General features: G+C 45.2%; 1 long non-coding RNA gene across 1 annotated transcript; it reads right to left on the bottom strand.

Moving 5' to 3' along the window:
* Nucleotides 1–52,755: 52,755 nt before the first annotated feature.
* On the bottom strand, nucleotides 52,756–101,878 carry LOC144770704 (uncharacterized). The gene is made up of 3 exons (XR_013598990.1): nucleotides 100,866–101,878; nucleotides 56,384–57,071; nucleotides 52,756–55,706 (listed from the first exon to the last, which is right to left on the bottom strand). It is a non-coding gene; the product is annotated as an uncharacterized LOC144770704 (long non-coding RNA).
* Between the last annotated feature and the right edge of the window lie 42,301 nt (nucleotides 101,879–144,179).

Here is a 144,179-nt window from a genome sequence, read left to right as displayed (position 1 = left end):
TATCGTTTTCCTTGGCTTACCATGTGCACGAATTGCCATGACCCATCAATTTTTCCGCAACCATGTCGAGTAGTGCCTTTCACTAACCTGCGAGCATTGTGCGCATTACTCTATGGCTGCTTCTGTACAAGCACTGTAATGACAAGGATTCTATGACAGTTCTGTGCTATGCATACATGTGATCCTGCTTATATGAATTTTTCTATTTCCTCCCAAATGGCCAGTACCGCCTCAATGGCTAACCTTGTGCATCAATTTCTATGAATGTATTTATGCATTACACTACGCTGGGATGTAGTCCTTGTATACTGAGAACCGACTATTGCATCCACTGCTGGTTAAATAACGCAACCATTCAAGTGGTGGGACCCATTAATTTGCATTTCAAGATTCTAAGGTTTCTACATTGACCACATATATATCTCGGTATATTTATATATGAATTGTTACCATTTTATGGGGTATCTTTGTGCTCTCAGTGCTGTGCAATTAATTGATACATTAGACTGTGTTAGGATGCTGTTCAGGGCCAATGTGAACTGGACTTTGTTTATATTGATGATTAATTGATGCATCATACCCTTTTTTTTGGATCACATTTAAATTGTACATCCAGCAATGAATTTGCATTTTGAATTCCCACTGTTTCGGGTATGAACAATGATATTTAGGTGGCGTTTTGCTTAAGGTTCCAATTGCTAAATATATATACGAATGGCGAGTAATTTGGTCAAACACTCGACCAATATATCAACTTTATCAATTTAATTTTTAATTTTTATGCTTCATTATTCATCCATCCATGGTGTATGTTAGCCGAAGGGTTTAATTTTGGGCTCAAGTTCCAGTTAACGCTGGGGTAGTTGCGCTCTGTGTCAGGGACAATCTTTTTTCCATTTCCTTTAAGAACCTGAGAGAATGCCCCGCCCACTGCGTTCCAACCAGGAAGTCAGTCGGCACTGTGAGCTGAGGCGAATGATAGCGCGGTGTAGTTAGTGGACCGGTCAGAGAAACACGCCGGCGGTGTCAGGTGAGAGGCGGCACCAAGGTTGTGGTGAATACTCGAACACAACGCGATTGATCGCGGTAATCTAATTTAGGCGGCATCTTAATTTTTTCACAGATGGTCACCGTCGTCAGCCTTCAATTTTTTGAGACCTAAGGGAAGGTGAGCAGCCCATCTTGTTTTTCCCCTTTAGCACGCTAGGGCCAATGTACTAAGCCCCTGGACCATTAGCCTAACTGTGTATCCCTCGAATTTCTAGATTAATCTCTCGTGGTTTTCCTGTGACCCCCCTGTTCTATCGGTACACGCAAAGATAATATCAATTGGCATCCAGGTGAGAATTTCTGTATCTCCGGTTGCACTATTTTTTCAATTTACAGTTGGGTTGTGTTTAACTCTGTCCCCGCTTTTGCAGTATGGCTATATGAAAAACGGTGAAGCAGTATCCTTCCATCCTCACGATTTTCTTCTGATTTCGAGGTGCGGTATAATTGTAGAATGCAGCTCTTGCCTAAATAGTGTCCCCTTTTTTAAAAATATTCATGGTAATAATGGCAATGTGGTTTCTCTTTGGATCATCAGGCAATTTAGTAAATCGCCCATTTACATTTCCACTGCACCGAGAGCTTCATGGTCTGCAGTATTAATGTAGTGAAGTCATCCAACCAATGAAGTAGTGATTTGAGGTATGTGTAGCATGGACAACACTAGCATTTTTGTAACGCACGGTATATATGGCCATTCGGGGATAGTATGATTTTTTACAATTTCTTTGAACCAGACTTTATAACAGATGGTCTGACGACACGCGGATGCCCCTACGGTCGAAATCATACCCCGCTTTGAGATAGCTCCAGGCAGGAGCACTCCCTGGGTACCATCATCATTTTACCAATGGGTAGGTTGTTTTAATCCATTCGGCAACGACCTAGTGTCAGCTGATACGTTAGAGTAAACCCCGACGGGGTTTTGTGAGAAACTTTTGGGTGACCTATGCAGGACCCACTAATGTTAATTGGTTTTTTTATATGACTTTCACTTAGGAACCCACTCCTAAGGGCTGGGAACCATCAGGATCAAGACTCACATATGGTTTACCTTCCTGTGTATGTTAGGTGAGTTACACCTTAAATGATCATGGATGTCCACTTCGATCGCAGTGTTCCACACTCGATTTATACAGTGGATAGCAGACAACATGTCCTAATCTCCTTTCCCCCCCCTTCGTTTAAATATATCCCCTGCCTTGTATGCTACAACAAGGTAGTGGCGTACTAAATGACTTTTTAACTGTTTTTTAGGAGGTTGCCCACCCACAACCGTCCCGTCCTGAAGAAGACCCCGTTGTAAGGACCAATATCCTACGTGTCTTGTGGGTCGAAACGTAGACACCAGTATCTTCACCAGCTCCTACCCCCAAGCTAGACTAAAGCAGCTGAAGGCGAGCTAGGCGGTCTACACCAATTCTATTATGGACTCTATATGAGCACAGTAGTGTGGACCTTGGTTCAAGGAACCACATGGACATTCGTTTTTTGAGCTTGGATTTAATCATATCACGAACGAATCTGATCATTTCTATATTCCTTTTTACAAACTTTGGCACTTTCCCTCACTTCACCCCCCTCCCTGTTGTGTATGTGGGCACATATATAAGAATTTTTTGTACTGTGATAATGATGAAATGCAACCAATAAGTGGTGAAAATGCAAATTTGAAATAAATCTTTTTGCATGGATTTATCGTTTTTTGTATAGATTTATTTGAAATTGTAAAATTGAAAAATTTGTTGTTTTGTCTGGGACCCCTTCCTTATATACTATTGTTTAGAGACATGGCTTCTCCTGAGCATTCATCGATCCGCTCCTTGATTAACATCTCGCTTGCCTCTGGGTCGGTTCCTGTCAAGTGGAAACAGGCAGTGATTATGCCCATTTTGAAGAAGCCGTCCCTGGATGTCAGCAAGCCTGAGAATTATCGCCCGATATCACTCCTCCCTTGGCCAGCAAAAGTAGCGGAGGTGCACGTCAATATTGCCCTCTCTGACCATCTTTCGCGTGCTAACATCTTAGACGTGACGCAGAATGGATTCCGGGCGGGTCATAGCACAGAGACCGCCCTCCTTTATATGGTGGAACATCTGCGCTCTGTGCTCGACGTAGGTCAAACTGCGGCGCTTGTTTTATTAGATCTCAGCGCCGCCTTTGACACCGTCTCGCACGGGATTCTTCTGCAACGCCTGGAGGATGCTGGTATCGTTGGCCCTGCTCTTCAGTGGTTCCGCTCCTTTCTTGCTGACCGATCTTTTTGCGTGGCTGTCCCGCCCCATCAGTCTAAATTCTATCCTCTGGATCTTGGTGTGCCTCAGGGATCCTCGCTGAGCCCCACGCTTTTTAATCTTTATGTGAGACCGCTGGCTGAGGTCATCAAGCGGTGGGGTATGACCATGGTGTCATACGCTGACGACACTCAGCTGGCGGTCCTGCTCAGCGGGGATTCTGTGTTGGATGCCCCAAGATTCCAGAACAGACTACGGGCAGTCGCCAGCTGGATGACGTCCAACTGTCTCCAGCTGAAAGCAAAAAAGACTGAGATTATGATCTTCGGTAAGCAAGTGGAACTCTGGGGCGATACGTGGTGGCCTTCAGAGCTTGGTCCCACCCCGACTCCGGTTTCGGAGTTAAAAAATCTCGGGTGTGGTTAGATCCCACTCTCAGCTTCGTCTGCCACACTAAGCGCACTGCTGCCTGCTGCTTTGGCGTCCTGCGTAGCTTAAGACCTGTGTTAAAATTTTTCGATCCATCGACCAGGCAGCTCATCGTGCAGGCGACGGTGATTTCTCGGCTTGACTATGCCAGCTCCCTCTTGGTAGGGTTAAATCAGGCCGAAGTCACTCGTCTTCAACGTGTGCAAAATGCGGCCGCCAGAGCAGTTGTGGGGCTGCCCAGGTTTTGCTCTGTCGCGAACACCTTGCGTTCTCTCCACTGGCTGCCGATTAAGCAGAGGATCCATTTCAAAGTGCTCTGCATGTCCACAAGATCCTCAAGGGTTCCCCTGCCCAGATTCTCTTGAATCTCCTGTCTCTTTATGTTCCAGCCCATTGTTTACGCTCATCGGACCTGGAATTGGCAGTAGTCCCCCGGTTCAAGCGCAGCCGTGCTGGCGGCCGTTCCTTTCGAGTACGTGCCGCGGCTTTGTGGAACTCCCTTCCTGCAGAGATACGCACCCTTGGCGATCTGCTTTCGTTTCGTAGAGCCGTTAAGACTCTTTTATTTCCCTAAGCTGTTTTTCTTTGGTTTCCCTTTTTAGCTGTGTTATGTTGGTACCTTGTCGGGCGCCAGGACGCTCCTTTGCTGGAGCAGCTGTGCGCGTAATAAATAACCATAACATAACATAACATAACATAACATTTGCTCTAAGTTGTGTTACTCAAGATTTATCAAGCCTCTCAAGGCCACACAAGGTGCTCTGCGTGGCTTGATACATGTCACTCAGTAGGTGCCTCACCCATGTGCCTCCTTGCATGACGCAAGTACAATGCAACTTAATTATCAATTTGGCCCCATTGAACATCAGGAAGCAATTAAAGAAATCTGTGTAGAGTTGCAGACTATATTTAAATAATATAAATCCAACTTGATGGCTATGAATCAGCAGCTGAGGTTGGTGGTGTCAAACAAGATTGATAAAGTTGATCGGTTTTAACATGCCAATTAACACTGCTTTTGAGACTGCCAAAAATAGATTTGTGGGTGCTGTGACTGAAATATGATCCAGTCAAGATTGAAAGGATGAAGATTTCAAATTGTAAGTAGAATAAATGGGAGTTCCCTGCTGACTATTCTGATAGGTCAAAGGATTTGGTAAAACAGTACTCAGGCATTGCCCAGCTTCTGGCCTTGGCAGGTGCTGCCTTTGTGCAGGGATTGTTGCAGAAGGCTCAGGAATAATTAAGTACAATTGGGTACTGGTTTACTGAATTGGTCACCATCACCAATCATTGCGTGGTGGTACAGGAAAGGAAAAAAGAATAGAACAAATGTAGACTGATATCTGTATAGATGCAATGGTTTCAACAAACTGTCAAAGGGAGGAGAAAGGGAACGATAAACAAAATTGGAGATTGGGTGGTCACTGGGGAGAGGCGATGGGGACTGGGACAAAATGAGAGAGGAGGGGACACAGCCTGTCTGGCAGGTCACCCCCCAAAGGAGTATCCTTACACAAAAAACAGTAAATTCACTTAGGAAATACAAAGTGGGAAATTCATGGAAACAGAAAAAAGTTAGAAGATTCAAGTCTTTAAACTCTTACTTAAAGTAGAAATCCTAGATGTTAATGGAAGATTCAGGGGTAGATCTTCCCACTGGTGGACTGCCAGATAGGAAAAGGAGCAACCACCCATTTCAGTAAGGTGAATACCCCTGGTGTGCGAAAGAGCTTCATTGACAGATCTTAAGGCCCCAGTAGGTTTCGACAAATAGATTTTACTCTGAAAGTAGAGGGGGCCTGAAGAGTAGAGGGACTTATGCACATGGCAAAGCAACTTGAAAATGGTAAGCTATTGCCAGTAATAATACCCACATTCCTAGCTGCTTTCTTCAGACTAAGGGCAGGGCCTAAATTGCCCAGCCACCAGTTGTTACCTCAGATGCAATTGGCTTTGCCAAAAAGGATGACCTCAGACTTTTCCCCATTTAACTTGCAACAGTTGTTCCTCACCATCGTGGCCACATACATCACACAATCTAAAACTTAGCATCCAGTTGTTTTTGCATTATCTGCAATAGGAAATATAATTTGAGTGATGCATAAGACACAATTTCAAAACCATTTTCTATGATAATTTCAGCAATGGGAGCTATATAGACTTTAAATAAACTTGGGATGAGAGATGAGCCCTTGGAGACTCCACAGAGAACAGCTGCCGGGTTGGATTTGAATGGGGGAAGGAAGACCGACTGAGGTCCTGATTTAGAAATCTGAGCATGCTATTTACTTCATAAAGGCGACTCGGAATTTCATGATGTCTGCTGATCAAGTGGACATTTCTTACCATTGACAAGAACCACCATCATAGCAGTTTCTGTCCCTGTATTAAAAGTTTCATGGAGGATAATGTCCGATAACTTTTAACATGTTTTTTTTTCAAAAGCAAAATCTCAAAGTGGGTTTTTGGTTATTAGAAAACAAAAACTAATGACCCTCACACACGGGAAGTTTTCCCCCATGGTGTGTGGGTCAATTAAACGTTCTTAGTGTCCCTTACTGCCACTTTTTTGATGGCGGTAAAGGAGAGTAAAAACTGCCCATTCGACCCCCCACCCTAAATCAGGTAGGCGGTTGAATGGCCAAACCTTCTATGGCATTTACTCTATCAGGCCATTGGAGCAGTACGTCAGCGATGGAGACCTTGTAAAAATCATTTGTACCACTGTAAATCAGATGGACGGACCTACAGTTTTGTGGCGAGGGTACTCTGCCACTGTTGCATTGGAGTACCTTCTCCACCAAACTTTAAATCATTCCCTGGTTTCTGTCAGTGAGGAAGGAATGGAACCATCTTAGGGCCTTACACAAAAGGCATATTTAATACAGTCTTCTTATCACAGTAGCTTCAGAAATTGTACCAAATGCTGCTGATAAGTCTAAGAAGAGGAAGACGGTAGCTCTACCATCATCCAACAAGAGCTCAGTTCCAGTTAACAAGGTGGGTTCAGCTATGCGTCTCCCTGAACCCCGACTGAGAGAGATCCTGCAGCTTATGCGCCTCCAGAATAACAGATAGCTGTAAATTGATCATCATTTAAAAAATGTATGTCGGGAAGAGAAGCTAGGAAATAGGGCGGGAGTTCGACAGCTCCAGGGGCCTGCCAAAGCACTGTTGAGCAGAGAAACCACATTCACAAGTTTCCATGCCGCAGGAAACTAGGTGGATTGGTGGGATATTGGAAGAAATCTGTCAAATGAGCACAGAAGAGGACAGAACAGTGGTAAGGTTGCCTCGGCTGCTCTATTCTTTTATAAATAAAGTGGTTCTTTTATAATTAGAGTGGTTCACCTCTATTGCTGCTATTGTTCTTTAAATGTGAACTAGCTAAGTTCAAATTTTAATCGTGGTTCCAATTTACACTTGCTCATTTTATTTGCATAGTCAGGACTGATATACGGCTGTTCTTACCTCCACTTCATTGAGGTCTCAGCCCTGTTCCACCACAGCTAGTGAGCCGTTTGCACGGAGGGCGTCAGAGACCGGATATTGTCTTTTGGCCATTTCCGGGCCGCAGAGGCATTTCCAGGTGGTGTGGGGACTAGCCTCCTGCCACAACTGCCTATTTAGGCAGATGCCTGAGCGGATGCGCAGCAGCCAGTAGTAAGGTTGTTGTGGCTGCTCTATTCTTTTAGAATTAGAATGCTTCATCTCTATTGCTGTTATTTTTCTTTTAATGTGAACTCGCTGATTTAAAATTGTAATTGTGGTACCAATTTGCAATTGTTCATTTTATCTGCATATTTAGGACTGTCTATATGGCTGTTCTTACCTCCAGTTCATTGAGGTCTCAACCCTGTTCTGTCCAGGCTAGTGTGCTGTTTGCGCGGAGGGCGCCTGAGACTGGATATATTGTCTTTTTTCCACTTCCGGCCCACAGAGGCATATCCAGGTGGTGTGCAGTCCATTTTCCCTCCGCAACTGCCTATTTAGGCAGACCCTTGAGCGGATGCGCAAAGCGGGCACGCCACTGGCGCACCAAAGGCATTCCTGTCTGCGCCCGACCATGCCTGGACTGCGCCCAGCACCACAACCCCTTCAGGAGGTGGGTCCACAAATATTCCAGGGACAAGTTACTCACATTAAATACGGCAGACAAAAATCACAATTGTTCCCTATTAGACCTCCAGGGGGAGCCTAAGCAATGTGTTCACTCTTCTGTAAACCCGCAAAGGCATTTAGAACCAGAAGCAGTCTAAGTGTTCCTCGGTATGCTCATTAATGCACGGCCCCTAATTAAACACAAATTAGAATTGCAGAGATGGTGTGTACATATAAGCTTGACATGGCATTTGTCATCGAAACCTGGGCTGACGATATGTCTGATCCATTATTGCTCTTAGCTATCCCAGCAGGCTATTCGATGATTGAGCAAATAAGCGGGTGGGGGTCTAGCAATCATTTTCAGAGACAACTTGTCAGTTTGTGGTTCTGTAGCTGGAATTGGTCCGGACTGTGAAACGCTATAGTTCCAGATAACGTTAAGCAAAAACTATACTTTTAGAGGCCTTTCACTATATAGGCCTCCAGGCCCAAGAAATACCTTTGTGAATTTCATTAGTCCTTTTATTGAGTCCAGTATTGACGCAGCTGATGTTTCATTGTTGGAGGATTTTAACTATCATTTGGAAAAACTGGAAGACCGTGATACAACCTTGCTCGTCGAGAATATGACCAGTTTTTCCCTGAGACAGATAGTTGAGCACTCTACCCATGTTGCAGGTGGTATATTTACATCAAATCCATCTTTGAAGGTCTCAGATGTGCTGCCTATCCTCTGCTCAGACCATAAAGCAATAATGTTTACAGTGAGTACTCGCCAGGGCTTTTAAGACCTCATAATCCCCTTACAGTAATTAAAGATTGGGATTGGAGGAATATTGACCCCCTCGCACTACATCTGTCCTTAACCAGCTCAAAGCCCGATCTGATCACAGATGCAAACACAAAAGACGCACAATTGATGGACGGAATGCAGAACAAATTAAAACATTATCTCCGTGTCAAGACATCTGGGTTAAATCCATCATACTTTTGCTCACCATGCACCCCAGTTTAGACCTGGCCATATGCAAATCAGTCTTGACTCTGTGTCTCATGGGAACAGTTCAGCCCGAACTGCCAAGCCAGGTCCTCCCTGGACCGGAAACAAGCATCCTAGGATCAGTTTTGGGGTTTCACCCCTCTTCAGCCAGGATAGCTTGATTCCAGTGGCACAGTGAGCCCAGGACCCATGTCTGGGGCGCCCTTGTGGCGAGAAAGGAAGACACACAATTGATGGACGGAAAGCAGAACAAATCAAAACATTCACCCCCAGTCAAGAGATCTGGGTTGAATCCATCATTCTTTTGCTCACTATGCCACCCCAGTTTAGACCTGGCCACATGCAAATCCTGTGAGCCCAGGACCCATGGAGAATGTTTGCATTATCAGCATTCCGTCCATCATTTGTTTGCCCTAAGTGGGAATGGTATGCCCAGACGTGGGTCCCTTGCTCACTGCACCACTGGATTCAAGCTAGCCTGGCTGAGGAAGGGTGACATACCCTGAAACCAGTCCCAGGATGCTTCTTTCCGGTCAAGGGAGGACCTGGCCTGGCAGTTCGGTCTGGACTGTTCCCATGGGGCACAGGGTCAAGATTGATTTGCATATGGCTGGGTCCAAACTGGGGTGGCTATATGAACAATAGAGGGTCCCTGAATGCTAAATCCTGGGAGAGGGGGCAGGGGAGCAACAAGAACATGAACACAATACCTCTCCCAGGCAGTAATTTAACACATGGGTATTACCTCATTCGTTAAATGAACATCAATATTGTCCCAAAACAGAGTTACTTAAACATAGTTTCCTTTTATTATATCATGAGTTTCATCACTCTATTTATAGCATTTACAAATTGACTATATGTACATCCTAAATATTTACACACGGCCCCACACAAGCGTATATATAAAATGATCATTCATGCCCTACTCAGTCCACACATACCAAACACATCAATCACACCATACACAACAAAAATAAGCAAAACTAAAGTACATAGAACATCACACTGTTCTCAAAAAATATAACAAACATTAGAACACAATAACAGGATAAAGAGTGCCGACGCTCATTTCGGAGTAGGACAGGAGTCCTAAATTTCCTTCGTCAGGGCGCAGGGGATGCAATACTTTCCAAGTACAGTATTCCTCAGTGCAGTTTGGAATGATAATATGCGAAACCACCAAGTGGGGCTCAGTTTCAATATCAATCAATGGGGTATCAATTATATCAGACCACTGGAACGGCAAACCAGAGAATCTCAGAACATCCTAAATAAAGGTAGACCCAGTATAAATATGTCCTGCGAATACCTACTATCCAGGAGCATATGTCAAAGGGGCGCGCGCTTTCAGAAGTAGAGTGCTAACAGGTTACAGGTTCAGTTAGCTGCTGAATTCCAAATTTCCTCAAATTTGCAAAACGTTGTCCGCCGATAACGGTATCCCTCTCAGGTAGAGGAAGAGCTCAAACTGGGGTGGTGCAGTGGGCAAAAGAACGATGGATGTAACACAGATGTTTTGACTGGGTGAGAATGTTTGCATTGTCAGCATTCCTTTTATCATTTGCTTGCTGTCACACAGATGCAAACACAGCAGCTCATAGGTTTTCTGCCTGGATTAAAGTTGCGGTCAATCCCCTAGCTCCTGAAAGAATTATTTCCACTAAGTGGAAAAATCCCTTAGAACCCTGGTTCACCGATAAATGGAACTTACTTCTGGCTGATATAAAAAACAGTCCAACGCTTTTATCCTTCTGAAAAGTGCAAAAAACTTGGCTCTTTGACAACTAAATTTTTTCATTCTATTACTTCGGCAACTTTCCGATTTCCGCTGGCATTACTGCCTAGACGGCCTCGGGCATTCGTGCCCTTTACAAATGTTCAAATCAGAGTTGAATCCCCCGATGTGATGAGGACAGGAATCCTCAAGAGAACTGGGATGGCATGGCTTGTTCTACATTCTTGATGTTGATAGTGCCAAATTTAGACAGGGATCTATCCAAGCTAATCCAGATCAAAAGGTAGAAGATCAGGTGTGGGATGAAAGTCAAATGTTTAATTTTTTTTTTTTCTATTTTCTCTTTAAAATTAGTTGGCAGTGAGAAAGAAAGAAAAGCAGTCCCGGTAATCATCTGGGTTTATGCAGATGAGAAAGTACTTTGACAACTAAAAAAAAAATCAGTTGAAGTGTGTTTATTCATCTCAATACCTGAGATACAGTTCTTGTGGTGGGCAGAATAGATCATTTTGTGATAAAGATTGAGGCAGGATTTGAAGGCATCCTTGTCCGATTCTACCTTGCAGTAACCCAGCAATGTTTGAGGTGTTTACACTCACAATTACTTTTGTGTAATTCATGAGAGTAGCATTATCACTGCCTCTGTCTGCCTGGCTAATCTAGGAGTTTGCAGGGAGGATATAATATTTAATGCCTCATTAATGGCCATAACATTTAATGCCTCAGTATGGCAGATTTAGTGATTGAAGGACTGCATTTACTTTACTGCATCATGGTGATGGAGTAAAATACTTAATTGCCGTTTTGGAGTACCTGTAACCCCTATTTAGAGTTGTCCACTAACCCTGCGGATAACTCTAGTCATTGACAAGATCCACTGTCAACATTTTTACTTGTTTTTGTTTCTTCTTCAGCAAAATCCCAAATCTCCATTACCCCCTCATAGGTTTTCCTCGTCCCAGTCATTACAATATGAGGCAATCCCGCCTCCCGACAGGCACTCTACCACGCTAGTATTTAAAAATGTGATCGACTAAAGGCCCTCCCACCAGCCTGAATGCCTGCTTGTTTTCTTGTCCAATGACAGGTAAAAGAACGTGCTGGTTTTTGTTCTGTTTATCCTTTTCATATTTGTCTGCAAAAACATTCTCCTGTCAAGGGCGGTGTCTGTTGTCTGTTTTTTTCTGCACTGCCCGCAGCCGCGCTCCACGTGTATGTGCTTGTTTGGGACAGGGTCACTGCTAAATACAGGGGAACCCTACTCACAGAGAACCAGGGTAATAGCCTTATATAGGAAAACAGTGGTTCCAGTGGAGAAAATAGAACAACAATTTAAATAATACACATGTCCAATGGCGATATGTTTATAAGGGACCAAGTAATGTCTGTGGACCAAATGAACTCTCTGCACAGTTTGATCATCTGACTTTTTTTTTTATATATGATGATAAATGCACACCAAAATAGTATAAGTCACTTTCTTAAATTCAAAAAGCGGTATACTTTGTGCGGTGTGACCATTCTGTCATGACACAATTACAAAAAAGACCATTAAAACAGCCAGTGTTACCACACACTCAGGCATTTACTATGTATATTTGAATGGTCATTTCCTGTACTTATGGAAACCTTCTCTGTTTAACAAAACTGTTCACTATATATATTCACTTATGGTTCCATGTTTCACTTGGGGATACACCGCACAAAGTATACCGCTTTTTGAATTTAAGAAAGGCTGATGGCCTGGGGTAATCAGCCCCTATGCGGGCGTTTGGTGGTGCTGGTGCAGTTCTTCTCTGCTGCTTTTTCAATGCCTTGTGCTGGGGTGGCAGGGCTTAGATTCCTGTGGCCTACCCACTATGGTGGGAACTGGTGCATGAGTTGTTGCTCCGTTAGTTCCCATTGGGGAGTCTTCTATTGTTTGGGGAAAAATTGCACCTTGTGGATATGGCTATGGTTGTCTTTCGGATTTTGGATTGGTGTTCCCTGTTATCGGCACTGGGGGCAATTTGCCCGAGTCTGCCTTGATTTGGATCTGGTCCTCTCTAGTTTTTTGCCTCTGGGTTCCCCTTTGGTGTCAGGCAGGGGAGTTTTTTTTTTGTTTGCCCATTGGTTGCCTTTGGGCTCCTTGATTCTTTGGGCTTTTTGCGCTTTGGTTGTGGTTTCATGGCTCTTGGTCATCTTCTCTCTGTTCAAGGCTTCTGGTTGGGGTTCTGTGTCTGCCGTTCGCTTCTGACTCCAGCAACTGTGGTCCCGGTTGTGACTGGCCCGGCGTTGATGGTCCTGTTGGTTCCGCCCTGTTGGGTCATTCCAACGACGGATTTGTCATGTTGGCTCCCTTCTTTCTGCCTCTTGGTGTTTTTGGAGCATCCCCATTTCCTTGGGCATCTGCTGCCGGGTAGCTTTATTCTCAGGGGTGGCAATGCAGTTCCCCTCCTCGGCTGTCACTGATGTGCCTCTGGCATTGGGGTTCTGGGGTGCTCCTCCATTCTCTTCTTGTTTCCTTCCGGACCCTTTTGTGCTTCAGGGATCCTTCTGGATTGCTGTACAAGGTGTATCTTTGGTTGATCACTTTTGCACTCCGTTGTTCAATTGGTCCTGGGGGCAATTTTGCCCTCTTTTGGCATGGTGGTTGTTTTTTGTTTTTCACATCTTTTTTCACTGCAGCCGGCCTGATGTTCTGCGTCTCTCTTTCTCACTCTCCCTCTCTCTCACTACTGTTTTAGCTTCCTGAGGTCGCTTTCCAGTCTGTCGCCTGCTCCTCTCCAATTCTCTGAGGTTTTGACTGGGACTGTTTTGGCAGCTTCGGTGGTTCTCTCACTGAGATGCCGGGCCTGACCAGTTGTTTGGTTTGTGATTCTGCTCTCTGTTGGCAGTGGAGGCCTCGTTTTTGTTTGGGCAGTTGGGTTTTGTGCTGTTCCTTGCTCCAAATTCCTGGGCCAGTTTTGGTTTCTTGCGAGGTTGTTCCCTTTATGGGGGGACGTTTCTGTCCTCCTGGCGGGGTCTTTGAGGAGTTCTCTTGTCCATGCCCATGGCTCCTCCTGGTCCTGGGATTGTTGGTTTCCACTTATGTGGTGGTTCCTGGGGCTGTTTTCCTTCTGCCCTCGTTCTTCCTTTTCCTTTTGTACTATTGGTATCTTGCCCTTGGGGTTTTGTCTCCCTTTTGCCCTTCTCTGCTCCATGTTTTGGGTTGGTGGCTGTTTGTTACCACCTTTGAGTGGAGGGGGTTGGTTCCTCCTCCCTCCTTTGTTGTTGATTTCTGCTGTTGCCGGTCTGTGGGGTCTTGAGGGGCCACTCTGGCATTTTGGTGGCTGTAGGGCTCCAGTCCTTGTGCTCGGGATTTTCCTCTCTTTTGTGGGAGATGTCTTGTATTTAGGGGGCTATCTTGTTGTTTCCGGCTCCGGTGCTTGGCCGATTCCGCTGTTCTGTCCTGGCTCTGTGGTAGTGCTCTTGGATGTTCAGAGGTGCGTGTGTGCCCCTCATCCTCCTCTGCAGTCCTTGTTTTGTTCCTTGAGGTTGCTGTCGCTTTTTTCAGAGGTTTTTGGTCCTCTGTCTTGGTTTCATTTCTTTCCCCTTGTCCGGGGATTTAGCTGTTGGTTGGGGCAGCTCTGGTGTCTCTGTTTTGTTGACCCTTTTTTTGCCTTTTCATTGTTTGTTTCCTCAGTTGCTCCTGTTGTCCGTTGGAACAATTGTCAGGTTCCTGGGGTTCTCATCCCGCTTTGTTTCTGTGCTGTCTTTCCCCCTTCTCAATGCATTGCATTTGGCAGTTTGGCTCTTGGACATGTCGCATTAGAGCCTTGGGGGCTCTTCTCTGGTGGCTCCTGGTGTTCAGTGGTTCCATTGGGTTTCTGCTGTTGCATCTTCTGCTGCAACAGGGGTATCCTTTTGTGCACTGGTGAGTGGTTCGTGAGATGAATCAGTTGTGGTGGTTTTTGTTATGCCTCATATTTTTTGGTGCCTGTTCTTGTTGCTTCCTTCTTTCCTTCTTGGCTCCTCTGTGGGCTGCTTTTTTCTGCTTCTCGAGGCTCTGATGCTCCTCTGAATGTTTGCCTCTTTGGGGTCTTGCCTTTCTCGCTCCATTTTCCAGTTGTTCTTTCACCCTGGGGCTTTTTGTTGGTTTCTTCTAGTTGTTTGGTGGTCTTTTCTGTCGGAGTTTCGTCATGTTTTTACTTGTGGGGATGTTGATCAGGTCCTCTTTGGTTGTGCAGCAGTCTCTCCTGTCTTGCTGCTTGCTTCGTTTTTGCTATTCTCCTCTTATCTTTGTGGTCCCCAGTGGCCCCTTCGCCTCTCGGTGAGGGGGTGGCTGGATTTGGTCAGTCTTTTGGGTTCTTTGGGTCTGGCTCCTCCTGCTGGGTTCAGGGGTTCTCTCTGTGCTCTGTTTCCCCTTCCTAGCCAATGCTGCAGGTGTTTTTCTCTCCTGCAGGTCTTTCGGGCACCCCCTTGGCTAATGCCTCTTTGTTTGAACAGCGTTTTTGGCTGGGGGTGCTGCCTGTTGCCTAGCTGCTTTTGCTGTGGGTTTTTGGGTCTGCTGCCCTTTTTCATGAGCTTGTTCTTGTAGTGGAATTCCCTGCTATGTCAAGCTCCCTTTTTTGTTTCAGGCTTGTTACGTCCTCATATTGTAATGAGTGGGTCGAGGGGGACCTATGAGGGGGTAATGTCCCATTGCTTACCGGTAATCTTCATTACCCTGATGAAGGTCCTCATCATCCCAGTCATGTCCCCTCCCTCCCACCTTCTTGTGTTGTGTCTGGTATTGTTACTAGCAGCCATGAAGGCGGGTGGGAGGGGTCTTTACTATATAACAATAAAAAAATACTAGCATTTTAGAGTGCCTGTCGGGAGGCGGGACCTCATATTGTAATGACTGTGATGAAAAGAACCTTAATCAAGATTACCGGTAAGTAATGGTACATTCTCATTCATGAAGAGAGGCAATATATCTTTGTGGTCCAATTTTTTTAAAGCACGCTAATGTGGCCCAGAACCATATAGTACTTTAGAGGGTTCACAGCCGTCTTTTCACAAACCTTCAAGAAGGATCTCTACACCATAGTCCTTTATGTTTGTTCAGTATGTTGATGATTTTTTACTCACGTCTGCCTCTCAGGACCAATGCAAGGATTACTAAATATGTTTGCTCTCTGAATTCAAGAAAAAAATGCATAAGGCTCCGAAAGAAAAAAACTGCAGTTTTGTATCCTCTGTGTTTAATATTTAGGCCATGACATCTTCGCTGAGGAGTGCCACCTTTCTGCAGACTGGATCAAATTCAAATGTCTACTGATCATCTCCCAGGAACACACATTTTGTCTGTTGCCTACCCAAGGTCCACAGTGTCAGGGTGGTCAAGAATGGAATGTAAATGAGGGTCAGGGTGATCAAGATGGAAAACAGTGTAACCACCCCAGCGGAGGATTACAGAATGTTCTTACCTACAGGGCCAATATTTTATGTCACAAATGTAATCTAAAGAGGATCCATCTTACCTGACAAAATACCTATGGAGAAGCCCAGTGAACAAAAAACACCTTGGGCACTCGCCATATGGTCACTAGTGTGCTCTTCAAGTCGAAAGGTTATGGGGTGACTTCTCCCCATACTTCAATCAATCAAAGCAGATTTATAGAGCACTACTTCTCACCTGTGATGGTATCCAGGCACTAGGGGGAGTGGGAGAGTGCCGCAACTCTGAGCTATCTGTTGAATAGCCAAGTTTTTAGTTTCTTCCTGAACTCCTGAAGGATTGAGGCTGTTCGGGGGTGAAGGGGGAGGTAGTTCCAGTGTTTAGCGGCCAAGTGGGAGAATGAGCGGTCACCGCTTCTGCTTCTGAGGATATGAGGACTGTGGGCAAGATAGTAGTTGTCTGGTAGTTTGGGGAAAGTTTAGTCTGGGTTGAGGTAGGTTGGTCTGGTTATGTGGAGGGCTTTGTAGGTGTAAGTGAGGAGTTTAAACTGACTTCGTTTGTTAATGGGGAGTCAGTGCAGTACTTTGGCATGGGGATGATGAGGGTTCCCCTTGGGAGGTTAAGGACGAGCCTTGCTGCTGTGTTCTGAATGGTCTGGTTTAGCATTTCGGTAGTGATCCCAACATATAGGGTGTTGCCATTGTCCTGGCAGCTGATGACGAGGGCTTGGGTGATGATATTTCTAGTGTTGATAGGGAGCCATTTGAAAATTTTCTTCAGCATGCGGAGGATGTGGAAGCATGCAGAAGAGATGGCATTCACCTGTTTCCTCATGTTGGTAGGTAGCCAAAATATCGAAATTAAAATATCGATATACAATAATATCGATGTTTTAATTTCGATGGTATAGAATATCGATGTGCAATAATATTGATGGACAGAATATCGATTTTAAGGTATCTATGTTATTAATATCGACATTTTGTTTAGTTTTATGTATTTTATTATGTATTTTATGTTTGTCAAACATGTTTTTTAATGTATGTTTAGAAATTGGTAATTTTGTTTACATTTTGCGTTTTAGTATCAGAGCGGGTTGTGGGTTTATAGGGGAATAGGGTGGGAAGTAATTTAATTATAATTAATTAATTATTATGTTTTTGAAAAAATATTTCTGATTAATAATTACTTTTTAATTAATAATTAATTGTTAATTAATTATTATTAATTAGTTAATTACATTAATTAGAGTTAATGTAGTAATAATTTTGTATTTTTGTTATTGTTAATTAATTATTAATTGGTAAATAATTATTAGTAAGTGATTAAATGATAATTACATTTTTATGTGATTTATTTTTGTGTAGTGGGTTGTGTGTCTATTGGGGAATGGGATGTGAAATGATTGAAAGAAATTAATTAAAGAGATTGTATTTATTTATTGGTATTTATTATTAATTAATTGGCAATTATTTTTTTAATTAATTTATAATAGTAATTATAAATAATTTATTAATAAATATTGTTTATTCTTGTACATTTCTTGTTAATTAATTATTAATTGTTCATTAACTATTAATTGGTAATGAATATTTGTCAATTAGTTAATTTATAAGTACATCAATTTAGTGATATTAATTGTTTTTAATTGATTAATTGATATTTAGATTAATTGTGTTTTTTTGTATGTGTAGTGTGTTGTGTGTTAAAGGGGGAGTAACGTGGGAAGTAATTTTTTGTTATTTTAGTAAATATTAATGATAAATATTTGGTATTTAGTAATATATTTTTGTAAATAAAATATTACATCTTTTTTTTCTTTAAAAATAAGTATGTTAATATAACGCCTACGCTATCCTGCGCTTTGGCTACTATTGCACCCTCTGGAGTGGGAATAGTAATTTTTACCCCCACGCTATCCAATGCTTTCCCTACTGTTGCACCCTTTGGAGTGGGAATAGTAATTTTTACCCCTACACTATCCAACGCTTTCCCTACTGTTGCACCCTCTGAAGTTGGAATAGTAATTTTTACCCCTACGCTATCCAACGCTTTCCCTACTGTTGCACCCTCTGGAGTGGGAATAGTAAATTCTACCCCTACGCTATCCAACTCTTTCCCTACTGTTGCACCCTCTGGAGTTGGAATAGTAATTTTTTTCCCCTACGCTATCCCTACTGTTGCACCCTCTGGAGTGGGAATAGTAATTTTTACCCCTACGCTATCCAGCGCTTTCCCTACTGTTGCACCCTCTGGAGTGGGAATAGTCATTTTTACCCTTACGCTATCCAACGCTTTCACTACTGTTGCACCCTCTGGAGTGGTAATAGTAATTTTTACCCCCACGCTATCCAATGCTTTCCCTACTGTTGCACCCTTTGGAGTGGGAATAGTAATGTTTACCTCTACGCTATCCAACGCTTTCCCTACTGTTGCACCCTCTGGAGTGGGAATAGTAATTTTTACCCCTACGCTATCCAACGCTTTCCCTACTGTTGCACCCTTTGGAATGGGAATAGTCATTTTTACCCCTACGCTATCCAACGCTTTCCCTACTGTTGCACCCTCTGAAGTTGGAATAGTAATTTTTACCCCTACGCTATCCAACGCTTTCCCTACTGTTGCACCCTCTGTAGTTGGAATAGTAATTTTTACCCCTACGCTATCCAACGCTTTCCCTACTGTTGCACCCTTTGGAGTGGGAATAGTAATTTTTACCCCTACGCTATCCAACGCTTTCCCTACTGTTGCACCCTCTGAAGTTGGAATAGTAATTTTTACCCCTACGCTATCCAACGCTTTCCCTACTGTTGCACCCTCTGTAGTTGGAATAGTAATTTTTACCCCTACGCTATCCAACGTTTTCCCTACTGTTTCACTCACTGGAGTGGGAATAGTAATTTTTACCCCTCCGCTATCCAACGCTTTCCCCACTGTTGGACTCACTGGAGTGGGAATAGTAATTTTTACCCCTACGCTAGCCAATGCTTTCCCTACTGATGCAATATGTGGAGTAAGTATATATATAGATTAATTTATATGTAGAGTTTTTAATTTATTTTAAATGTATATGTATTAGGTATTATTTTTTAAATATGTTTTCATGTTTATATCTATAATTTGTTAAATTATATGTATTTTTAAATTATTTTACATTATTATTAATACATTTAAAAAAACGATATTTTTTACTTAGATATTTTTGTACTATGATATTTTTTTCTCAATATTTTTGTACTCACCTTTATGTAGATAGAACTTCGATATTTTTGATGTCGATATTTTTGCTTCGATATTTTTGCATATCTATATTCTATCTGTCGATATTATGTCATAGATCCCTCATGTTGAGCTTGCTGTCTTGTATGATGCCTTGGTTTTTAGCGTGTTCCGTGGGTGTGGAGGAGGGTCAAGTTCGGTTGGTCACCAGGTATCGTTCCGGGGGGGTGGGGGTGGAGGGGAGGTGGTGCCTCCGAAGATAAGTACCTTGCATTCATCGGTGTTTAGCTTGAGGCACTTGCTTTGCATCCAACTGGCGACGTTGTTCATGCAACTGTAGAAGTTTGCTTTGGTGCTGGAGGGGTCTGAGGAGAGGGACAGGATGAGCTGAGGGTCATCTGCTTAGGATATGATGTTCATGTTGTGAGATCGGACCAGAACGGCTGGGGGGGCATATAGGTCTTGAAGTGAGTTGGGCTTAGCAATGATCCTTGAGGAATGCCGCAGATGATGTCCTTGGGTGCCGAGGAGTATAGCAGGAGGCGGATGCTCTCAGGTCTTCCTGTGAGAAAGGAAGCAATCCACTTGAGGGCTTTCTCCTGGATACCCATCTGGAGGAGACCATAAGGAAGGGTGTTGTAAGATATGGTGTTAAATCCTGAGGAGAGGTTGAGGAGTAAAAGGGCAGCAGCCTCTCCCTTATCTATAAGGGCTCTTATGTCATCAGTGGCTGCACTGAGGACTCTTTCCATGCTGTAAATAGCGCAAACTCCTGTGTCATGTAGTTTCCACAAACAAGTAGGAACTGCAAGTTTGTGGACGACATAAACCTAGAACGGTGCCAGACTAATTTCATGCACCCCGCAGGATACTTTGTCCCTTAGACCCGCTTTCTCCCAGTGCCCCCGTAACCTAGACAGAGAACAAACAGTTTTGGCAACCACTGAACATTACAACCCTGTTCCCTCAGGAACTATGGTGACAGACCTAGAACATTTTCCTCAGACACTCGTACTGTCTTTGCTCAGAGAAATATATAAATGATATACAAAGAGACTTTTTTTAATATTTATTGAACCAAAGTGATTCTTGTTTAGAACATATGTGCTGCATTGATCAATAAACAGAAATAGAAGAAAGTTATAATAAGTGTCAAGACAGTGAACAGGACGAAGAGTTCCACCATCTTGCTGAGGCAATGTATATATGCAAACATATGTAACAATATAACAATATAGCGTCCCCCTACTATTCAAACCCTAATCTATGTGTCTAGGATGTAAATGTATGTTCTTCCATGAAACCACCTACTGGATGATTCCACCCATTACCTGGTGGGTAAGGATATAGGAACCTGTCTTGGTCACGAACTGGACACCTCTCATGGAGATGTCAATCAGCTGCTGGGTAAGAGCTTCAGAATGCATGAACCCCTTGAAGTCACCCTAAGTGTCTCCTCTGATTTTTCTCAGTAACAAAATAACATATATAGAAAACAACATCCTTAACTTGGGATGCCATTGTTTGTATTCCATAGATAGCTGTGTCACCATATGGGCTTAAATAACAAACACATTTGCACAATGAATGTGAGGGTCTTGTACACAATGGCAAGGCAATGCGATAGTGACAAATTGTCTCACGACGTTTATTCGTGTTAGCAAGGTCGGTGTTTCCAAGAACAATCCAAAGTGTCACAAATGCAAAAGTGTCGAAAGTCGGTGTGGCAAAGTGGAGGCAACTGTAAGCAAAAGCAGTGTACATGTGAAAATGGCAAAGGGTCCTGCTAGGCCTCACTGGGACACATGACACATGATTGAAAGGGGTCCAGGAGTTTGTTGGTTTCCAGATGTTTGGTAAGTTGGATCTTTATTGCTTTTTCAGGACGTTGGCTGGAAAGGGGAGTAGTGAGATTGGTCTCTAGTTCTTGGGGTCTTTAGGGTCTGCAGAGGTTGTTTTTAGGAGGTGTTTTATCTCCTCTGGCTTTCAAGCTACCAGGAAGAATGTTGAGGAGAAAGAGGTGTTGAGGATGATTGTGAGCTCCTGGCTGATGGAGTTAATTCCTTTGTTGAACATATGGTGGGGGCTGGGGACTCAGGGTGCTCCTGAGTGTATGAAGCTCATGATGGTGGTCTGTATTGCGATGGTGACCCATGTAGTGGTAGTTGCTGTGTTATGGTCTTTTTTAGTGGGGAGGGTGTTGATACTGTCAAGGGGCGGTTAGGGGTTGAAGTGTTCATAGATAGTAGCAATTTTGTTGTGAAAGAACTCTGCAAGGGAGTCGCAGAGATCCTGGAAAGGGGTGATGATGATCTCTGTAGCTGTGGGGTTGGAGAACTCCTTGACGATGCAGAAGAGTTCCTTGCTGCGGTTGGAGCTGGCTTCGAGGCGGGAGTTTGAAGGCATCTTTCTTGGCACTTTTTAGTTGAGTGTGGTAGTTCCATAATGCCAGTTTGAATCTCTGTTTGTTGCATGGGGTCTTGTTGGCACTCCAGATGCTTTTTAATTTCTTGCTGTTTTCTTTGATGTTTAATAGTTTGTCTGTGAACCAGTAGGCAGGTCTGTTATGTTTGGTGGGTTTGAGGTGTGCAACTTTGTTGGCCCAATTGGTAATCCAGGTTTTGAAGTTTTTAATGGCCTCACCTGGGTTACGGGAGAAGTTTTGCGGTGATGTGTTGAGGGTGTGAGTTCAGAGGTTCTCTGTTACCTTGTTCGAGCTCCTGTAGGTGGTGCTGTATGGGATTTTAAGAGGGCTGGTTGTGAAGGAGCTGTAGAAGTGTACTACTGAGTGGTCAAACCAGGTGACTTGGCTGGCATGGTAGTACCTGATTCTATTGCTGCTGAAAATAGAATAGAGAGTGTGTGGGGTCGGTGACTTGCTTTGAGAGTCCAAGGATGACCATGATTTCAAGGAGGTTTAATGAGGTAGCATCTGTGGGCTCTTCCAGGTAGAATTTGAGGTCCCTTAGGAAGAGAAAGTCTTTGGAGTGGATGGCTAGGAGGGTGATGATGGCCTCACAGAAGGCAGGGCAGGGTCTGTATGGGAGGGTGCCTCTGAGAGTAGTTTTGCTATTGGTGTTGATCTGGAAATGTAGGTGTTCCATGATGGGGGAGGGGGGTGGGGGCATCCGTGGTGGATGTGCAGTTGATGCACATTTTGGAAATGATGGCTATTCCAGCACACTGCATGTTGGTGCAGTCGCAGTAGTTTATCTTGTATCTGCAGGGTATTGCAGAGGCGATGATGGGAGCTGATGCCGAATAGAATCATGTTTCTGTGGAAAAGATACCAAAGGCAGGATGAGGTTGATTAAAGTGTTTAATGGAAAACACGTCCGATCTCAAGTCCGGTCAAACAAGTTATATCGGCATCATTCTAAACATCCCCCAACTCCCACCTTCAAATGATGCAGCATCATGTGCACCGAACAACAACAACTGACACGAGATAGACACAAGTCACATCTCGTGCTATCTCGTGTTATACATCGTGTTATACAACACAACTCCCTTCCTGTAACAAAAATAAATAAATAAATAAATAAATAAAATAAAATACACATAATATAATGATATAACACAGAAACAAAATTCATCTTGAAAATTCTATGTACAGAAAACATTGGTCCATACAATAAGTATAATTCACAATAATACTATTTCATTACAAAATCTTTGTACCTTTCAGGAAGACGATGAATTCTTGAACATTTTTTTGAAGATACAATGGGAGGAGTAGGTGTAACATCCCCATCCGGAAGGTTGCCATTTGGAGAACGTCCTTCATTGCCAGATTCAAAATCCAAAAAAACATTACTGTCACCATCTAATCTAACAACTTCCTTGCCCTTAAATATAGAAACCCTGTTCAAATTCCAAACACTTCCATCATCAATTCTAACAGCATGCTTAAAAACCTCAATAACTTCCTTAGGATGTGACCAGATTTGACCCCCTTTCAACACACCTTCCTTTCTCTTAATACGCACTAAATCACCAACAGAAATCACATGTTTACTCACTGAACCTTGCTTCTTCTCCATCCTTTTCTTCATCTCATCCTTATATGCACTCACTCTATTGCGGACCAAATCATAGTCAACCTTTCAAAAACCACAATGATCACTCAGATTTTTTTTTAACCACCTCGGAGTCAATCGAGTACTGGGTTTCCGACCCCTTAAAAGTTCAAATGGACTGACCAATGTAACAGAATTTGGTGATGTTCTGTAAGACAACAACATGGACTGAAGAGCGTTACGCCAGTTTAGATTACCTTTAGCAGAAAGTTGGATAGCCTCCTTAACCACTCTATTGAATCTTTCAACTTGGCCATTGTCCTCTGGATGGAAAACAGCAATTTTATTATGTGTTATCCCACATTTAGTAACAAAACACTCAAAATCCTTACTGGTAAATTGTGGTCCATTGTCTGTCACTAACTCTTCTGGAATTCCTTCCCTGCAAAAGGTTTCATCCAAAAACTCTATCACATTTTTAGTTGTTATGTCCCTTACCATTTTGACTTCTGGCCATTTCGAGAAGTAGTCTATCAAAACAATGCCAAACCTTCCTTGCTCAGGTAAGACAGCAAACGGACCAATAAAATCAAGACCTAACTTCCGCCAAGGACCAAAAGGATACTCCACAGGACAAGGTTCAGAACGCAAAGGGACAGCAGACTTGTCACTATTGGCGCAATCTAAGCAATTCTGGACATAGTGTTCCACACAACCATCTACACCTGGCCACCAAAAGAAGTCTTTTATTCGTCTCCTAGTAAACGAGATTCCTAAATGCCCTTCATGAGCAATGCTAATAATAGTGTTCCTCAAGGAAAGAGGAGGAATACATTTATCACCTCTCATGAGCAAACCATTTTCAATTGCTAATTCATCTTGCACCTTAGCATAACTCATCATTTCGCCTGAAAACTTCCTTTGTTCTGGCCACCCTTGCAAAATGTAGTTCTTAACTTCAGTCAATTCAATACTTTTTTCCATTTCCCTTGTCCAAGATTCCTTACTTAAATCAAATTTCTCCCCATACACCAACAAGACGTCTTGGGAAGTAAAGGCAACCTCACACTCATCATCGTCACAAGGAACATCACAAGAAGTATGCAGTCTGGACATGCAATCTGCATGAACATTAGTTTTCCCTTTTACATAAACCATTTCAAAATGGAACGATTGTAATCTGGAAGCTAGTCTAGCAAGACGCGCTGACAAGGTGCGACCTCCACCCGGTGCCATCATATAAATAAGAGGCTTATGGTCAGTTTTTATTGTGAACTTTGTGCCCCATAAAAAAGTTTTAAAATGTTCAGCTGCCCAAACCAAAGCCAATAACTCTCTTTCAATAACTGAATAATGTTTCTCAGCATCCCTTAATGCCCTTGAAGCATATGCAATTATCCATTCCTTTCCACAATCATTTTGCATGAGAACAGCACCTAACCCCGTGCTACTTGCATCAACCATGATGGTGCACTTTTTCCTTACAACAAAAGGTTTCAAACAAGGTGCATTCACAATAAAAGATTTGAGACTTTGAAATGCTTCAGTCATCACATCAGACCATAAAAACCTTGCATTTTTCTTTAAAAGAGGTCTAAAGGGATCCACTTTTGATGAAAAATTTGGAATAAATTTAGCATAAAACTCCATTAGTCCTAAAAAAGCTACTAATTGTTCTTTTGAAACGGGCACGGGAGCCTTAATAATGCTTTCAATATGCTTCTGCTTCGGTTTAATCCCGGCACCACTGATGGAGTGTCCTAGGTATTCTACTTCCTTTTCTCTGATTTTACACTTATCAAGACGAAGAGTAAGACCTTTAACTGATAACGCAGATATCACATTTCTTAAATTATCATCATGTTCCTCAACATTTTTCCCAAATACAAGTATATCGTCTTGAAAAGCGATTGCCCCTGTCAACCCATCAAGTGTCTCTTTCATAAGTCTTTGAAAGACTGAAGCAGCACTAGCCAATCCAGAAGGCATACGTTTATATCTGAAAAGACCTTCAGGAGTAATAAAGGCCGTCAAGTTTTTGGATTCATCATCTAAAACCACTTGATGATAAGCGCTTGCCAAATCAATGCATGAAAAGACCTCAGCACCCCCTAATGTTGAGACCATCTCATGAAGATTTGGCAAAGGATGAGCATCAACCCAGATGGAGTTATTTAGGCTGCGAAGATCTACACATAGTCTCAATTCGCCGTTGGATTTAACCGAAATCACAATCGGAGAAACCCAAGGTGACGACTCAATGAGCTCAATAATATCTTTGTCACACAAATCTTTGAGTACAATTTTAAGTTTATCTCTATATGTAAGAGGGACATTTCTGACTCTGTGCCGAACAGGAACAACGCCATCATTAAGCTTAATAGTGTGTTTAAAACCCTGATACTGACCAAGTTTTCCACTAAAGACATTTGAGAATTCAGATTTCAATTTACTAAGCATGACATTCCCATCAGAATCATTAGTGCTTACAATGGAATACACTGGAGGATTGGCTCTAGGGTCTTTCTTAATACCCAGTTGATCTTGGTGTGGCCATCCTAATAAAGATTGCCCAGACTTTGCAACATAAATCTTCCCATATGTAGATTCACTTGCAAACGTAATTTTCCCCCCAAAAAAACCAACCAAATCAATTTTGTGTCCTGTGTAACCTCCTGGTGAAATGTCAGATTCGAGTAAATTTTTGTTTGGCCAATTCTTTTCTACAACATCTAAACCGAGTAGGGTATACCATGCACAAGTATCAACAAATACATTTATCATCTTTCCATCTATAATCACATCACAAGATGGAAACTTACTTACACCCTCACTTCCACAAATATTTATGACAGTGTTGATATCATTTTCATTTAGTAATTCATAATCATCAACATCTTGAACAATATTAACTTTTCTAGTGGTAGATTTGCAAAATTTAGTTAAATGCCCTTTCTTATTACACTTTAAACATATTTTATCAAGAGCAGAACAAGATTTAGAGTTTGCTAAGTGGTTTGGACTTCCACATCTGAAGCAAATCCATTGAGCGTTCTTCTTTTCATTTTTAGTATATTTAAATCTCGAATCATTCTTATTGTTAGAATAATCGTTTTTTGGGATAAAGGGTTTCTTAAATTTTTCTCCTTCTTTAGGAACACTAAAAACATCTCCTTTTTCATTTCCTCTTATTTCCTTCACAAACTTCTCGGAATGTTCAATTGACCTTGCAATATCGATAGCTGCATTTAAAGACATATCTGATGTTGTCCAAAGTCTTTCCTGAACTTTTTTATTATTTGTTCTCATTAATATTTGGTCTCTCAATACTTGTTCATAAGTTATGTGTTCAAAGTCGCAAGTAACAGCAAGTGATCTGAGAGAAGATACAAAGTCTTCAATTGATTCATCTGCAAGTTGTTTACGAGAATAGAAAATAAATCTCTCCATAACAATGTTCTTTTTCTTGCCAAATCTTATTTTTAACTGCTCCGCTGCACGGTCATAAACATTCTTATCACCAGGGTTGATTAAAGCAGGAAGAGTGAGGAATTCTTTTAATCCAATTCCCCCAAGACAATGCTTTAAAAGTGAAAGTTTCCTCTCGGGTTCACATTCTGTCCCTTCCAAAACCTCTACATAGGCTAAGAAAACTGGTTCCCATATTTCCCAGTCCATAGGTGGATCACCTTTGTTTGCCAAAAATGAAGGAGGGGGGACAATGCCACTCATTGTATAATATTGTAGTATTAATTTGATAATGTGTTCAATTAATTAATTATTATTTTTTTATAACCAAAGTAAAACAAACATCCAGAATTGGTACCTTAATCCAATACTTAATCGTGTCAAGAATCTTAATTCGAGGAGTCCACTAGTTATAGAGTTGAAGAGTTGAAGAAACGGTGAGAATCACTTAAACTTGGAATTCACCTTTCCAAAATGGCCGCCGTAGTTATCACGCTCTTTTTAAAGGCAGTAGAGCTTGTTTAGCAAATGTTTGACGTCACACGCTTGTTGTTTGGGCGTCTATTTTGAAAGGAAATAGAAGTGCTCGCACTCGTAAGGAACCTCGCGCTGCAGGCTCGCACTTGTAAGAAACCTCGCGCTGAAGATTACGAGGTAAACAAAATTATTAAATAAAGTACCTCAACAGGTTCAAAGAGATTCTTCTATAATGGTAATTCCACAGGTTTCCGTAAGCTTCAATGAATATACTCCGAAACCTGAATTAAAAAAAAAAAAAAAAAAAGTTTAAAATAGATGAAAATCCTTTTCCATAGGTCGGATTAGACGTTCTTTTCCCCTCGTCGCCAGTGTGGAAAAGATACCAAAGGCAGGATGAGGTTGATTGAAGTGTTTAATGGAAAACACGTCCGATCTCAAGTCCGGTCAAACAAGTTATATCGGCACCATTCTAAACATCCCCCAACTCCCACCTTCAAATGATGCAGCAGCATGTGCACCGAACAACAACAACTGACACGAGATAGACACGAGTCACATCTCGTGCTATCTCGTGTTATACATTGTGTTATACAACAGTTTCGGTGAGAAATATGATATCCGGCGTGACGTAGGAGATAGTGTCCCAGATTTCAGTGGTGTGTTTTGAGGAGTGAGCAGGTGTTAATTAGTAGGCAGTTTAGTTGGTTCATGGTGACATATGTAGTGTGTTTTGGGGCTGAAGGTTCTGTATTGCACTGGAGGGGGCAGTGTTGGAAGGCAATGGTCCTACTGTGTCTCATGGGGATGCACAGTAGCAGTTGTTATTGCGTGACCCTGGGTTGAGGGCTTGGAGCTCGTTGCCTGAGTACGGGTGGAAAAGAGAAGGACCCGGGGTCCGGGCTCTGGGCATGGTTCAGGCGCGGACAGGCTTGCCTTTAGCATGCCAGCGGGTTGCCCACTGTGCAGCCGTGTTGCGGCCTCCTGGCGGGGTGACTGGAAGGTGGAAAGGCCAAGGGGGATCTGGAAGGGAAGAGTCGAGGTGAAAGAGCTTGCAGGAATAAAGTGAAAATACGGGTAAATCTGATTGAAAAATAGGAAGAATTAAGGGGTAATCTGAAAAAGAAAAACAGCGAGAATTAAACGGGAATCTGAAAGAAAAACAGCAAGAGTTAGGGGGGAATATGAAAGAAAAACTGCGAGAATTAAGGGGGAGTCTGAAAGAAAAACAGCAAAAATTAAGGGGAAATTTGAAAGAAAAAGTGAGCATTAAGGGGAAATCTGAAAGAAAAAGTGAGAATTGAGGGAGAATCTGGATGAAAAACGGTCAGAATTAAGGGAGAGTGTGAAAGGAAAACAGCCAGAATTAAGGGGAATCTGAAAGAAAAACAGCACTAATTATGCAGGAATCTGCAAAGCAAGAGCGGGAGTTAGGTACGAAAACTGAGGCAATGCTATGGTATACGCCGGAGTGTGGGGCGCAAGGGAGCTGGCACGGGGACCTGGTCAATGAGACCGCTCTCCGACATCCATTAAGTAGGTTACCTGGGAGGGGGCGGGGCACTGGGCATGGCAGTTGGGAGGTGGTAAGGCCAAGGAGGATCTGGAAGGTAAGAGTGGAGGTGGAAGAGCGAGTGAAAATTAAGGGGGAATAGGAGGAAAAACAGGGAGAATTAAGGTGGGATCTGGAAGAAAGACAGCCAGAGTTAAGGGGGAATCTGAAAGAAAAACAGTGAGAATTAAGAGAAATCTGAAAGAAAAACTGCAAGAATAAGGGGGAATCTAAAAGAAAAACAGCAAAAATTAAGGGGGAATCTGAAAGAAAAAGTGAGGATTAAGGTGGTGGGATGAAAGAAAAGTAGCCAAATTAAGGGAGAATCTGAAAGAAAGAGTAAGAATTAAGTTTGCCTCACTCTCAATATGCCTCCTAGAACCTACTCTGGGCAATTGCTGAGAAAGCTGCATTGGCTTCGCTTCCGCCAGAGAATTAAGTTCACCGTTTGCTGTTTATGCCCACAAAGCACTTCATGGCAGAAGCCCTAGCTATCTGGCAGATAAACTTCAGTTCTACGGTCCAGGCAGATATCTCCATTCTGAGAGAAAAGGTCTGCTTGTTGTTCCCCGCTAAAGAAAACTTCGCACTAGGGGCAAATCCTTTGCCTACTTGGCTCCGAAATATTGGAAATCACTCCCTGTTGAGCTGCGTAAGTGCACCAACCTTCTTCTCTCTAGGAAACTCCTAAAAACATAACTCTTTTGTAAATGATCGCTCTGCCTTGGCATACTCTTCTCTTGTTGCGCAGAGATACCCCTATGGGGTTGATTCCTGCGCTTTATAAATCCCATACAAATACTAGCTGGAATCTGAAAAACTAACTCTAAACTGTAACAGAAGCATTGAACCTACTCAAGGAATTAAATAATACTCACCTCTGTGGACTACGCATACCAGCATGCCTGTAAACTAGTGATCCACGCCCACTGAGGGCGGGAATTCAATCAATAAAAAAGTGATGAATGCTGAGGTGAGTCATCGATGCTTCTGTCAGAGAGCCCATGAGGAAGAGGCGTAGTGGCCTTGAAACGCGTCGGGCATGGTTGTTAATACAATGGGAAGCAGGTTGTTGAGCAGCTGAGAGGCCAGAAACCGGATGGGAGGCACATCGTCGAGTGACCTCTCGAAGCACAAGGGTGTTTGTTGATTCATATATATATATATTTATATATGTATCACTGTGACGTTCAGTATCCTCTTCAACAAACGGAGCCGACTCCAATTCAGTTTTTAGAATATTTAATTAGCGCAAGCTATAACGCGTTTCAGCCAACATGGCGTCCTTGTTCACACACAGTTGGCCTGCCTATCACTGGCCTTATCATCGCGAAGGTCAGACTGCAAACAAGGAAAGACTACCCGTTTTCACTCATTTAGTAGGTACTGTCTGCCTTTGCGAGTTTACATTCACTCGCTATTACATTTCAGATAATGGTATCATATTCTTTATGCTACGTGTCAGTTGCGATTTAAACATTTTAAATGTTTTAAACATTTTTTAAATGTCAAGGCGTAGTATGCACAATGATTTATATTACAATTTTCAAAGTTATTCGAATAGATCATTGATTGAAATTCCACATATATAAACTAAAGACGACAAGTGTCACATTGATAAAATGATGCTGCACATTTTTTTCCCCAATTGCCCTAGTGATGTAAACCATTCAAAATTGCAGGCTAGTGCCCGATTACTCAGTTCATCACAGCAACTCAAAATATGGAAAGTGCCAGATGATGCCAATTACAGTTTTAGACCCTCAGAGGTAGGGTATATCTTCTAGAGGTCAATTTTCAGTACTCCATTGCAACTGATTTATCGTCATTTGAAACAGAAATTTGAATTTAAAATGAAGGTAAACTCAACAAATGACACTTAGGGTTCACATTAAAGGCATGAGTGGAATTCTTGATGATTCTTCAACCCATTTGGTGTCTTACTATCCAGACTGCAAATGTAAAATGCGGGATATAGACGATGTCAGGTAAGTACCGAAAAAAAAAAAAAAAGAATTTCGTTACCCGCGCTGCATCGCCAAATGTGATGCAGCACGGGTAACAAAATTCTTTTTTTTTTTCCGGTACTTACCTGGCATCGTCTATATCCCGCATTTTACAATCCCCCACCCTGCCCCTCCTCTGCCTGACATCACCGCCCGGTGTAACGCCCTGCACGAGCCTTGGCTGCTCTGACTCATGTCCTCTTGGCATTCGGTTAGGTCATTAGGTGTGCTACAATTTCTATTAGCTCGTAGCCTTTCACCATATGGTATGCTTTGGTTAGTGTGGACCAGGCGAAAACTAGAGGCATGCAGTGTTGTATTGACTGCTGTTGCCTTTCTGTTAAGTCTGGTCTCAAGTTTACCTGCCTTCACATATGCCTCCACATCTAGGAATGTTTCATTGCTTTTGCTGATGGTGTGTGTGGCATTACTCCATTTGTTCAGGTACATTCAGGTCGATGAAAAGGAGATGATGATTGGCCCATAATAGTATGTGGTTCTCCCATGCCTGTGCGTGTTCCCTGCGGAGCACCAGTTCCTCCCACCAGCCTACAAGTAAACATGCATAACTGGAGGCGAAACAGGTGCCCATCACAGTCCCCCACTTCTGCAGGTACAATACACCTTCAAATAAAAAGAAGTTAGCTTCTAGGCATTTTGTGCCTCCATAAGCTGACCTGTCTGTCACTCAGGAGAAATTCCATAACTCTTAAACCATCATTGTGCGCAATGCTTGTATACAAGGTTGTAATATCAAGTGCAATTAGTACAAAGTCCTGTTCCATTGGTATATCATATATCATTTTCAAAAAGTCACTGCTGTCCCTAATGTGTGATGGTAACTTTGATACATAGGATTTCAAAAAGTAGTCAATGTACTTTGATGTATTCTCCATCATACTTCCATTGGCCAATATTATTGGTCGTCCAGGGGGACAATTGACATTTTTATGTACCTTCGGAATTAGGTACAGAACCGGAGTTCTAGTTGAATCATTCTTTAAGTATCTAAATTCATCATGTGAGAGTAGATCCTCCTTCATCCATTGTTCAAGTTCCAAAGTGTACTCAGCATGAGCTTTAGCCATTGTTTCTTGTTTGCACTTCGTGTAGCAATCTCTCTGATTCAATTGGGTGCGGACTTACTGCAGGTACATATTCATTGGCCACCGGACAACATTGCCCCCTTTATCAGAGTTCCATACAATTATTTGCTTGTTCTTATTGATTATTTCAACCAGGTCATGATATTTCCATTCATTGGCAGTACGTTCCTTTTTATCCTGATTAATGCCCATTTTGATCCTCTTGAGACCATCGGTAATTAATTTGAGAAATGTATCAATGTTGTCGTTTGCAGTGAACGGCACTGCTCTATACTGGGACCTGAAGGCTGTGGTTATTGTCTCACCACTCTGTAGATTCTACACCATTATGATGTCTTGGATTGCTACTTGAGCATTAAGGTCCTGATTTTACAACTCCAATCCTCTCAGGGTCTTTTGGACAGATAGTTCCACAATTTTTGTGGTCTCTGTTGACGTTTCAGGTCGGTTGATTTTGTTGACATCATTCCTTGCTTTGTTACTTACTACATGTATTTTCTGAATTTTGAGTTTCCTTATATATTTGAAGACATCAATCCTCACTTGGGGATAATTCATTATATGTTTGGGACAGAATGACAGTCCCAACATTAAAATCTGTTTATCCATTTTTGATAGTTTTAGATCTGTAAGATTTATGATTGATTTATTTGAGTCGTCATTCTCGCTATTTATTTGTACTTCCATTTTTTTTGTTTTTTTTGTTCTTGTTTTATTTGCTTGATTCTATGTCATTGCTGTCCCCATCGGCACTTCCTCCGGTTGTCTTTTAAGACCTTGGGTTCCTTGGTCTGTGGGTTGCTCGACGGTCCAGCCGTAAAAAATACAACTTATAGGAAATTGTGATTTTTATTGCAGCGCCTGAAGTACTTTGACCCTGGCTCACACTTAGATCCTCATTGCTCATTCTCACTTCTGAGCTGAGTTCCGTTTTGGAGTCTAATGCTCTTGTTTGCTCACTTCTTGCTCTGCTGTAGTCGCTGTTTTCTAATACGTACAAATCTTTGTGCAAATGTAAAGATTTGGCCTGATTCGTAATCGATTTTATCTCTCTAAAATGTGTTGACTTTTCTGCGTTTAGTGACATATATTTTCTTCAGTCTTATCTGCATGTAATTTTTTAATTTGGTGACAATTTTTTTTTCAGGTCTTGCTTCCAGGACAGATTCCAGTACGTCTAGCTCCTGTAGAATTTTCACTCTGTCCTTAACCGCATATTTAATCAATATTCGTACTAGCCTAGCTGATGTCTCATGGTTGCTCATTGCCCACTCTACTAATATCAGAGGATCAGGGTTTTCAAAACTCTGCGCTATAGGTAACCTTGAACCATGCTGGATGCTTCCCAGATCCAGGTACTTGGTCAGGGATTTGATTTCCCACCTTTTCGTCATTTCTTTTCTGTTGAGTTTTTCAAATGTCCTTAAAAGTTGTTGTACATCCGTTGCTTGTGGGGGATTACCATTGTCCTGGGTTCCCCTCCTCTCTCCTCTTGACCTCAATCGCTGAAACGTGTTCAGCCTCCTCCTCCCTTTCGCACACTGTAGTGGCTGACATCTCGCTTGGTACCGAATTGTTTCACTGTCAATACAAATTGTTTTAAATGGCAGCAATGTTACCGCTCCCACACCCATATTGCACATCTCACCTGGGGTCTTGACAGTTGCGCCATCAACCCTCCGGTTGACCACTCACCGCTAATCCTCCAGCTACTCCACTCCTGGTTTTGCAGCACGAGGGCCTGCAGCTGCATTAAGCTTCATTCCAAACTGCAGCGCGATCGCACAGAAAGTTCTATTTTCGACAGATGCTGCCGGTCCAATTCGTGGATGGTCAGCTCAGGGTTACGGCCTCCCCGCAAATATCACCGCGACGTTCGGTACCCTCTTCAACAAACGGAGCCAACTCCAATGCCGTTTTTTAGAATATATAATTAGCGCAAGCCACAACACGTTTCAGCCAACACGGCGGCCTTGTTCAGTTCATACACAGTTGACCTGCCTATCAGTGGCCTTATTGCGGAGGTCAGACTGCAAACAAGGAAAGACTACCCGTTCTTATTCATTTAGCAGGTACTGTCTTCCTTTGCAAGTTTACATTTACTCGCTATTACATTTCAGATAATGGCATCATATTGTTTACGCTACATGTCAGTTGTGATTTAAACATTTTAAACATTTAAGGCATAGTATGCACAATAACTTATGAAACAACTTCATAGATGGTTGATTGAGATTCCACCTATATAAACTAAAGACTACAAGTGTCACATTGATAGCATGATGCTGTCCATTTCTTTCCCCAATTGCTGGAGTGATGTAAACCATTCAAAATTGCAGGCTAGTGCCCGATTACTCAGTTAATCACAACAATATATATATGTTTTGAGACCAAGTAACTTGACACCATCACCGTCTCTTTATATGATCACAGGGGCGGTTGTTAATTTATTTGAAATATAAAGCAATGAGAAGCTTGAGACTGTAAGGCAGCGAAAAAATTGCTTTTGTTTCATATAGGTGACTGTACTTGGATATTGGTGTATAAAAATGTGAGGAAAACATGTACAAGATCAATTAGATCTATGGTAAAATGTATCACACCAAGATGGAGCTGGTAAATGTCAGTACACTGTAGTCCTTCCTTTATTGTGGGGAAAATGTCTTAAATGCATGCCGATGTCTAGTGGCTACTGACATCGAGAAAGGCTGGGTGCCGAAACGCGAACGCGTCTGTCTGTTGTTTGACAATAAACAACCTTTTGAATTAGCCCCGTGAGTGCGGATATTTCTTTCAAAGTTGGGAAGAATTTGGAGCATTATATATATATATATATATATAATTAATCGTCTCCTCTCGAAGAGAGAAGCAGGAGCCTCAATCGGGACTGAAAGCGGCAGCATCTTTATTTCAAACAATGGCGTATGCATTTCGACCGGTATGGCCTCATCAGCGCCTGCGGTAGTAAATGCGGAAGTCCTGGCGTTCTGCAGCCTGTTAATGCACCCTGCCACACTATGATAGGTGCGATGTCACAGCTCCGCCCCTCAGCAAACAAAATCCTCAAAGTGGCGGGTCAGAGAAAATCAACGGACTCTATGTCCCAGGATGCACCAGTGGCTCCCAGGTGAGTAATGCTGTGGTGCGGTCTTGAAAAAAATTCATATATATATATATGTTGTTAAACCAAATGCCCTTGCGCTCAGGAATGCACTCTCCGATGCTCACACAGTAGTTACCTCGATGCAACACGCATTCCCTCTGTCCGGTCATTAAAACCATGCCCAACGCGTTTCGAGGCCAACGCCTCTTAGTCATGGGCTTTACACAGAGGCATAGAAAGCTCACCTGTTTGTTACTCAGATTTATTGTGAGAGACCTCCCTTCATGGGTGTGGCTTACAGTAAACGCCACATTGCATACTGGGTCATGCAGTCCAACAGGTAAGTTCAGTGTACATCCTAGCATGGAGCCTACTCTGGGTGTGGGCTCTGGATCGGGGGCCTTCCAGCAAGATGAAATAAAAAGATGAGCATATTCAGCAAACTCCTCTGGTGGCTTCATTCAAATTTGGGTTTCCTGTTGTGTGGTGAATTTAAGACGGCCTGCCCGGGTCGTGAATGAAGCCCGCCGCTGTGGCGGATCGGTGCAGGCACCATCCGGTGTGTGCACAAGGACGGGAGACAAGCTGATGCCTTGCAGGGGGTGTCAGCCTGACGCTCGATTTTCATCTACAGAGCAAGGAGGGCACCCTACCAGCATCACACATCAACCCACTGGGGATTTTATTTTTATTTTTCACTAATTGAGGACATTGCAGTGCACCCACGTGGGTAAAGGAACTTACACTACGCATCCCAGAAGCCAACAGGTATGGCCACGCCCACTGGGGCGGATGCGTGAAATATAAAGGTGTGTAATTCGGATGGCGCTTGCAGTTTCCTCTGAGAACATTCGCCGCTGATGAAGGGATTCATTTCCTGAAACGCGTCCTGGCGTTTTTGAACTCTGGGTGTGGGCTCTGGATCGGGGGCCTTCCAGCAAGATGAAATAAAAAGATGAGCATATTCAGCAAACTCCTGTGGTGGCTTCATTCAAATTTGGGTTTCCTGTTGTGTGGTGAATATATATATATATATAAATATATATATATATATATATATATATATATATATATATATATATATATATATATATATTTATTTATATATATATATATATTCACTGAAAAAAACAAAGGTTACAGGAACATTATAGTTAGGAATTAGAATTGTAAAAAACCTTAGAAATCTGCAATAAAATGTGTGACTACCTCAGTACATCTATGAGTGTGTGCATCAGTGTAACAATGGGTCTGTGATTGGTTGTGTAAGTCTCTCACTCAATCTGTGAGTAGGTACACTTGTAAGTAAGTATATGACTATCTGACTGGATCAGTGAGTGGATGCATGAGTGTCCAAGTGAGGGCCTGAATGGGTGTGTTAGTGTGTGTATGAGTGTCAGTGGATTTGTGAGAGGGTGTATGAATGTCTCAGTGGGTCTGTGTGAACATACGTGAGTGTGTGAGTGGGTCTGTAAGTGGGTGCATGAGTCTCGTCTCTAAGTGTGTCTTTATATGGGTCTGTCACTCTCCGAAAAAGTCTGTAAGTGAGTGCTTAGGTACCTGAATTGGTATTTGACTGAGTGCATCAATATCTGAGTGGGTATGTGACTGAATGTATAAGTGTGTGAGTGAATATGTGAATGGGCGTATAAGTGTCTGAGTGAGTTTGTGAGTGTGTACTTAATTCAGTGATGTTACCGGCGAGAGTGTACAAATGTATATATATTTTTACCAATATTCACTTGGAAAAAAACCAATATTTACTTGGAAATTAACATCTCTTCGAAACGTCTAAATTCACTTGAGTAGAAAGCCAGTAGCCCATAGGCCTGGCTTGCTTTAGGTGTATGTGTTCTTTGTTGTAATCACTGTTTGCCATTATGTGGTATGTTTGAAAGCTCTTATACAACTTAAACAGGAGCCCCACATGCATACAATTTCCAGATGTGCACAAACACACACACTCTCAAGGCACATCTAGTCAGCCCACTGACATAATGGCGCATGCAGGCTGGTAGATATTGGTTGGATGCCAGAATGATTTATGGCTTTGTGGCTATATACAAAGAAGAATGGATTGTGGGTTGACAGTGGGTGCATACAATGATAGGTGGGTAGATGGACAGGCGTGGTTGTGTAACTAGATGGATAGAAGTATGGATAAGATGGTGGATGCTTAATGTGAGTTCATGGATGAATGATTGGAATTTGGTGTATAGATATCTGCTTGCGTTAGGGTGATTGCTGGAAACCTGGTGATGGATGGATAGATGTAAGCATGATTAAGCAAGTGAAGGACAAAAGAGTACATAGGAGCAAGTACTCCTAGGAGGTGCACAGTCAAAATATCGATTCCAAACTATCGACCAGCATTAATATCGAGTTAAAAATATCAAAGGTGAAGAATATCGAGGTCAAGAATATCGTTAGACAGAATATCGACCCTAAGGTAAGTAATATCGATTTTTTTTATTTCGATGTACGTAATATCGAAGTTAGTAATATCGATATCAATTATATCGATGTTATTAATTTCGATGTTACTAATATCGATATTTGCTTGTTGTTATGTATTTTATTATGTATTTTATATGTATGTGTTATATATTTTTTGTTACGTTTTTTATTTGTTTTGAATTATATGTGTACTATTTTTTATATATTAAAAATGTTATATTTAATTAAATGTTATGTTTTAGTACTGGAGCGGGTTGTGGGTTTATAGGGGAATTGGGTGGGAAGTAATTTAATTATAGAAAATTAATTATTAATTTGTAGTAATTGTAAATTAATTTTAAATAATTTTTGTGTTTAAGTTCTCTAGCGGGTTGTGGGTTTATAGGGGAATTGGGTGGAAAGTAATTTAATTGTAATTAAGTAATTATTTATTTTTAATTGATATTGATAATTATTTTATTTACCAATTAAATATTAATTGGTAATTTATTATTTTAATTGCTAATTAAGTTTTTTTAATTGGTAATTAAGGTTTGTTATTGGTAATCACATTTGTTAATTGGCAATTAATTTTTTTAATTGGTAATTAAGGTTTGTAATTGGTAATTACATTTGTTTATTGGTAATTACATTTTTTAATTGGTAATTAGATTTCCAAATCGGTAATTGATATTTTTAATTGTTAATTACTTTTTAATAATTGGAAATTAATTTTATTAATTGATGAATAATCTTTCATTACAAAAAAATGTTTGTTTACCATTTTTTAATTGTTAATCCATTTTAAATTAATAATGTGTGTTTTGTTTTGAAATATATTTTAGTGTTCAATATTTATTTGTTAATTTATATTTCTTAAATAATATTTATTGGTATTTATTGTTATTTATTGTTAATTAATTATTTAATTGTAATTATGTTTTAAGTAATTATTAATGGATATTTGCAAATGATGTAGAGTTATTTAAAAATTAAATTTTTTATTATTTTATTTACAACAATTATTTGTAAGTATATTATATTTAACTTCTACGCTATCCAATGCTTTCCCTACTGTTGCACTATCTGGAGTTGGAATAGTAATGTTTACCCCTACGCTATCCAACGCTTTCCCTACTGTTGCACTCTCTGGAGTTGGAATAGTAATTTTTACCCCTACGCTATCCAACGCTTTCCCTACTGTTGCACTCTCTGGAGTTAGAATAGTAATTTTTACCCCTATGCTATCCAACGTTTTCCCTACTGTTGCACTCTCTGGAGTGGGAATAGTAATTTGCACCCCTACGCTATCCAACGCTTTCCCTACTGTTGCACTCTCTGAAGTTGGAATAGTAATTTTTACCTCTACGCTATCCAACGTTTTCCCTACAGTTGCACTCTCTGGAGTGGGAATAGTAAGTTTTACCCCTACACTATCCAATGCTTTCCCTACTGTTGCACTCTCTGGAGTTGGAATAGTAATTTTTACCCCTACGCAATGCAACGTTTTCTCTACTGTTGCACTCTCTGGAGTGGGAATAGTAATTTTTACCCCTACGCTATTAACGCTTTCCCTACTGTTGCACTCTCTGGAGTTGGTATAGTAATTTTTACCCCTACGCTATCCAACGTTTTCTCTACTGTTGCGCTCTCTGGAGTTGGAATAGTAATTTTTACCCCTACGCTATCCAACGTTTTCCCTACTGTTGCACTGTTTGGAGTGGGAATAGTAATTTTTACCCCTATGCTATCCAACGCTTTACCTACTGTTGCACCCTCTGGAGTTGAAATAGTAATTTTTACCCCTACGCTATCCAATGTTTTCCCTACTGTTGCACTCTCTGGAGTTGGAATAGTAATTTGTACCCCTATGCTATCCAATGTTTTCCCTATGTTGCACTCTCTGGAGTTGGAATAGTATTTTTACCCCTACGCTATCCAATGTTTTCCCTACTGTTGCACTCTCTGGAGTTGGAATAGTAATTTTTACCTTTACGCTTATACAACGGTTTCTCTACTATTGTGCTCTCTGGAGCGGGAATGGTAATTTTAAATTCTATGCTATCCAACATTTTTATTAATGTATTTTTTTTACTTATAGATTTTGAATAGTATTTTTATTCATTTAGTTATTTACATTTTTTTGTATAAATTTAGATAATGTAGTATATAATTATTTGTAAAAATATTAAAGGTATATTTAATTTTTTTTTATTTATTAAACATAATTCTTTACTTTTTATTTATGTTTATGTTTTATGTTTGTAGATGTATTTGATATTTATAATATTTTTTATTAACTTGTAAACTATTAAAATAATTATTAAAACGTATTAAGTGCGTTTATATTATATATTTTCTGTATATGATTAATTAATGTATTATTATTATATATGTTTTATTTATTAATTTTAAACATTATTAGATCTTTTTAACTGTTTGTTTTATTTATTAGTGTTATTTACTTTATTTTACATTTATATATTTACAGAAAAAAACGATATTTTTAACATCGATATTTTTAACATCTATATATTTTTTTCGATATTTTCGTACTTACCATGTTGTAGATAGGGTGTCGATATTATTGCCTTCAATATTTCTGCATCGATATTCCTGTAGGTCGATATTTTCAACGTCAATATTTTGTCAGTGATTCCACCTAGGAGTAAGAAAGCGTTAATGTATTAATAAACTATGAGTAATAATATTTGTAAAATAAAGTTGGGGCACAGAATAAGGGGATGTAGGAGTGAAATTAGGCATTATTAGGTTTAGGTAGGAGTAAATATAGGAGTAAGAGTGCCAATAAGAATAAATATATGAACAAGGTAGAAATAGAGGGACGTGGAGGAGGAAAAGTTGGATTAAGTAGGAGTAAACAAAGAGTAGAAGTAATAGAAGGAGTACATACAGTGAAAGTAAGTGTAGGTTGGTTTGGGTAGGTAGAAGGATGTAAGAGTATGTAGACGTTTTAGTGACAGGGAGTGAATAGAAAGTTGAGTAGGGTAGGATGAAAAACAGGTGTAAGCACGATAAGATAGTGGTAAGACTAAGCGTAGGAGCAAGGGAATGAGGATAAGTAAGCAGTAATATGTGGGAATATGAAATAGGAGTATGTAGAGGTAGGAGGATTTAGGAGTAGGGGTAAATTGGAGTAACCGTAAGTAAACAAGCTTGAGTATTCCATCTCATCATAAATCTGGCCAAACCTGGTAAAGTCATTATAAAAGTTCTTCGTCATCACCATCTCATCCTTATTCGGAAAGCAGCTCGAGAAATCCCCTCTCTCCTGGTTAATGGCACTAAAACCTTCATTCTTCAAGATTTTGCTAAGGAGACTATTGCCATTTGATGAGATTTTGTAGCTTTGAGACCACGACTGAGAAACTCTAGCTTCAATCCACCACCATGGGTATCTGGAAAGACATAATTCCCAAAACCTTTCACCATCCAGAAGACCTTTGAGCTTTTCTTGATAATCACTTTCCTTGCTCAATGGATACACATGAGTCTTCAATTTAAAAATGTTTTGACTGGATGGCGACGGAGTGAGACGTGCTGCAAAGTGCCTCCGGCGCCGACATCAGCTTCGCATTGTTAAAGCCCCATAGTGAGCTATCAGCTCCCTTCCTGCCCACTGTGAGTCCCGAAGCAGAGGGGCACGGTCCGGTGGCAGAGTTTTGACTCCCGGAAGCGCTGTGGCGGTATTGTCTTGCCGCGTACACTGCGGCGTGGTGAGGCCTTGAGATCCCCGGACTCGAGTGAGAGGGGTGGCCGGGAATCAAGCGCTGCGGCACGGAGAGCGGGCGCCGGCGGGGGGCCATGTGCCGGGGTGGCCCCGGATCGGCCGGCACTGTGATCATCTTTTCCCGGCGGCTGCCGCGGAGTGCTCCCGGGCGCGTGGGGCGCTGCCGGACGGCCGCATCAGAGCCCGGCAGGAGGGAACCGGTGGCAGCGGCCTGCTGGGGAAGACCGGAGCCGCTGCCGCGCTGCCCCTCCTCGATCAGTGGACTGATTTAGCAGCCGGAGCTGCCTTGCTGCGGTGGGCCCCCAAAGCTTCGGTGACCTACTGGGAACGCCCGGAGGTGCTGCCGCGCCGCCCTTCCCCCTTCGGTCAGTGGGCTGCACTGCTGTGGTGGGCCGCCGTTGGAGTGTCCTGGCCTGTGGTCGTCCGGCATACCTGAGGGCCGCTATGGGTCTGCGGTGACCTCCCCGGTGCCGAGGATATCCCCTGGGGGCCTGTGCCTCGGGGTTACCCTGCCTGTTGGGATGCCCGGATTGGCGTAGTTCTGAGGAGCAAGGGCCGAAGAAGTATCGCTGGCGGCTGCTGGATCGTGGGCCCCGGTTGCGGGTGACTGTAGCAGGAAGTGGGCCGGATCCCTGGAACGTCGGGTTGGCGGGGGAGCTCCCATCGGGTGGTCGCATCCTGGGTGGCACACTCCCCGGATCTCCCGCAGAGCCGTGATTGGGCCGGTTCCAACATAGAGGCCAGGCAGCACGTGCGGTGCGGTGGACTTGCACAGGCGCCCGAGTGGTGTGAGTGGTGGCGGGCGGCCTATGCCACGTGGGGTGCGCGATACCTACCGGAGGACTGCTGAGCGCTTACGTCTTGCACCTGGGCCAGGTACTGAACGGTGACGGTGAGAGGTTTGGTCTGTGTGTTGACCCAAGCGGTGGGACCTGGTCGCGCCATTGGAGACAGGTCCGGAGAGATCGCTGCTGTGGCCGCAGGAAGATCGCTCCCTGGGCTGGGACTGGTGGCCTATGCTTCTGACGGGGCTTGGAGTGTCATCCAGAAGATACCCGGGTGGCAACTACGGACGCTACCCAGCTGGCCACTTGGAACGGTCTGAGCTGCACTAGCACCGGCCCTATACTCGCTGCAGAGGCGGCGGAACCTACGAGACGACCTGTGACGATCCGCTCCGGCGCTCCGGGGCTATCTCTCACGCGCTGTCGGGAGGAGGGGGGACCAGCAGCGACGCAATGTCCACCACACAGCGTAAAGGGAAGCCCGGTAAGGATGCCCCTCCGAAGGGGACCCAGCAGGCGGCGTCTCCTGGGCCCAGCGTATCACCTATACCGAAGGACGATGAGGCGCCCGCAACTAAGGCCTTTATGCTGGAACTCTTTGCTTCCATTAAGGAGGACATCTCTGAACTCCGCTCTCAGCTGGCTTCGGACCTTCGCGAGGTGAGGAGAGATGTGGATGGCATCGGAGAGCGGGTAGCTACTCTGGAGGATCACGATTTGAGTGTGGCGAACGATGTGCACCAGCTGCAGCAAGATGTGATCCGGCTCACGGAACAGAACCTGGACCTCCAGGCACATGCGGAGGATTTGGAGAATCGCTCCCGCCGGAACAACATCCGCATCCGAGCAGTGCCCCGGGACGGGGAAGCTGGTGATCTGAGAGGATATGTAGAAGCGCTCTTCTTGCAGATCCTGGATGATGAGGACATAAGCGAGATCAGGATGGACAGGGTCCACAGGGTCGGACTGCCTAGACGCGGAGGGGCCCCTCCCCCCGATATTTTGGTCTGCGTCCACGACTTCCAACTGAAGGAGCGCATTCTTGAAAAGGCCCGGGAGACCCCATCTTTGCAGTTCCGAGACCACCGCCCCCAGTTATTCCAGGACTTGGCGGCATCGACACTCCAGAAGAGACGGGAGTTTCGCCCTGTGACCACCTTTTTGCGAGAACACAATGTATCCTACTCCTGGGGCCACCCCTTTTGCCTCATTTTCAGGTGGCAGAACAGATTGGTACAGGTCCGATCTCTTCAGGCAGAAAGGGACATCCTGGGCCTTGATGACGCAGCCCCCTCCCCGGGCGGCAGGAGCTCCCCATCGAGGCAGAGACGGCGGTCGCCGTCCTGGCAGAGAGTGGGTCGGGAGACAGATCTGAGGAGGCCTGATCGTCTCCAGCCTACAGGAGAGGGGGGCAGCGGTTGCCTCTGTGACCTCGGTGACGGTGGTGCAGTCGCAAGATAGCTCCGGGGCTGCCTGAGCCCTGGGAAGACGTTTGATTGGCGCCAGAGGGACACATACTTTCAGGTACCGTGGGTAATTTTGTACTTTTGGGAAGACACCCTGGTCCGGAGACTTGGGGGTGCCCCGTCCCTCACCCCCTGGGGGAATCTACAGACGTCCACGCATTGGGAATGTCAAGGACACTGTTTTTTCTTGTTTTCCTTTCTCTTCTTGCTGTTTCCTATGGTTCTGCTGGTTTGGTGGCAGAACTCACAGTTTTTTTGGGGGGAGGAATCTAAGGGATTCGTTGTGGGTGGTGGGAGGGGCTGCGGGGGGGGGGTAGTGGTGGTGACAGGGTTGTTTGGCTTGATGCAACTCCTGACTACTGGAATGTAAGTGGAATGTCTTCGGAAAGTATACGTTTGGCCCCAGGGGCTCTAGGGGTTTCCTCTTTGACTGTGTGTTTTTGGGGTGGCTATGGGGGGGGGGACCCCTGATGCACCGGAGAACGGGGAGGAGGGATGGAGTTTGGGGCTGCTTGGAGGGGGGTCCTGGTGCGCTGGGTGGGTTTGGGGAGGGGGGCTGGACTGTGTCCTCTTGCCCTTGGGCCTTTGTGAATGTCCTTGTTGTAGTACACCAGCTCTGGTCGCCCAGTGGTGGTTGTGGGTGGGAGGGGCGGTGTGGTGTGGAAGTAGAAGTAGCGGGGGTGGGGTCACTACCTAGTAATGCCTCTTAGTATTGGAACGTGGAATGTGAAAGGCCTGATTTCCCCGCAAAAACGTCAGAAGGTCTGGAAATATGTGAATGATCACCAGCTCGATGTCGTGGGCCTCCAGGAGACCCACTTGGCGCGCAAGGATGAGCTCCGCCTCCGGCACAGACATTTCCCCCTCATTTATAGATCATCTGCTTCCACGAAACATAGGGGGGTGGCTCTTCTCTTTCGTGCAACCCTTCATTTTCAGCCTATGGGTGTGCGCAGCGATAAGGAGGGCCGCTGGCTGATGGTCAAAGGTCTGGTGCATGGTAGACTGTGCACCTTTGTGGTGGTGTATGCCCCCAATGCGGGACAGAATAGCTTTCTTCAGGACCTGCTGCAGAAGGTGGAAGACTTTGTTGAGGGACACCTGTTTTTGTTGGGGGACTTTAACTTAGTGTGGAATAGAGAGATGGATAGCTCTCGTACACAGCGGCTTCTTGGTGAGTTGGGCTTAGTAGATTGGTGGCGTTCCCTACACCCCCTGTCCTGGGACTACACCTTTTTTTCCCATGTCCACCACTCCTAATCTCGCCTAGACCACATTTTCCTGAGTCAAGCCCTCAGAGATGTCCGCGACTCTAGTATATTCCCGCTGTCTGTTTCTGATCATAGCCTACTCGTGCTTGGGCTGCACTGGTCACAGAAAGGTGACGGACAACGCAAGTGGGACTTCCCAGCCACGCTAGTCAGGGATGACACCTCGTGTAAGGAGTTACGGAAGGCCATACAGGAATTTTATACTCTCAACCCTGTGTCCGACACATCGATATCCACCACCTGGGACGCCTTTAAGGCGTCAGTGAGGGGCACTTGCTTGGCTCTCAATGCTAACCTCAACAAAATGCGGCGAAAGGAACGAGAGGAGCTGGAAATAGAGCTTGCTGCTCTTGAGCAAGCGCACAAACTGAACCCTTCCAGATTGACCCTTCGCCCTTTGACGGCGGTTAGGGGGAAACTGAGGGCCCATTACAACAATAGAGCAGAGTTCACCTTGTTGAGGCTACGGCACCTCTCTTACTCCCAGGGGAATAAGGTGGTGAGACACCTGGCCCGTCAGCTTCGGGACAAGAGGGAAAGGGATTACATAGGAGGTATCCAGGACTCTATGGGGGCTCTGCAGCACCGGGACAAGGATAAGGCCGATCTCTTTGGACGCTTTTATGCCGCGCTCTATGCAGGGTTACCCTCAATCCTGAGGACCAGCGGGGTTATCTACGGGACCTACCCATACCACAGGTCTCTAAGGAATGGAACGAGCTACTCGCTGCCCCATTCACTAGAGTTGAAGTGCTTGATGCCATTAAAAACCTGAAGCTTCATAAAGCTCCGGGGCCAGACGGCTATACCGCCCTTTTTTACCAGACGTACGCGACCGAAGTGTGCGACTTTCTGGTCTCCCTTTTTAATGACATGGCTGAGTCCCTGGTAACTTCGGGATCAATGGCTGAGGCTGTAATTTCAATTATACCTAAATCAGGGAAGGACCCCACTCAATGCTCTTCGTATCGCCCGATAGCCCTCCTCAACATCGACGCCAAGCTGTACTCCTCGATCATTGCAAGTAGGCTCCAAGATCTGATGCCGGCGCTCATACATCCGGACCAATCTGGTTTCATTAAGGGCCGTCAGACCCATGATAATACGAGACGGGTTGTCCATTTGATAGAGAAGGCTAACAGATTCCGGATACCGGCGGTGCTAGTAGGCCTTGATGCGGAAAAGGCTTTCGACCGCGTGAACTGGGGCTTCTTGTTCCATACTTTAGCTGCCTTCGGCTTCTCGGCTAAGTTTCTCTCGATGGTGAAAGCAAACTACAGCAACCCCCGCTCTAGAGTAGCGGTGAATGGCCACCTGTCAGCATTTTTCTCGCATTCTCGCAGCACCAGACAGGGCTGTCCCCTTTCCCCCCTGCTCTTCGCCCTGAGCATTGAACCATTGGCGTTAGCAGTGCGGAAACACGAAGAAATACGGGGTCTTCCCTTTACCGGAGAGCAGCACAAAATTTCCCTATTTGCTGATGATGTTCTTCTTTCTATTATGGACCCAGCTCACTCTCTGCCACACGTCCAAAGGGTGTTATTGCGCTTCGAGGAGGTGGCCGGCTTCAAGGTCAATTACGTTAAATCTTATGTTCTAAATCTTACGCTTTCACCAGCGGAGGTGGATCGAGTGCGGCCTCTCACTCCCTTACCCTGGGCCCCCAACTCCATCTTATACCTGGGGGTCCGATTGACACCCTCGGTGGGGAAGCTGTATTCCGCGAACTTCCCACCGTTGCTGGCAAAGACCCGGGCGGACTTGGACCGCAGGAAGCCAAAATATATATCGTGGCTGGGTAGAATTCACGCAATTAAAATTGTCCTCCTCCCCAAATTCCTGTACCTCTTTCAGGCGCTCCCTATCCCTCTGGAAGTAGATTTCTTCCGATGCCTTAAAACCCAGAAGCTCCGTTTCGTCTGGCAGGAGGGACGAGCGCGGTTCTCCTTTGCTACTTTGCGATGGCCGCGGGGGGAGGGAGGTGTGGGTCTTCCCGATATGCATTTGTATTACAAAGCCGCACAATTACGGGTTTTGGTGGAATGGTCCCAACAATACTGGGAAAAACACTGGCTACATATGGACAGAAGTGTCGCGGGGAGATCAATCTGGGACCTGGCTTGGAAACCCAAGAAAGATAGACCCAAGAACGCCTACATTAGTACCCCCACCGGCACCACCCCGAAGGTCTGGGACACGTTGGCTACGGATGACCGTTGGACTATGTTCCCTTCTCCGTTCACACCTATACACTTTAACTCGGTCTTTCCGCTGGCGCTGCAAGAGGGCCCTTTCAGGGTATGGAGGGAGGGGGGCTGTAGGGCTTTAACCCATCTATTTCACGGCTATACTCCGCTTACCTTTGATAACTGTACGAGGGACTATGGAGTCCCACCGTCAGAGCGATTCCATCACGTCCAGCTGCTCCATTGGGCTATATCGCCTGGGGTCCTCGACGCAGCTACGAGACCTCCCTCGCCCTTGAGGCCTTCATCCTTCGGACTACTACCATGAAGGGTGTTATATCCTTTCTTTACAACCTACAGTGTCGCCTCGTCCCCGCTATATGGGACAATGGGAGGAACTCCTGGGGCGGGACATTTCAGACGGGGAATGGTCGGCCCTGTGGCGGGACATTGCTATGCACAATTACTCGCTGGACTTAAGGGAGGCCCACCTTAAGACGCTCATGGATTGGTACTTGTACCCGGCCAAGCTCCACCGCATTTTCCCGGCCTCTTCTGATAGATGCTGGAGGGGCTGTGGTCTGCTTGGGGATTTCCGCCACATTTGGTGGGACTGCCCGATCATCCGTCCATACTGGGAAGAGATGCTTTCCCATATCAAAGACATCCACGGATACCCGGTAGCGGACTCAATGGCCCAAGTACTTCTGGGTCTTAGAGATCCCATTCTCGAACATCAGACGCGTGCGGACAAACAAATCCTGTGGCTATGTCTCGGGGCTGCCAAACTTACTCTAGCAGCGGCCTGGAAAAAACCGGAGGCCCCGGCGATTTCCCTGTGGCACGCGAGGTTATGGAAATTGCTGAGCGTGGAACGAGTAGCGGACATCTTCCAGGGCAACTTCAAAAACCTTCAGTTTTGCTGGGGTACCCTGGTCCGTTTTCCTTCGAAAGGTTTGCCATCTGCAGTTTGCCCATCCTCAGTACGAGCGCTCCACCTATTTCAGGTCTAACAGAGGAGCTAAAATGAATGACTGATCCGTGTTGTGGTCCCCACCACCAAGGGGGGGTGGGAGAGGTGGGGGGGGGTAATGTACTTTGTTAGTTAACTTTTTGAGGTACCCTCACAGATGCATGAGGCTTTTCAGAACCCGATACGATAAACTGTGTGTTTGAATACTACTACTCCACCCTTGCAGAGCTTTCCACCCTGGTGGGTTTCTGGAACTGTGCCCACACCTGAACTGCTCCATTGCCCTATGGCACTGCCCCTCTGCGCTGTTCGGTGGTAGCTTGCTAGTATTCGATACCCCTGCTATTTGCCTCTACTTATGCCCCCTGCGTGGGAAGATGTGCGGGATTGTCGCTGTTTTCTTCTTCTGTTCTCTCTAATAAAAATAAAAAAAATAAAATAAAAAAAAAATGTTTTGACTGATTTATAGATTATTTTCTAAATTGTTGAAATGGGAGTTTTATTAGGTTTTTACTGATCCTGCTACTATATTTGATATTCTTTTTAGTACGGTGTACCTCTCTCTCCTCTGTTTGTTTTCTTCTCACATGCACATATATATAGACGCGTTCTTTATTTTATGTTTTTTCTTTGTTTCTATGGCTACTTCTATGGTCACTGTTGCTGCTTCTTTCATATCTCATATATTTCTTCATTCTTTTCTCTACCTTTCCACTTAATTTCACTTCTTAATCTATGTATATTGCTCACAAAATTTAAATTGTTTCCTTAAACGTTAAGGGTTTAAGACATCCAGTTACACATTTGAAGATTTTAGATCACCTCTGTAGGCAAAAAGCTGACACTTGTTTATTGCAAGAAACTCAAGTTAATGACAACATCTTAGCATTCATGCAAAGGAAATGGGTTGGTCAGATAATCTCTTCTCCAGCATTAGGTAAAAAGAATGGTGTGGCTATTCTTTTTTCAAAAAATCTTCAGTTGCAAATTTTAGATAAACAATCTGACTCTGAGAGCAGATTTCTCTTGGCTAAAGTGAAACTTGGTAATACATAAGTAAGTAATCTCTTTATTGCATGATTAGTTAAAACCTTTGCAAACAGTTAAAACATGTTTTTAAAAAACGATCTCATTAGTAATGCTAGAATTAGTTAAATGCTGTTAAAAACTGCAGTAATTCCGTAAAATTACAAGGGAAATAAAAACTGGTGTGCAATACAGCCAATAAGGAGCATAAGATGGCATATAAATGCAAACTTTTTTGGAGTTTTAATTCCTGAGGGCTCCTTTGTAATCCCAGTTCCTTTAAAATCAGTGTTGAGGATTTTGATCTTGCTAGCATTTAAGTCTGTAGCGGGCAACAGAGAGTTATTTGTTGGCAGTAGCAGCCTGTAGTTCATCGTGTCATTTACTCGTCCAGTTCATCATCATTGGTAATACGATTTTACATTTCAATATTTATGGACCAATGGCTGAAGACCCTAATTTTTGGACTCAGACTGCGACTGAAATGCTTCAGCTTGGGAATGTTTTCCTGATTGTGGGTGGAGATTTTAATTTTGAAAGTGACCCCCTATAAGTAAGGATATCCTCTACTAAATGGACACCTCCCAAAGTGTTTCACTCCCTCAAAACATTATTTATAAACACTAAGCTTGTTGAAATATGGAGACTGCATATCACCACTCAGAAATAATTCACCTTTTTCTTCAATCCCCATAACTCTCTTTCATGCTTAGATTATTTGTTAGTGTCTAGAGATTTGGTGAAATCTATAAATGAACCCTCAATTGGAAACATTGAAATTTCTGACCTCGCAATTATTTCACTTCATTTACAAGTTAATCATTTTTCTATTTCTCCTTCCCATTGGTGCATGGATGTAGATGCTGTCCTTCAAATGTTGATAAAGACACAATTTTAAGAGCTATTTAAGAGTATTTTTCACATAATCTTGTTGGTGTTACCTCCACTTTTATAAAATGGGACACCTTTAAGGCATATTTAAGTGGGGTATCTTTCACATAATCCTGTTGTTGTTACCTCCACTAATATAAAATGGGACACCTTTAAGGCATATTGAAGTGGGGTGGTTATTTCTATAATGACTCATGAAAATAAGACCTTTAACACTAAATTATTACATTTACAAAAACACATTGCAAACTTTGAATAATTATTTATCTCCTCCCAAAATATGTTATTTAAACCACCTTGCAAAAACTCGGATATGAATATAATTTAATGCTAAGCAAAAGAGCTAGTATTTGTTTTGCTAATCAGAAAGCTAAATTTGCTTTTAATGCAACTAGGTTGGGAACCTTTTAGCTCACTATCTTTGCATCAAAATAGATAGAAATATAATACATTCTATACACAGAGATAATGGTGCCATAGCTGTACCTACTTCAGATATTCTTGATGAATTCCTTATATTTTATTCCTCATTTAACAGTAGCCCAAATCTCATTGATCCTCAAGTTATAGACACTATTTAATTTCTGCTCATTTACCACAACTTTCCCAGTCTGATAAAGCCAAATTAGATAGCCCCATCTCTACAGAAGAACTTTTCATTGCTATTCAATCGCTGAAACCCCAGAAGTCCCCTGGTCCTGATAGCATCCCTGCAGAATTTTATTAAACATTTACTAGTGTTATTACCCCTCACTTACATCATTCACCCAATCTGGCTTACTCGGATGTTCCTTTACGGAAGCTTTAATTATAATTTTGCCTAAGCCAGATAAAGATCACACTAAGGTTTCAAGTTATTGTCCTATCTCCCTATTAAAACAGGATTGTACATTTTTGCAAAAATCCCTGCTACTAGGTTAGCCGTTATTTTGTCGTCCCTTATCCATATAGATTGATCTGGTTTTATGTCAAAAAAGATTCACTGACAATAGCACATGGCTCCTCTTTCATGTCATTGATAATGCTTCTACCTTTACTTCTCCCATTGGTCTTCTTGCTCTAGATGCGGAGAAAGCAGTTGATAAGGTTAATTGGCAATTTCTTATTCAAACACTATCTTCCTTTAATTTTGGCAATAATTGTATAAAAATGATTTCAACATTAAATGGCGCCCCTTCGGCTTGTCTTTTTAATAATGGCAAATTTTTGTATCCTTTTTCACTCTATAGAGAATCCGACAAGGATGCCCATTGTCACCTCTTCTTTTTTTATTAGCAATACAACCTTTTCTCTCTCATATTTGTAATTCCATTGATATGGCAGGACTAAAGTTAGCTAACATTAATCTAAAAATATCTGCTTACTATACCTTAGTAATCCAGCCACATCTATATATGCAGTATTAAATAATATTCATGAGTACTCTTTTGTTTCTGGTTATACTGCCAGTTGTCCCCACTACATTTATCTGGGGGAAACCTGAGACCGTCAAAATGGTACTTACCCCAATTATTTTTTACACTTTATACATGATCCCCTGACAGTTACCTCTCTTATTTTATAAAACAATTGATAAGCTTATTTCCACATTTTTGGGGAATCATAAACCACCCCATATTTGTCATGCCAAACTTAAACTTTCCAAACTTAACAGAGGATGTGGTCTGCCTTATTTTGGTAAATATCAAAAGTGTCATCTTAAAACAAGGTTCCCTTTGGTTCACTTGTACGGACCCTACATATTCCCCATAATGGTTACTGATAGAACGATATTTGGTTTCTCCATTTCCTCTTTCATCACTTTTGTCTAGGTCCAATTCAAATACATTTTTTAAACCCTCCCCCATCATAGCATCCAATAAGTTGATTATTGCTGACTTTGATGCTTCTTTTTTGTCACATATTTCAGATTCTGCTATGATTTTTCTTTGGCACAATCCTAAACTAAAGTTCAATCGTACTATCAAATTTTGGAAATTATAGATGTCAGCTGGTATTTTCTTCCTTCAGGATATTTACGAAAAAGGAGTTTTGTTACCATTCTCTGTAATACAAGCTAAATTGAAATTACCGGATGCCGAAGGTTTTAAATATGAAATTATTTGTGATATTCTACTTAATTATTTCCCAAGTGTGTTACCTCAAGGTAATACCCCTGATTCAGTAACCTACATTAGCCTTTCATCTACCCAGCATGCTGTCTCCAAAGTTTACAAACAGATAACATTTTTAGCTACCTTTTGGAATGCGGAACTCTCAATTAATCTTTCTTTAAATGAGTGGAGGAAAATATGGACTACTAATATTTCAGGGTGGTTTCCTGTATCATTATCTCAAACTAATGCTTTTATTGTATTTCATTGTTTATGGACTCCAAATAATTACATAAGGCTAAACTTGTTGAATCCCCACTTTGTTGGCATTGCAAACATTATGAGGGTACCTTAAAACATGTTCATTTTGAGTGTGTAGTAATATTTAAATTCTGGAAGAATGTCTGGGATATTCTTTTTAAAATACTTCCTATCACTGAGGCCCTCACTTATAGTATGCTTATTTGCAAATCTCATGTATTATCGTCTACCTTATTGGAGTCTCATTCTAAACTTTTTTTATATATTTCACTATTAAATCTATCACCTCTAATTGGAAGTCAGCTGGGGCAGTATCAGTCCCAGCTTGGTGGTCTTATGTTACTTTTGTTAGATCTGGTGCCCGATTGTCTTATAAGGGATCATGTAAAAATACATTTTCATTTCAACAATTATGGAAACCAATTGATGGCTACATAAATACTTACCTATGAAGTATTTAGTAATTCCATTTTTTACTTTATAGACATTGTTGTATGTACATTGCTTTGGGAAGTGGCCTCTGTTTGTTCCGTATGCACTCCCTCTTTCTTTATTGCTTCTATGACAATTGTAAACTTTTACTTTATACTGCTATGACAATGTTTTTGAATTACGTATCAATTTGTTATATATACAACACTGTATCATTTTTTGTTTTGTCTTTTGTTTGCAAAATCCCCAAAATATTTTGAACTCCAGACTAATTGATGTTCCAATGTTTGTTTAATGTTTTCTTAAAGACACTAACAGAAGCTGGGTCTAATTTTACTAATCATAAGTAAAAGTGATAATTTAATTTCTTCACATATAAAAGTGTATAACTGTGAAGTGTTTAATTGCCTGTTTAATTGGCACACCATGGTACTTAGTTTACTTTCATCTTTTAAGTGACATGTTCTATGATGCAAATTGTGGCAACTCAAAGAATAAGAATGAGAAATTCGAATTTTCTTTCATTCTGAAAGTTTTAGAATCCCAGCTTCATTTTTGTCCCTTCAATGAACAGCAGATCGGAAGGGTGTGCCCTCCAGAGAGAAAGTACACATTCCACCTTCAGGGACAGCTCAATGATGAGGTTGAAAATACAGAATATCGAGATTCACTGATTTAGTGGGGTTTTCATGATTGTTTTTTACAAAGTGCTTCAACCAGACACTCACAGCTGGTGGCTGCACAGCAGGTGATTTAAAAACACTGTGTTTTTAAACTTCTGGCAACATCCATTTAAGGTCGTTTGGGCTAAGTATGAACTTCAGAAATGTATATTCACTTTTCTCTTGCCTTATGCAAATAAAGGGAGGGTAAGCAGAGGATTTCTATTGGAAACACTAAACTGGCATTAGAAAGGTTTCTATAAACAGAATAACATTCGCAAATGTTTGCCTCCAACCACATTTGAAACAAAGGTCCTTTTTCTATTTTCTGTTCTAGTGAGACTTCTAAAAATTGATTAAAGGTTTGTTTGCAGACCTAAAAAAAAGTTGCAGCATCCCTAACAAGAGAGAGCTGAATAGCTACTAAGCTAGGTGCAGTAAATTCCATCCAAATAAATACTCATGTTAGGTACAAACACTGTTCCTTACATCAGAGGACCATTATAAAAATCCAGACTCGAAACAGAAACAAGCAGCGACAGGCGGGAGTTGGTGGTGGTGTGAGGGACGGGCACCTAACAACAAAGGTGAGCTGGCTAGGGAGTTGATGATTTTGATGTACTGGTAGATGCCCAATCCCTTCATCTACCTCATTTGTACTAATCTGACATCAAATTCTATTGTTCTATCACAACTCGTAAGCGTGACTTTAAACGTGAAAAGTTACAAACTGTGCAGTTGATGACAATGCAAAATAAACGCAAGCGAAGCCAGGCACACAGCTGCGAAGTACACAGCCTAATTTTCCTGCGTGCTTGGTCAAATAAATAACTCTTATATGGCAGCACTGGGATCTCCGCAAGCTCCGGCCTCTGCAACAAAAGAGAGCACTAGAGTGAGTGTCTGCTTTGGCCCCAAGGGGTCTGGTGAGTGCACCACTGAGACCAGCACATTGTGCTGAGCCCATAGCACTTGGGCAGCGCTGTAGCTTCAAAGAAGGGTGTACAACTTGTAGTGACATCAGGGGTGCTGACACGATTAAAAGGAGTTCCAGCAAAGTGGATTGAAACAGTACTTGTGCCCCGGTAGACTGATAAAAGAAACACATGAGGAGCAACAGAAAATTGGCAAGCACACAAACCAATAAAAAACAAGGGTGGTATTTAAGCCCCTTTTAAATGCAATACATTTAACAAGCAAAGCTCAAGCTCTGTGCAGGTGAGGCACACCTATGTCACTAGACATCGGCCGTGGCGCAGCCCCTGTTTAAAATGTTCTGAACCACCACTGGACGTAAGTGCTTGAAGGAGTTTTACTAAACTCATGCAGGCAGAAGCATGAGAAGTTGCTTCCCCCAATGCCACCCACTGGATAATCATACATCTTCCAAGATGCGAGAGCTTTCTTGCGCCATGTCACTTTCCTTGGTATCAATGCACAATCCTCCAGATAGCTTTGTGCCTGCCTTCTGCTGTGACAGGACAGACACCATACCTCCAAGCATGCCAGTGTTCCATGAGAGATGTAGGGTCTGATGCAAGGGGTGCCTGACTTCTGGTCTTGTGCATTTGCATCGGACTATCAGTCGCCTTCAGCACGATCTCCCATCACAACTTGATCAACAGACTCCACCACGTCAGAGTCCAAGGAGACGCCTCGCAGACAACACCCAGATCCACCAAAGCAACAGTGGAGGACGCTCGTTCTCATGCCTGGCGGCCAAAGCTGGGAACATCGTTCCCCTGCCCCTCAGGACTGCCTCGTCGCTCTGGCAAGTCAAGGAAGGTCTAAAGACCTGGCTGTTCGATTGAACAGATCACCACGAAGCAGCTGGCAACTCCAGTGCCTTGAGACCCTCACGGGTGATTTGCCACGCCTTGTAAATCCTCCATTGAAATCCTCGATTGATTGATGTGCAGGAATAAAGAAGGGCACATCCTTAATACAAGGGTATGTGTGTGTGGGACAACAATCAGATGCACTAGCTTAAAAGCATGTGTAGATCTGCAGAATGCTACAGGCTGATCCAAAACATGATGGACAGCCCCTTGAGCTGGTGTCTGAAGGGGGCTCGCCTCAACATACCAATAACTTAAGAGGGATGACTCAAAACTCCATTCTATAAGTTGTATGTGTTATGTTTGTTGTATAAAGAGTGTTGTTCTTTTGTTTGTGTTATGTGATTACATAAGTAAGCCCTGTTATGTGTGTTTTGTCTTGTTAGTTGTGGGGTTTGTGGTGCTGGGTGATGATGTGAGGTGCTCTTTATGCAAGACCAAAACTTGTCATTTTTGTCACCAAAGGCAAACTACAATTTCTATTAATTTGATGCTATCAGGTGCTGTCTTACTGCACCTTGTGGTGAAGGCAGAAATATTGACTTGAGGCAAAAACATTTTTGCTTTCATAGGTCAAATCAAATAAACGTGCAAATGTTGATTTAAAACTGTACAAGTTCAAACTGTGTGATCAGAAGTGATTGTTCGAGTAACCACTGCGTCCTATGCCTAAGTCAGAGCACGAAAATAGCATTTAAATCCTCTATATTATTCTCCAATGAACTTAGGGCCAGATGTAGGTAGCCAAATACCGGTCGGTAACGGCCGAATTCGGCCGTTACCGACCGGTATTTGGCTACCGAGATGTAGGAGGACAGAAACTGGGCAAATCGGTAATTTTACCGATTCTGTAAATATACCGGTCGGTAAATTTACCGACCGGTATTTTTACAGAATCGGTAAAATTGATATGTAGGTGGGACTCTTATGAGTCCCACAAGGCCTAAGAAATCGGTATTTTACCATCAAATTCAATTTGATGGTGAAATACCGATTGAGGTGTGCATGCACATGTGTGCATGCACACCTGTGCCATATGACAGGCAGACCTGCCCTTAGGGCAGGTATGCCTGCCACATGGCCCCCGTACCTTTTTTGGGGGTGCTAGAGGGTGTCAAAGTGACACCCCCTGCACCCTTGTCAAAATCGGTATTTACCGATTCGGTAAATACCGACCGGTAATGCCCCATTCATTCCTATGGGCTTCAAAGCCCATAGGAATGAATGGAGCATTACCGGTCGGTATTTACCGAATCGGTAAATACCGACTTTTAAAGATTCGGTAAATCCACATCTGGATTTACCTACATCTCGGTACTTCTATTTTACCGATTCATAAATACCGAATCGGTAAAATTCGGTATTTATGAGTCGGTAAAATAGATTTACCTACATCTGGCCCTTAGTCACGTCATAAAAAAATTAGAAACTATATTTAACCTGGCTGTTAATAGTTAATTTGCTTTATCTCAGTTTGATATATAAAGTTTACATGTGAATACTTTATGGCCCCTGTTATAACAAATCCGTAAAAAAGTTTTACAGTTAAAACAATAAACTGTGATAGCACACACACTTTCTTCCTTTTGATTAAAGACTCAGTAAAAACACCAGATTCACAAAACAGCATAAACATGTAATTTTGAGGTGTGTTATTATTGGAGCACCGTCTGGAGAACTAGCAGTACGCTGCATTTTTCTTCAGGAAGTGGACAACCTTTCTCCTCGTGGCCTTTTGTTACAGAATCACCGCTCGAATCACCGTTATCGTGAAGTCCCTCTCCAAAGTGCAAAGTGCGTGGAGTTAGCCAGAACCAGCAAGCAGGCACGTCTCACTCAGCAGCAGCCTGTGTGCCGGGGAGGAGCTCGAGGTGTCGCTGTTGAGGGCTGGCAGCTGGTGACATCTCGCTGCTGCGTCACTGATGCATGCTGTGAGGGTTAACTCCGGTCTGCGTATAACACCAGCAGAAGGAGGATGGTGACCAGTGAGTAGGTGAGCCCCCCAAGGGCCAAGGCCGCGTGGTTTAAGGTCAGGGCTTTACGGGAACTTCTCAGGGAGTAGGGACGATTCCCCCTCTCTCGGCGTGCCTGCAAGCAACAAGGAGAAATAAATAGCAGATGACAAAACTGACATGTACTCAAACAAGCCTTTGCAATACAACCGGCTTCGCCTTTGGGACCTTATACGTTTTTAGCTATGCAGACAAAGAAAACAATGAGTATACATTCTATGTTTTAGAATGCCAATGGATGCCATAACTGGTTCAGTGCTATTATGAAAATCTAGTGTTAGATATTACGCAGCCTTAAACACCATGGGCCTTATTTATGAAGGCCCTGCGCCGCAGGTGCGTCACTTTTAACATGGGAAAAAGTGACGCACCGGTGGCGCAAGGCTTTCATAAATGAGGCCCCATGGTGCTACTAAAACAAGCACAGAGAAGCAGTACATCTTTCAATTGTCCCTAGTAATATGCAACTAACAGCCATTGACAAAGCCAATAGTCGTGGGTTGTTGTAGGTGTAATGTTATTTGTTGTATGATATACGTGGATGCAACGACAGATGCAGCAAAATACCAGTAATGTGGCACACTATGCTAAGCACAGATTTTTAGCATATGTGTTTTTAAGCCAAGCCCTTTATTAGATTGGACACGCCCCTTTGAGAGACCTCCCCCTAACTTCTTCATCTCACTTAAAGCCTTGTATATACATTTCCAGAGCTTTCTTTAACAAGAGTATACTAGAATCAGCACAGAAAGCAAACATTACAGAGAATTCTATGCCTTTGCGTGGGGTCAATGTCTTAACATTTTGGTAAAATAGAAATTACGATGATCAGAATGAACGAACATGGACCACACACTGCCTAAAAAGGAGACAGGAGAGAGGTCGGCCTACAATGCCAAAGAAAAAAACAGGAGAGAGTTAACAATTTTTCTGCTTTGCCACTGTGTGGCATTCGTGACAAAAAAATTGGAGCAGCTTTGTCATAAAGTATTTACAAAAGGATTTTACCACCTGCCTCTCAGTTTGTCATGTGTGTTTGTTGCAAATACCACAGACTTTAACAGGTCTTTATCTATTCTAGCTCATAGTTAGAATATCCAAGGGGGGTACTAGCATGGCACATACATTACAGGAATGCTTGGAAAAGAGCGTTGGTGGTCAAAATTCATTGGATCCTGTATTTGTGGTGTGAACTAAAGAAGGATTTTTTGCTAACAGGATCTTACATTTTGTACCTTGGACTCCATGGGCGGTATGGTAGAGATGCATCATGTACAGGACCATCACTTGAACCATGGTCTCCATCAACATCCTAGACTGGTGGTATGCAATTGCCTTTCTGAGGAGTGACTGGCTAGCTCATCCTGTTGAATCAGCACACAAAGGAGAGTAGAATAAAGGGCGTTGTCTGTGCATAGTACCTGTGATAATAGACTGTGCACCTATTACTACATTCCGTACTATGCAGCATCACAACAGATGTTCTCATCTAATTGTATTGAGCTGCTTTGTAACAGATTTAAACCTACAGGACACTTGAGTATTTTACCTTCAGCCATGTGTGTTTGTTCTTGGTACATTTTTGTCAAGTAAGCTACTTCGTGTGAATGACTAAATGGCCATACTTATCTAACCAAAAGACTGTTTCAAATGTCATAGCCTCTTCGGTGCTCAGGACGGCCCCTGGCCGTCTGACGTCACGGTGGGCGTGTGCAGAGGACGGCCGGACACGTCCAAAACACACCCACTCACAGCAGGAGAATCCGCACAGTGTCGAAGGGGTTAAAAATGTATATATAGAAGAAAAAATACAATTTACCAACCAGGAGACTACAGTGACAATGAGAAACAATAACACTTCAATGTATTACCACTAAGCGGCCTATGACACTCCACATAGTGTTTCAATTATTATGAACCCAAATGTTTAAAAAAATGTCTGTTTGGTACTAAACCTAAAATCCAATGAAAACATGCCATAGCGTATTGGCAGGAAGGACACAGTGTTTTAGCATGGGTGCTAAGCAAGGGAAATAGGCCCACACCCTCCTGTTTGTTAGGAGGGTGTTGGCCTATTTCCCTTGTATGTTATTGTTTCTCACCTTTGACGAGTGCGCCTCCATTCCCTTTGATGCAGCGTGAGTTGCGCTGCTTTGTGCCACACCCTGATGCTGCTGACAGGACCTGGGTTTGTGTGCCCCATTGTGCGAGGGAGCACACTGCCTTCTTCCTTTCGGGACAGCTTCAGGAAGCAGCAAGCACCGCCTGCCCTCCGCTACTCCTGCCCTTCTATGGGTGCCGCCGAGGGCCGCCTTGGATCTTCACACTGACAGAGGGGCAGCCCTTGGGAGGACCGCCTATAGCAAGCACTGACTGTCGTTTAAAACTACTTTCACAAAAATAACGCCGGGCTTTGAATTGGAAGCCGAAGTCTCTGATACCTGGTTTCCCGTATAAGCGAATGCGTGTACTACTGGGCAAATCACTTTCTTACGCTCCAAGTTTCTGTGTTTCCATATGTGCCACAATTTGCATCAATGCGCGCATGCGTACGATGTAAGGCATCACGCGCATGTTAATGCACACTACTTTAACAAGCATTGGCAATGCAATAGGATTCGCATTTACAGGAGACCCATGGCATTGAAAACGTGAGTGCGGGCAGGCACAAGAAGGCACGAGCACGACCGGGAGTGTGCAGGAAGTCACGGATTGTGGGGTAGGAAGGGACGGAAAGAAAGTAGTATGTGCAGTAAAGGGGAAGGATACAAATGATTGACATGGCTGTAATGGGGAGAGACTAACAAGCTTAAAACCAATCGGAAGGCAGCATTTAAAACCTAAGCCAATGAAGAAGATGGGCCGTACAGCGGGAGGAGCTTCCACAACGCTTCAACACTTTAGTATATACTTCCTACCTCGCAAAGCGATGGCAGCGTATTCGTACTGCAACACTAGGCGAGACCTAAAAATGTAGGCCTGTTCTTGCCCTCAGGCTCCCCTACCTGCTGTCCAACAGCGCCTGTATTATCATAATGTGCACTTCGTAACGCCAAGCTGGTGACAGGGGGGCATGTTTACAAGGGCACTGAGCCACAGGAACGTCACTTTTTTAGACGCTCAAGTGGCGCAATGCCCTGCTCCATATCTACAAAGCTGAGTTAAGCTACTTGCATGGCTTAACGCCGCTTTGTAAATATCATACCCTTTCACTCAGGTGTATGCATGTACACCCATTGCTTTTTGATGCTGCCCCAGATTTACAAAGAGATGTACATCTGTGGTAGCGCCAAAAACTAATGCCATGGATAGCAGGCATTTGATTGATGCCACAAGGAGAAATATTTGTATTTCTCCTTGTTTTTGCTCTTTTTTTGTGTGTTGTATTTGGCAGCACACATAGGAGAAAATCACCTTTAAAGATTTTTCATGTGCAGGAAGGTGTCCCTTCCTGTACATAAACAATCATCTCTGCAACACAGACACCAGTGCACCATGATGCAAGGGTGTCTGTGTTGGTGCTAGGCAGCTTTTGTTAGCACTAGCGCAAGGGAAAAAAAGGGATGCGCTGTATTCTTGTAAATACAGTGCATTCCATCATTTTTTGAAATGACGCAGCACAGCTAATTTGCTTGCAGTACCGCGCTGTGCCATTTCTTTGTGTATATATACCCAAAGTCTTTCAACTTGGGGGGAGCTACAGGAGTCAACACTATAAAGCTTCAGCCTCTCTGATTGGCAGCTCTTTAGTCATGATTATCTGTGCATGTGTGATAGGTCTAGTGCCCTGGCACCCATGGACAGATTATGCTGTGTCAGTTGTGTGCAAATTCAGTCTCTGTCGGAGATCAGGAGTTAAAATTCAATGCCTGTGTTTATGAGTGCATGTGTGAGCCCTGTTTGTTTGCAGTGTCTGTTTTTTCTGTGTCTGTGAATGTGTATGTGCACATTTTCACATATATGTATTCCGTGACCAACTCTACATTGCTCCAAATATTAAGCCCATGGTTGGCATAAAAGTGTCCCTGGCACAAGGTAGCACTCCTGGCATAATGGTATCCCTCTTTGGCATGTTGTGGGCTCGCATGACATTATTGTGGCGATCCATAGCTATATACTGAGACTGGAGGGGTAGCTCTCCTAGGCCTTTTTTGGGCAATTATTGTTGAAATATTTGGCATAATAGTGCACTTGGAATACAGTTACTCTCCTTGGCATGTTGTTGACATACATGGCATTAGTGTGGCCAACCCTTCCATAATGCTCATTCTGACATAGGGTTTCCATCCTTGAGATACTATAGTCATGTTTTATTCTATTTTTAATTTTTGCAGTTTTATATGCAGTGCTTAATTTGTAATAAAATATGTGCCAGGGCCCTCACCAGTAGGCCACTGCAGCTTTAACCACCTATTGCCTTGCCAGCACTGCCAATGACAATACCTATGCAACTACCATCCATAGCACTCCTACAAACTATTCCAGGCCCCCATAGCTAAAAGAATGGCTTGGGTGTCTTGAATTAAAAGTTTTTAATATATATTGAATTAATAAACAACTGTTGTTCTGCTCATCTCTAAATTATACAAACAGTGCCACCATGTGACAAACTGTCATAGTGTCACGATTAAGTGCTGCTGCCGAGCACTGAAAACCGCCGGCTTAAATTAAGCACTGATATAGAGCGAACCAGACCCTGTGGGTCATCAGAGTACCTTTCACAGGTGTTGATGTAACAATAGCAGCAATTAGAGGAGTATGGATAAAAATAATAGCAGGGCCTTTGACATAGGTGGATGGAGACACTGTCAACAGTGAGGTCAAAGAGAGGCATAAGCATACAACACTACATGGTCGTCTAACATACAAAAAAAACCAAAAAGCAACAGTGGGGTGAACATGAGGAGGAAGACCTTTAAGTATTAATGCAAGGTGAAGAGAGACAATGGAAGTAGTGAGGATATGAGGATGCATTTCTTTAAGCAATAACACAGACCATTAAGCAATACCGTACAATAATTGCAAGAAAAAAAACCTGTTGACATCAGAATGAGGTTCCATGTTTCCTTACTGGACAATTGTATATGGTTGGAAATCACCCCTTATGAGCGTAAATTAAGCTAAACAAGAAAGACTTTTAGATCTCTTTTGAAGTCTCGTCTAAGAGGTTTGTCCTGATGGTGGTCAAAATGGCGTTCCAAATTCTGGGTGTGTTTTTTGTGAAGGATTGCTTAAGGGTCTGGTTTATGTGAATGTAGGCAGGGACGGCTACTCAAAAATAAAACGATATTCTATCATCATTTTATTTGTCATCTGCTGACTGAGCCAGCGTGATATGTGAGGGGCTGGGCCAGGGCCATGGGAGGGGAAGGATTGTACAGGGAGTGTGTGGTGCTGTCCCACTGCACAGAGGCTCGACGCAGGAGGAGGCCAGCAGCGTCAGGTAAGTATTCTTTGTAAAAAATTATAATTAACCCCCTTGCTGCCCGTCCCACGCTCTCCCTCCCTTACTACTTTTTGTTTGTGGCAGCCGCCACTGAATGTAGGACTCTCCAAACGTGGGGGCCACCTGCTGGTGAGTTTGTGTGCCAGGTATGGAGCAGACCCATCATGTACACGTATATGAGTTATGCAAACTAGCTTAATGATGCTCCTGGCCTCGATGGGGAGGCAATTAAGATAGGAAGGATAGGTGTAGCCTTTTAGGCAAGCAGTAGAGTTGAGGGTTGCTTCAAAGAATTACAATGTGTTTTGGGAATGCCATTCACAGAACTCACATCACACCACCCCTCAGGGAGCTCCACTGTCTCCTGATACACAAATGCGCTTATTTCAAACTCCTAATACAGACATTCCTTTATCCCCTGTTGATGGTCACTAGGGTGGTTATTTCCTTTGATGTGTTTGTTTAGCTAGCTGGATACACAGCTTTCTAGCACATTAGATAAGAAAGGAAGGTTGGAAATGAGGCAAAAGTTGTTGAGATCAATGGACTCCGCAAGAGGTCGCAGGAGTGACTTGACATTCTTGACACAACCAAGAACTAGTCCTGGATTGAGAGAGAGACTGATTACATGAGTTAAGTAGGAGATTAGGAATAAAGAGGATGAAGAGGTTATCCTAACTGTGGAGGCTGGGATTAGGTCAGCGGAATGTTCTATGGCAAACCCTTTAGTGAGTTCAGATGAGAACCACTTTGCTTGAGTTTTGCTGGCAGAACAGATTTAGATGTTAGGAGATGTCAGAAGAAAGATTTCAATCAATCTTTTGAGAAAAAATTGGACCAACTCCTAGAGATTTTTCTGGTGTTCTCAAGATTGGAAAAAAGAACAGGGTTTGAGAGATTCTTGACAAAGTCAAAAAGGTTTCTGGGTCTACATTTAGCCACATTATTTCTGTGCTTAAAGTTCTGCTTTTGCTTAAAAAATATAATGTCTGTATTCTTTGCATTTAAATGACCATTTCAAGATTTTCTTTTGATTTGGACAGGTGTTTTTCAATTACTCTAAGGATTTTCCATTTATATAGAAGTTGTTTGGAGAACTATTGCAAAGATTTGTTCTGTTTGTTTTGTTTGAGTGGGGCACGTTTATTTGTGACTTCCGACATGAGTAGTAGTTCTCTACTAATGTGGTTGGATTAGATCCGGCCTGTGAGTGCCTATGCTTTGTTGTTAATTTGGTTCATAAAAGGGAAAGGTGAATATCATTGGAATTCCTGACTCAAACCTTTATTGTCTTTGTTTGTTGCAAATAGACAGTTTGGTGCAATTCAAGGAGAAAGAAGTCACGAAGTTATCAGATGAGTCAACCAGAATGGGGAGTAGATTTTAATGACAATTTTCTTTCATATGAGGAGACTGAGGATGGAACCCTCACTGTGTGTGATTGTGGAATAGGACTGCACACGTTTGTTGTTTATAGAGAAAGAGAAATAGCTGTCTGTCAGCTGCCACGGACTCATCACTCCAGTGTAGGTTGAAGTATTAGTGGTGGAGTTTGACCTTCCTTTTATTAATTCTATGCACTGTTTGAAGAAAGGAAATGTATACAGATGACAGGTGGTATGTTTTTGTTCATAATACTCAATTTCAACATTGACACATTAGAACAGGGAGAATGACAGATGTAGACTTATGCAATGAGGATAATGCCAACACGTCTGCCTTGGTTACCCTCTCAATACTTAAACAGCCTTGAAAAAGCCTTAGGTCTGCACACCATTAAGGGGTGACACACGTGTTGGCTGGTCTAAGTTCTCTGCTGCCTCGCAATTATTTAAAAGCTTTCATATGTTTTACATTTAGTATTTAATCTCTGCCCACTATTTTACATAAGGAATATCAAACCACATGTTTATTATTATTGTTGAGAATTGCTTGCTATACCTTACTTAAATATATTTAATGCTTGTGGCCATAGGGTATTTTCCTTCATAGGGTAAGCAAACAAAACTGCTAATGAGCCAATGCTAGTCAGTGTAACTCCAGAACTACTACTCACCTTCCTTGATAACCATACCCTCTCAACCTTGTCGAATGGTTGCATATTTTATTTATTTTTATTTATTTTAAAGGTTTTATATAGCGCTGGCTAGACCCGGAGGTATCAGAGCGCTTTACATGAGCATTAGATCAGTTACAGGTTACATCGTTACAAAGGTTACACAGTTATTAGAACAGTAGTTCAATCATGGGTATTGAGGAGTCAGAGAGACATGTTGTCACCACAAATAACAAATCCAGTCTATGAGAAAGGATCAAGTCTGCAATGTTGATGTGGTTTCTGGCTGTCAATATACAGTTGTAGAGTAAGCATCTTCGAGAGAATTTAGCTAGCTGTTCAATTGATGTGAGTCAAGGTAATCAGGATTAGTATGAGGTTTTTAGTGTTAGCGTGGGTTCTTCAGGGGTGATCAGTGAAGCCTTCAGAGTTGTGAAAGATTCAGAGAACTGGTTTTATCCACTTAGAGTTCTGGATAAGTATGAATTTCATATATGGGAGTCAGAATTTTTTTTGTGATATATTAATGAACTGGTCCAGGAAAAGCAAATATTTTTGAAAGAGGGCAGAAAACTGGATTTCCATTAAAGGGATGGTCAGTAATTAGTAAGTAAGTGTTTATTTGCATTATTAATTCAAACGGTTGCAATAATTTTCATAAATATAGAGGAAGATAAAATCTTAACGTTTTCTAATACAAGTTTTTTTTTTGATTAGTAAAGAGACCAGGTTCCTGCAAAGCTATAATAACAAAAGTTAACATAGAAAGAAATGTTAAAATGAATTGTATATTAAGGTTTGTGGAGTCGCTAAGATGTTGTGGCCCCAAAGCCCAGTCAATAAAAATAGAAATGATTATATAATGTATGTGCAAAAATAGCAGTAATTGGGTTTAAGGGTCCAGCTTGTGTAATTGAAAGACATTCTTGGAGTTAACAGCAATTTAATTTGGATTGTTGCTAGATTGGCTTGTTTTCTGCTTTTTGGGTTAAAGCACCCACTGAGTGTGATCTTCCTTGAGATTGCTTAGTCCTTCCACTATATTGTCATATGTTATTTTAGTTTGCCTTTAATCTTTGTTTCCACTATACTCAATAATTTAACCAGGTGGTAACTCAGCTGGACATCCTCTCCAGAGAAACTTGCTTTCGCTGCATGTCTACATGAGCCCATTTTGTTTGCTGCTGAAGAGTGGTCTGAGTAATACTCACTGTTCCCCTAGTAGCTCCCTGCATACACATAGCATGTGCAGAATGTCTTCATCCCTTCCCCAAAGAGTCTACAGGTTGTTAGAGTCAGGGGGCATAGCCACGGCGGTAGATGGAGTGCTGATGGTAGTATACCTAGGTGGAACTTCAGGAGCTTCTATTTGGTGACTTTGGAAAAGCTGATGCAGGGGGTACATTTGAGGCATGGCCTTAGTGTAGCTTTCTATGGTGAACCGGCCATGTGCTCTCCCTGAAAGGGTGGCTTTGTCCTCCATTAGGGAGACTCTTTTAATGGTTTTATTGACTAGCTGTTTCGGACGTGGATGGGCTGGCCAGTGAAGGAGTTGGTGTGAGTTGGGTTTCTATTCCATCTGTGTCATGTTTTTCGTTGTATAAGTATTTCACTTCAGAAATGAGAGCATTAAGTCTGTTATGCCTTGTTTGGACAGATATAATTTTGTACAGCACAGGGACTTGGAAAAGCACTGTAGCATGCATCTCACTTTAAGAGAATTGTGAAGGCAGCCAATGGAGAGAGAGCATCTGAAATGAGATGGCATATTTTTTCTGTTGGAGTTCTCAGGGTGAGATCTGGTTGTATGGGTCTGGGTAAGGTAGAGGCAGTGCTTAATTTGAGCCAGTGGTTGCAGGTTAGGGCCACCAGCACTCATTTTTGGGGACCAGTGGTTATTTTCCTGCATCCGATGTTTCCCAAGAGCAAGAGGGGGGAAAACAAACAAAGCAGAAAGACAGAGGAAAAGAAAGACTGAAAAGCCACCATAAAGGAAGAAAGCAGGAACTTGTAGGAGTGAGATAAAAGGACAGGTGGTGTCTGTGAGTGGAGTAAAAAGGCTTGAGGTATTTTCAAGACTACTCAGCCTTGGTATTGGGCATGCTGGCATTTTTCTGCACTGGGCACAAGCTTCTGACCGGAGCTTTGAGCACCGGCACTCATTCTTTTACGCATTATGCACTGGGTGGAGGAGACGGTCTCATTTCCTACATCTCATTCGGAGCTGGATGTCCAGCACCTACCCAAAACTAAACATCTCTACAACATAAGTCCTCTTATTTGCCAGTAACAAAGAGAATTAAATAGTCCAAAGTTTGAACCTCAACTTTCACCCAATACCAGATGACTTGGATATACCCCGCACACCAACTTCATATTCAATAAACATAATGGCAAAATAACAAATACAGCCAGGTACCAGAACTCGCTACTAAGGAAAGTGAAACCGTTTCTCCTGGAATGCAATTTCAGAACTTCTGTAGAAGCCTCCGATTCTCTCGTCTGGAGCGTGGAAATGTCCAGACTGCACTCTGGCACCCCCGAAGGCCTTCCTATAAACCATAGCATGCTGCATCAAGGATTTAAAGAAATGTCATCCTCAAACTGACAGATTAGCATTGGTTCCCTTCCCCAGCACTCACCTTCCTCAAAACCAGCTGCATCATTTACAGTGCCATCATGCCCACCTTGCTGAGAAGCTTACCAATCCCCCCATGTTCTTTCTGGCTGTAAAGCTCACCATCCCGATATCTCTTAGCACCACCCCAATCTTGCTCTAATTCTAGAATGAGTTCAAGATGTACCTCTTTCAGAACACTACATCATGAGGCAGGAATAGTCCACAAACAAGCCACCTCTCCAATCACTTATTGACTGTCTCCTTGTCTTTGAACCTGTACAACACACCAGTACCCGTTATCTATGTTTGCCCTATACAAATAACACATATATACATACATAGAAGGCCATGTAAAAGTGCATACCCAGATTATTTTAACTTCATGTTATAACTATGGCATTTTAACTAATGTCGTCCCTGCAGAACCGTTTTCAAAAACGTATTGCTATTAGGTACTTTATGTCATATGTTGCTGTTAAATAAACAACTTGGCTCAGTTTTCTCAAGTTCTTAAGGAGACAGATTCCATGCACTAGATTAGCAAAGATGGGATTGCTCAAAACAAGTCAGTGCTGCTAGTTATGACCAGTGCTTTGAATGGGTCGATAATCACCAGTACTAAGTACCGGCACTTTTCACCCTTTGAGTACGAGAACTTCTCCTTCGCCAATGAGAGTACCGGTACTCAGAGGAACACAACGGCAGAACCAGAGGAGTGCGTAAGCGCGCCGCTCTACATCTGTCCATCATGTTGCTCGATGCTGAGCTGCTGATGAATCAACAGTGGCTGATTTGCATTATCAGGGCTACCCATGGGTTTGGACAGCTTGCATCACACGGTTATTCACAGTGCGGGTCCCATTGACCTTGTGCAGTTAATCCCACTATAGGTGTGCGATGCAAGGCTGGCTGCCAGTCCCATGCAAAATGGGTCATTGAATCCAACTTGTGTAAAGGTATTAATATTATTTTTTTCATCAAATCGAAAGCGTTTCGCCGTACAGTAGAGTTTGGAAGGAAGAGGCAGTGTGAAAAAACACTTGAGTTCTGTGTGGACACAATTTTACAAGGGCAAATATTTAACCTGTATTCAATTTCCCACAGTGCCCCTAAGAGAGGGAGAGAAAGTGAAAGTAGAGAGAAACAGATGAGAGCAGACCAGCCAAACGACAACTAAACTTCACTGTTCAAGGAGGGAGCGTGGACTTGGAGGGGTGGGACCATGTGCCAAGAGCTACCTAAAAGGTACTCTGCCCTCCACAAATCCACCCCAGGCCCTCTCCCAAAATATAAAAGCCAACAAAAAAAGCCAAAGGGTCACTGTTAGACCTGGGGGTCGCTAGTTGGCTGAGGTTGGTACCTTAGGCCAAACAGAGACCCTTGCTTTCTTGTCAGGGAAAGGAAGGACACCTTCTTAGATAGTCCCTGCTCACCCCCTCGGTAGCTTGGCACGAGCAGTGAGGCTTATCTTCAAGGCAAGTGTATAAAGTATTTGCAACCACGCTCCCAGTAACCCAATGATGACACCACAAATTGGCTCCACACGAGTTTCATAAAAACAAGTTTATATTTATATAAAAAGATATACGATGAGACCACATGATATAAATCCAACATATGCTTATTTGTAATATTCCTCCTGGCTGGTTATTAGGCCAACCAGCCCTTGTAGGTTCTGGCGATATGAATGAGCAATTCTAGATGATCCACTGCAGTCCAAATGCAATGCTATGCAGTTCGTAATGCAAGAATCAGGTACTTTGCAATGTCAAAATAATGCAGTTCATTATGCAACAATCAAGCAGTTCGTAATGCAAAAATAATGCAATGCGTAACGCAACAATCAGGCAGTTTGTTATCCCAACTAATGCAATGCATAATGCAACAATCAGGTAGTTCTTTATGCAAAAATAGTGCAATGCATAAAGCAATAGTCAGGCAGTTCGTAATGCAGAAATAATGCTATGCGTAATGCAACAATCAGGTAGTTTGTAATGCAGAAATAATGCAATGCGTAATGCAACAATCAGGTAGTTTGTAATGTAGAAATAATGCAATGCCTAATACACTAATCAGGTAGCTCGTAATGCAGATATAATGCAATGCGTAATACACTCCAGCACCGATCATGGTGCTTTAGATGGTCTCTCCGCCACTCGTACTGACTCGCGGTCCGCTTCTGCGAACAGATGTCCCCAACATGGGTATGGTGTAAACCAAAGTGCAGCTCTGTACTCCGGCCCCGGTACTGCCGCTGCTTGGCAAGTACGGGCCGCGATACGAGCTGAAGCAGAGGCTTGCGCTGTAAGAATGGGAGAGGATGAGAGCGCCCCTCTCCGAGCCCGCACCACGCCCCAGGCGGTGAAAAACATTACCTGGGGAGTACGACCTTGCTCTCCTCTCCTCTTCTCGCGACTTGGGCCTCCAATGAGACTTTGTGGATTCCAGGCCATTGGCGATAACGAATATCTCAGGCTGCAACAGGGCACACGCACACAACGTCGCTGACACTCACTTGAGCTTTGGGGATGCACGAACCAAGGGCAACCCTCACGAAGGTCTCAGGCTGCAAGAAGCACACGCACACAGCGTCGCTGAGACTCACTTGAGTTCTGGGTGCACACGATCACTTGGCAATCCTCACGAAGGTCTCAGGCTGCACAAAGTACACGCACACAGCGTCGCTGAGACTCACTTGGCCTCTTAGTGCCCAAGATCACAGGGCAATTCTTACGAGGGCCACAGGCTGCAAAAAAGCACATACATGCAGCATGGCTGAGACACACTTCAGTTCCGGGTGTACACGATCACAGGGCAATCCTCACGAAGGTCTCAGGCTGCACGAAGCACATGCACACAGCGTCACTGAGACTCGCTTGGACTCCAGGTGTCCACGATTACAGGGTAATTCTTACGAGGGTCTCAGGCTGCAAAAAGCACATGCACACAGCATTGCTGAGACTATCCTGGAAACTTTTGTGTTCCTGAGTTTCCGCAACAGTGAGCCAGCACACCTCGGGCCCTTGGGGATAAGTTGCTTCCGCGCACAGCACACAGAAAACAGCGAAGTCCTTTCAAGCAGAGGGACACAGATCACAGCAAAGTCCTTTAGCCTCTCCTTGGTTAAAGCAGCAAACTGCAGGCCGGCCCCAGAACACACAGCAAGGGTCAGTCCTTTCCTTCAGTCTCTTCAGCTGTTTCTTCCTTGGCAGAGGTTCCTCTTCACCATGAAGTATGTTCAATCCTTTTCAGTCTTGATCAATCCATTTCTCCAAAGTTCAGGGGCTTCGGCTCTCATAGTTATACGCCTCAAAGTCGTTGAAGTCTTTGTGTTAAGGGGGACACTGACCCTGTTCAAACCAGTTCTGGGTGCCTCCCTCCAGTGACACATTTTCCCTTTGCTTAGTGGGGGTCTGGATTCTCAATCACACAGCAGGAGATGGTAAGATTGTTTTATGGCAGCAACCCAGGCCTCTTCACCGCTAGGGGCTACTCCTCCCCCCTACACTCCAGATGCAGGTCAGCCTGTTGCTGTCTGACCTCCTCCCCTGGGTCAAGACATTCCCCAGATCCTATCACTTTCAAATCCAGACAGTCAATCCAGAACCAGGCAGAGACACACGGAAATGCTAGAGCACAAAAATCCAGCCACTTTTAAAAGAGTGGTTTCTAAACACACAATGCACAACCACCTTCACAAAAAGATGTGTTATTACATTGTGAGTTCAGGCACACTAAACCTCACCTCTCTAGCTTAAGGCTTTGGGAAGATAGGCTGGAAAACATTTTACACAGCCCCCCCATTCTGGCCTTTCAACAGTGAAAAATGAAATGGAGAGTATTTCACTGTCAGGACATGGTACACACCTCGGTACATGTCCTACCTTTCACATGCCCTGCACCCTGCCAGGGGGTACCTTGGACCTACCATAGGGGTGTCTGATGTGCATAGAAAGGGAAGGGGAAGGGGAAGGCCTGGCAATAGGATGCACTTGTCAAGACAACATGGCAGGGACTTTACTAGTAAGGCAAACATACCAATCATGGACAACCAATTACCATTACACTTTACACAGGGAGAACTTGCACTTTGACACTGATCAGCAGTGGCAAAGTGCCTAGAGCATCTAAGTTGGCAACACCATGTCAGAAAAAAATATCTGGGGGGAAGGCAAAAGGTTTAGGGAACTTTAACCAAAAAGGGCCAAGTTCAACAGTCGCCGATGCTGCTTGCAGCCTGTTAAGACAGCTGGAAAGCCGCTTTGTGCAGTGGTTTCCACTTTGTCTTCCTTGTCACTGTGTGAAGGGAGCCAAAATCATGTGACACACATGGGCACAGTGTGAGTTTGAAGGTCTGTGAGAGAGGAGAATGAGAGGACAAGAGAAAGTAAGTGGAGATAGTGGAAAAGGATAGCGTGCAAGAGACATAAATATAACCGAAAAGAACAAATATCTTAGTGATGGAAGTTGTGAACACTTAATAAGATGCGATTCAAACAAAAAAAAGTCTGCCAAATATCAACTGAGCCCCCTTCCAGCACCACTTTTATTTATTCTCAGTTATTTTGAACTTTTATACATGTGATGCACTTATACCCAAAGTAAGCTGCACTCATACTTTAAATTGGTTCTGCTGCAGCACAGTGCACCTTATTCTGCGTAAGTGGTTTGATCGTATAAGCACTAGTGTTGTGATTAAGGATGTTGTGCAATATATGCAGGGCCATTGGAATTATGCAGCAGGGGAGGACCAGATCAAGCAACAGGGTTGAATAAATTATCAATCAAATCAAACAAAGCTTTATGTCGATATAAAAAATATCTTAAAAGCACATAACGATTAAAATACAATACATTTTTTGATTAAAAAAACACTTCATAAATAATTAAAAGATGAGAATAAAAAGACATTAAACCATTTACAGCTTTGAACATGATTTTAAAAAGTAGAAAATCACCTAGTAAAGTTTGTCATAAGCCTTTAAGTCTAATCACCCATGCCCAGCTGGGGAATTTAGCTACCCCACAGGCCAATGTAGTGTTAGGATCTGTCTGTAAGATTCTTAAGGCAGAGACATGGCTCCTAGTCTCGAGCTGCCGACAAACAGGTTTTGAATAAATTATGCAGAAAGAAAAGGCAATTTATGAGGCCTCATGTGGTACATTTTATGATAATATTACTTCATTATTTTCTCATTTTTACATATGGTAACACTGTCTGGGAAAATATTTCCCTTTATTAGTACCAGTTTAATACCCAGATTTAGCAATAGGAAACTCAGTGATGATCAGGCAACCTTTGCAAATGTTCATCCACTGCACAGGAACATGTGTCGCCATGTTTTTAGTAACTATTGATCCATTAATTTTTGGAGGGTAATACCTAAAGACTATGCAGCAGTTTATGTGGCAAATGCATCAGTTCCATTATTATGTGGAAAAAGATGCAGCCACAGAATTGCATAATTCCAGTGGCCCTGGTTATTGGGGTGCGAACCAGTACCCTGAAAGCATGCACAAGGTGTTTGACCATTGTGAAAAGGTTAATACTGTTTGCCACTGATTCTCTGGTAGTTAGCTTGGGCGGGTATATGATCTGTATGGATGTCAGTCTGTGAGGATAACAATGATCGTCTGTGTTGTCTAATCCTGAGTTTTGCATGTGCAGATTTAGATCTTTCCAATTGAGATGGAGATAGAAAGGAGAAGAGAGACAATCTGAGGATACAGTGAAAAGGAGGATTAGGAATGAGGATAAGGGTTGGAGACAGTGAAGGGAAGGTACCAAAGAAAGAGAAGGAGATAGTAAGATGATAAAGTGATAAAAAAGAACAATGAGGGGGTGAAGAAAAGAACAATATTAAGTAGAAGATCAGAGGATTCAGATAGGGAGTCACAGATATATAGTTAGAGAAAGGAGGACGGAAGGGACTGATGGAAAGGATGAGAGAGCTGAGAGAGCGCCATTTAAAGTGAAATTTGTAGGGGTGCAGCATATGTACAAGTAGTCAGCACCCGCATATGTAGAGGCCTGTTAATCATGTTTACATGCAATGTATGAAAGAGTACTAAAGTAAATTGGTATCAGAAAATGTGCAGAGCCAACGTTACAAAGTGCAATCCATGCTTGCTGAAAATAGATGCTTTTAAAATGAAACCTTCTTCTTATGCAACGTGTGTTTAGCAATGCAATTGAACTTGAGATCCGCTTTATATGAAACGTAACGGTCTACATATATATATATATAATGATTTGCTTAAAGTAGAAAATGCATTTGCTGTTTAAGGTTGGAGGCCTAGCGAACTAAGAAGAAGGAATGCCAATGTAAAGCATTGGGCCTATAAAACAAGCAGTGGCTTAGTTCCTTTGGAATTGGTGTAGGCCTGTTGGAGAATGCCTTGCTTGACATTTAACTGTAGAAATGATTTATAAATGACCTTTATAAAATGTTGCAATATCCGTAGACTGTGAGCTACTTGCGTATATTCCTTTGCAGGCGCCTCATCGAGCAGATAGTAGAGTAGAAGGGCCCATTGTGTGTGTATGTTAGGATTCTAGACCTAGACATGGAGGAGTAGACCCGGAATTCAAGGAGGCAAATTTGTTGGAAATTAAACTGTTTAGTGTGATTAGATTACCTATTTTCTCTATGACAGGTAAAAAGGTCCAGTCGACCTGTGACGGGATTCTGGAGAATGGTAAGCAGACTCTAGAGGTGAAATCCTGCCTTTTCAGTTGGTAGCAGTTTAGGATGGTTTCTCTTCTGGAGTAAGGGTAATCTAGAAGTAGGTTGAGATTTCCCCGAGGCCCATAGAGAAGAACATGAAGAGTGTCCAGAGAGTCACGGATGGAGGATGGCGTTCCACGGAAACTGACGGAGAGTAACAGTGCGGCAGAAAGCAGCAGGTCGGAGGAGAGTGAGTATGAAAAGGGTCATGCGTTGCTAGATTGCGGTGTTATGTTGTGTCATTGTGTAGTAATGTCTTGCGGAGCTGAATGCCTGTAGTGTGAAAGGAGATCAGGTTGTGAGCGCGCGCAACCGGTGAAAATCTTAAACTCAAGGAGAGCTTAAGTGGTTCGGGTGTATCGAACATCCAAAGTAATTGTCGACTGTTGTGAAAGGGGGTCATGAGGTACCAGTGATCGCCCGAAGGAGTGTGTAGGTAACGGACGCTGGTCGGAAGTTACCGGGTGTTGAATAGTTGAGGTGATTGTCTGTTCGCTCGCGGACAGACATTTGCCGGGAAAGGTGACAATTACAGTTAGACTGTGGCCGTACAGTCAAAGAAGTGGTTGCTTGGTCGGAAGTAATCATTTCTAGTGTATGATTGGGACGCATGCGTGACCGGCGAGACATCGGAGAAAGGAGGGGAACTGCTGCGAAACGGAGGCGAGTGACGTCAGAAGGAGACGCCCTGTGATAGGGCGGTTAGTGTGAAGCCGCACTGTGAAAGGGCGGTTAGTGTGAAGCCGCGCTGAGATTGGTGGATTGTCATCAGGAAGTAAACGAGGGTTGTAAACAAGGAAACGTTGTGGGTTTCATCATGAAATGTTTTAAAGTATTGCGGAAATGTTTCAAAGGAGAAAACAAGATAGAACCTCGGGGCGGGGAGGAGGCTCCACCCGAGGATACTCCAGCTTATTACATGGCAGCGAATGTTGGCTTGCATACCATATTGTGGCTTGATAATTGGTGTAAGATGACAGATGGAAATGAGGAATTGACTTTTCCTAAATATGGAACGTTTAGACTAGAAGTGTTATACCAGTTGAAAGCGATTATCGCTGCATTGCGACCTTTGCCCAGACCAACACAGTTTGAAGCGCTAAATGCATGGATCAGGGCAGCCCACGACAGGAACAGAGACAGGAGACAGGAAAGAGTAAAACGATCGGTAAGGGCGGTTCAAGAAGCAAGATGGGATGCCATGGAAAAGAGGTGGAGGGTACAGACCATTGCAGTAGATAAGTTGTATCCGTTGCTGGAAAGTGCAGGGGATGGGCAGAAAAAGAGCACAGAGGATGAAGACAGTGAGACGGACGACAGCCTAATAGAGAGGCTGCTGTCAGAAAGGCCACCCCCATACAATCCAGAGCTAGAGGGAACGCAACCATCGAGAAAGCACTGGGAAGCCCCAACAGGGGAAGGCGGAGTTCCAATGGGGAACGGATGGGAAACCCCAGGGGACAAGTTTACCCCAGATAAGAGAGAAAAGGCACCTCCACCCTCACCGGTAGCGAGAGTAGTGGGAAGATTTACAGTACAGAAGGTACGGGTGGAAGATGGTGTCCATTCTCAGAAACTGCCAGATGCCCTTACAGTACCGGTTACCATAGGCCCCATAGTATCAGTGTACAATCCAGAACGGACCCATAATGAGAGTACGCCCCAGATGGGAAGTGAGAGGAGTGCAAGCGATGGCAGAACTCAGGTGACAGATGGGTGGAAGACATTACCTAGACCTGTAGAACGGAGCACCCCTTTGGTAACATCGGCAGACCCTTCGGAAGACAGAGGGGGTTGGAGGGGATCGATGGATCTGAGAGGACCAAGGCCGAAGTCGACGAGGGAGTAAAAGCCAGATTTGAGAACTTGGGAAACAGTTGTGGATACCCAGAGCGACAGGTCAAGGAATGTGTTTGGGTCGGAGAACGAAGAGAATAGGATGGTTTCTCACTGTCCAGCTAGCGAAAGCAGACAAGAATGGGAACGCGGAGGTGTGGGAAGCAGGGGGACGTCCCACCACACCTCTTGAAACAGCAGGCAGGAGTGGGACTGCGAGACCTGTGAGGGTAGAAGGGTTTCTCCTAACACACCTGAAGAGAACAGAAGAGAGAGTCAGAACGGCAGCGGGAGGGACTCTAAGGAAACTTCTAGCCAAGGCACACTGAGAGCAGCAATAAAGGCAAGAAGGTTAGACGTGCTGAGACTAAAGTCAGAAGTAGAGGAAATAGTGGAAGGTACACTGCCGCTAGAAAGAATTGAACTTTACGAACCAGATGAGCTATTGTTCGTGGCAAAGGATGTCACTCGGAAGGCTAGGACTGCTCATGAGAAACTCTCAGAATTAGCGAACAAGTATGAGGTGGATTTGACAAAGACAAAAGCTTTGCCGGGGGGCCATAGGTTACAGTACTCAGATCAAGACCTGGAAGAAAAGAGGGTGATCGGGTTAAAAACCCATATCAGGGAGCTGATCATGGGAATCCGAACATGGTCCAACTTGGAGAGATGGGAGGAAAGGTGGTCAAAGAAAAAGACTGTTAGGCGGAGTGTTATTGGGACACCCCGGGGAGGAGGGTTGATGCATGCCGAAGCGTACCCCTTGCGGGAGGTGGCCCATGGGGGATATTTACATGTACCCTGGAGCAGGGGAGCTCTGGCTGCCTTTACTAACACTTTCCCAAAGTTGCGAGAGAGCCCAGTGGAATGGTACAAGCAGGTAGAGAGGTTCGTTAAAATCTCAAAGGTGCTGTGGATTGATTTAAACACACTGTTTGACATTGTGGTTCCAAGTGATTTGTGGATAGCGTGCAAAGTCAGTGTCGAATGGCCCACAGCGGAGCCAGAGCGAGATACAGCCACAAATGGGCCGTCACCTAGGGTAATGGCAAAATACGAACAGGCGATCACGTGGCTGAAGACTAAGGTACCACCACAGGACATAGACTGGGTAAAAATAGATCGGACTAGGCAGGAACCAAAAGAGACGGTGCATGAGTACTATGAGAGGCTATTGCTGATTTTTAAACAGTACAGCGGATTAGATGTGATGGATCCAAAAGATATGGGACAGTTCGTATCCAAGTTCGTGCTGGGATTGAGGCCTGATATCTGCCTCATGATACAGCAACATTTGATCTGTTGGCAAAACAAGCCCTTAGATGAGATTCTGAGGTATGCGAGGTACTGCAGTGATGAGATAGACTCGAAGACAAAGAAGCTTAAGGATAAACTGATGTTAGTCCAGATGCAAGCGGGAGGACAGGGCCAGTCAGGCAATGGCACCATGAGCAGGAAGACAGGGGGACAGAAAAAAGACAACGAAGAAGGTCCGAGACCTAGGATAGACATAGCGGGCCAGATTCACAGAATGAACTTAAGACTAAATCCTAAACTTACTACTATTTGGTATTCACAGAATGCACTTACTACTTTCGGGATTCACAGAGTGAACTTACTACTTTCGGGATTCACAGAATAAACGTACTACTTTCGGTATTCACAGAATAGATTTAAGACTACTAACTCTAAGTCTGAAATCGGGGAGTAAATTCCGGCCCGGAGGCGGAGCTTCTGGCTTGGGGGCGGAGCTTGCGGCCCGGAGGCGGAGCTTCTGGCCCAGAGTCGGAACTTGCGGCCCAGAGTTGGAGATTTCAGCATGGCAAAAATCCCCACCTCTGAGCCGGAAGCTCCGCCTCCAAGCCGCAAGCTCCGCCTCCGGGCCGCAAGCTCCGCCCCCAAGCCGGAAGCTCCGCCTCCGGGCCGGAATTTACTCCCCGATTTCGGACTTAGAGTTAGTAGTCTTAAATCTATTCTGTGAATACCGAAAGTAGTAAGTTTATTCTGTGAATCCCGAAAGTAGTAAGTTCACTCTGTGAATCCCGAAAGTAGTAAGTGCATTCTGCGAATACCAAATAGTAGTAAGTTTAGGATTTAGTCTTAAGTTCATTCTGTGAATCGGGCTCAGCGACTCTGAAAAAGACGACCAAGTGCCATCAGTGTCATGAGGTCGGGCATTGGAGACGCGAGTGCCCCCATATTCCGGACAATCAGGTGCAGGAGGAGGAGGAGGAGGAGGAAGTCGAAGCCCCTCCGATAAGGAAGGTGACAGTGACTAAGCCCCAAATGACAAAAGGGGGGACATCGGCCCCTAGGGCTCCGGTTCCTCAACCACCTAAGATGTCAGCAGGGAACAAGGTTTACAGGCAGATGCCCTTCATAGTCGAGGGAGATGAGCACTATTTCTTTGATCCAGTGTCAGGGCGGTGCCTGAATGGGGAGGAAGACTGTACCCTGGGAGCAGTGCTGGAGGTAGATCAGAGAGGACCCTTTGTAGAGGCTGACGTAGACGGGCACCCCACCACTTTTTTGGTCGACACTGGTGCTTCCAGATCTACTGTGCGGTCTGCGGTGGTCCCAAATTTGCCCCTTTCACGACAAACTATTCAAGTGGTAGGAGTAGCGAACAGAAGAATGACAAACCCGTTGACTGAGCCAGTCCCGGTAAAAATCGGAAGTTTCAGAGACAGACACCAATTTGTAGTGTGCGATTCCAGTCCTGTATGTTTACTAGGAAGAGATCTTTTATGTAAACTCAATTGCACCATCTATTGTACCCCCAAGGGAGTAGAATTGCAGACTAATGATGACGATGCTGATTTTAAAGTTGCAAACACGCACATGTGCATTGAATTGTACCCTGCCATAACTGTGAAAGAACTTCCCTGGGATTTGAGAGATTCAGTCTCACCGGAGGTGTGGGACTTTACGGGGGAGGAGATAGGATTGATCAAAAGAGTAGAGCCTGTCAATATCCAAGTGAAACAGAATGCTGACTTTCCTAGAACACCATAGTACAAGCTGACTCCAGAGACATTGGAAGGAATAAAACCCGTGATTGAGTCCATGATTAGACAAGGGATTCTGAAGGAGGTTATGGGCAGTCCCTGTAACTCTCCGATAATGGGCTTGCAGAAGCCAAGTGGGAAGTTCAGGATAGTGCACAGGATAGTGTAACAACATAGCAGTCCCATGCTGTCCAGTGGTACCGAATCCATCAGTAATATTGTTTCAGATACCGTTCCAAGCTGAGTGGTTTTCTGTGATTGATTTGTGTCAAGCTTTCTTTTCCATCCCACTGCATGAGGAAAGCCAATTTCTTTTTGCGTTCAAAATAGAGAGTCGCGTATTAACATGGTGCCGTATCCCTCAAGGGTATACAGAGAGCCCATCGATCTTTAATCAGTTGCTGAAAAGGAATCTGGAGAGTCTGGTACTGCCACAGAACTCAGTTCTCGTACAGTACATAGACGACCTCCTTGTTGCGTCAGATACTGAAGATGCTTGTAGGATTGACATCATCGCCTTGTTGAACCATTTGGGAGAGAATGGACACAAGGTATCACCTAACAAGTTACAGTACTGCCTGCAAGAAGTGCAGTATCTGGGTCACAGAATAGAGCAGGGAAAGAGGAAGGTGTAGCCTGACAGAATTGAAACGATCATGAGAATGACTGTGCCCTCGACCCAGAGAGAGGTTAGAATGTTCCTGGGCATGGTTGGCTACTGCCGACAATGGATTGCAAACTTTTCCCTGAAAGCGAAACCTTTGCAGAAACTGACGCACAAGGACGTGGTTGATCCGGTACCATGGGATACAGATTGTATGATGGCTTTTCTTGAGCTGAGAGAGGACTTGTGTCGTGCTCCGGCTCTGGGGATGCCAGATTACCACATATCATTTGCATTATTCTGCTGCGAGAGGGAAGGATGTGCTTTAGCTGTTCTAGTGCAAGATCATGGAGCAGTCCGTAGACCAGTTGCCTACTTTTCGGCTACCTTAGACCCAGTAGCCGCAGCGTTGCCCGGATGTCTCAAATCCGTTGTTGCAACAGGTGTCAGCATTGAGAGATGTGAAAGCATAGTGCATGTACCTCATTCTGTGGAATTGTTGATGACCCGGACCAGGACGCAGCACTTGACCAATAATAGGCTCACACGCTACGAGCAGGTTATACTTGCTGCGGAGAATGTGACCCTCAGGAGGTGCTCTGTCTTGAATCCTGCTACTTTGTTGCCATTACCAAGTGATATAGATGATGATTGGGAAGACCACGATTGTCTTGATGTGACTGAACTATGCACCAAACCTAGGCCGGATATTGTTGATGTGCCGTTAACAGACCCCGATGAAATTTATTTTGTCGACGGCTCATGCATAAGAGACAATACTGGTCAGTTGAGAGCAGCATTTGCTGTCTGTACTATTTCTGGAATAATTGAAGCAGCCTGCCTGGAAGGAGTACACTCCGCGCAGGTGACTGAGATCATTGCGTTGACGCGTGCCTGTCTGGCAGCCAACGGAATTCGGATTACCATCTTCACCGACAGCCAATATGGATTTGGGGTGGTTCATGACTTCGGTCAGTTGTGGTCCCAGCGGGGTTACATGACGTCATCGGGCTCCCCAATCAGGAATGGCGAATTTGTCAGGTTATTGCTGGAGGCCTTGCAAGGTCCTGCCGCAATAGCAGTGGTAAAATGTACTGCTCACACAAGAGGCACGGACTTCGTGACAATGGGGAATCGTTATGCTGATGAAGTCGCACGCTATTGTGCAGAGCAGGGATACTCCTTTACTGAACAACACATTGAGGGACCGAGGGAAAGAACTGAGCTAAGCATGATGCTTGAGGGGCAGATACCTGGGAAGAGTTGAGAGACATGCAAGGTCAGACGTCAGATTATCAGAAAAAGGTGTGGGAATCGGCTGGTTGTGTCAAGGGAGATTTGGACATGTGGGTTTCAGCTGATGGAAGAGCTGTGTTGCAGAATGAGCTGATGAGTGCGATGGCACGACAGATACATGGTCCTGTGCATCTGGGAAGGGATGCGATGTTGCGTGTGTTCAGACAGACATGGTACAATCCCAAATTTAGACAGGCTGCGGAAGCAGTATGTCAGAGATGTGTGACATGTCAACAGATAAATGTTGGGAAAAGAACACCAGTTACACTGAGTCACATTGGAAGGTCCGGCGGACCTTTTTACAGGATGCAAATAGATTTCATTGAAATGCCGAAGTGTAACAGTCTTAGGTATGTCTTGGTGATTGTGTGTGTGTTCTCTAGATGGGTTGAGGCATATCCCACTCGTAGGTGCGATACACTCACTGTAGCCAAACTATTGTTGAGGGAATTGGTGCCACGATTCGGAGTTCCGACCTCTCTAGAATCAGACAGAGGAAAACATTTTAATAGCGAAATTGTGAAGATGTTCTGCTCTGCTCTGAACATTGATCAAAGACTGCATTGTAGCTACCGCCCAGAGGCTTCTGGCATGGTAGAGCAGATCAATGGTACCCTAAAGGCCCGAATGGCAAAGGTGTGCTCATCCACGTCCCTGAAATGGCCCGATGCATTGCCATTGGTATTAAGGAGTATGCGTAGTACCCCGGATAGGAGGACAGGGCTCTCTCCTCACGAAATCCTAATGAGGAGGGCTATGAGACTGCCATCTATTCCTACAACTGCCTTGCTGAATATCACAGATGACCTGATTCTTGATTATTGCAGGGGACTATCTGATGTCATCCGTTCTGTGTCCCTTCAGGTGCAGGCTGCTGAAGTTCCGGCTGCTAGCGACCTTTGTCACGACCTGTGCCCGGGTGACTGGGTATTCGTGAGAAAGCACGTGAGGAAGAGCTGCCTGGATGTACGTTGGAGAGGACCTTTCCAGGTGATACTCGTAACCACTACTGCCGTGAAGTGTGGCGGATTGCCGAATTGGGTCCATGCTTCTCACACCCGACGAGCTCCAGCACCTGAAGAAGGAACAGCTCCTCTCGTGGATGAGAACAATAACGACGAAGAGGATCCGAAAGAGGGAACAAGTCAAGGTGTGGGGGTGCCGGTAGAAGTTGGGAACTCCCCTGATCAAGCTGTGTATGATCACGACGACAGTGATACTGAATCCGCCCCAGAAGACGGAAGTGGCGGAGAAGGTGATCAGAGTACAGAAGAAACTGATGGGGAAGACAAACAGGGAGTGCAAACAAGAGGCCGGCGAGCAGGAGGTGCAGAAGCTCATTGGCCCAAAAGACGGAGGCGAATGAATGTGAGATTGGCTTCCGAAAGAGAACTTGCCCCTGTGTCCGAAGAGTCCGATTTGGAAGGGGAAAACGAAGGAGCTGCGCAGAGTGGTCCGAGAAGGTCAAGGAGGGTGCGAGTACCGTGCCAAAGATATGCCACTCCAGAGTGGACCTATCCTTTCACAAATGTTAGGATTGCCAATGCCAGGGGTACTGAGGTCCGGGAGGGTGAGGTCAGTGGAGGTGACCAGCACAATCCCCAATGTTAAGCTGCAAGTGGTGCTGTTGATACCTGGACTCGAAATTGAAGGTATCCTGACACTCACCATTCCTAATCCACCTCTCCTAAGCAAGATACGTGATTTACTCCTGGAAAGACTGGTATTTCCTACCTTTGTTCCGGATATGCCAGCCTATGATGTAGTTGTGCTTCGCATGGAACTTTTGGATTATGTGTTGCAGGCAATCGGATCAAGTATAATCATAGACTATTAAGAGCCGTGAACTGAACTTTGAACTTTTGAATTTGATTGACCTTGTGCTTTGCTTTGAAAAGACTTTGAAAAGAACTTTGAAAAGACTGTTGTGAATAGCTGTTAAAACTAACCTAGAGCCGAGTGGAAGAAGAAGAAATTTAGGGACTTTCCACAGAGGACGGAGAAGGGTTAGGGCTGTCTGAAAAGAAGAACTGAAACAAGAACGTCTGTTGCCAGGTGTGGTTCAAGAAACTCAAGTAACAAAGAAAAGAGACTTTGGGTGTTTTCTGAGAGCGAACTGCTTGAGCCGAGACCATGGCGCCTGGAAACCCGAATCGTAGAGCCAAGTGCATAGTAGGCACCCTTTTAGCAGGAGTGATTCTCCTTATAGTTATAGTAGTTTCAGTTTCCTATTTTGCACCACACGAACCAGTAGAGAAGGCTGAGGGGACACAGGCACCTGACACCCCTAGTCAGAAGGAAGAGAGAGAAAGAAGAGAAAAGGCTTTACTGGCTGCAGAGATTCGCAGGTTACATACAGATCTGTCGAAAGGAAATTTTGGGCAGAACGCATATGCAAAGCTGCTGTATGTATACATTGATGCGATGGATGCGAAGGACTGTTACGTGTGTATGCAATTGCCAGCTTCAGTGGATGAGGGTATTAGATACCATCACCTTCCATTGACATATGGAATTTCATGTAGTTTGTTGATTAGCATATTGTATGGTAGAAATCATTTTGAATATTATTTTTCAAATTATGATGCTGTGTTACCAGAAGTCCCAAATTACAAGCACTTGAATAAGTGGGACTATTATAAATCAGAAGACAGACTGGGATATTTTTTCATTCCAACACAAGAGCTAGACACCCCGTATGCACACCGACACAATCTGACTTGTTCATTGTCAGAGGTGGAAAAGAAGTTCATTGAGCAGGTAGAAGACAGGTACACGAAGCAAAAACAGTTGCGAGATTCAGGACAAGGAAAGGTAGATTGGACGGAAGAGGAGAAGAAGCACAAATCAAGAGGGAGTTATGGTCCAATAGCTTTAGATGAGGTACAGAAGGGAAAGCTGTGCCTGCACAGACCACAGACATACTATGAGAATGTCTATGTAGGCCATACTACATGCAAACACACCTTCACATTAGAGTATTATACAAAGGACTTCTTGAAGAGCGTGGTGCAGGTGATCCCTACTGTATATTTTGTATGTGGAAAGAATGCGTATGTGAGATTGCCAGAGAAGTGGTATGGAACGTGTTATCTAGCAATTATCTTTCCCAAGATTTACCATACTGAGGATTTTGCTCTCTTGGAGGGAGGGTCCCAGAGGAGGGTAAGGCGAGGAGAGAATGCTGGAGCAATTATTGGAGATGTGTTTGGGGCAGCGATACCTATGTTGGGAGTCATTTTGAATGACATCAAGATAAGGCGGTTAGCAACTGTGGTGGATGAACTGTCAATGAATACAGCCAAGTCATTAGTGTTGGTCGAGGGTGAGATGTTGTCGATAAGGACAATGGTTTTACAGAACCGTCTTGCCCTAGACGTCATCCTAGCAAAAGAGGGCGGAGTCTGTAAACGTTTGAAGATTCAGGAATGTTGCACTTATATACCAGACTACTCTAAGGATCTGGAGACATATATAACCAACATTACTGCTATTCATTATGAGATTGAGGACTTGACCCAAGAGAATGCATGGGAGACCGTTGGCAAGGGATTTGGGAAGGTTGGAAACTGGTTTGCCAACCTAGGAAAGGGTTTCCTTGGGTTTGTACTGAGACCCCTCCTCATAGCAGTGGCATGTGTGATTGCCTTGTGGGGTTTAGTGAGGTTGTACAAATGGTACAAGTCGAACAGGTTGGCAAGATCAATGAGAGTACAAGAGATACAAATGGAAAGGCTGCAGGACAATCAGTACCGCAGTTTGAGAGCATTGGAGATGCTCAAGAGGGGAAAAATGGCCACAAGCTCTGTTTAGTTTAGTTCTTACCCTGAGGATGATGTGAGGGTGGTGATGACACGGGTCATCAAAGGGGGGAACTGAGAGAGCGCCATTTAAAGTGAAATTTGTAGGGGTGCAGCATATGTACAAGTAGTCAGCACCCGCATATGTAGAGGCCTGTTAATCATGTTTACATGCAATGTATGAAAGAGTACTAAAGTAAATTGGTATCAGAAAATGTGCAGAGCCAACGTTACAAAGTGCAATCCATGCTTGCTGAAAATAGATGCTTTTAAAATGAAACCTTCTTCTTATGCAACGTGTGTTTAGCAATGTAATTGAACTTGAGATCCGCTTTATATAACGTAATGGTCTACATATATATATATAATGATTTGCTTAAAGTAGAAAATGCATTTGCTGTTTAAGGTTGGAGGCCTAGCGAACTAAGAAGAAGAAATGCCAATGTAAAGCGTTGGGCCTATAAAACAAGCAGTGGCTTAGTTCCTTTGGAATTGGTGTAGGCCTGTTGGAGAATGCCTTGCTTGGCATTTAACTGAAGAAATGATTTATAAATGACCTTTATAAAATGTTGCAATATCCGTAGACTGTGAGCTACTTGTGTATATTCCTTTGCAGGCGCCTCATCGAGCAGATAGTAGAGTAGAAGGGCCCATTGTGTGTGTATGTTAGGATTCTAGACCTAGACATGGAGGAGTAGACCCGGAATTCAAGGAGGCAACTTGAAAGGATGAAGAGCCTGAGACACAAGGACGGCTGAACGGACACAGATGGATCCACGCCATATGGAATTTTACAGAACCCAACACCTTCTAGAGGGGCGTACCTATAGGCGTGTCATTAACATTGTGGGGTTTCGTATTAGGGACAGCACCCCGAGGGTGGAGGCAGAGCAGACGGCTGAGGAGCTAGAGAGAGCGGTCGCATGGGCAAGGAGCTTAGCAGCGGTGATGGAAATTCTAGTCTAAGAGAGAGAAGGTGGCGAACTTCTTAGGAAGTCTCCACGGCTGACACCTTTTGGTTAGGTTGGGCTATTGTTGAGTAGGGATGTCATCTAGCATAGAGTAGGGACAGACTAATCTGAATTTATGTCTTTTATCCTGATGAGTACCAGAACTCAAGTTATAGCTATTCTGTTTAGTTTAATGATTCTGGAGTTGCTTCTCGTTCTGTTCATTAGCCGGTTGAGACTTTTCCGTAGGATTATGTTTGTATTAGTACCTGTTTATCTCTTGAACCTCTTGCTGAGGTGTCTGTATCTTCAGTTATTTATTTATTTTTTTTTCAAAATTCTTTTATTGTTGCATCAGAAGGATCACACATACAAAGGATCAGCACACGGTAGAGCGTCAACATTCCGCTCTAGCCGACAGCCACGCAACTTTTCTGGTGTTGTTAGACATAGTACTCCTTATTAGAACCTTTGCTTTCGAAACAGCCACAGAAAGGAAAACAATAAACTAGAAACGTCCCGTAAAACAGCAGGTCTCTACCCCCACCCTCCCATCGCCCCCCTCCCGGTCTCCACTCCCCCCCGCTCAAGTGTTCCTGGCCGTCCCCAGCATAGGAACTGGGCAGTTCAGTATACAGTTACCAAGCATGCAATCCCGTCGTCTAGACTATCCCGACCAGGGTTCCATAGGCTGCACGTTACCAGTCCACAATGTCTCATTCCAGCCTGTGGTATTGCCTCCACTTGGCCCACACCCTCCGGAACTTTTTGGGGCAACCCCTGGCTTTGTAGGTCACTCTCTCCGCCGCCATGTACAGATCCAATCCACGCCTCCATTCCTCTAAACCTGGCTTTTCAGACGCCCCCCAGCGCCGTGCGATATCCCGTTTTGCCACCACTAGTGCTAACACCAGAAAGATGATCAAGGGGCGGGGCAGGTCTACTTCTGTGGTCGTACCCAACAGTGCCAATTTAGGGTCCCGTGGAAGGGCCGCCCCGAGCACCTCCCCCAGTTCCAGGAACACACCCTCCCAGTAGTCCTGGATGACTGCGCACCCCCAGAGCATGTGGAAGAAGTCCGCACTCTGCTGGCGGCACCTAAGGCATGTCGTGTCAGGTGCTCTACCCATCTTAAATAGCCTCACCCTGTCAAAGTATGACCTGTGCAGCACCTTAAATTGAATGAGACGGAGCCTCGACTTGATTGCCACCTCCTGGGGATGCATGAGGGCGAGCTCCCAGTCTAGATCCTCCATGGCCCCCACATCTGCCTCCCATTTAGCTCGTAACCCCTGCAGATCCCCTAGCATGTTGTTGGTCAAGGTTTTATAAGTGAGGGATACCGCCCCCCTCCCTATCTGTTCCTGGAGCAGCCTGCCCTCTAATGGAGCATATTCAGGAAGGTCAGAAAGTGTAATGTTTTGTGTCCTCCATGCGTGTTTCAATTGAGCGTATCTGTAGTATTGGGTGTTGTGCAGGCCAAATTCGTCTTTGAGTGCCTGGAATGTCTTCAGGTCTCCCCTTGCTATCACATCCCCCACTGTGGAGATGCCAATGTCGTCCCACCTTCTAAAACCTTTCAGTTTACGGAGCTCTCCCAACCATTTGCAGCACCAGAGAGGCGTCTGTCTAGTGGTCCTTTTGTCCCAGCCCATTCTTTTGGATGCCCTATTCCAGGCCGTTAACGTAATCCTGGTGGCAGGGAGAAACTGCTGCCCCACCGCTTCCCCATACAGATAATGTAGTATAGTTTTACTTGACCATTTGGACCTTTCCAAGGCGTAGGTAGGGTGGTCGGCTGCAGCGTGCAGCCATTCGTTAATTGGGGCGAGATGTTCCGCCCAGTAGTAGGCCTCCAGGTTGGGGAGCGAAATCCCCCCACTGTATTGATGTCGCTGCAGGGTGGAGAGCGCCACTCTCGGCTGTTTCCCCAGCCACAGGAAGGCTCGCAGGTCAGCGTGGATTGTGTCAAGGGTCTTATTCGGCAGTGGATAGTACTCATTCTGGAGCGCATAGAGGAACTTAGGGAGGATAATCATCTTATATAGCGCGGCACGCCCCAGTAAGGTGAGCGGGAGCTGTCTCCACCTGTCCATCTCAGCTGTGGCCTCCAGCATAATGCGGGATAAATTGGTAGTGAAAGAGCGCGTCCTATCTAGCGTTATATAGACTCCCAGGTAGGGAAGCCGTCGTTAGTGTGTATAAGTGACTCTGGCAGGCAGGCTCCCCTCTCCATGCCTTGTGGATCGTAGAGGATCGATTTGTGCCAGTTTATCTTGTGTCCTGCTCGCGCCCCAAAGTCGTCGAGCTCTCTGAACAGTGCTGGGATAGTCGTGTCTGGGTCTGTCACGAACAGTAGTACGTCGTCGGCATACAGGGATATTTTTTCCTGTGTGGCAACTGAATCCCCCCACGTGAACCCTTTGATCGTCTGGTTCTGTCTGATTCGTATCGCGAGGATCTCGATGGTGAGGGTGAACAGGAGGGGGGAGAGTGGACAGCCCTGTCGTGTGCCCCGCCCTATAGGGAACTCACGGGACAGCCTCCCATTGACTCGTACTCTCGCTCTCGGGTCCGAGTAGAGGAGCTGAACCCATTTCAAGTACTTGGGTCCAAATCCAAACCTTCGGAGGGTCTCCATCAGGAAAGGCCAGTGGACTGCGTCGAATGCCTTCTCCGCATCCAGGGAGAGGAACCAGTGGGGTTCACTTCTCTTGGAGACCTCCTGCAGCCAATTGTGGGTGCGACGGAGGTTTAGTTTAGTCGCCCTATCCGGAAGAAAGCCGGATTGGTCCATATGCACTAACTCAGTGATGACCTGTCGCATGCGACGGGCCAGAACTGTGGCCAGGATTTTTGTCTCTATGTTTAGCAGTGAGATTGGGCGGTAGGATGAGCAGTCATCTCTAGGTTTCCCCTCTTTGTAGATTGGCACAATGATGGCCAGGTCCAGGTCCGGAGGGAGGGCCCCCGCCCGGTATGATTCGGTAAAGAGGGCTTTCATGTGCCGCTGCAACAAGTCTGCAGTTCGTTTAAAGAATTCCGCCAGGAAGCCATTCGGCCCCGGAACCTTCCCCGGCTTCATCGCCGCTATGGCCTCCGATATCTCCTCAAGGGTTAAGTCCACCTCTAAGGTCGCACTCGCTTCTGTGGACAGGGTAGGCACCGCCATGTCACCCATATATTGTTGGGCGTCCCCACTGTCCCCCAGGTCCCTGGCCCTGTAGAAGTCCTCATAATAGGATGCGAAGGCATCCGCTATGCCCTCATCAGTGGTTACCCTCCGGTCCCCGGTCAACTGGACCTGATCCACCCAGCGCGACGTTCGCTCCTTCCTGCTCAGCCAAGCCAAGAGTTTACCCGACTTGTCGCCCACATCGTAGAGCCTGTGTAGCGTCGCCAGAGCCTGGGTGCGTGCTTCGTCTGTGGCCAACTCCCTATAATGTCTCTGCGTGTCAAGCAGCCTTCTAAGGCGCACCTCTTCTTTCTGCTGGAGGTACTCCGTTTCCAAGGCCAGGCCATTCGCCTCCTCACTCGCCATCTTGCCCTGTTGTGCACGCCTGGCCTCTCCCAGCCTACTCTGGATGCGGTCACGGAGCACTGGTTTCATCGCCTCCCAAAGGGTAGCGCCGGAGTCCACAGAACCCTCATTCTCAGCTATGTAGACCCTAATGTCCGCCCGTACGCCCCGGAGTATTTCCGGCGTTTGAATGTCCCATGCCGTTAATCTCCATTGTGGCTTCCTGACTCCCTTCACCCGCCCCAAGTGGACATATAGCGGGGAGTGATCGGAGATCCCTCTCGCCTTGTATTCCGCTAGGTCACCCGCCGCAATCTCCGGCCGGGATACAAAAACATAGTCTAACCTGGAGAAGACCTTGTGTGCCCCGGAGTAAAATGAATATGCTTCTTGTGTTGGATGAAGCCACCTCCATACATCAGTGAGGCCTATGGTGTTCATGAGCCGCGCTAAGGCTGTTGTGTGACCCCCTGTGCGCGGTGTCCCCGATCTATCTTGCCTGGTGCACATCACATCATTAAAGTCCCCTCCCACCACTTGCGTGGTATCAGCCGTGTCCAGCAAGATGGCGGAGACTGCCTTAAGTGTGCGTGGCTGCAACTTGGGTGGGGCGTACACTGACAATATCGTGTATCTACGTCTATTCCACATCCCCTGAACCCCCACATATGTGCCCTGCGGGTCTAGCCAGGTGCGTGTAATTGCAAACGGCACTGCTTTGTTTATAAGAATCGCAACCCCCCTGGAGTCCGTTGTGTAGCCTGCATGCGCCAGGACCGTGTATCGCCCCCTTGCTATGAACGCGCAGTGATTCCCCTTTAGGTGGGTTTCCTGGAGAAGGATAATATCAGGTGCCAGTCTCTTGAGGTAGGCTGTAACCAAACCTCTCTTAATTTTGGACCCTAAGCCGTTCACATTCCATGTCAGCACCGTGACCCCTGAGTCAGTGCTGTGTGGGATATCTAGTGTACTTGCCATCTTGCAACGTAGCGTCCCCCCTGAGCGGGACCTTCGAGTAGGATAGACCTCAGGTAGGTGTTGGCATAGCCCTGCTGCTTTCTGCTAAACTCCCCCCTCCCCCCGTCCCCCTCAACAACCCCAACATGAGGTAACAAGTAGCCCCGCTCACCCCCCCACCCCCCTCCCCACCTCCCTCCCCTTCCAGTCGCAGCCCCATAAGGGATTGAACTATCCACGGGAGAAGGCCTGTCGCCCTCCCACACAACCCACCCTTACTAACCAATAACCAGCACTAAAAACACAAAGAACAGTCGAGGGGGTGTGTCAACTTGCTTGCACTGCATCGCCGAGCCGCCATTTCTTCCCAATTTCAGTGCACCACTGTTCATGATAGCGAGTCTTGTGTGTCCATATGAGTCTCTTGACCTGCAGAGTCTTGCTCCAGTTGCTGTATTTCTTTGGCCAGCGGGTGCAGTGAATCACTTCTGCTGTCTTCCTCCTCTTCACCGGACGCGCGGCCCATCGTCTCCTCCATATCTTCTCCTTCAGAACGGATTCCATTTCTTAGGCTACTGAACCTCGAGCCTGCCACTGAGTCGCTGCCCGGGGACGTCGATCTGCCCCTTCCCCTGTCGTGGATGCCTCGTGGCCTATAGGGTGTAGCCGGTGTCGTCTGCTGAGTCTTTTGTGTCCTCCGTCGCTGAGGTTTCGGTCTCTCCCATCTCGGTCGTTCTCGCAGCAACCTGTCCTGTGCCTCGCGGCCCACTGCTTCTCTGCTGTTGAGGATGGGGCGCTCCTCGAGCCACTGCCACGCATCATCCGGGTGTGGAAAGAAAACGGATTTGTCTTGATAGATGACCTTGAGTTTGGCCGGGAAGAGGAGCATGTACTGAATCTTTAGGGACCTCAGTTTTGCTTTCACGGCGTCAAAGGAGCGGCGCTGTTTCGAGACTTCCTGGCTGTAGTCCGGGAAGATCATTATGGTAGTATTTTCAAAGCGGATCTCTCCCATCTTCCTGGCTTCACGGAGGATCAGATCACGATCAGCAAAGTTTAGGAACCGCGCTATCACTGGTCTCGGTCTGGCACCCTCCGGTGGTCTGGCCAGAAGTGCCCTATGCGCCCTCTCGATGATGAAGCACGGAGAGAACCGTGCCGCCGGGAAGGTGGTTTTCAGCCAGTTGAGAAGGAAGACGGCCATACTCTTTTCCTCAATTCCTTCCCTAAAGCCCACAAAGCGTAGGTTATTCCGCCTTGACCTATTCTCGGCATCATCTACCTTCCAGAGTAATTGACGGTGAGAGGCCTGCAGCTCCGCCATGTCTTTCTTAAGAGACGTGATCGATTCCTCGTTGTCGGTCAGTTTCGCTTCGGCCGCCGTGACCCTTTCAGTCAAGTTCCTGACGTCCTGTCGCAGTAACGTTACCTCGGACCCTACCTCTCCAATTTTGGTTTCCAAAGCTGTCCGTGATGCTTGGATGTCCGTCCTAGACGCCTGTATGGCCTCCAGCAACATGGCCGTGTCATTGCGGGCGCCCGGCTGTACGGACTGTTGTTCCCCCATAGGACGCAGGGCCGCAAAGTTGTCCATTGGGCCCTGTTTCGTGGCCTTGGGGATCACGTCTCTCTTTCCCATGGTTGCACAGCCCAGGGGAAGGGTCTCCTTGAGATGCCCTCTACCTACGTGCAGCAGCGGGGCTCGGTCGTGCGTCGGGGGCAGCTGAGGTTTGCAGAGGGCCTCCGCCTGTCTTCGTCTCTCGGGCGGTTTATTTCAGTGCCCCCACCGCCGCTTGGTTAGGGCTCGCGCACTTCCCAGTTTGGGGGGGGGGGACCCCGCCTCTGGCGTCTTCAGGTAGCCCCCACCGGGAGTCCCAACGTCTCAGGCCCCAGGTGCTGGCATGCGTGTTGCAGCGTTTCGTATGGCGGGCCGCTAGGCGCCACTCAGCCGCCACCGCCCCCCTGCAGTCTTCGGGGCTTCCAGCACCGCGAGGCCGGGCAGGCCACGACTCTCCGCTGCGGCCCTCCAATGTGCCGTCGTCCCCCCGGGCGCTCCTACCTCGCGGCCGCCATGTTGGTAAAGGCGGCCGCCGTGGCTGATGATGTGCCCCGCTTCTGGCGCTGCACAGGTCCCCGTCCCGCCACCTTCACCTGGCTCGTCCGCCGCGCCGCCTCTGCTGCAGGGCCCGGTCTCACCTCGTCTCGGATGGGGGCCGCAGGGGGCAGCACGTCTTCACCAGCCTCCGCCGAACACGCCGGTCGCCATCTTGGGATCAGGCGGCCGGCGAGCACCGCGGTCCGACTTCTGCCTCCCGGGGAAGACTATGTGGGCCGATCAGACGGCCAGGCAGGCTGTAGAGCCACCGTCTGTCAGGAGCAGTTGTGCCGGGCGCCGCCGGGTTTTCAGGCGCGCTTCTCTCCGCCGCGCGCCGCGGTCGCCATCATGGGTGCTGGCAGATCTCGGAGCTGTCGTTCTCACAGGCGAGTTCCGCGTCGGGTCGCCACCGCAGCAGCCCGTGGCAGGTACTCGGGTGTCAGGACATCCGTGTGGTGCTGTTTCTGAGTCTTGGGGGATATGTGTAGACGGATAAGTGTTCGGCTCGGCCGGAGCTCCGTGCAGGCACGTCTAGTCGGCCATGCTGCTGGCCACGCCCCCCATCTTCAGTTATTTTTGGTTATGTAATAAACCTTTTAAACTCAGTCTTTAGCCAGTGGTTCTTAGGGGAAAATAATTTGGCCTGTTGGAAATTGAACTGTTTAGTGTGATTAGATTACCTATTTTCTCTATGACAGGTAAAAAGGTCCAGTCGACCTGTGACGGAATTCTGGAGAATGGTAAGCAGACTCTAGAGGTGAAATCCCGCCTTTTCAGTGCCGAAGGGAGAATGAGGGAAAAGGCGATGGGAAAAGTGCAGTTTTTGATTATAAATGTTCTAGGCACCTGCGCTCCTCCTCACTAGCCCGAGCGCACCCCCACATCCGTCGCAGCAGGGGATTCACCTTCTTAATCGCCGCCAAGACCTGGAATGACTTGCCCCTCCATCTCTGAAAATCACCCTCCCTGGCGGACTCCAGAAGAAAAGTACAATCTTGCTTTTCTGAGACGCCGCACCCACAGCACCCAGAAATCCTCAGGGGTGACACTGCTGAGCTATAGAAATGCTGCTTGATTAAATTATTGATAGATTCATTGAGCTATAAATGAATCATTTTAATGGGCTTCCACTCTCCTGAAGGAGTAGCTTTGCTCCAAAATTCATTGGAATTATATTTTTCCTCATATAAAGTTACTTGCTAAAATGAAGAAAGAATGATATTTAAAAGAGGCTCTAGGGCCCTTTTACTACAAGTAAAAACACACATTAGGAGCTATGAATTCAATTACAACTTTGCCAAGAAGTCAGGTGGCTTGCAACAAAATAGGACAAATGAATAAATCATCAATGCTTATTTTATTAGTCACCGCATGGAGTTCCACAACCTTTGTTTTTTTCTTTCCAAATAGTTAACATCAATGGCTTCATTCATTATTTTGTTACTTTTAAACAAACTAGTATCACGTTAGGCAAATAAACATTATAATTGAATTCAAGGGACTAACAAAAGGTACTTTAAAGTAAGCCCCCCAGCTTAATAAACAGGAAAAATAATAAGAAGTAGAGGCAGAATCTGTCAACAAGAACGGGATCATGATAAGTCCTTGTCTACGATTCTTTCTCAAACTGCACACTGTATCCATTATTGTGGATAAGTGAAAATTCACAGATTTGAAATTTTAAAAACATTGCTAAATGTATCTTTTTGCACAAGCAAAATAATCATAATACAAATATTTATTTGTCAGCATGCATAACTGTGCACTGAGAAACTCTTAATCTTGTTAATAAATGCTTTCCTCTTAGTCCCTCCCCTGTCTCCACCCCTGTCTCCACCATTAGTCTACGGCTTAATTTGGTGACCACCTGCACTTATTTTTTCCCATTTAAATCACTGGTTACGACACACAAGTTTGAAGGCTCACGAGCTACCACTGCAAATCACAGTGATCAGCCAGTGGTCAGCCACTAGCCTTAATTCAGGCTAATGACTCAATGCCTATCCCTAGGTAACTTGACACTATTCTATTAACCTGATGTGGCACAATCATCATGAGCTTCGCCTCTAGCACTGAGCTTGTGTCATGTGAGGAGATCTGCACATGGGCATGTGTATGAAAGTGCCCCGTTTTGGCCTGGTCACCCCCACTTTTTGCTCACCGGTACTGGTGTTTTGGTTGGTAGTGCACTGTGTCCCGCTTACCAGGCGCCAGTGCTCTATCCCTAAAACAAGACAAATGCTCAATTGTAACCTAATTGGCAAGGACTTAGCACCTCAGTAAGTCCCTGTTAAATGGTACCCCTGGTACACAAGGCATGGGTACTAAATAGGGCCTCACACACAAACTGCATGCAAACTGCCATTACAGGATGTGTGAAATGGTGCAAGTCATTCCGAAACCACAGCATTACCCACTTCCTGTGTGCAATGCCCAAGTACACTGCATGCACTATATGTAAGTCACCCCTACGGCAGGCCTTAGAGTCCTAAGGCAGGGTGCATTTTACTACGTGTGGGTATATCTGCATGAGCAGATAAAACCTGTGATGTCCAGTTACATTGCTAGACATTGCAAGTGATCAGAAAGCATTTTAAAGACAAGTACTGGGCACTGGTCATTACAAGCTACATAATGGCTTCACTGAAACCACTGATGTTTGGTATCATGTCTCAATAAATCCGTACTAATGCCAGTACCAGATTTATGAAGACATGCACCCAGAGGGCACCATAGAGGCTCCCCATGTATCCCTACAAATCACTTAGTGTGCTGGCTGACTGGTACCGTTCAGCCTGCCACCACAGACAGGTTTCAAACTCTGCCCTGAGGCCCATTTGGCACCAGAGCAGGCAGGAAATTATATATTGAGTAGGCATGTTTCATTTACAGGCTAATCACACCATAAGTCTGGCAGCCAGAGAAGGGTTTCACCATCTTAGCTTTGGTGAAAATAGAGAATTGTGGTCAGGGTTATGCCCCCTCCCCACAGGAAGTGGTAATATGGGGGTGATGTTGGCTCAGTAGTAAGAGGTCCACTGGCTACTATGAGGTACTACCATAAACACCACTAAACTGAGCATTTAGGAGTTCCCCAACACCAGAGTGACAGATTTGACTACCTGGGAAGCAAAGAAGGACAAAGAAGAGTGGACACCGCGAGAACAGAGGGCCTGCACCAAACCTGGTGCTTAACCATGCCTAGCTGCTTGTACCTCACCAAAAGCAAAGACAGACTTGTCCAAAAGCTGTGCATCCTCCCCAAAACTTGGAGGACTGTCCAGCCCTTCACCAATCATCTCTCTTGGGGTGGAGGAGCCACTCCCTTGCACCTGTAGGCACAGACTGCATCTGCTTGGTACACCATGTTGTTGGCTATCTGGCCCACCGAGGGAGCAGCACATCAGGAGGAGGTCTTTGTGTCTCTAGGAGGTCAACCTCATTCCTCCCCCGAGTTTTGAGATGCTAGACTCTCTAGGAATCCCCCTGCACCAATATTATGGGTACTGGAGTATTTGCAACAGTCAAGGCTTGTTTGTGCCCAGACCATACATTACAGCCATGGAATACTGACTTGCACAGTGTGGGACATCAGGACCGATGAGATCCACACTTAGAGTGGCCCTGTTGTCTTGTTTTCCATCCCTCTGTAGAAACCGTTCGAGAACCGTTAGAGCCCTCAGGGTAAGTGGCCACCCGGCCAAACACCTCTGCACCTGAGCCCCACAGCCCGGGTTCACAGCAGCCGACTGTGCCCCCTTGCTCCAAAGACCGTCACAATTCGAGCTTCCCTTTGGGTTTTGCCAGACTTGTCCGCCAAGTCCCCCTTGCAGCCTTTGTTTTCTTGTTACAATTGATTTCAATGGTGTAGGGCTCAAGGCTACCAACCCGACCAGCACCTCTGCACCCGGACACACCAGGGTGCAGGACTCTGTGTGTCCCCCTCAGACCAATCTCTATTTACACTGCAGTATTATTCGTCGGAGAAGCATGGGTTCTGAACTGTGTCTTCCTACAAGAGGAGCATTATGCTGCATGAACAACTTGCGTCTCATGTTCTCACCAGTGATGGACTGTGTGTCTTCCTCTGACTTGTGTCTTAACACCAGAGTAGCAGGGAGATATGTGTTTACCTGTGACCTGTGCATTGCTTAATTTATATTTATAAGTAAGTGTCAAGGCCTTTCTTAGGAGGCCACTGAAGCTGTACCACTTATTGCCTCTGCAAGCAATGCCAATGGCAGGACCAACACAACTAATAAAAAAAGAACAATTAATGGACAGAATGCATAACAATTTCATACATTCAGCCCAGTACAGAAATCTAGGCCCCCATGCCATTCCAGTTTGATATGCAAATCAATCTTAACCCTGCTCCCAAAGGAAACAGTAACGCGTGAACTGCCAGGCCAGGTCCTCCCTGGACTGTAAACAAGCGTCCTAGGACCGGCTTTGGGAGTTCACCCCTCATCAGCCAGGCTAGCTTGATTAGCGTGGCATGGAGAGCACGGGACGCACATCTGGGCATACCCGTCCCACTCGGGTGACAAATGCAAAAGGAACGATTGATGGACAGAATGCAGAACAATGTCATACATTCACCCTAGTACAGACATCTGAGCCTAAATCCATCGTTTTTTAGCTCCCCATGCCATTCCAATTTGAACCCAGCCTTATGCAAATCAGTCTTGACCATGCTCCCTATGGGAACAGTCCAGCCATAACTGCCAGGCTAGGTCCTCCCTGGACTGACAACAAGCATCCTAGGACTGGTTTTGGGGTTCCACCCCTCATCAGCAAGGCTAGCTTGATTCCAGAGACGTGGAGAGCACGGCACCCACCTCTTGGCAAACCCATCCCACTCGAGGTGACAAATGCAAAAAGAGGAATAGCAAAAAGAACAATAATTTAGCCCCGCTGATGATGGGTAATACCCTGAAACTGGTCCCAGGATGCTTGTTTCCAGTCCAGGCTTGGCAGTTCAGGCTCGGCTGTTCCCTTAAGGATTTAGTGTGGATACTGAGCACCAGAAACCAGATGCTCAAATTAAGCACCGGGTCACCTGTGTCTCGTCAGAGGAGCTTGGGGTTGTGTGTTTGAATCTGCCTTCACCTCATCAAAAGAGCATAGGGCTGTGTGTCTATATCTTACCTTTGTCTACTCACCAGAGGAGCAATAGGTTATGTGTCTATCATTGACATGTGTCTTTATACCAAAGGAGCATGGAGCTGTTTGTTTACCTTTAAACTGTGTCTTTCTACCAGAGGAGAATGGAGATGTGTGTGTACCTCTGACCTGTATCTTTCTACCAAAGATCATGGGGCTATGTTTATCCCTCTGGCCTGTGTCATCTTACCAGAGGTGCATGGGGCTTTGTTTACCTTTTACTGTGTTGCTACACCAGAGGAGCATGGAGCTGTGTGTCTACCTCTGACCTGTGTCTTCCTACCAGAGAAGGATGGGGCTGTGTTCTACCTTTAACCTGTGTCTTCTCATCAGAGAGTGTTGGACTGCATGTCTACCTCTGATTCGTATCTACCTACTAGAGAAGCTTGAGTTGAGTGTTACCTTTGAACTGCGGAGCATGGGTCTGTGTGTCAACCTTTGAATTATCTCTCCTCACCAGAGGAACATGGTCTGTGTATCTTCTCACCAGAGTAGCCAGGTGCGGTGTATTTACCCCTGACTTGTGTATCCTCACCAGAGGACCATGGTAATAGTTGCCTACGTCTGATTTGTATCTTCTCGCCAGAGGAGCAGGAGACTGTGTCTACCTCTGATCTGTGTCCTCTCACCAGAGGAGTTTGTAGCTTTGTGTTTGTATCAGATCTGTCTCTTCTCACTAGAGGAGTGTAGTGCTTTGTACCTACTTTTGACCTCTGTCCCTTTACCAGAGGAGCATGGGTCTACATGTCTTCCTCGGGCGTCTGTCTCCACACCAGAGATGCACAGAACTGTGTGCCTACCTCTGAACTGTGTCATCCGAGTATAGAAGAGCCAGGGCCTGTGGTTTACCATTGGCCTGTGTCTCCTCGCCCGCGGAATGTAGAGCTGTAGGGCTTCATCTGACCAATGTTCTCTCATATGAGGAGCGTGGGTTTGCATGTTCACCTCTGACCTCTGTCACCTCACCAGAGCATAGGGTTGTGTGTTTATTTCGGACCTTTATCTTCTCACTAGAGGATAATGTTGCTGTGTGTCTGTCTCTGACCTGTGCATTCTTACCAGAGGATCATGAGGCTGTGTGTCTACCTCTGATCTGTGTTTTCTGACAAAAAGGAGCCCAAGGCTGTGTGTCTACCTCTGATCTGTGTCTTCTGACAAAAGGACATGGTACCTATGTGTCTACCTATGTCTTGTGCCTCCTTGCCAGAGGGGCATGTGATTGTGGATCTACCTCCTATCGGTGTCTTCTCACTAGAGTTGCTTGAGCTTGCATGTTTTCCTTTGTCTCTGCACAAGATGATGATGAGGCTGTGTGTCTACTACTGATATGTGTCATCTCACAAAAAGATGCAGTAGTGGTGTGTCTACCTCTGGCCTGTGACTCCTCAAAAGAGGAGTGTGCTGCTGACCTCCCATTCTCATCCTGTAGAACTGGGCACTATGTGCATATCTCAGACATGTCTAACCTCTCCCTTCTCACCATGGAGTGTGGCACTATGGATATATCTCATTCTTGACACTATGTGCATATCTCAGACATGTCTAACCTCTTGCTTCTCACTATGGAGTGTGGCACTACAGATATATCTCCTTCTTGGCGCTATGTGCATATCTAGGAAATGTCTAACCTCTCGTTTCTCACCATGGAGTGTGATACTATGGATATATCTCCTTCTTGGTGCTATGTGCATATCTAGGAAATGTCTAACCTCTCGCTTCTCACTATGGAGTGTGGTACCTCGGGTATGTCTCCGTCTTGGCACTATGTGCATATCTAGGATATGTCTAACCTCTCGCTTCTCACTATGGAGTGTGGAACTACGGGTATATCTCCTTCTTGGCACTATGTGCATATCTCAGACATGTCTAACCTCTCGCTTCTCACTATGGAGTGTGGCAGTACGGGCATATCTCCTTCTTGGCACTATGCATATCTCAGATATGTCTAACCTCTCGCTTCTCACTATGGAGTGTGGTACCTCGGGTATGTCTCCGTCTTGGCACTATGTGCATATCCAGGATATGTCTAACCTCTCGCTTCTCACTATGGAGTGTGGTACCTCGGGTATGTCTCCGTCTTGGCACTATGTGCATATCTAGGATATGTCTAACCTCTCGCTTCTCACTATGGAGTGTGGAACTACGGGTATATCTCCTTCTTGGTGCTATGTGCATATCTAGGAAATGTCTAACCTCTCGCTTCTCACTATGGAGTGTGGCAGTACGGGCATATCTCCTTCTTGGCACTATGCATATCTCAGATATGTCTAACCTCTCGCTTCTCACTATGGAGTGTGGTACCTCGGGTATGTCTCCGTCTTGGCACTATGTGCATATCTAGGATATGTCTAACCTCTCGCTTCTCACTATGGAGTGTGGAACTACGGGTATATCTCCTTCTTGGCACTATGTGCATATCTCAGACATGTCTAACCTCTCGCTTCTCACTATGGAGTGTGGCAGTACGGGCATATCTCCTTCTTGGCACTATGCATATCTCAGATATGTCTAACCTCTCGCTTCTCACTATGGAGTGTGGTACCTCGGGTATGTCTCTGTCTTGGCACTATGTGCATATCTAGGATATGTCTAACCTCTCGCTTCTCACTATGGAGTGTGACACTACGGATATATCTCCTTCTTGGCACTATGTGCATATCTAAGATATGTCTAACCTCTCGCTTCTCACTATGGACTATGGCACTACGGATATATCCCCTTCTTGGCACTATGTGCATATCTCGGAAATGTCTAAACTCTCGCTTCTCATCATGGAGTTGGGCACTATGGATATATCTCCTTCTTGGCACTTTGTGCCTTTCTCGGTTATATGTCTAACATCTCGCTTCTCACTATGGAGTGTGGCACTACAGGTATATCTCCTTCTTGGCACGATGTGCATATCTCTGACATGTCTAACCTCTAGCATCACACAATGGAATGTGGTACTACAGATATATCTCCTTCTTGGCACTATGTGCATATCTCAGACATGGCTAACCTCTCACTTCTCACCATGGAGAGTGGCACTGTGTGTACAAATCTGACAGTTGTCTTCTCACCCTATAAGGCGAGGCACTGTGTGTGTGTTCTCTGACCTATCTGTTCCCTGGGTGTCTATGTTTGACCGCTCTGTTGTCACTATGGATCGTGGCACTATGGATATATCTGCTTGGCACTATGTGTATATCTCTGGCTTGTTTCTTCTGACTTCTACAAAGCACTAGGCGGTGTGTTACCATTTGTCCTGTTCATTCTCATCCTTCAGTCTGCAGAAAAGTTAATCATACTTTGGTTCCAACAGGGCCTAACTTAAAAGAAAGTTTTACCTACACTTTATCACTTCATACTTTGGTGCTACAAGGCCACCAATAAGTAGAACCAGAGCACAAGAGGTTAGATCTGTCTAGAAAGAAGATGACTTTCCGTTCCCACAACCTGCCACTCGCTGGCTCCTGAAATAGAGAGCAAAGCGACCCTCCTTTGCCTTTCCAACTGATCCTTCTCTGGGCTGCCACTTCTCTCGTGTCGTCAGGACATTTGTTTTCACCCCTAAGCTTTTCTTTTAATAATAACTGTTATCGTGCATTGCTTTCATGACAGCAAATGAAGACTACAACTCCCAGAATGCATCGTGTTGTGGACCAAATGGTGCAAGGTGGCAAGCCTGGCCCACCCACAATCCCATTATCTGATCACCACGTGATTCCACATTTGGTTTCCACGTGCTCCCATGAGTGGATTCCCACACGGCCTCAGGAAGTGATCCCTGCCACTGATGGACTTACCCTCAGAGAGAAGATGAGTGCGGCTATCCCCAGAGGCAGGCAGCAGAAAACCATGCTCATTATGGAGTACCCCAGGTACGAAGGCACCTTCTCTGGAGGCAGGGGCGGCCTCGACAGCTCCAGGCCTCTCACCGCTGTTGGCCACTGACTGGGGTCTTCCAAGTAAGGAGGGTAGAGGAATCCAGGGTAGGGTGGAGGCAGGGGGTCCGCCCCATTTCCCTCTATCGGAGGAGGGGGGTTGGGGTACCCCCCTGGTTCAGTGTTGGTATGCCCCGCAGGATCCACAAACCAGGCAGAGCGCCAGAAGTCGCCCTCCACGTAGGGGGGCGGGGGGAGGCTGTGTTTGTCAGCTTCGTTTTCAAACGCCATGTTGTTCATGGTTGGGGGTCTCTTCGCTCTGCCCGTCTCTCGCTGTCTCCACTGAGTGCCAGTCAGCACTTCTGCTGAGCCGGTTATCAGACAGTGCCAGGCGTGATTGTTAATCAATAGCTGAGCATGAATAGGGAAGTGAGGTCACGTGACGTTCTCCCACAGTTTCCTTTTGCAGGCCTCGCGGCTCTGCACAAAGGTCCATTCCCAGGAGCAGTCAGTCAGCTTAGAGTGCCCTCACAGACTCCGCCACCCTGCCCTTTGACCCCGAGAAGGGTTCTACCAGACTCGATTAACGGAGCATGCCAGCTTCCGCCATCCTGCCCCATGTGTCCCAACCCAGGCTCTGCCCAACAAGCTATACAATGTATACCCGCTCCATTCCACGCCAGACTCTGCCAACCAAGCCATTGAAGTACCACGTCACACTATGCCACCCTACTCTAAGGATCACCAGTGGCCCTGCCATTGTACCCGGATCCAAAATTATGCCAGTCTACTCCTAGCGTGGCCTTCCAGACCTTGTCACTCGCCCCAATGACTGAGCTCCAAGGCACAGATAATTTGCTCCCAAAATCTTCCTATCAGGCTCTGCCCTAAATATTGCCTTCCTGGCCATGATAGAAGATTACACCCCATCCCCCGCCTTCTCTGTCACCTGTCCCAACATTTCCTCCCAGTTTTCTGCAATGCACTCTGCCAGGTGGTGGCGCTGCCAAACTTCCCCAGCGCTTTCCATGGTGCTGTCAGTGGTTTTCTTCTGAAGATGCCACTCTCACTGCCAAACTACCCGAGGCAATGTCTGTCTTCTCCGGTAAAGCATGGCAGACGCTGGTGGTGTTCTTGAATGGTGCCTGCCTGGCATGGTCTGGTTTTGCAAATGCTCGCATTAAGCCACGCCCCGTAATCTACTATGCCCCCTGCCAGGGACTGCCATGCCTCATCCGTGCCCACCCTTCACACTGCTGCGCTGCCCAGTGTCTTCTCCCAGGTACTTACATTCTTCACCAATTCCCAGGTGCTCTTCCCACGATGTAAAGTAAACTGCAGGAATACAAACACAAGGACCTTCGACCTTTGTTCTGCCAACATTTCAGCCGGTGCCTTCCCCTCCCCTCAAGGCTGCGTCGCTGGATTGGAGTGCATTTATGATGATTTATCATCGTGCATATGTTTGCTGGGCCAGACCTCAGGAATTGGCTAAAAACACACACACTCGAGAGTTTTTCTCCCCTACAACTGGGTGGAGTGGGGGGAGAAAGAGAGAGAGTGTGTGTGTGTGTATATTTAATAAACTGAGTGTGACTGAGCAGGGAGGTTGTGCTTTGCCTGGCGAGATGTCCTTTCCTGCGAATGTTACTGGAATACAATAAAAAAATGTATTGCATTGTATGGTAGCACTTCTGTGTAACACTTGACTCTCCTTCTAGGGGGTTCAAAGGAGCCACCGGGCACAGCAAGTTGAGGGCCAACTTTCTAAAGATGGCATACGGGAGAGAGAGGGACTAAGGGTAGGTGAATAGGAAGGAACAGGGGGAAACGCCATGGCAGGGCTGGATTGGGATTAAACATCGGCTCGGGCCCGATAAAAAAAAAGTGGGCCACATTTGCATATTGCCTTTCTGCAAAACACTGTTTCTGCAAAATTTTATTTAAAAAAAAGGGGGGGGGAGGTTTTAAAAAAAATGCACGATTTAGTTTACACTGTGAAACACACCTGAAAACAGTGGGCCACATTTGCATATTGCCTTTCTGCAAAACACTGTTTCTGCAAAATTTTATTTAAAAAAAAGGGGGGGGGAGGTTTTAAAAAAAATGCACGATTTAGTTTACACTGTGAAACACACCTGAAAACATGTGAGGCCACTTTTGGTCAGGCCCCCCATCCCGCTCAATATGCATATATTAATGAGCCAGCCTAGCAAGAGAAAGGGAGTGACACCTTTGTTGTTGAAAAAAAGGAGGTAATGGATGCCCATCTGCCTCCAGAAAGGCCATTCAGGCACCCACTGGGTCGCTGGCGACATCGAACAACGCAGAAACCGCCCGAATCAGCCCCCAGGCTGTGCAAAAAAGCAGCCCACAGCTGGAACTGGACACCGGCCCCTCGGGCATTGCCCAAGTGCCCACATTACCAATCCAACACTGGGCCCAGGCGAATATGTGATGTAACAACGCAATCAAAATGATCGCGGTATGTTATTGCAGTTTTTACAACGCAAGTCATTACAACGACTTGCTCTGTAGGGCGCTGGACTTAGGAACAATAAGATGTACTATTACAACACCAGTCTACGTACAGTAGGGAAGGTGCTGGAATAGTAAATCTTACTATTCATTAGGTTATAGCACCAACCAGCGCAAGTCGTTGTAACGACTTGCGTTGTAACGGCTGCATTGCAACTGCATCGCGGTGTGTTCACCGAAATGTAAAGGAGGTTTCCTGCCCAGGCTAGGTGGTCACGTCAATTTTCGCCCTCCGTGACGGAGTCGTCTAGGAAGTCTTGTCATCTGTAGTAGTAAAAGGTGCTGCAGCACACAACAAGCCCAACCGTACTCGGGGTCAGGAGTCTCCAACCGTTTCAATATCAAATCAAAAACATTTATATAGCGCACTACTCACCCGGAGGGTCTCAAGGCGCTTGGGAGGGGGGGTCCGCTACTGCTCGAACAGCCAGGTCTTGAGCTGCTTCCTGAAGGCGAGGTGGTCTTGGGTCAGGCGGAGGTGGGTCGGGAGGGAGTTCCAGGTCTTGGCGGCCAGGTAGGAGAAGGACCTTCCTCCTGTAGTGGCTCTTCGGATGCGGGGGACGGCGTCGAGGGCGAGGCTGGTCGATCGAAGCTGGCGGGTGGGGGTGTAGAAGTTGAGGCGGCTGTTGAGGTATCTTGGGCCTCGGTTGTGTAGGGCTTTGTGAGCGTGGGTGAGGAGGCGGAAGGTGATTCTCTTGTTGACCGGGAGCCAGTGCAGGTCTCTCAGGTGTCCGGAGATGTGGCTGTGTCGGGGGATGTCAAGGATGAGTCTTGCTGAGGCGTTCTGGATCCGCTGGAGTCTCTTCTGGAGCTTGGCGGTGGTTCCGGCGTAGAGGGCGTTGCCGTAGTCAAGTCGGCTGGTGACGAGGGCCTGGGTGACCGTCTTCCTGGTCTCGGTGGGGATCCACCGGAAGATCTTACGTAGCATGCGCAGGATATTGAAGCAAGAAGAGGAGACAGCGTTGACTTGTCTGGTCATGGAGAGGGAGGGGTCCAGGATGAAGCCCAGGTTGCGTGCGTGGTCTGTCGGTTTGGGTGCGCTGCCCAGGGCGGGGGGCCACCAGGAGTCGTCCAAGGCGGAGGGTGAGGAGCCCAGGATGAGCACTTCCGTCTTGTCTGAATTCAGTTTCAGGTGGCTGGTCGTCATCCACTCGGCTACGTCTGTCATCCCTTCGTGTAGATTGGCTCTGGCGGTGGCGGGGTCGTTGGTGAGGGAGAGGATCAGCTGAGTGTCGTCGGCGTAGGAGATGATGTTGAGGTTGTGTTGGCGTGCGATGGCCGCAAGGGGGCTCATGTAGACATTGAAGAGGGTGGGGCTGAGCGAGGAGCCCTGAGGGACGCCGCAGATGACTTTGGTGGCTTCTGATCTGAACGGGGGTAGGCGGACTCTCTGTGTCCTCCCGGCGAGGAAGGAGATGATCCAGTCCAGAGCCTTCTCCTGGATTCTGACGTTGCTGAGGCGCTGCACTAGGGTACGGTGGCAGACAGTGTCGAATGCCGCGGAGAGGTCGAGGAGGATGAGGGCCACTGTTTCTCCGTTGTCGAGCAGGGCTCGGATGTCATCGGTGGCTGCGATGAGGGCGGTCTTGGTGCTGTGGTTGGCCCGGAAGCCAGACTGCGAGAGGTCGAGGGATCCGTTCATCTCGAGGAAGGCGGCCAGCTGCTTGTTGACGGTCTTCTCGATGACTTTGGCAGGAAACGGGAGGAGCGAGATGGGGCGGTAGTTTTTGAGTTCGGTGGGGTCCGCTGATGCTTTCTTCAGTAGAGCGCTGAGTTCGGCGTGCTTCCAGCTCTCAGGGAAGGTTGCGGTGTCGAAGGAGGTGTTGATGATGTCCCGCAGGTGGGGTGCGATGACAGCGTTGGCCTTGTTGAAGACGTGGTGAGGGCAGGGGTCGGTTGGAGATCCGGAGTGGATGGTGTTCATCGTGCGGATGGTGTCTTCGGTGCATTCGGGGTCCAGGCGCGGGGTGTGGTGATGGGGGGCGTCGGTGCGGTCGTGGGGAGCGTTGGTTGCGTGCTGAAGCTGTTGTGAATGTCAGCGATCTTGTTGCGGAAGTAGGAGGCGAGCGAGTTGCAGAGGTCTTGCGATGGGGTGATGTCGTTGTTGCCGGCGTGTGGGTTGGAGAGCTCTTTAACGATGTTGAAGAGTTCTTTGCTGTTGTGTGCGTTGTTGTCCAGTCGTTCTTTGAATGCCGTTTTCTTGGTGGCGTGGATCATTTGGTGGTGTTTTCGGGTGGCGAGCTTGAGGGTGGTCATGTTGTCTGGTGTTGGGTCTCTGCGCCAGGCTCTCTCGAGGGCTCGGCAGTTCTTCTTGGAGCTCTTGAGTTCGTCGGTGAACCAAGGTGCTTTCTTACTGCCGGGTCTGCTAGGTGGGGTCCTCAGTGGGGCGAGGTCGTCTGTGCAGTTGCTGATCCATTTCGTGAGGTTGTCGGCGGCCTGGCTGGGGTCCGCTGAGCTGGTGGGGGGGTGCTGACTCAGGGATGCGGCGTGCTGGTCGGCTGTGATCTTGTTCCAGCTTCTGCGGGCGACTTGTTGCTGGTGGTGGTGGACCGTTGTTCTTCTGAAGCTGAAGTGGACGCAGCTGTGGTCCGTCCAGTGGAGTCCAGTGGCGTGGCTAAAGATGATGTCCTTGCTGGATGAGAAGACGGGGTCGAGTGTGTGTCCAGCGAGGTGGGTGGGGGTGGTCACCAGCTGCTTGAGACCGAGGGTGGCGAGGTTGTCCAGCAGGGTGGCGGTGTTGCGGTCGCTTTTGTTCTCCAGGTGGAAGTTGAGGTCCCCGAGGAGGATGTAGTCGGCGGAGGGGAGGGCGTGCGGGCTGATGAAGTCGGCGATGTCTTCGCTGAATTGGCTGCGTGGTCCCGGGGGTCTGTAGATGAGGGTGCCTCTGAGGGTGGTCTTGGGGTCGGTGTGGATCTGGAAGTGCAGATGTTTGGCGGTTGTCAGGGTGTCGTCGGTGTTGGTCGTGATGCGGATGGTGTTCCTGTGGATGATGGCGATGCCTCCTCCTGTCTGGTTGCCACGGTCCTTCCGGGTGATCTTGTATCCGTCCGGGATGGCGATGGCGATGTCGGGTGCTGAGGAGGCGTTCATCCAGGTTTCCATGAGGAATGCGACGTCTGGGGATGTGGTGTCGAGGAGGTTCCAGAGTTCGACAGCGTGTCTGTGGATGGAGCGAGTGTTGAGCAGGATGCACTTGAGGTGGTTGCTGCTGGTGCTCGGCTTGGCGGGTGCGGTGCAGGTCCGGATGCAGGAGAAGTTGCAGGAGTGGCAGCTGAAGGGTCCGTGGGTTCGTCTCGGGGTGGCTCGGTAGCATCCCGGGATCCGGCCGGTGTTGAGTGCATTGAGTTCGGTGGTGTTGTAGGTCCGGCGGGGGGGCTGGTGTCTGCGGGGGCCAGGGGTTCTGGGGCTGGGCGCGGTCCAGGCGCGGACGGGCGCAGACGGGCTTACCTTTGGCGCACCTTCGGTGCGCTTAGGGCGCGCCCGCTGCGCGTCAACGCTGCGCGTTTGCCACTCTGCCATAAGTGGTGTGTGGGGTGGCGGAGCGAGGGAGAAGCAGCTGGGAGGTGGGAGCGGGGCGGCGAATGGGAAGGGTCCCAGGTGGAAGGGGGCAGGGCCGCAGGGGAGCAGCGGCGGGGAGCGGGGAGGTGGCGGGAAACGCGGCGGGGGCACAGCAAGAGGGAAAACAGTGGGCAACAAGTAAACAGAGGACAATGGCTGGGCACAGAAGGGCAACAAGGGAACGACTAATGTAACAGGAGACAGAGGCTGGGCACGATACGGGCAACAGAGGAAACAACAGTCAGCGGGGAAACAAGCTGGAAACACAGGAGACAGTGGCTGGTCACGATACGGGCAGCAGGGGAGAAAACAAACAGTCAGCAGGTGGAAGCAGCGCTGCGCTACTGTGAATAGTGCGAGCAATTTCTGACCTATGAAAAACATCCTTAGCTACTGCCCGATTTGTAGGTTAGATAACCGAACAAACCAGCATTGGCAATGCCAATATGTCTTGCATTTGCAAGAGTTAGAGCTATTGGCATTGTAAATGACAATGTCTTCCCATGTGTTATGGAGTGGAGTGTATGTATGTAATGTTGAGTGGAATTATATGGGTCGGATTGAAATTTTTATGGAATCGTGTGGCATGGACGTGTGTGGTGTGGAGTGGATGTGTGCAGTGGAATCAATTGGCATGGCGTGCAGTGGAATTATGTGGATAGTAATTATGTGGAGTGGGATTGTGTGTCATGGAGCATCATTATTTGAAATTGTATTTTGTGCTGTGTAGTGGTATGTTGTGGAGATTAATTATGTTGTGTGCTGTTGAATTTTGTTTCATGATGTGGTATTCTGTGGTGTGGATTGGATGTATGTGGTGTGTGATGTAAATGTGTTGTTGAGTTGATGTGGTTTTCTGGCAAATTATGTGGTGTGGAATGGAAATGTGTGGAGTGAAATTGTGTTGTGTGGAACTGTGTGGCTTTGTGTTAAATTATGTTCTTTGGAATTATGTGGCATTGTCACATGGCTGATAGGGGCATTGTTGACATCACTAAGTTAGCATGAGGCCTGTAGCCATGATGCAGCTTTTGCACACATTACTACATGACTTTATTTTTGCAATAACTGTTTATGCCTTTCACATGAGAACCGTCTGCTGGGTTTGTACTCTGCTGGTTCCTGGAGTCTAGTCTGAACATTGTGAGCAAGGTCGATAAACAATGCCCCTTGTTATTATGTTCTGGTCAGGTCATAGCACCTAGACACAACATGCACATTGAGCTGCTTCTGGGTACTCGTACTTTGATATTACGGGGATGCATGTTTAGCAGGGACACAGAAGGAGAGGGATTTTTCCAGAGAGAAGAGCAACATGCACGCACAATGTAGAAATACCAACCATAGTCTAAGGTATGGGGTCTGCTGACAAAACTCAAAGATCTTCTATTATATAATAATACTTCTCTTTACCAAGAGTAGGGTGGTTATGTTTTATAGCCCTTTCTCCTCTGTCTTTATAAGATGACATCTCCCTTTATGATATCTAGCCTAGCTGCAATGCTAACTGTATTCGTTTTAGGCATTTTTCTGCTGGTTAGAGCATGATAGTTAATATATACATTTTAAACTATACTCGTGTTTCATTCAGTTCTTATTGTGGACAGGTACGAGAGTGTGAGCAAAAAGGTGTGTCTTGTTACAACGATTCCTGAGAGATCCGGGAGTGTTGTGTTCTGGGGTGTATAATCATTTGCTTCTTCATGCGTGTGTAGGAGAGCGAGTGAGACACTATAGCTAGTGGGTCCTGGGTTCATGGGAACTAAGGTGTGGGAAGGCTTAGTCCCTATATACCAAAGTCCCATATTCCTGCGGATAGTTCTGTGTATGTGCAGAATCCCTGCCACAGCATGATGTGGACTGTTGATATATGGAAGTTGCCAGTGTCCTAGAACGGAATGGATGGTGCAGAATGTCGTAGACTGTATTTGTTGGAGTAGAGTGTCGTAGAGTGGAGTAGGGGGAGTAGAGTGTTGTATAGTTGAGTAGAGGGGAGCAGAGTTCAGTGGCAGAGGGTGTCATAGAGTGCAGTGTCGGGGAGTGGTGTGGAGTGGGATGGAGTGGGTTGAAGTGGATTGAGGTAGTTGGTGGATTGGACTGGGGTGCATTGGCTTTGGGTAGAGTGGGTTGAATTGGAGTGGGTGGACTGGATGGGGTGGATTGGAGTGGAGTGGATTGAAAAGGAGTGAGGTGGATTAGAGTTAGGTGGATTGGAGTTGGGTGTATTAGATTGGTTTGGGGGGATGTATTGGATTAGGGTGGGTGGATTTGAGTGGGGTGGATTGTTTTGGATTGAAGTGGGTCATATTGGAGTGGGACAGATTGGAGTGGGGCAGATTAGAGTGGGACAGATTGGAGTGGGGCAGATTGGAATGTGTATTGAGTATATTTGGAAGCTTTGAAAGAACAATGCTAAATAAGAAGGTGGTTTTACATGAAACATAGGAGGGGTGACCGAATGAATGTTATTCTTTGGAGAAACAAAGGGTTTCTTGCAAGTTACTGGTAATTGGGTCTGTGATGTAAGCCGAAGGGTTATCAATTTATGTGAACATGATATGAAGGAGCTGTCTATCAGCTCCTGGGTGCTTCTCTGCTTGTATGAGGTGTGGGAGTGTACCCAATAAATCATTAATCGAACTTCTAAAATTTCAGAGTATCTTGAAGAACCTCTTCTTTCTGCCACAATTGCTGTAAGTCCGATTTATACCAATGTGCTGCACCTTGCAAAGAACACTAATAACTTAAAATGTGATATATTTTGGTTGTGCACATTGTTGCCTCCCTGCAGAGCATGGGATGTATTATGTATGAGCAACAATTACATCATTGTATGGAAATCTCCAGTTTTGGGAAGCTGACTTGGTCTTGTTCCTTGATATCACGTATCAGTGTGTCCATCTATACTAATATAATAAAGAGAGAGCCCAAACATTTGAGGCGGGTAATCTCAGGAACCACAGCACCAATAACAACACCCAATACAGTGTTGGAAAGGTCAGTTGCAGCAGAAGGACATAGGCTATGCAGACCCCCACCATATACATTTAAAAGGTAAAAGAACTGTGCCAGCAAAGTAGTCCCGTGTGGGTGTGTCTGCCTTGTGCTGTGGGCGTGTGCTAGGGGCGTGACAAACGCTGGGGGCGTGTGGTACTTTCCGCCCTTCATGCCATGTCTCATATCGTGTGCTGTGGGCGTGTGCTGGGGGCATGGGCGTGTGCGGGGCGCGGGATTACGGAAAAAAAAGCGAGCGTTGTGCCCAATATTTCATTGTTTTTTCTTCCCAGGTTCTGTACATTCCAGCTCCAGGTGTCCACCCTGCTCCCTTTAAATACCCCTGCACCCCATAATCATAACCCACCCTTACTCCTTAAAATACCCCAACACCCTTAAACACTAACCCATCTTAAACCTATAAATATACCCTGTATCCCAAAACCCAAACCTATCCCTAAACCCTAAAAATACCCCTGTACTCCAAAAACCAAACCTAGCCCTGAACCCTATAAATACCCCTGTACTTCAAACCCCAAACCTACCCCTGAACCTTAAAAATACTCCTGTGTCCCCAAAACCCAAACCTAACCCTGAACCCTAAAAATACTCCTGTACCCCAAAACCCAAAACATACCCCTGAACCCTAAAATACCCCTGTACCCCAAAACCCAAACCTAGCCCTGAACCCTTAAAATACCCCTGTACCCCAAAACCCAAACCTACCCCTGAACCCTAAAAATACCCCTGTACCCAAAACCCAAACCTAGCCTTGAACCATAAAAATAACCCTGTACCCCAAAACCCAAACCTACCCCTGAACCCTAAAATACCCCTGTACCCCAAAACCCAAACCTAGCCCTGAACCCTAAAAATACCCCTGTACCCCAAAACCCAAACCTTGCCCTGAACCCTTAAAATACCCCTGTATCCCAAAACCCAAACCTTCCCCGTAACCCTAAAAATACCCCTATACCCCAAAACCCAAACCTAGCCCTGAACCCTAAAAATACTTCTGTACCCCAAAACACATACCTATCCCTAAACCCTAAAACTACCCCTGTACCCCATAACCCAAAACAATATCTGAACCCTTAAAATGCCCTAACACCCCAAAACATATACCTCAGTACCCCAAAACATATACCCCTATACCATACTTACCTTATCCAAACATTAAAAAAAACATGCTTTTACCATTCATGCATTTACAAAGAATTTCATTGTAAATGTATGCGTGGTAAAAGCATATAAAATGTAAAGCCTTGCGTTATAATGGCATTGTGGAGTCATGGTACTTTCGAAATGAAAGTATGCGGAGTGATGGTATGAGGAAAGAAAGTTGCGGAATAATGGGTGTTTACCCTCCCCCGGTAAGTACATTGGTGGCACGGCGGCCCACATCTCCAGCAACATACTCATATTTTTTCACCACCGATTTGAAAAATGCACAGGTCTCTCTCATTGATGGCCAGCACCGACATACACTTTTAGACACACCTCCCGCCACAAGTTCTAGAATTGCGAACTTTAGAGTTGGGGAGCTACGTTCGAATCTCGGCATCAGCTCAACATCCTGTGATTCCAGGCAAATCGCTTTGTCTCCCCGTGCCTACCACAAATGAATGTGTTCTTCTGTAATGTAAATTGTCCTCATGCCATGTTGTCGAGTTTGCGCTATATAATATGGCAAGGAAAAATAAAGTAGGGAAACTCTAGTTCACACACTACTGAACGCGCACTCTTAAGTGCATCAGCAGTGCACTGTGAATCGGAGCGTTTCACAGGCCTGTCACAGATAAGAAATGCTATCAAAACGAAATCCTACAAAACAATATACTACTGGCCGGCAGCAATTCATACCCGGACAACGTCGGGACGGGCTGCTAGTCAATTATAAAAGTAAGACCACATGGAGCTGAGCAGATACGATGACACATAGGAAGGTTGTAAATATTTTAGCGTAAAAAATAACAGTAGGTTTTTTAGTAGAAAAACATTGGCCCATGCATAAGAAGCCTTTTTTTAGGGGGCTGTGATATCTTCTTGGCTTGTCATACATATGGCACAATAGTTTCTTGATATTTTGTGATAATGCACCATTAGCCAGACCCATGCAAAATACATAACAAGCACACACAGACACTTCCTCAAGCACACATGCACGTGCACAAACAGACACACTCAAGCACACGTGCAGACAGACACACACTCAAGAACACACACTCAAGCACATGCACACACAGACACACACAAACGCACACAGACATACCCGAGAAATTGCAGACACAGACACACTTAAGCACACAAGCACACATACGCACACAAGCACAAACATACACACACACAGACGCGCTCGAGTACACCAAGACATACCCACACAGACACAACCCAAGTACACACGCACACACAGACATACAGTTGAAGTTTACAACTCTGTAGAGTTTATTGTATACACCTCAGAAGGAAGAAAAGCGGAGCTGGGCAAAAGTTTTCTCATTACGAGTATTAGCCCACAGAGATTATCACATCTATATGTGGCGGACAATAGTATCCACTGGTACTGGCATCTCAGTGCTGCAGAGACACAGCAGCTCTCAGATCCCAATACGTGTAAACACACCAGTTGCTAAGGGTGTTTTCTGTAGTAATGAATAATCCAGATCAAGGGTTTGAATGATGACAGAGTTAATGGACCTCTCTGAAGCAGCAGTTTAGACTCTTTTCCAGTGCCTGCCTGAGGTTGTGCTTTGAGGAGGTGTAGGGTGTGGGATAAAGTAAAGTCACAAACAAGCAGGTGGCAGGCAGCAGCACAGAGCAGCCAGACCTTGGTTACAGAAAGGGGTGACATTAATTCCAGACGGGGTAATAAAGGTGCTGTAAACAGAGTCCTGTAGAATCCCACTGAAACTTATTTTTGAAGGAGGCAAGTCACACTATAGCTAGACTTCATAAAAAAAATCTTAGCAATCTGAGCGGCTTTGATTTTTGTATTTATTTATTTGGTAATTCCAAAACCACGTAGCAGTATTTGTGAACATAGGTCCTCTACTGTGCCCTTTGTTTCTTTGTATGTCACTCATTTGCCAAACAGGTGTAGGAGCTGGCTCCTTATACTGGCAGGCGGCACATGGTGTGTGTACAGTACAAAAGACAACATCAGCGCTCCCAAACCAGCGGCTCCTTCTGCAGCCCGGTTTATTCCGTAATCGTTGTTTTTGTTTAGTGCCTACAAATGTTTTTTTTTTTTATTGAGCAGAGCAGAGGTCAGTGCAAGAAATACAAAAAAGTACCTATTTAACGAACATACTTCAGCAGGGATTATTATACACATCATCAGAATAAAATCAGAATAAAATCAAGCGCAAGAGAAGAAACACAGCTAAAACCAAAGAACCAAGAACATTCAATTTCAGTTACACTTAAACAGTTTAGCAGCTTCAATAATTGACACACGGCTAGTGCAAAAAACTGAATACTCTCCTCCAATTGAGCCTTTAACTTAAAGTGCTAAAGTGCTCAAGTGCTAAAGTGCATAAGTGCTAAAAAAAATTTTTTTAAAGTGCAATCGTGGCGTATCATTTTTATTAAAGTGCTATTTTTTTTTTCCCGGTATATAGTATTCGTTTCAATACCTCAGACCCTGTGTGTTCTTAGTATATTCTCGTGTGAAATGCTATGAGGTGGTGGTAGATGCATGAATAGCAAAATATTTCCAAATATTCATAAATTTTCTCGTTGACCCTACTCTTTTAGCATACGCCTCTTCAAATCTTTTCGTCCGTCGCATTTTATTTACCCATTTAAAATAAGATGGTACCTCCTCTGACCTCCAGTTTTGAAGGATTAGAGAACGGGCGACTAAAGTGCAGATTGCAGTGAAAGTTACTTCTGCACTAAGCAAATCCTTTCTCTTTGTTGAAATGCCAAACAAGGCTATTTCGGCTTCGGGTTCAATTACTTTGTTTATGGCCCTGCTGATTGAAGAAAAGATCTTACACCAAAAATCGAACAGCTTTGGGCATGTGTAAAAAATGTGCAACCAATCACCCCCCTCATGAAGCTGACATTTAAAGCATTTGTTTTCTACTCCCAAAAAGCGTTTGCCTAATGCTTTAGGAGTGAGGTATGCCAGCCAACAGGATAGGAATGACATTCTTTTAAAATTGGCCGCTCTGAGAGACTTACGACCCACTTATGAGATCCGCTCCCACTCCTGCCACGAGAAGGAACAGTTGGTTTCCAGGGATATTTTGGCCAGGATTCCGTCGAATAAAGGAGAAGCTTCCCCCTTCCTATGGAATTTATACAAATTCCCTAATCCTGTTAATTTTATTTTGTATAGGGCAATAGCCAGTGGCATTTCCCCTGCCGGCACATGTTATGTTATGTTATGTTAAACTTTTATTTATATAGCGCACGGCTACTCAACAAGAGTGTCCCGGCGCTATATGAGGGCAAGTCAGCAGTTAAAAAACATAACAGTGAACAGTGAGGAAAACATAAAATTATATTTATGTATAAAATTTATGATTTATAAAAATACCAAAAACTCAGTTTTTAGTTTATTTTCTTATCGGACCTGGCCAGAACCTCCTGCCAAGTAATGAGCCTCCCTGAAACAAAGAAGGACCCCAAATCCCCAAAGCCTGTCTCCATCCATTTTTGAATTTTACTTGAGTGGATTTGAAGACCGAGGCTCTTGCACTCCTCTATTCTCAAATAGCGCAAACCACCCCCCACTTCCTGATTAAGAGAGGACTGTAAATTGCTATTTCCCGTCGGATATCCAGATCGAATTAATAAAATTGTATATTTTGTTTATTGGTACGTTTTATTTCTTCCTCTCCATATGCTAAATTTGAACTATTGAAACATGAAAGTCATGTATTTATCGAATGTGGTTTACTCAACATTTGCAATTGCTTATATAAAGCTTAATAACGGATTTGGCATTTTCGGATGCTTTGGGTTGGCCGATTCACAGCATTATGTAAAATCACCTGAAATTTTGGAATTAATGTTTGAAAGCGCTAATAACATTGAATGTGTATTAATTACTGTTTGTTTTGCACTTTCCAATATGGCGCTCATGTGAATGTACACTGAGTAGTCCTACCTCACTTTCTCTCATGAAATCGCACACTGCACTTTAAAATGGCTCCTGTGCAACACTCGTGTTGACACATTGATGAAGGGCTTGCCCCGAAACGCGTCTGTGAGGAGCGCTTGTAATAAAGGAAGCAACTGACGAATAAACACCTCACGAGTGCTGCGTCTTCTTTCCCGGCTGGGGGAGGAGGCCTGAAGCAGTTTTGATACACGGCGTACCAACCGTGTTTGCGGCACCCACCCTAGTGCCCCGTCACTTTGGTACAGAGGAGCGTGAATATATATATATATATATATATATATATATATATATATATATATATATATATATATTTCCTCTCAAATGTACCCGTCGCAGAGGTAACTCTGAATGTCGGTGCCAGCGTTAAAGACCGGGACGTGTCTTTTAATTCAATAGCAGATCAAAGAATCACGCGGCACTCTTCTTGGCAGTTGCAATATTTAATCACAGGTTCACAGCAAAACTCCTATGCGTTTCGAACAAACGTTCTTGGTCACGGCAGTGTTTTACGTTAGTCCTTTCTTTCTTTCTCTTTTTATACTCTTACATTTACACCAATAGGGTGATGCATTTTGGGACATGCAGTTTTTTTGCAGTTTGAAACATATTTACATATATTTACATTTATCTTACACGGTGTGTTTTGTGGGGATGCATATGAACCAGTTATTCACTTATTTTCACTTTTGTTCCTTAAGTAGGAGAATTGCTACCAAAAGTTTCACGGAGTCCCCGCGAATACAATCATATATACAGTGACCTGCATTATGGATTTGTGAATCTGCTGTTTTCAAATGTCTCTCCATTCCTAGGGCTGAGTGCCCTTTGCCCCACAATTTTCACACACCTTTATTTTTCATACTTAGTCCCATTCTGTTAGTGCCTTAAGTCATACCGGGGATTCATGCAGTAATAGAACAATACAATGTCATTAAAGTTCTTTCACCATTTCTCTTTTTACAAATGAACATGCATCTCCTCATCCGCATTAAGAGCCAGAGGTTGTTTCGTTTTGAATTTAATTATTAGTTTCGACTCCATCCTTCTCAATTTTTGTAGTCTATCCCCACCTCGCTCTTGGTTTGGAATTGTTGCTAAGCCTAAGTATTTTACATCTTGCCAAGTTTTTCCAGTGTGGGTTCTGATGTGTTTTGCCATGGCATAAGTGTTATCTGCATTCTGTATTGCCCGAATGTGTTCCAGTATTCTCTTTTTCAAAGGGCATTTTGTGCTGCCAATGTACTCCTTTCCACAATAGCATCTTAGCATATAGACTACAAATCTAGATTCACATGTTATTTTGGTCTTGATTGTGAAGTTTTTGCCTGATGGATCTGTTAAATTAGTTGTGTTTTGTCCTATTTTGCATGCTTTACATGTCTGGCATTTTGTAAACCCATGACTCCTCTTTTGGAGCCAATCCACAGGTTTGTTTACAGAGAAGTGGCTTTGTACTAAATGGTCTTGGATATTTGGCGCTCTCCGATATGAGAACAGTGGACTTGTTCCAATGTTTCTTCCGATGTCAGGATCTTTTAATAATACATGCCAATATTTTGATAGAATTTTCCTGATTTTGGAACTTTCTTTTGTGTAGGTTACTATCATTCGTGGTCGATCATCTTCTTCCTATTTTGTTTCCAAAGATTGCTCATTTTGTGATCTTGATAATGTTTCATCTTTGTTCCTCTTTTCCAATATTTCCAATCTTGTTCTTAATCTTGCTTTTATTTAACCCTGTTTTATATCCTTGTTCTTGTAGCCTCGTTCAACAAATCGATTTTTGGTATCCTCAAATTTCTTTTCCATTTCTTCATTTGTTGAGCAATTTCTCTTCATGCGGAGAAATTCTCCATATGGTACACTTTTCTTTAGTTTCGGGGGGTGAAAACTGGATCCATGAACGATGCTATTTGTTGCAGTCTTTTTCCTATGTGTGGTTGTTTCTATTTTGTTATTTTTGACAAAGACCTTAATGTCTAAGAATTCGATTTCTTTAGGACTGATTGTATATGTAAATTTTAGTCCTTCCGCGTTTGTATTCAAGATGTTGAAGAAAGTCTCAAATTCAGCTGCTGTTCCTTTCCACAATAGAAACAAGTCATCTATAAAACGCAGCCACAATGCTACATTTGCCATATATTGGTCGTTTTCTTCTCTCCAAGCCACACTCCTCTCCCACCACCCCATCATGAGATTCGCGTAGCTTGGAGAGAAGGACACTCCCATGGCTGTTCCACAACTCTGTTGATACATTTTTTGGTTAAAAAGGAAAACATTGTTGTGCAGACACATCCTGATCATGTCCAGGAGCATTTTCGAATGATCGCGTTCTGTGATTGGTCTCTGTTTTAGGAAGAATTCAATGGCTTTGATTCCTTTGTCATGACTTATAGAGGTGTAGAGAGACACCACGTCTATAGTTACCAACAAGTACGATGGGTCCCACTCTGTGTTCATTAGAATCCTTAAAAAGTCACCAGTGTCTTTTACATATGATGTCAAAGTTGGAACAATAGGAGCAATGTAGAAGTCAACATAATCAGCCACATTTTCATAAAGACTCCCACAGCTTGAAATTATCGGCCTCCCAGGCGGTTTATTAAGAGTTTTGTGCACTTTGGGTAAGAAGTACATTGTTGGTGTGATAGGATTTTCCACCATTAAATATTTCTTCTCACTTCCTGAAATTAGACCTTTTTGTTGCCAGAAATTTAATTTGTTTTCCAACTCGCATTTGAATTCAGGAATGGGATTCGTTTTTAATTGTTTGTAATTTTTTATCTCATTTAGTTGGCGCTGTGCATCATCAATATATTGTTGCTTGTCCATAATTACGATATTTCCGCCCTTGTCAGCCTGTTTGATTTCGATAAGGGCGTTGTTTTTCAATGACTGGATAGCTGCTCGTTCATTTTTTTGATAGGTTTTCCTTAGAGTTCGAGTGAGTGTTGTTTTTCATTTTTTCAATGTCACTCAATACTAGATCATAGAAAAGATCTATTTTATTTCCTGGATGGAGTGTAGGATAAAACTTTGATTTGGGTTTAAAGGTAGATGGTCTTCTTTTGTTTGTTGTAATATCCATTTCTTCCAAAATTTGAGTTTCTGTGATTTGAGAATTTGTCTCCTCATTCGCCAATTCATATGCTACGCCTAATTGAGGAACATGTTCAATGTTGAATACATTAGTCTCTCTTTGAATTGTTTGTGGGTCTATTGGATCAGATGTACTTTCAATATCCTCTATATTTGTTTCTCTGATTACTCCTTGGGTTGTTTGTGAGTTAATTGTTTTATTTGTAAAGAACTGAAAATAAGTGAATAACTGGTTCATATGCATCCCCACAAAACACACCGTGTAAGATAAATGTAAATATATGTAAATATGTTTCAAACTGCAAAAAAACTGCATGTCCCAAAATGCATCACCCTATTGGTGTAAATTTAAGAGTATAAAAAGAGAAAGAAAGAAAGGACTAACGTAAAACACTGCCGTGACCAAGAACGTTTGTTCGAAACGCGTAGGAGTTTTGCTGTGAACCTGTGATTAAATATTGCCACTGCCAAGAAGAGTGCCGCGTGATTCTTTGATCTGCTATATATATATATATATATACATATATATATATATATATATATATATATATATATATATATATATATATATATATATATATCTCACTGCTCCTTGTTCCACCTCGTCCGGGCACTCTTGTGTCGGTGCTTCCCGCGGGTGGTGCGCCCGCATCTATAATTGCTCGCTTCTCCACGCAATTCCACAGGCACAAAGAAAAGCACTCTCGGGGGCAAGTCCAAATGATTTATTTAAGGACTCACGGTGAACAAACCAGACGCGTTTCGGCAACCGCCTTTGTCGATGGATACTGCGAAAAGCACGAAACGGAATTGGTGCCTCCTCTCCATATGACGATGCATGGTATAGTTACCACAACTATATTTTTTTTCGGTTCCTCTGGAGAGTTCATCGTGGCAGATGAAGCGTGTAACGTACCGGGCATTTACCTTTTTTTGCATGTACGAACTGCTAAATTACACAGACGGGTCCGAGGAGGCTCGTTTGAGGAGGGAGAACGTTTGCCTGCTGACTGGGACGCCCACGCACCTGACCGCCTCACACCGCTGGTTCCTCCCTGCCGGGACGCGAGAAGCAACAGCGCCGCAGGTAGCAGGAACTAGCATTCCCAGGGGGCACCGCTATCGCGCATAGGAGCGCGTCATCATCTTGCGCCAGGCGGCGCTACAAAGCGGCCCCACGCCCGACCAGAGGGGCGAACTGCTAAATTACACAGACGGGTCCGAGGAGGCTCGTTTGAGGAGGGAGAACGTTTGCCTGCTGACTGGGACGCCCACGCACCTGACCGCCTCACACCGCTGGTTCCTCCCTGCCGGGACGCGAGAAGCAACAGCGCCGCAGGTAGCAGGAACTAGCATTCCCAGGGGGCACCGCTATCGCGCATAGGAGCGCGTCATCATCTTGCGCCAGGCGGCGCTACAAAGCGGCCCCACGCCCGACCAGAGGGGCGAACTGCTAAATTACACAGACGGGTCCGAGGAGGCTCGTTTGAGGAGGGAGAACGTTTGCCTGCTGACTGGGACGCCCACGCACCTGACCGCCTCACACCGCTGGTTCCTCCCTGCCGGGACGCGAGAAGCAACAGCGCCGCAGGTAGCAGGAACTAGCATTCCCAGGGGGCACTGCTATCGCGCATAGGAGCGCGTCATCATCTTGCGCCAGGCGGCGCTACAAAGCGGCCCCACGCCCGCAACGCGGGACGCGAGCGGGACGCCCGGGGCGAAGCCCGGGCAAAGGGCGGGCCCTCTACGGCCCTCATCGGCTAGAAGAGGCTGGGCTGGGCCAGAGATCCTGGCACAAGGTTTACGTAAGTAACTGTCTCTGTTGTGTGCCCACCTCGTGAACACTCCTCACCATTGAATGGCCGCTGCGGCTACAAGCCCTGCATTAGTGGGGTCGGACAAAAATATCACCAACCGAACACTGGATGATTATTTCCTTAAACCAGCCATAGATGGCAACAAGGAGCTTTTGTTAGCCGAGAGGAGGGCAGACCGCCGTCGTTCCATCGAGCGAATAAAAAACAGAACATTCTCTGAACCTATAATGTCTGTTTCTTTAGACGACGATCTGATTAGCACCCCAGTAGATAACACCTTACTGACTTGCAGCGTACCCTTGCTCCTCCAAGAATGTTTAGCTCCGGCATTGTCACCTACCCATTCTCAAGAAACCACCCCCACAGTGACCACTGAACATAATAACATTTCTAAGATCCTAATATCCCCCACAATAAGGCCTGGTAAAGTTGTACGAGGTAAAAGCCCGAGGCCAGTGACTGATAAAACGCATGGGCCACCTCCACCTAAAAGAAGAAGGAAAACTTTAACAGCTAACAAGCCCAAAACAAGTCACACTGAGTTTGGTAAAAAGAAGAACACTGCTACACTACCTTTAATGGGATCTTCTGATACAAACCAAACTATAACAGTTAGCCCCACTTTACCGTTACCTTTACCCCAAGCACCTACAGACTCTGATACTACCCTTATCCAGATGGAGGAGGACTTGCAACCCGCCACCCCCAAGTCGCTTCTGGACAATATTGAGTTGATCATACGTAGTTACATGCTTGCTCTGTCAGACAGATTTAGGGGGATGGAGGCACGTCTAGGTAAAATTGAGGGGGATCTGACTGTGTTAGGGAATTTTGTACGTTTACAAGGTCAGCCTAAAGTACAGCACCAACAAGTCACCACATTAACCCAACCCCTCTTAAAAAATACTGTGGGTCCCACACCGTCTAAACCTAGTACAAGTAATAGCCAGGCTGTTGTAGCAACTTCAGCCACTCCTAATTCCCTAAATGTGGCACCGAAAGCACATGGCGGTAATACCTGTAAAAACTTTTTAACAACAGCTTCAACTGATATACAGGGTAAACCTACCATCTCATTACCAACTACTTCCGCAAATATTCCATCCAGGGAACCTAGTACTCTCCCGGGAAGATCCCCTAAACCTGAAGGGAAGGAGAATAACTGGGGAAGAGGGGGCCTGTCTAGGGCACCACCAATAGAACTTCCCCCAGAAGCATTACCGTTTGTGGTCATACTCACCGGGGTCCCAGAATTGCCCATTGGTAAAAGAGAGGGATACTCACAGTTAAAAAATAAAATAACGCACTGGCTTTCTCTTTATAGACCCAAACCCATTGCGATTAACGGTGAGATAGTCCATGTCCGGCGCCTGTCCTGGCTGGGGGGCAGAGCAAAGGACATTGGTGGCGATGTTGTGGTAATAAACTTTAGAGACAGGAGAGCCGTACAACATATCCTGAACTGGCCTTACGGAAATGAAAAGAACTGCATAGTACCACGCCCCCTGACATATTTTTACCCCAGATCCACTGTCTTCCCTCCACAACACTATAACAACAATACCTTCTTCTCTTCTCAGTTCCCTAACATCGAGGCTCTAAACCCCGTATACATGCACCAACTGGCTCCACCACCAGCCACACACGGGTGGAATACCATACCCTTTAATCATAAAACTGGTTTCAATGGGAACATGTCAAACCTGTTACCATTTACGCCTCTAGAGCTCTCCAATAGGTTTATGGCCTTTAGCAGCCTAGAGGACTGCGATTGATGGTTAAGGAATGCAGAAGCTACGGGGGATGGGGTAAGTGCTTCATGTAATTTAAGGTCACCTGAGAAGCTAGGGGGTCGCTGTCATGATAAAAATTCACATAGTGTCCAAACCGCCGCTGTTAAAAACAGTAGTCCCCCTAAAGCACTATCCATAGTGTTCCCAGGGGAAAATGAGGTGCCCTTCACACCCCCATCAGATATAAGGCTGGTTACTAGTGATACATCTGAGCTTCGGGAGTCAGATGCAGAGTGTACTGTGGGCCCGGTGGTGGCAGGCGCAATGTCGCCTATTTCAACATCCTCACAATTAATTAGAGAGTCTGTTACTTGCCCTGCCCTCAATGACAGTGCAAAATTAATTTCCTGGAACATTGCAGGTTTGGCAAATAAGCTACGAGACCCAGTATGGCTATCATTTATCAGAAAATTTAGTATTGTGTGTCTCCAAGAGACCTGGATAGAGGAAAATAATGTTCATATGGAGGGTTTCTTAAGCTTCATTACCCCAGCAGTTGCCTCGACCAGGGGTAGAGCCAAGGGTGGCTTGGCCATCTTCATTAGCCAAGATCTGCAATGTAACATAAGCAACTACCATAGTGTAAATCTGAATTTACAGAAGATTGATTTAAAAAATGGGAAGATTGTGATGACACTGGTTAATTTTTACAATGCTAACAGTAATAATGAAACTTGCAATATTGCCTCTTTAAATGATATTCTGAGCAAAAATGTTTACAATGTATCACGGCATTTGTTGATAGCAGGTGATTTTAATGTTCAACCATGTGGTAACCCAGCTAGCACGCCAATGGGGTCTTTAGGGTGTCATAATGAGGAAGGTTTTCACTTCTCCCATGGTAGGGGGGGTAAGAACCTAAACGATCTAACGAACAAGCACAATTTGATTGTAGGTATGTCGTTGGTCCCCGATATAAAAATCTTTGACACCCCAACCTTTAAAGGGCATGGGCAGGGTTCCTTTATTGATCACATATTAATATCTTCAGATGCTGTTCAATGGGTCTTGCATTTTTCTATTCTCACTAGTATATACAGCGATCATAATCCCCTTGTTATAAACTTGGGTGGACCATTTATTGCTAAACGTCAGTCACGCTTCGATCATGGCACGTTAAGGTGCGTAAACGGCAGGCGTCGCATTAAATGGTCAATGGTAAATCAAGATACCTTGTATACTAATATAACCAGCGCATGTGAAGCGGAGCTGTCCGTTTGTCTTTCATCTGACTCAATCCCCTCGAACATTTTGTTTAGGTTCGAGGGGCTGGTCGCTAAAATTGGTTCCATGCTCACAGCGCCAACAAAGGGACATAGTGTGAATAATTCTAAATGGTTTGATCATAACTGCTCAAAGGCAAGCAGGGATCTGAAACTTGCATTAAAAACCAAACCAAGAGATCGTGAACTGATAAAAAATCTTCGCATGGCCTACAGGAAAGTAATAGCCACTAGAAAAAAGGAAATTAAGGCAAACGTTATTGAATCCCTCTTAGACCCATCCGTGTTGGAGAATAGCAGTAAGTTTTGGCAAATAATTAATAAACCTATGTTTGAAAACCCAAATGACACAGCTATTGGAACAAACATCCCAGAGGGGGAGTGGGTGTCCCATTTCAGTACAATTTTTAAGAGCAATGAGCAACGGGAAGTCTCCGACCTTTTAATTCCAACTGCGATTCCACTGTGTTTCACAGTACAAGAGACCGTTAGGGGAATACAGGGTCTAACCACCAACAAGGCCCCGGGTCCGGATGGATTGCCGCCGGACCTGTTTAAGTCTAGTATCCCGTTTTGGGCCCCGGTTCTCACGACTGTAATAAATGCAGCGGTGACAACTGGTTGCCCAAGAACTTGGGGTCTCTCGACTATAGTCCCCATTTTTAAGAAGGGCGATCGCAGTAGCCCGTTATGTTACAGGCCAATTTCTTTACTGAATTCAGTAGTTAAAGTGGTAGGGGGTGTAATTCTTAACAGGTTATCTATCTGGGCTAAAGAAAATAAAATCCTTTCACCCATACAATACGGGTTTAGACCAGATCACTCGACCATTACGCAGTGTCTGAACCTATACCTTATTCTAAGTAAGTATACATTGGCGAGACAAGGCACTGTCTACATGGCCTTTATGGATCTGTCGTCCGCTTTCGACTGCGTAGACAGAAGCCTATTATGGGCCACTTTGCTGAGAATGGGCGTAGAGAGGAACCTTGTTAATTTTCTCGCTGATCTGCATACAGACACAAGGGCGAATGTCCGTTACTCTCAAGACCTTAATGTAACGGATGAATTTAAAATAAATCGGGGTGTCCGACAAGGTTGTATCTTGGCCCCTTTTTTATTTAACCTGTATATTAATGAACTGGAGGAATCTCTCTTACTTGTAGAAGCAGATTACCCCTTAGTCGAGCGCAAAGGGGTACCTGTATTACTCTACGCCGATGACGCTGTTCTTATTTCCAGAACAGCAATCGGTCTCCAGAAACTATTAAATTCCTTCCACAAATTTATGGAGTCACGTGGTTTAAGTATAAATAACTCCAAGTCCTTCGTCATGAAGGCAGGTAAGGGCATTCTGAAACCTGGCCATTTCAGTATAAATGGGGAAAAAATTCCATCAACCAACTCCTTCTCTTACCTCGGGGTCCTGATAGACCATAAGTTATCATGGGGCCCAGCAGTCTCCAAAAAGAAGGGAGAAACTACAAGGGTCAATGCGGCCATCCTTGGCTTTGCAAAAAAAATCGGCAATTGCCCGTTGGCCGCATCGCTTAAATTGTACCAGGCAAAAAGCGTTGCTGTTGCCTGTTATGGGAGCGAGCTCTGGGGCTATCGCAAGGCTAAAGACCTAGAGGTCGCAGAAAATAACTTCCTAAAAAAGATCCTAAGACTACCTAGGGGTATTGGGAATTACTCAGTACATGAGGAGCTGGGGGTCCCCTATCTAGGTGACAGAATAGCAGTAAGCCCAATCACATGTTGGCTGAAATGTTGGCTAAACAATGAAATTCCATTAACACATGCCCTACTGAAAGAAGCTTTACAGCTAGATGGGAGATTTAAGGTACCGTGGGTAAAGTACATAAAGGACAGCTTAACGGCAATTGGCCGACATGATCTGTTTTATGCCCCAAATACAATTAGAAAATCTGATGTGAACCTGGTTAAGAATGCCTTAGTTTTGTTAAGATGTACCGATAGAGAAGAGGCTGAGATACAGAAGGTCAGTATTAGGAAACATCTATTGTTAAAAACATGCTTGCAAATAGAACCTTACCTGACATGGCCTATGTCCAGCTATCATCGGTTTCTGCTAACAAGGTTCCGCTTTGACCTCTATCACCTCCTATTGGCATTCCCAAGTGGCGCTCAGCGGGGCGAAGTGTTGCCAGCTTGTGGCTGCGACGGAAAGTCTCCTCAAGATCTGGCACACTTCCTTTTTATTTGCCCTTATTACTCCACTCCACGGAAATTATACCTTAAACCGTGCCTTAAAAAAATGAGCTTCACACAAATTAAACCCGCACTTTATTACTTACAACTACTGAATATTGACTGTACTTTGTTTATTTGTAATTTTTAAAAAAAAGCCATCTGCTTTAGGAAAAGCATGGATGGCTAACCATGCTGTAAAATTGTGCTGGTGCTTTTTAAGTTTACAGTTATTTATATTTTTAACCATATATTGCCCATGCTTTTATTGCCTGATATATTGTACTGTTTACTGTGTCATTTTTTGCCTTTGACAATGAATTGTGTGTAACCGTTTTTAATTGTGTGTTTTTTAAAATGAACTTTTATGATTGTAAAATTTACAATCGAATAAAGATTTTGAATTGAATTGAATGTACAGGAAAGGAAAAAAAAATCGAGCGTCCGAGTTCTAAGGTGTCCCAGGGCCATTTTAGTGGACCAGGCCCAAATCCAAAGAACAGGCCGCCATTTTGAGAGTCCTCTTGCAGCCGCCTGTCGCTGTAGCATCAAGAGCAGCCGAAACTCAACTGAATGGCAACTGAAACGGTAAAGGGGCGCCCCACTACAGCAGACGAGCCTCCACCTAGGAAGGCCCATTCACGCCGCCTCCCCCCCCCCCCTTCGGGCAACCCACGCCGTTATTCGGAGCAGTATTGTAGGATGGCCACGCCAGTGCGGCAACTTGCTAGACATCACCTCGGTGGTAACCGAATCTCAACGCCTTGTGGTGTCTTCTATTCAGAAAACATTGTTATGCTGCCTTCGACCTATTCGCCGCAAGTGCGCACACAACTCAACTGCATAGCTTGCTAGACACCACCTCGGTGCCATCCGGATCTTGGAATGTCAGCGCCTTTTGGTGTCTTCTCTTCAGAAAATATTGTTGCGCTGCCTTTGGCCCCATTCGCACATCAGTCCGCTACTGACGCCATCTCACAGGCTAATGGGGCGCCCCACGCCGACTTTCAGCATTGTAGGATGACCACACCAGTACAGCAACTTGCTAGACATCACCTCGGTGCCATCCGGATCTCGGCGCCCCACTGCAGATGAAGTGCCTCTCAACTATGAAACCACCACGGTGACATCCGGATCTTGGCGCGTTGTGCTGCCTTCGGCCTATTCGCACATCGGTCCGCTACTGACGCCATCTCACAGGCTAATGGGGCGACCCACGCCGAGTTTCAGCATTGTAGGATGACCACACCAGTACAGCAACTTGCTAGACATCACCTCGGTGCCATCCGAATCTTGGCATCTCAACGCCTAGTGGTATCTTCCATACAGAAAATATTGTTACGCTGCCTTTGGCCCCATTCGCACATCGGTCCGCAACTTAGACATCACCTCGGTGCCATCCGGATCTTGGCATCTCAGCGCCTTGTGGTGTATTCTCCTCAGAAAATATTGTTGCGCTGCCTTTGGCCCCATTCGCACATCGGTCCGCAACTTAGACATCACCTCGGTGCCATCCGGATCTTGGCATCTCAGCGCCTTGTGGTGTCTTCTACTCCGAAAATATTGTAGAAAATATTGTTGCGCTGCCTTTGGCCCCATTCGCACATCGGTCCGCTACTGACGCCATCTCACAGGCCAACGGGGCGCCCCACGCCGACTTTCAACATTGTAGGATGGCCACAGAAGTGCGACAACTTACTAGACACCACCTCGGTGCCATCCGGATCTTGGCGCGTTGTGCTGCCTTCGGCCTATTCGCACATCGGTCCGCTATTGACGCAAACTCACAGGCCAACGGGGCGCCCCACGCCGACTTTCAGCATTGTAGGATGGCCACACCAGTGCGGCAACTTGCTACACACCACCTCGGTGCCATCCGGATCTTGACATCTCAGCGCCTAGTGGTGTCTTCTATTCCGAAAATATTGTTGCGCTGCCTTCGGCCCCATTCACACATCGGTCCGCCACTGACGCCATCTCACAGGCCAACGGGGCGCCCCACGCCGACTTTCAGCATTGTAGGATGGCCACACCAGTGCGGCAACTTACTAGACACCACCTCGGTGCCATCCGGATCTTGGCGCGTTGTGCTGCTTTCGGCCTATTCGCACATCGGTCCGCTACTGACGCAAACTCACAGGCCAACGGGGCGCCCCACGCCGACTTTCAACATTGTAGGATGGCCACACCAGTGCTGCAACTTGCTGGACACCACCTCGGTGCCATCCGGATCTTGGCGCGTTGTGTTGCCTTCGGCCTATTCGCACATCGGTCCGCTACTGACGCCGCCTCACGTGCCAACGTATTTTCTCCGCATTTTATACCCTATGCCGCATAACAGGTCATGTGACTTGTTTATAAAACTTTTCATTGGTTCATTTTACTTTTGGTTTCCTAATGATGGAAGGCTTGATCATATGACCTAAAAACAACACTTTTCATTGGATGAAAACTTTTTTTTTTTCCCAAACGATGAAAGCCCCACCTTGTTTCTGGATGTTTCAGACTGAAGCTGGCGTCAGCATGAGAGCACCACCATCTCGTAGCTCCGTCGTGGTCATTCCGCGAGCAATCATGGCAGCCGCTCCCCACCAGAAGCCTGCAGGAGTCGGGGCCCCCAAAACTTTTGATGAATTCTCAAGGAGGAGGGGACGCTTTCGAGAATGGGGTCCAAGACCTAGCAGACAAGCGTCCGATTTCCAAGGTGTCCCAGGGCCATTTCAGTGGACCAGGCCCAAAAAGGAAAGAGCCTGCCGCCATTTTGAGAGTCCTGTGACAGCCGCCTATCGCTGCACCGCAAGAGTGGGCGCAACTCAGCTGAATTGCGGCTTTTGACACAGTGGACCAAAAACGGACGGAATGGCAACTGAAACGGTAAAGGGGCGCCCCACTACAACAGATGACACTCCACCTGGAGAGGCCCGTTCACGCCGCCTCCCCCGGGGCGCCCCACGCCGTTATTCGGAGCAGCATTGTAGGATACCAAAACCAGTGCGGCAACTTACTGGACATCACCTTGGTGCCATCGTTCTGCTGCCTTGGAACTATTCGCACAACAGTTTGCTACTGATGACCCACCCCCCGCGACGCCCCACGCCGTTATTTGCTGGGTGGCAACCTACTAGACATCACTTTCGTGTCATCTAGATTTCAGCGCGTTCTGCTGCCTTGGAACTATTCGCACAACAGTTTGCTACTGATGACCCACCCCCCGCGACGCCCCACGCCGGACATCTGGACGTTGTGCTGCGTTGGGACTATTCGCACAGCCGACCGCTACTTCGTTGTTTTTCCCTTAAAATGTTTATATGTTATTACTGTTTTTGTTTTCTTGTATATATTTATAAATTATTAAAGTTTTATAATCTTACTACTTTGTCGGAGTGCTATATATTTTTAATGTGACACATAATTGTAAAAACTTTGATGTACAAAGAGTCATCCCTGGAATCTTCCGCTTCACGCTCGGTCCCCTCCCCAATCACAATACAGGATGGTTTTCAGATAATAGCAACGCTTCTGCTATGACGGATCTCATCGAGTGTGGGCCTTGATCTACTATAACTCCTTTGAAGAGGGGTGATTCTTTACAGCTGTGGCCATAAACTACATCTGCAGGGCTAGCTGATACCCTAGGACCAGCCTGGACAATCGGACACAGAGGAAAAGGAGTGTCAGAGGGTGCGGTAGTGAATAGGGCGAAAGGGAGGTGTCGGGCGGGCACAGGGTGTGATTCTCAGGGAAGAGCAGCGCAGATGGGGGGAGGTTTATTACCCATGCATAAGACAGAGAGCGGGGGTGACCACTGCCTGGGGGAGATGCTTGCGAGGGTGGGGAGCCATGCTAAGGATCGACAGCGTGCACAGAGTGGGTCTGGTCAAGGCATCTAAAATGGCTGCCGTGCACGACAAAAGTGTGGCATTTGAAAAAAGACAAGATGGCGCAGACAATGTTTTTCAACACTTCCTGATTTCCTTCGAATCGAACGTTAACAGACGTTGGGGCATATTACCAAAGTTAAGCGATATTTATCCCTAACGATGCATTGCAAAGATTTTTTTACCGTCAGAAATTATCGCAGATAAACCTTGCTATTATCAAGGTTTATCGCAAATACGATAAAAAACGACCGCAATGCATTAATATCGCTGAAAACTCAGCGATATTCATGCATTACCGAGCTAATGCTCTTAGCCATGTTATCCACCTCCCATTGGATAACATGGCTAAGAACTGCTCAGGGCAGCTGTTACTTTTTGGAGATATTCGCGCTTATCTCGAATATTTCCAAAAGTTGATAATAGGAGATAGCGATGTTAGCGACTGTTTCCAGTCGCTAACATCTTGGCATGCCCACTTTGCATGTCATTAGTGATAAATATCACTCACATGCAAAGTGGGGCCCAAGATGGTCGCTATCTCCTACTAGCCGTCGCTAACTGGTGTTAGCAACAGCTAGGTAATACAGATATAATTTTATCTCCGCGAAGCGGAGCGCTGTTACAGATATATATCTTGTTTTTGAACATTAATTTCTCAAAATGCACTGAAGCACATATATTGAGACCTAGCAAAGGCACATCGGGCTACCAGTCCCTAATATTTTACCAAGTTTCGTGCAAATCCATTCAGCCGTTCGATTATTATTATTATTATTTTTTTTTGCCCCGCGGGGCCCTTTTAAAACCTCCACATCAAACCTAGGGGGTCAGCGAGGATCTACTATGCCCCCTTATGGTCATTTGCCCCTTCGCTTTGACCTCCTCTTGTCTCTCGATCCTACCGAGAGACAAGATGGCGGCCGCTACGGACTGTTTGGAATGTTTACAGACACCGGAGAGCCAATCAGCTTCGCTTCGCAAAGCTCCGTAACGCGAAAAGTACGCGAAGCGGTGCGCTGTTACAGATATATATCTTTTTTTGAACGTTAATTTCTCAAAATCCACTGAAGCACATATATTGAGACCTAGCAAAGGCACATCGGGCTACCAGTCCCTACAATTTTGCCAAGTTTCGTGCAAATCCATTCAGCCGTTCGATTATTATTATAATTTTTTTTTTTTGCCCCGCGGGGCCCTTTTGAAACCTCCACATCAAACCTAGGGGGTCAGCGAGGATCTACTATTCCCCCTTATGGTCATTTGCCCCTTCGCTTTGGCCTCCTCTTGTCTCTCGATCCTACCGAGAGACAAGATGGCGGCCGCTACGGACTGTTTGGAATGTTGACAGACGCCGGAGAACCAATCAGCTGCGCTTCACAAAGCTCCGTTGCGCGAAAAGTACGCGTCCTGGAGCGCTGCCCGGTCCGCTGTTACAGATATATATCTTTTTTTAAACGTTAATTTCTCAAAATCCACTGTAGCACATATATTGAGACCTACAAAAGGCACATCGGGCTACCAGTCCCTACAATTTTGCCAAGTTTCGTGCAAATCCATTCAGCCGTTCGGGCTAAAAGTGAGGCCAACCGCCCTATGGAAAACTCAATGTGAAAAACACGTTTTGGGACCCCCCTTTTTTCTCGGCCCCCCCTTGACGAACCCCCCCCAAATTTTCAAGGGCTGCTCAGAAACAAAATGTGCCATTTTCCTGAAAATTTCAGCCAATTCCGTCCACAAACGCCAAAGTTATTAGACATAGAATTTTCAAAAATCCCATAGAGAAAAAATCCTAACTATATATACCTACTGGCGACCGCCAGTAGGTAATATATATATATATATATATATATATATATATATATATATATATATATATATATATATATATTCACTGAAAAACCCATAGGTTTCAGGGCTGTTATAGTTAGCTGGACATTTCACTCATACAAAACCATAACTCGCGCGCCCACAATCCACTGCTGATGATGTCACATATTACATCATTCATGACATGGTCAGTGACATCACTGATGACATCTCAAATGACATCACTGGTGACATCACTGATGAAATCATCCAGTGAATGTGGTTTGGTTCGTTATTTAAATATGTATTATATATAGAGAGATCTGCATTGAAGAATGAGTGGATATATAGATATCTGGATGGAGGATTTAGTAGCAGTGTGAGTGACTGTTTACTTGACTAATTTATAGTGTCTCACTAAATATATTGGATAGTGACTAAACTGTGTGAATATCTGTATCACTTTGTCAGTTGTTGTGTAAACTGCTGCACCTGTTGGTTACTAGCTACGTACAAGTCTATATTAGTTATTGATTAGTTAACGGAGTATTTGTTTGGGAGAGTGAATGTGTGTGTGGTTCGGTCGGGGGGGGTGACTGCCCAAAGATGTGTGAATAGTTGATTCAGTAGGTATATAAGGTTAAGACTGCATGTTATAACAGTTGTTTGGGTGAGTGAATATCTTTATGGGTGTGATGATGAGATAATATATCTCTCAATGGTACATGTCCAACAAACTAGAAAAATAAAAGACAGTGTATATGACAGTTGTTGTATATATATAAGTATACATAAGACTCAGTGATTGTATGAGTGACTGTATGGATAACTGTATACTTGTAATAGTGATTTTATAACACACTATGAATGAGTTACTATCTATATGAATAAATGAAGTGGTGTTTGTATAAGTGCATAGCTGACTATAGGTAAGTATGATCTATTGTTTGCATAAGTAAGTAGGATGACCACATAAGTGAATAGGATGTGTGCTGGTGTGTTATGTTGATATAGGTGTATAAGTATATTTGATAGTGTTCTATTGATCATTGACAGCATGTATGAGTGTATCTATAGGTAAGTGATCGGATGTGTGTGTAGATTTAGGAATCACTGTGTGGGTTTTTAGAAACTTGTATTGGTGTGTAAATGGATTCAGATATGGTACTCTGTATTTTACAGTGAGTGATGAAAGGTTATACTAGTGTATGATGAGGAGTATCTGATTATCACGTGGATAATGTTATCAGTGATGTCATCAATGATGTCATTTGAAATGTCATCAGTGATGTCATCAGTGATGTCACTGACCATGTCATGAATGATGTAATATGTGACAGAATCAGCAGTGGATTGCGGGCGCGTGAGTTATAGTTAGCAGAACTAACTATAACGGATACATTTCAATGGTTTTGTATGAGTTAAATGTCCAGCTAACTATAACAGCCCTGAAACCTATGTTTTTACAGTGAATTTCTAAGGTTTTTTACATGCTAATTCCTAACTATAACATGTCTGAAACCTATTTTTTTTCAGTGAATTTCAAAGGTCTTTTTTAAATTAGAATTTTTAAATGTAATAATAGTTATATTTTTTTATATACTGATTTTGTACAGTTTTTAACTGTTTATTTTTACATATTTTATTTTTTAAATTGCATTATATATTTTTAATATGAATGGAAATAAAAAGGTTTTTAAAAATATTGAATTCTGAAATTTTGTTTTTTGGATGAGTACTGACTGAATGATTAGAGTACTGCACGGAGAGTGCCTGGGTGAATTTATCAGTGTTTGGGTTTTAGCGCAGTGAATTGATTAGTACATGGTACTGAATGGGTCACTAGAGGAGTGCAAGAGGAGTGACAGGGTGTGTGCTGGAAGTGTATGGATACAGTCTAGGGAATTGAAGGTGTGAAAGACACGTGTGTAGGTGGTTAGAGGACTGCATGCATAGTGGGTAGGGGTTTGAAGAAGCCCATGTGGTAAGGCCTGGCTCACTGCAGGAATACTTGGGTACTGACTGAATGATTAGAGTACTGCAAGGAGAGTGCCTAGGGGAATTTATAAGTGGTTGGGTTTTGGCGCAGTGAATGGATTAGTACATGGTGCTGAATTGGATCAGTAGAGGAGTGCAGGGGGAGTGACAAGGTGTTTGCTGGAAGAATAAGGATACTGACTAGGTAATTGAAGGTGTGAAAGACACCTTTCACACCTTCAACCTTTCACCTGTGTAGGTGGTTGGAGGATTGCATGCATAGTGGATAGGGGTTTGAAGCAGTCCATGTGCTAAGGCCTGGCTCACTGCATGAGTACTTGGGTACTGACTGAATGACTAGAGTACTGCACGGAGAGTGCCTGGGTGAATTTATAAGTTGTTGGGTGTTGGCACAGTGAATGGATTAGTACATAGTGCTGAATGGCTCACTAGAGGAGTGCAAGGGGGGTAACAGGGTGTTTGCTGGAAGTATATGGATACTGACGGGGGAATTGAAGGTGTGAAAGACACGTGTGTAGGTGGTTAGAGGACGGCATGCATAGTGGATAGGCGTTTGAAGCAGTCCATGTGCTAAGGCCTGGCGTGAAAGACAAGTGTGCATGAGCACTTGGGTACTGACTGAATGATAAGAGTACTGCAAGGAGAGTGCCTGGGTGAATTTATAAGTGGTTGGGTTTTGGCGCAGTGAATGGATTAGTACATGGTACTGAATGGGTCACTAGAGGAGGTCAAGTGGAGTGACATGGTGTTTGCTTTAGTGCATGGATACTGACTAGGGAATTGAAGGTGTGAAAGACAAGTGTGTAAGTGGTTAGAGGACTGCATGCATAGTGGATAGGGTTTGAATAAGTCCATGTGCTAAGGCCTAGCTCACTGCATAATTACTTGGATACTGACTGAATGATTAGAGTACTGCAAGGAGAGTGCCTGGGTGAATTTTTAAGTGTTTGGGTTTTGCCGCAGTGAATGGATTAGTACATGGTGCTGAATGGGTCACTAGAGAAGTGCAAGAGGAGTGACAGGGTGTGTCCTGGAAGTGTATGGATACTGACTGGGGAATTGAAGGTGTGAAAGACAAGTGTGTAGGTGGATAAAGGACTGCATGCTTAGTGGATAGGCATTTGAAGCAGTCCATGTGCTAAGGCCTGGCTCAGTGCATGAGTACTTGGCTACTGACTGAATGATTAGAGTACTGCAAGGAGAGTGCCTGGATGAAATTACAAGTGGTTGGGTTTTGGCGCAGTAAATGGATTAGTACATGGTGCTGAATGGGTCACTACAGGAGTGCAAGGGGAGTGACAGGGGGTTTGCTGGAAGTGTATGGATAGTGACTGGAGAATTGAAGGTGTGAAAGACAAGTGTGTAGGTGGTTAGAAGACTGCATGCATAGTGAATAGGGTTTTGAAGCAGTCAATGTGCTAAGGCCTGGGTCACTGGATGAGGACTTGTGTACTGACTGAATGATTAGAGTACTGCAAAGAGAGTGCCTGGGAGAATTTATAAGTGGTTGGGTTTTGGCGCAGTGAATGGATAAGTACATGGTGCTGAATGGGTCACTAGAGGAGTGCAAGGGGAGTGACAGGGTGTTTGCTGGAAGTGTATGGATACTGACTGGGACTTGAAGGTGTGAAAGACAAGTGTGTAGGTGGTTAGAAGACTGCATGCATAGTGGATAGGGTTTTGAAGCAGTCCATGTGCTAAGGCATGGGTCACTGGATGGGTACTTGTGTACTGACTGAACGATTAGAGTACTGCAAAGAGAGTGCCTGTGTGAATTTATAATTGGTCGGGTTTTGGCGCAGTGAATGGATTAGTACATGGTACTGATTGGATCACTAGAGGAGGTCAAAGGGAGTGACATGGTGTTTGCTGGAGTGCATGGATACTGACTAGGGAATTGAAGGTGAGAAAGACAAGTGTGTAGGTGGTTAGAGGACTGCATGCATAGTGGATAGGGGTTTGAATAAGTCCACGTGCTAAGGCCTAGCTCGCTGCATGAGTAATTGATTACTGACTGAATGATTAGAGTACTGCAAGGAGAGTGCCTGGGTGAATTTATAAGTGTTTGGGTTTTGGCGCAGTGAATGGATTAGTACATGGTGCTGAATGGGTCACTAGAGTACTTGCAAGAGGAGTGACATTGTGTGTCCTGGAAGTGTATGGATACTGACTGGGGAATTGAAGGTGTGAAAGACAAGTGTGTAGGTGGATAGAGGCCTGCATGCATAGTGGATAGGCGTTTGAAGCAGTCCATGTGTTAGGGCCTGGCTCAGTGCATGAGTACTTTGGTACTGACTGAATGATCAGAGTACTGCAAGGAGAGTTCCTGGATGAATTTATAAGTGGTTGGGTTTTGGCGCAGTGATTGGATTAGTACATGGTGCTGAATGGGTCACTACAGGAGTGCAAGGGGAGTGACAGGGTGTTTGATGGAAGTTTATGGATATTGACTGGAGAATTGAAGGAGTTGAAGACAAGCGTGTAGGTGGTTAGAGGATTGCATTCATAGTGGATAGGGGTTTGAAGCAGTCCATGTGCTATGGCCTGGGTCACTGGATGAGTACTTGTGTACTGACTGAATGATTAGAGTACTGCAAAGAGAGTGCCTGGGTGAATTTATGAGTGGTTGGCTATTGGCGCAGTGAATGGATTAGTACATGGTGCTGAATGGGTCACTGGAGGAGTGCAAGGGGAGTGACAAGGTGTTTGCTGGAAGTGTATGGATACTGACTGGGGAAATGAAGGTGTGAAATGCAAGTGTGTAGGTGGTTAGAGGACTGCATGCATAGTGGATAGGGGTTTGAATCAGTCCATGTTCTAATGCCGGGCTCACTGCATGAGTACTTGGGTAGTGACTGAATGATTACAGTACTGCAAGGAGATGGCCTGGGTGAATCTATAAGTGTTTGGGGTTTGGTGCAGTTTTTACAATTATTTTCAGATGGGTACTGGTGGTAACTGTCTCTAACTAAGCAGTCCTAGAGCCAGTGCTATGCTAAAAAAACATTTGGAATACAGTTAAAACACCTACATACACTAGGGAACACGATGCGTTGGGGTACCCATGTGATTAGAATTACCTCCTCTGTAAGCCTCTAGTACATAATAGGGCAGGGGCATTAAAACTCCCTCTTAAAACGCGCCACAGGGCGCGTTTTCACACTGGTGAAGGGAGGGGGGCTGAGTTGACGTGTGCAAACACGCCCCGTGGCCGTTTTAATTTGGGGGATAAAGTCCCCTTGAATCCTGAGTGTTCCTTGGGTCCAACTAGCCCACCATGTATCTCCAGTTAGCGCCACAGAGCTGCGTTGCATAAGGTGGCACAACATGGACCACCTCTCTGCAACGCAGTGCAGTGGCGCTTACTGGAAGCACCTGGTGGACTAGTTGGCCCCAGGGGCCCTCAGGATTGAAGGCAAATTATTTCCCCATCTTAAAACGCGCCACAAGGCATGTTTGCTCACGTCACCTCAGGCCCCATCCCCTCCCTTCACCACTGTGTAAACGCACCTGTGGCAGTTTTAATTTAGAAGAATAAGTCCCCTTGAATCCTGAGAGTCCCTAGGGTCCAAGTAGCCCACCAGCTACCTCCAGTAAGCGCCACAGAGCTGCATTGCAGAGAGGTGTAAGAAAGGGCATGGCCTGGACCACCACTGTGCAACGCAACGCAGTGGCGCTTACAGGAAGCACCTGGTGGACTAGTTGACCCCCAGGGTCCCTCATGATTGAAGGGGAATTATTTCCCCATCTTAAAACCCTACACAGAGCGTGTTTGCACACGTCACCTTAGGCCCCATCCCCTCCCTTCACCACTGTGTAAACGCACCCTGTGTCTATTTTAATTTGGGAGATTAGGTCCCCTTGAATCCTGAGTGTCCCTAGGGTCCAAGTAGCCCACTAGGTACCGCCAGTAAGTGCTACAGAGCTGCGTTGCAGAGAGGTGTAAAAAGGGGCACGGCCTGGGCCACCTCTCTGAAACACAGCTCAGTGGCACTTACTGTAAGCACCTGGTGGGCTAGTTGGCCCCCTGGGGCTCTCAGGATTGAAGGGGAATTATTTCCCCACTTTAAAACGTGCCACAGGGTGTGTTTTCAAACGTCACCTCAGGTCCCATCCGCTCCCTTCACCACTGTGTAAACGCGCCCTGTGGCCGTTTTAAGTTGGGAGATTAAGTCGCCTTGAATCTTGAGGGTCCCTAGGGTTAAACTAGCCCACTAGGTACCTCCAGTAAGCGCCGTTGCAGAGAGGTGTAAAAAGGGGCATGGCTTGCACCACCTCTCTGCAACGCAGCGCATTGTCACTTACTGGAATCACCTGGTGGGCTAGTTGGCTCCCAGGGGCCCTCAGGATTGAAGGGGAATTAATTCCCCAACTTAAAACAAGGCACAGGGCGTGCTTTCAAACGTCACCTCAGACTCCATCCCCTCCCTTCACCACTGTGTAAACGCGCCCTGTGGCCGTTTTAAGTTGGGAGATAAAGTCCCCTTGAATCCTGAGTCTCTCTAGGGTCAAACTAGCAAACTAGCCCACTAGGTACCTCCAGTAAGCGCCACAGAGCTGCGTTGCAGAGAGGTGTAAAAAGGGGCACGGGCTGGGCCACCGCTCTGAAACGCAGCGCAGTGGCGCTTCCTGGAAGCACCTGGTGGGCTAGTTGGCCCACTGGGGCTCTCAGGATTGAAGGGGAATTATTTCCCCACTTTAAAACGTGCCACAGGGTGTGTTTTCAAACGTCACCTCAGGTCCCATCCGCTCCCTTCACCACTGTGTAAACGCGCCCTGTGGCCGTTTTAAGTTGGGAGATTAAGTCGCCTTGAATCTTGAGGGTCCCTAGGGTTAAACTAGCCCACTAGGTACCTCCAGTAAGCGCCGTTGCAGAGAGGTGTAAAAAGGGGCATGGCTTGCACCACCTCTCTGCAACGCAGCGCATTGTCACTTACTGGAATCACCTGGTGGGCTAGTTGGCTCCCAGGGGCCCTCAGGATTGAAGGGGAATTAATTCCCCAACTTAAAACAAGGCACAGGGCGTGTTTGCACACGTCACCTCAGGCCCCGTCCCCACCCATCACCACTGTGTAAATGCGCCCTGTGTCCGTTCAAAGTCGGAAAATTAAGTCCCCTTAAATCCTAAGGGTCCCCTGGGTCAACCTAGCCCACTAGGTACCTCTAGTAAGCGCCACAGAGCTGCATTGCAGAGAGATGTAAAAAGGGGCATGGTCTCTGAACACCTGTCTGCAACTCAGCTCCGTGGCGCAAACTGGAGGTACCTGGGGGGCTAGTTGGCCCTCAGGGACCCCCAGAATTGAAAGAGAATTAATTCCCCAACTTACAACTTCCCACTGGGTGCGTTTGCACAATGGTGAAGGAAGGGGGCATGGTCTGAGGTGACATGTCTGCAAACACGCCCTGTGACGCGTTTTAAGTTGGAGAATTAATTCCTCCTTAATCCTTTGGGTCCCTGGGGGCCAACGAGCCCACCAGGTACCTCCAGTATCTGCCAGAGAGCTGCGTTGCAGAGAGGTGTTAAGAGGCCACGCCCCTTTTTACAATACTCTGCAACGCAGCTCTGTGGCGCTTACTGAAGGTACCTGGTGGGCTAGTTGGCCCCCAAGGATCCTCAAGGTTTTGGAGATATTAATTCCTCAACTTAAAACGCGTGTTTGCACACATTTCACCTCAGGCCCCGCCCCCTCCCTTCACCGCTGTGCAAACTCGCCCCGTGGCGCGTTTTAAGTTGGGGGATTAACTCCCCTTGAATCCTGAGGGTCCCTGAGGTGCAACTAGCCCACCAGCTCCCTCCATTAAGCGCCACAGAGCTGCCTTGCAGAGAGGTGTAAAAACCGGCATGGCCTCAGAGCACCTCTCTGCAACGCAGCCCCATGGCGCATACTGGAGGTTCCTGGTGGACTAGTTGGCCCCCAGGGACCCCCAGTTTTCAAGGGGAATTCGTTCTCCATCTGCAAACGCGCCAGGGGGCGTGTTTGCAGAGTGCAGCAAGGAGGGGGCGTGGCCTCTGGGGCGATCCTGTTTTTTTTAAGAAGCGGGCTCTGTGGCCCCCCTTCTTTTTCTCATTTTTAGGCCCTGGGGACCCCATCCCCCAGGGCCTGCCCCCTAATTTAAAATAAATAAATAAATACATTTGGAAGGGGGCCGCGTGGTCCTCCTCCCGAGGCCTTAATTGGCCCCGGGGACCCCATCCCCCGGGGCATGGCCTTTTTTTATTATATTGTTTTGGAGGGGGGCTGCGTTGCCACCCTCCTCAGGCACTTATGGCCCCGGGGACCCCATCCCCGGGGCCGGCCTTTGTTTTAAAAAAATATATATATTTTGGGGAGGGGGGCTGCCCCCTTCCCGGGCCACTTGTAGCCCCTGGGAACTCATCCCCCGGGGCTGGCCCTCTCCGTTGGGGTTCGTGGGGGGGTCCCCAATCCCCCCACGGTCCCTCGGGCTCCCTGCGTCCCTTGTGAGCTGTCATTGCTTTTCCACATGGGGAGCTGCTAAGATGCAGGTCCCCGTGTGTTAAAGCAATTTGGTTTGAACTTTGAAAGAGAGAGCAGGTTTCCCTGCTCTCTCTTTCAAAATCCAAACCAAGTTTGGTATGGCAGGGCGGGAGCCGCGAGGCCCCAGCCGTGCCATAGCAAACTACAGTGGCCCAGGGGTGGGCACCCCGGGAGACTGCCGGAGCCAGCCCTGGTGGTTGGTGGTCCCCAGTGCCATGACAAGGCTCCAGGAGGGGGGCCGCGTAGCCCCCTCCCCACAATTTATTGCGACATGCAAGAACATGCGAGTTAATCGGCCCATCTAGGGCTAAATTTCTGTGAATTTGCCGATATTATTTATATAATTATTTATACCACATATGTATGAAATTGAATGAATATAGAACATGTAATCAGCTTATGTACACTGCCCAAAGTATTATTTGCCTGCATTTGGGTAGATTGCAAGATGTTTAAATATGGCGCTGACATTGCGGAAAAAAGTTGGTCCCTCTTCTATGTTGCTATGTCGACACAGGAAGTGAGGTGGTTGTAAATAATATATAAAAAATGGCCGTTTCTGCCGCGCCCTCGAGGAAGGCACCTGCCGAAACGTGTCTGGTGCGTTGAGGGTCTAAATAAAATCGAAGGACTCTCCCCTGTGAGTGCTGTCTCTTTTCTGTGACTGAGAGGAGACGAAGAGCGATAATATTGGCCAGAGCACCCCCCACCGTAACAGCACCCGTTCGAGAGTCATGAGCACGGTGCAAGTGGATATATATATATATATATTGCAGTTTTTCATCCGTAACTTCACTCTCATATTAGAAAGATGAATGCGGACCCTAAGTTCTTCATGCCAGGTATTTTCTTTTATTTAATCACCCGGCATCAGCCTGCATAGCCGCCACAACGAGTTTCAGCTCCACCGGGGCCATGATCACATGACATATATATATATATGTTTACATCTTTGAAGAAAGATATATTCCTCATTGTGTTTTTTTTTTTAAAGTAAGCTACCTTTATTTTGCACACATTTATGATATATCTATGTGTTTTAAGCATGCTTCATTTAAAAATGTATTTATGAATGCACTCGGAGCTTTTTCAAATGAATCGCCATAAAATGGTAATCTGCTTTCTATGACTATGACCTTGTGGTTTGTGATGGTAAAGGGGATAGTCACTATAGACATAAAAATGCAATGGCGTATGACCAAGACTACACGTGAACAAGGGCATTCTGCTCGAAACGCGTTGTGTGTGAGGTTGGAAAATAAAAAACAACTTGCCTGACGTCCTATGGGGTTTGTGCCTCCTTCTTCGACGCCATCGTGGTGGGTTGGAAGTTGCGGGAGCAGATCGTTTTGGATATTATTACAGAGGACGGTTACCTCCGTTACCAGACCCACTCCTCGGAAGCTAGCGGCCGCCCATAACCGGAAAACAGAAGTGGATCCGTGGCGGATATTTGGTGGCTGCCGCCTGCGTTTTGCCGAAGACAAATGAACACCGACTTGGGGACGTGATCGACCGGGTCGGAGGACTTGAGTGAGAGCGTCAGACAGCGGTGAGTGAGTTAATGCAATAATGCGTAGGAGGGGAGAATCAGGAACGTGAGGCATCAGTGCAGCTTAAAGCAACTACAGTTTTGCAAGCCAAAAGAAAAAAATATTTAAACAACCCACAATGTCTGCATCAGAGATGAGAGAAAGGGAAATGGCGGCAGAAGAGATGCTCGGTAATTTACCGAGCACCTCAAAGAACTATGCACAAACACCAAATACGGGAAATGATAAAGATACGGATGCCAAAACACTCTTGAGAAACTTGGAAAAGAAACAAAAGCTAGAAATAACAAAGTGGTGGGAGCATAGGTCGCTCTCCAAATATGGTGAGGTGGGAAGAGTGCCGAGGGGTCTGTGAATCCTTTTGGCGCCAAGTTTTGATAAACCCAACCCCAGCATGTTGCGTGAATGGGGAGAAAGCAACTTAGCTGCCTCGAGGAATTTGGTCCACATCCTGATTAAGTATACCAACATCGATCGCCTAGAGATATTTTAAGAAATTGATTAAATAAATAGCGAATTGGATAAGCTTGAAACATCTGAACAAATCAAAAAATTAAAAGAGGATATGCAAATCAGATTGAAAAAACATGAAGAAATGATCAAATTTAGAAAAGCCAACAAGTTCGCCCGTTATTTGGCGGACTATGAAAATGGACAGATTTCTACTTTTTCACGCAAGTTTGATTTGGTAAAAAGACAACAATACAGCGATAAAATCAAAAACAATGTAGCTGGTGCTAGGGCGCATGCAGAGGTTGATGAAGAGTGTTCTAGTGTGGAAAAAGCCTCTTTGACTAGTGAATCAAGTGTAGAAATTGACCAATCGCATACAGGGAAAACAAATTTAAGTGTGGGACAAGAGCTTGATTTTTTAGTCGAGGAGAGACTGCAGACACTACGCCCCAGACAAAAGAGTCTAGTAGACAACGCAGGACCAAAAGACGACGTAACCAACGCAAAAGGCGCAAACAAAACCACGAAAAAGAAAGCACAATGGCAACAGTAAAAACAGTGCTAATGGATAACAGTGTCATCAATGTATCCACAGTGGTACTCACTAAGGCGGAAGAACAGTTGTTAGCCTTAGGACTGAACTTCTGTCCGGGAGATGATTTCAGCTACGCACGCACACGTATTGATGTAGATTGTTTTATTAGAAAACTGAAGTTAAAGAAATTCTTTGCTCTCAAAACTTGTAAAGAAGAAATTGATGTTGGGCAAGAAGAAGAAATGGGCCCGATATTGGTGGCATCTGACATTCCTAATTTGCTTTTGCTACATGAACTCAATGAAGAAACCGGTTCGCAAACATCACAAGTGGACACTGATATGGTCACTCAAGAAAGATTAAGGAAAATAAATCATACACAAAAAGGAGCTGGGATCAGTCCCTTTAAGTCTAAAACTTGTTTTGTACCTATCATGCCTAAGGACAGTATCGATATATTTCACAACCTGATCACCAATGATTTGAAAAAATTAAACTACACTGTGAATAAGAACAGAAAGCAGAGAAATGTGTTTTTCAAAAAATCTGATAAGGGGGGCAATTTGGTATTGTGGCCGAAGAAGGATTATGTCTTAGAAGCACAGAGACAGCTTAGTGAAGAAAGCTGTTATATAAAATATAATGCTAGAGAATATGAGAAAGCTAAAACAATACTCCAAAAACATTTGGCACAATGGAAAAGACAGGGCCTTATATCCAATGAAGAATACAAGTTTATGTATAAAGAATTCCCGGTATTACCTGTATTATACCTAATTCCCAAAATACATTAGTATGTTTTCCCAGTCCCTGGTAGGCCTATCATTTCGGCCATCAAGATCTTAGGAGAATAGGTGGGCCAATACATAGACTTCTTTTTGCAAAACTTGGTAAAAGATCTGCCGAGTTATGTTAAAGATACCGGAGATTTCCTCAAGAAAGTTGAGTATTTGACGTGGACAGATGATCTATATTTAATCACTCTTGATATAGAATCTCTATATACGAGTATAGATCCCACACAAGGCATTAGAGCTGTTAAACATTTCTTGGACACCAGGTCGAGTGAATTCTATGAGCACAACAAAGTGATTCTTGAACTTATCACGTGGTGCCTGCATAATAATTTTTTTCTTTTTGATAAGGACATTTTCAAACAAAGTGAGGGGTGTGGCGATGGGGGCCATGCTTGCATGTTGGCTGGTGGGAGGAGCGGGTCCTCAAAACCACCCATCTGGCGTTTTTTGAATCCCATGTTGTGTCATATTTAAGATACATTGACAATGTTTTTCTTTTGTGGAAAGGGAGTGAGGATGAAGCACATCATTTTATAGAGGAAATCAATACCAATTCCCTGAATCTTAAATTCACATCTCATATCCACAAAACACAGATGGATTTTTTGGATGTAAGGCTCAACATAGATGATGCAAAAATAGAAAGCATGTTATACAGAAAACCAACTTCTGGAAACATTACATTACATGCTACTAGTTCCCACCCTAAACACCTCATTGCTAGCATACCATATGGAGAAATCCTTAGACGTAAACGTATATGCAGCAAGGAGGTGGATTTTAATAGGTGTCAGACTGAACTTGTTGATAGACTAGGAGTTAGAGGATATACTGATAAAATGATCAATGATGCTATAACCAAGGCTAGCACACGACCTAGAAGTAGCCTCTTCGAGAATTACACCAATGATGAGGCGATAGAACCTCATAAAAACACTCATAATCTAGATACCCCCACCTATTGTAAAGAGGAACGCAGGATACGATCCATCATCAATAAGCATTGGCCAATAGTACTGACAGATAATGTTCTTCTAAATAGATTGACAGAAAACCCCCTGATTACATTTAGAAGGGGGAAATCTATGGGTACTTCTCCAGATAAGACTTCTCCTGAAACAAGAAAGGTGTCCTCATGGTTACAACTCTCCTACAAATACCTTCAACGGAATACCTATTTACCGACCCCCAGGCTCCGTGGGGCAGTTCATTGACTCCCTATCTCCCTTCATTGCAAGCCGAGTATGTAACTCTGCAAACTTTACCCTTTTGGGAGACCTGAACATCCACCTAGATAAAACCTTCAACCCCGACACAGTAGAAATAACTGGCAACCTGGCCGCATTGCA

This window comes from Lissotriton helveticus, chromosome 7 (assembly GCF_964261635.1).
Source record: "Lissotriton helveticus chromosome 7, aLisHel1.1, whole genome shotgun sequence".
NCBI classification, from domain to species: domain Eukaryota; kingdom Metazoa; phylum Chordata; class Amphibia; order Caudata; family Salamandridae; genus Lissotriton; species Lissotriton helveticus.
This window is presented reverse-complemented; position numbering and strand designations above follow the sequence as displayed.